Below are 144,179 nucleotides of genomic sequence, written 5' to 3'. Positions count from 1 at the left end.
GGAGGTCATTGGCACCAGCTGTATATAGTGACAACGGCAAGTTTGAAGATGGAGGGTCAGCCACAACTTTCCATGGAGCTGTTTGTACTCTTCGTCACCCAGGCCTTGTGGCCTGCATGGTATGGACGAACTGAGAGTCAGTAGACTACAAGAAGCCTTCTGGGTGGTCTGTTTGAGAGGGCAGGTCTAAATTTCAGTGAGACAATTTCTTGGGCTTTGTTATCTCTAAGCAAAAAATCACTGTAATTTTGCCTTAGAAACAAGAAGAGAACCCCTGAAAGCATAACTGACAGCCAGGACTAATTACCTGTGTATCACACAGAGCTGTTAAAGTAGTCAGGATTTGTCTGATACAGTTGTGCCTGGGAGAGAGATTATTTATGTACCTGTTGTAATGGCAACACAGAAAGACATCAAGAGTTTTCAGCTGTGCTCAGTTTGAGTCTGAATGAGTTTTCTGCAGGGAGGCTGATCTCTGAACTTTTTTTTTTTTTTTCTACTTTTAATATACTCATCACAAAACAATGAAGAAATATGGGACCATTGAAGAAGTGTAGCTGGGTTTGATCCGACATGGTCAGAATTTGTAGTCTTTCATCAGTGTATCAATGTTCTAATCTCTCTGGTAGTGAATTTTCTTCTGTGTTGTTTGGAAATGCTCAGATGATATTTTTCCAGGGATGAACTGTCTCAAGGCTTTCAAAGAAAAGGTCAGTCATCTAAACTGTCCTTTGCTAGTGACAGTTCTCCTGTTTCTGTGGTTTTAATCCTCAGCCAAAGATAAGGGTCAAACTTCTGATTGTGGCTAGATAGTCTTAGCATAACATATTAATTATATGATTAAAAGATTACTATATATATTTTTTGTTGGATATGAAAGCGTAGAGCTTCCTAGAACTGTAGAGCTCAGAAGGTGAATAAGGGCTCCTTCTGCCACCCACTGAAATAAAACCATCAGTAAAGACGAGCTGTGTCTGTCACGTACTAAAAAGAATGGATGGCAAACATCTCCACCTTAGAGACAGAAGGACATGAAGTCTGGCAGGCGAGGATGCTGACAGCTAGAACAAAGTATCAAGAGACATTGATGTTCCGCTGTCACTTGGTCTCTCCAAATCAAGACTGGATATCTTTCTGGAAAATAAATTATAGTTCAAGGGGCCAGAGTGAATCTTTATAGCACATGGCATATTGGTCAGACTAAATAACTAGAGCTATCTTTCAGCCTTAATATCCACCAGTCAGCTGACCAGACCAGCAAATGAAGGATCATGCATTCAGTAAGAACTGCAGGCAGAGACTGAGGTAGGCAGAGGATATAATCTCCTGACCTTCCAGTAGAGAAATCACTGTTCCTGAAATAAATAAAGCCACAATGTATTCCATAGGAAGGTGCACAGGGTCTTGATTTCACCCCTATGTGGTGGGGCTTTTTTCCTTAGGAAAGTTTCTGTTTCTCTCCATGCCTTTTTTGTTCTGTTGTTTTGTTATGAGACAAAGGATAGGAACAGTACAGGGATTACTTTTGTAGCTTATGATTTTATATTCTACGCCTGAAAATGAAATGTAGCATGAAATCTACTCTTTGTCCTAATGTGAAATTGGATCAAGTAAAAGCAATTTCTGTACTCTTAGCAAGAAGAGATCCTTAAAAATGGCTGAAAAGGCCTCCATTCTGTTTAAAAAAGACCCCATCAGATTTGTATCTCAGCTTACAGAGATTTTATTATCATCTGATATAAGACTGATGATATTGAATTACACATGAATCACCATATCAAGCAACAAAATGACAAGATTTTCCTTTTGCACTAATATACTGTTCAAATCCTGGTGCTCTCTGACTCAATAAAAAGCACCAGGCTCTATGCAGCTGCAGCTAAAAGAACTTCTGCTGTAAAACATTGGCTCTGTTTGTAGCAATGAGGACAATAGTTTTTATTTTAATAACAGTGTTCAGTGACTCATGTTAATAAAAAATCCTCAAGAAATACAGGCCTGGAATGCTTGGATTTTTTAAAATTAATTATTCTCCCATTTGAATGTGGCAGAAATCTCTGGAAAAAAAATAATATTATTACTATTATTGATCCTCAAGCGGGCAGGACAGATCAGCTGCCTGGGAGGTTGCAGCAAAGTAGGAAGGAATCACAAGGGCTAATAGCCTCTTCCCCGGTGGCTTCCCTATGTGCATGGTCCTGCTGCAGAAGCCAGGTGGCAGACACAGGAGCTGCCACAACAGAGCCACCCTGCAGCACCATGCAACAGCAGCTCTGCCACAGCCCCTGAGATACAACACAGACCTGGACTGGCAGAGTGAAACCATTTGTGCAACAAGAGATGCTCTAGTAAGAGCTTCTGAGAAGATGCTCTTTACAGAACCCATCAAACAAAACAGACCTCATCAAATGAAATACCTCTGAGACTAAACCGGTCCTTAGAAGTCCTCCAAAATACCCTCCTCACAGTGAACATTAAATAACTTTAACACATAAGTTGGCAGAATAGGCAAAATGTAGGTGCTTCCACGCATTCATAATACTGGCAGCCATGTGCATCAGGAAAACAAGCCCTCTCAGAGAGCAGCTCTCTTCTCTGCATTTCACATTGCCTTGCAAACTACCTAGAAATACTGCCAAACCGCCATGGTTTGAGTAAATAAACAAACAGTCCCAGTTTGTAATTAGTATAAAGCAGAATGATAAAATATAATGAAAAATGAGGCCTTCCCCAGGCCATAAATAATTGTTTCTGACATAGCGCTGAAGAGTGATTTGTCCATGCACAAGAACAATGCAGGATGAACAGTAAACTGCAAGAGCTTTTATACATCAATAAATTAAAATGATCTAGGTGGAAATTATACACAGACACACACACTCATATGCTTACACAGAGATTTCACTGAGAAAATTACTCTCAAGCTGTTCCTCTGAAGCCACAATGGTCGAATGACCAAACTCTCAGACAAGCACTCAGGTGCTTGGCTTCAGCTGCTCAGGCAGCCCCTGCGCAGGAAAGGGATTAGTCACAAGTAACAGCTTAAGCAGGTGCAGAATGAGCTCCCAGACAGCAAAGCTGCTATTATTTTGAGGAATACTGTTGCCATGGTTTCTGCAAAAATATTCCAGGTAACACCAAACCAATTGCTTACCCTATTTCAGCAATACTTCCCCTGCTGATGCCAATGGTGCAATAAAAATCCTTGCCCCAGAATCCATGCCTTTATACTGGAGAGTTTCCAGCACACAGCAGGCAGCCACAGATTGAGCTCCCCATGCTTTGGCATTTTGCAGAAGAGGTGAAGGTGTTCAGGTCATCATGGATGGGATGGTGCCCATGAACCAGTGGAATGTCTCAAGGTACAACACATCACTGGAGCCCCAAAACTACTGACTTGCCACTCCAGGATGCTGAGTGGCCAGTTTAAACCCTGTGACTCCCTCCTCATCTGCCACATCAGTTCATCAACTCCAAGTGTTCCTGCTGTCCCCTGAAAAGACCCTGTGGACCTCAGGGGCCTGCCCAGATCCCCATAGCAAGGGTTTCCACATGGAAACTTCACCAAGAAGGGCCTGAGCCCACAACACCTGACCAAGTGCCCGAACCATCAGCAATGGGCTCTCCTGGAGCAAAACTCTGTGAGCACCACTTTGCAAGGCACAAGGAAACACATGAGAATGGAGAGGGGGTGAATGTGACCACACATAGAAGCGTGATCAGAGTTTCCATCCACCAGGCTATGGGTTTACCTCATCTGGTGACTAAGATTAAACAACATTATTACAAAATACAGAAAACTAATTGCTACATAATCTGACTTTTAAATGCAACGGCATACGATGAAAGCCATTTGTCTGCAGTACAAATGAATGCAGACTAGAGCAGGCAAACATTGAGATGGGTAAGAGTGGCTGGCTAGTCCCTATGAGGGCATGAAAAATCCTGGAGCAGTTACCTGCGGAAACGATTGGCAAGGAGTGGTGGGATTTTTCTCTTGGGATACAGTGTGGAAAAACTAAACACCAGAAAGAAGAATTATTAAGGCCTGTGTTTGGCACTACAGCAAAAGGTACAAAGTGCCACTAATAGTATCAGGCTGGAAGCGAGAGGAAAGCTTGCAGCCAGTGGAGGCTCTGGAGCAGCCTCTCAGCCTGGACAATGGGCAAGACAACAAGATGAAGCAGGGCTTGAGAGACATATGAATGGGAAAACACAAAGTGATGCACAGGGATAGTGGGAGACTAGACTTGATGGCTCAGAAATTTTTGTATCTGTAGGCAGAAAAAGTTCAGTCTGAAATTTGCAATTTTTTCATGGTGCTGATGCCAGGTAGCATAGATGAACAGTGCTTTCATCATTGTCATCTCTGTAAGAGGTTCATTCCCATCTTCACACATGACCCAGCCTTGGTTTCACAGCTTTTTATTATTGCCACCAGAACTGTAGCCATCTCACATTAATAGGACCAGAAATTCAAAAGTATTCAAATCTAAACAAAAATATTTCTAAAGTAAAATGCCCTTCTGCAACTACATTTATACCTCTGAAGACGTTACAGAATGGCCCATGCCTGACTCAGGTACCACAGAAAATCTTCAGATACCACAGTGATGGGTATTCTGTAAAAATCTGTCTAAAATCTATACAATCCTGATCAGATATGTGTACACTGAAGGGACAAGTGAAGTTAACACTGTGCATTAGAGCCTCTGCAGAGACACACTGTGTATTGCTTTATGTGATGCCTTCTAAAGTTTATTCTCCGTTGTAAATCTAAATGTGATGAAGGAAATAACAATCTGTTCAGATCATCTGGGAAAAGATTGTTTAATGTAATTAATATTGTATAAGAATGAAATACAAGCCCACTGTTTCTTGTATAAACCAAACTTTGTAGACTCAAGAGCTTTTTGAAATATTTTTGCAGCTATATCATTTGGAGAGCCCACAGGCCTCTCATAGCACCATCCTTGCAGCCTGCTTTGGCCTGGCACTGGGTGCTATTTTTGCTAAGTGGATGTTCACAGAGAATCGGGGGGTTCAATGGGACCAACAAAACCCGGGTATTTATAGTGAATGAGAAAGCTGCTGTTCAGATACTGCTTCTAGGACTTACAAGCATAAGCAGCAGAGACCATGTGCCTTTGTGCATGACTTATGTATGAGACAGTAAACAGTCATGAACAGTAGGTGATTTTGAAGAACAAGCAAGTAACATTGGGCTGCATGCACTGCCTGGATAGTCTAGAGAAGACTCCATTTACACTAATGACTCCAAAGTCTTTGAGTGATGGCACTGATCTTGTTCTTCACAGTGTGACTGCTGCATGTTCTGAGCAGAAACTGGGAATTACATTTTAAGGGTTATAAGCATAGGTATCTTAGCTCCTGTCCAATGAAAGTTTACCCTCAAAGCACAAAACAACTGTTCTTCTTGCAGGGAGTGAATGTGCAGGATTCCTGTAAACCGGGAAGAGTGACAAAACTATTCCTAACAATTCAAACTGATTTGATTTTGTTTATGGACAATGACAAAGCTATCCAGAAAAACCTCACCTGGCACAGCAAGTTCTGCTGTTTTAAGACACAAGATCCCCTGCACAAGTGGAAGTGACTGCATGCCCCCACAGGGGATGCTGACATTGCAGTCCCCCATGCTTCTTATTTAGACAGGTGGCAGATTGTGAAATGGGTGGCTTTTAACAATCCTTGGTCACAATATCTATGCAAACTCTACTTGTAAAGAGTCCCTAAACAAAGTGCCAGGCCTCCATGGCTAGCATTAGAGACGGTCCTATGCACATCTATGGTTGTGGATAATTATCAGGTATGGTTATGAACAATTTATTGACCTATTTGATATCTTTATTAAGGTCTCCATGATTAATTCATTAGCTTGCCCATGGTAAAGTGCTTGGAATTAAAAATATAATGTGAAGTAAGGCTAGTTATTTACAAACTGAGTTTTCCAAACAAAATATTCTTCCCTATTGAAAGACAAAAATGTCGGTAAGAAATATTTTTCTTAAAAAAGGACGACTACTGCCATTGACACACCACATCTACCTACATGCACATACACAGACATGTCTATATGGCTCCAGGCTTTGGAAGAATGGAATTGCCCAAAGACCATCTTCCTTAGACTTGTCTCCTTGCTGGAACAGTCACTTTCACTTCCTCTCTGACCCTGCTGATATTTCCAAAAGAAATGTCCCTGACAGATGACCTAGTTTGGTCTTTCACCTTCTATTAACCAAAACTGATCACTAGAGTTTAATACTCCTGCTGTACCCTATTCCAACAGAGGATGAAAGAGCTAGGCAGTGAGGAGCCAAAGAGCTATTGACTGTCAGGGGGTGCAGACAATGAATCAGTGCTTTCACAATATTATTGCTCTCAGTTACTCTTTTTTTTCATCCTCCTGCCATGCACCAAAAAAAAAAAAAAAAAAAAGATTGATTTGGGGTGTTACGCATCTAAGCAGGATTGTATACTGGTGATGCCATGTGGGAAGCTTCACAGCTTTCCTATGTGCAGAGAAGGAGTCTTCTGCACAGAGTGGGCAAAGCATATGCAACAGCAGCACTTTTAGCAGAAAAATGAACACACTGCCTGGTTTACATTTCTTCATAGTCCTAGAAACTGAGGTGCTGCACCCTAGTCCAGATTTGGCTCAGCCTATGATGGTTTGTGTATGAAGTTTTCAGAAGTAAAATTCAAACAGTGAGGGCATGAGGATATAAAAAGAAAGAACCTGCTTTTTTAGGACAGGCCACACTCTCAGATAATGTCACATCAGATTCTTACAGAAAACAGTTCTCTGAAAACTCAATATTGTTTCAGTGTGCACACCATACTGTCAAAATTACCAGAATTTTTTTCTGCCAAAACTGTCAGATTTGTCCATCCAGTGACATTTGCCTACAATTTAAGAATACAGCAGAAGAAGATAGCCAAAACTTTTTTTTTTTCTGTCGCCAAGAATTGAGCTTCAACAGTTAGTGCTACAAGTGCTACACCCAGCAGGTCCTATGACTTCCCATGGGAGAAGGCTCAACTCCACAATTATGTGTCAGGCAAAGACAACACACTGCTAAGAATCAGAGAGAAGCTTTTTTGCAAACTACTTACACTCTGAATGTTATATTTTGGGCTATCGTAGGCCCAGCTGATATAAGTTAGAGTTTTTAAAGAGAAAGTTTGTTCTAAGCAAAAAAATCCTCATTTAAATAGAACTTCATGATTTCATGTATGAACTTTGGAAAAGAGTATACAGCAGTTAGATACAGGAGGGTTATTTTAGTCACCATAATACACCTTTTGTAAAAACTCATCTTGGACTAAGAACCTGAGGAGCAACATCTCTTGCTTTCCAGAGCTACTTGCAGGGCAATGGACAGTGGCATTCCGTACATACAGGAATGCGAAGCTAGAGGGTCTGTCATGATCACAGGGTTCCAGGCAGTGAGCATCAAGTGTAGAGGGACCCCAGGACATCCACTGGTCTACCAGGACATGCTGTGTGCCACAGAGCATCCCCCTGTGCAACAAAGTCAAAGCCTATGTAATAAACTGAGATCCACACACAGAAAGAGAAGAGGAGAGATCAGGGACATCACTCACATCACTGGCTCTCCAGTAACTGCAAAATGATGTGCTGTTGCAAAAACATCTAAAAAAATTAAATATCTTAGATGGACCAGCAAGGCAGACCAGGATGTTGCTGCCAGAGCAGACATGAGAAGCCTTCTGTTGTCCCTTCTGTCTAGACCGAGTTCTGGTGACAGGTCTAAGCAGAGCAGGAAAGAGGATGTGCGCCGAGACTCCTTTGAAGTGAACGCCTCAGCAGCAATAATGCATGTTGCCACCATCCTAGTTCACCAGCCACTCGTGCCAGGGGAGGCCAAGGAAACACGTCTTTCCCAACACCCCAGAGAGTTGAAACACAAGGTAATGACAGTACAAACACAGTGTTAGAGGAATACAGCATTTCTTTAAAAACTCATTGAATTTAATTTGAATAAAAGGATTCCTGCCTTCACCTATTCTGCCCCTCGCCATGAAGCTCCATCTTAAAATAAGCCCAAGCCCCCCACTTCCCTCACTGAAAGAGTTTTTCAGAACTTGCCTCTTCAGATACCCAGGAATTGTCTTCTAATTTACAGTATAAATTTATACCTAACCAATATATAGCTGTTTGATCCTGAGCTAATATTACTCTTCAACTTCAGCTCAAAGAGCTCTGTCCTCTCCTCAGCATTTACCACCCAACATATTTATTAAGAGACATTACATCCCCTCTAAAATTTGTTCACCTGGCTAAACAAGCTAAGCTCATCAAAGGAAATGTTATAATTATTTTTAAACACAATTACCAGTTCTGCTAACAAGAGAGAACAGAGACTACAAAGCCAGGAGGACTTCAGTAGTAACAATTAAAACATGAAGGTATCTGCCTTAGAGGTTTTAGCTGGAGAGAATCATTAATATCTTAAATATGTATTTCCCCATGAGACATAACAATGAACAAGTCTTCTACTAAAGATAAAGATAATTCATTTTACACTCTACAATACCACTCCCGCCCAGGATCCAGCCAGCGTCCAGCTGGAACAGCTCTTTGAGAATCCTCTGGTCTTTGCCAGAGTGGGCCTCAGGCAGGTCCCTCCAGCCACGGCCCCGGTGGTGCGTTCATTAACTGTGGTGGGAGGCAGAAGACCGTGTGTGCTGAGAAGCAATCATTTCACAGGTTGCTAATGAATCTGTTTTCCACTGACACAGACGGTCAAACCCATTTGGCTCCATTTCCAATCAAGTCTTTTTTTCACCTTTTTTTTAAGAACAAAAAGAATCCTGTCTTTTCTTCAACCAAGTTGTGGTTTTCAGATATTTATGTTTTCCCTTTGACATGTCAGGGAATGAATGACAGGTAAATGTGGCTCCACATTGGGGAAGAGCCCTCTCATTAAACCAAGAGCACTCAATATGCCAAACAATCAGTCTCCAGGATGGAATAGCAGAAAAAAAGTCTCCTGTTTTAACAACAATCTTCTCCAAGAAGTCAGTGGCTGAATGGACACGAACCTGGGATTGCGATGCAGCACCGCTCACCCATGCCTGGGAAGAGAAGCTCTGAGAAGGCACGCTCGAGGCGTTTGTCTCCTTGTCTGAATCAGAGCCTTGCAGGGGCAAGGGGCAATTCATTAATACAAACGTACTCCAAACCATCTGTTGAACCCTGTACCTGCTCTGGCTCACTGTCCTTTAATCCTGATGACTCTTACAGCATCTCTAAGTGTCCAGGAATTGTATTATATGTAAATAGATATATGCATATGTGTAAAAGGTGCTCCCATAGATGCTAGAAGAAACCGCTTCTATCTGCATAGAGGAAGAAAAATGCTCTTGCCCTGCAGTCTGATAAAACTTGAAAAGCTGTAAGAGATGATTTCTCTTCCTCATCTATGGTTCATTTTTCCAAATCATTACGTTTTCCTCCACGAGCAAAAACATTTTAATAGGGTACTACAGCTGTTTGGTAGCAAATCACATGGTTTACATCCTGCATGTGGTCTTACAGGTATTCGGTCCAGCCCTGATGCACCTCAGGAGGTTAGAAGAGAGGACACAACTTGTAGCACCTGGCAGAAGCTGGAGGTGAGCAAATGGCTCCAGATGATACCTGGGCTCTCTGCAGGAGGCGCTGAGACATTTGAACCACACAAGAGCCTGAGGCATCTCCACAGAGCTTACTCATTTATTACTTGTCCCACTGCCTGCCCAGGCTGCACACCAGAAAGGGAGATGGGGCCAAGAAAAATGCACCCATGGACAATGTCTGCACTTATCTGCAGGCAAGTGCTTTTCCCATTGCTCAGGATGATTTAGGCCTGGTATTTCCCAGCTTTCCAGAAAGCTGGCTTTGCAAAATATCATATAAACATAGTTCTTTTGTTTTAAGGTAGCTAATCTACAAAAGAGATGCAGAGGTGCTCAACAATAGTGCCTCTTCCAGTGCTGGGGCTGCTGGACACATACTTGGTGCCAGCCACAGCTGAGGACACAGGTGTGCTCTGAACACACAATGGAGAGCTTTACTGCATGGCACAGCATGGCATTGAGCAGTATTTGGGGGCAGGCTGCGGGGATGCAGCGCCTGTCCTCCTAGCATCAACTACCTCCTTTGTTACAACTTCAAAAGACTCAAAAATTAAAACAACCACATTGTTACTTTGCTACATGGCTGAGGCAGGTAGGGACAGCCTTAATTAGGGTAGATAATGTCACAAGAATAAAATCCTGACATAACATAATGTCTCGTGGTGGTACATAAATGTCAAGACATTCATGGAAGGCAAGCATTGCAGCAAAATAAATGTCTGTATTTTCATTATACCAAGTGATGGATGAAGACGCAAATGTCACCATATGGCTGAAGGGTGCTGTGCAGATGAGTGGAGGTGGCTCACCTGCAGTGTGCTGCCTAGGCTGCTGCACACCACTGCCTCCTGGAGGGGGTCCACCCTGGGCAATTTGTGCTAGAGCTGCCTGGGAGGGCATGCAGGACCCATCTCTAGTCAGATGCGTTGCAGGGTACATCCCTGCAGCTCTTTCCTCATTGGATTAATCCTGGCTCCGCCTGATGCACTATCTGCCTTGCCCACAAAGCATGCATAAGCAAGAAAAAAACACAACTTCTTGGAGGAAAAGATGGGGAGAGAGAGTCAGAGAGGACCCTTTTCCATAAGCCTTTCACACAGTGAGGATTTGGGCTCCAAGACACAGTGATGGTACAAAAAATAAATAGTAACAGCATATAACCTGGACACAGGACTTCAGTCTGACGATAATAAAACTTTAGATAAAATTAGGCTTTATATTTCGTTCAAATCATAATCTAATTTCACAGACATTTTCAGAAGTCTCCAACACTACACACAGCAGGAGTAATACATTAAAAATGCAAACGGCAGGTGAACGATGAGCTAACACATGAAGAACAGAAACTAATTTCTAAAAGACAGTAACTCCTTTCTTCCTTTTGCCTCATTTTTACCGTTGGCTTTGAATGTTATTTTGCATTTCAGGGTTTTTGAACATGGATTCAGGTTTCATCATCATGTTTAGATCCATCCACTGAACACTGCAAGGCCTCCAGGTCCTCAGCATGGCCCTGTGAACCCCGCAGCAGCCTGCCGCAATGGGAACAGCCCAGAGTCCCGGGCCTGGGTTTGCCAGACACAGTACACAAACACGAGCATGTGTGAAGAGGTTCATGTGCACCATTTAATGTTTGGCTGAGGCTCATTTTCTTTCCCTTCCCCTCATGCTAAACAAGAGCCCAATAGGAGCGTGAAGGGCTAACCGAGATCTGGTAGTTTTATACAGCTGCTGAATCCCAGAGGAAATATCCTAGAGTAGGAAAAAAGGCATCTGCTTTGTCTTCAGCCACAAAGGGATTCACCTGAGAGGTGCTACAAGAGGGGAACGCCCTCCTGATGATGCCTTGAAAAATGTTGAGATATAACTTAAAGAAAACAGACTACAACCCCACATTGTTCAAAGCCAATTCCTGTGAAAAGCAGAGTTTTCATAAGCAGTGATCCTAGGCAATAAACAGATGATTAAAAACATCAGTTGATGGTTTCCATTTAAGAAATGAAAAATTAGACCAGAAAAAACTGTAATTTAGATACGTTAAAACACACTGTAGAACAAATCAATCAAACCTTTTCTTACTACACATTAATGACATCCATTCCTTCAGCAAAGTATTTCCCCAGTAGTGCCCTACACTGTGGGGAATCTGCAATATGTGAATCTGTTTTCAAAGCAGGTGATTTAAAAGCAGTATTAAAGCAAGACAGAGCCAAATAGTTAAATTTCTTTCCTCTAAAGGACCAGAAGTCAATCTTCCTTACTGTCAATGTTTTACTCTTTAATGCATTTATTTTCTTAGGACATTTTTTTTCTCTTTAAATCAGATGAACCTTTAGACAGGAGAGTCTGATTTTTGCAGTTAACGCTGCTCCAGAAATCAAATCTTTTTTTACCCCTTTCCCCTGTCTCTGTAGGTCTCCTTCACCAAGCACCCTCCCACAGCACCTGCACATGAACATGCCTGTGAGCTGTGGGTGCGAGAGAGAGAAGTGATTAAAGAAATAGTTTCAATGTAGTCTGTGTGCAAACGCACACACAAAGCTGGACAGGAATACAGCTCCAGTTTTGCCCACTTCCAAGAACCAGAGTTTATCTGCAGACAGCCCTGTCCCATCCACAGCAACAATGGGTTTGTCAAGTTGATCATGTGCCATCAAAGAGAAGGGACGGCCACATTTTGGCGATATGGCCGTTGGTCACTCAGGAGCGCAGGAGGTTGTGGGACACCACTAGAGCCACTAGCGAGCAAAGCCGGTAACAAAGCACCAGCCTGCAGGGTGCAATAGGGAGCAAAGTGATTTTGGTGTTTCGTTTTGTTTTAAACTCTTGTTTCTGTTCTATCTCACCTTGAGGTTTTTCTTCAGCTTTCAGAGTTTGTTGCTTGAGCTCTGAGCGTCCTTGGCAGCCACGGCAAGGGAGAGATGCTGCAGCTGCCCTCAGAGCTGCTGCTGGCTGGAAGCCCACAGCGGCCGTTCACCAGAGGGAAATGGGGACCAACTCATAGACCATTTCATTTCAATTCAAAGGCAATATGAAGGAGCTTAAGAAACATAAAAAATGCCAAAGCTTCTAAAATCTCATTATCTGTAATATCACAGGCTGGGTGATGTGGGAAGGTACATCTGGGGGCCATCTTACCTAACCCCCTGCTCAAATAGGTCATCCAGAGCAGGTTGCTCAGAGCAGCAACCAGTCATGTTCTGAACCCCTCCAAGGATGGAGACTGCACACCTTCTCTGGGCTGCCCAAGGCATCAGGCATCACCTGATATGTATGATATCGCCATTGCAAGTATTTCAGTTTCAGCTTCTCTAATATGTGGCAATGTAAAAAACTATATTCTCTCCATGCTCGTGCTTGGCACCACCATAAAAGTCAGTTCCCATCAACTTTAGATCAAATATATTTCCCACTGAATTAAGTCAAGAATCATAGAATCAGTTAGATTGGAAAAGACTTTTAAGATCATCAAGTCCAACTGTAAGAGCCGTGGATGAAAGAATATAAAGAACTAGAAAGTGCCTGCTGCCATGTGCAATCTATAATTCCTCTTGCACTAAAATACTTTCAGCAGCAGTCAACCCCTCTGCCAGGTGCTGGGGCAAGCAGGGCAGGTTGCCCTTTGCATTCACAGGCTCTGCAGTGCTCCAGCACATCACCATGACCCATTGAGATCCTACATGTAGGTTTGCTAGCACAAGCAGACTACACAAACTGCATTATGTCTTTTGCTCAGGCTTGCCCTTTCCAAATATTAATCCCTTCATTATTCAGTGAATTCACTTACAATAAGACTCGAATGCCAGCAAACACCGTACATGGTACCAACCAGGGAGGACCAGCTATCCCCCTCTGCACAGTGCCTTTCCACCCCAGCGACAAGCAGGAACACTCAAGCACTGCCCCATCCCATTGCCCTCACTGGTAGAGTGCTTGGTGGCTGCAGCTTCGGTAGCATCCCCAGTAAATCTGTACCTGCAGTGGGCCAAAGCCTGTCAGCTACCCTGCAGCACCCAGCCATCCCTGGTGCCACACAGAGCAGCCTCAGTGGGAACTGCTGGCTGAGATGTCACAGTTTGTTGCAGCAGTGCTCTCACAAACACGAGGAAAGGCATTTAACACTGTTCCCAGCAGATGCCCACTGCTGTGCTGCATCCCCACCAGTTCAGCCCAGCCCTTGGGAGCAGCAGCTTGGCAGTCTGGGAAGTCTGCAGCCTGGTTGTCAGTGCAGAGCCTGAACATGATCCTCACAGTGGGCTAACACCTGGTAAAGGCAAGGCCCTTGGTCTGTCAGTTTAGGACAGTCTTTTGCTTCTCTCTTCCTCAGCTTTTCCACCTGCAGGGGAAGGGATGCTTGGAGGAAGCACACCCAGGGCCAAACCATGCAGGTGACTACCTTCACCAGGTCTCTGAGAGGCTGTACCCATGGGGCCAGGTTTAGTGCCTAGCTCATCACATGCCTCAGAGCACCCTTACAACATCTCAGAGTGAGGCCTGACCTCAGGTGAGATTTTTCAGAAGTGTAGAGCTTTCGCAGCTACTGCTTCTCTGGAGGCTGCACTGTGTTTCAAGGTCAGGTGCTCACCTACCCTCCTCAGTGCAATCCCCATTGCAGACACTCCTTTTCCCATTTAAGTATGATCAGCATTTGAAAATGCATGTGCTTTTGTTGTTTAGTTGCATAGAGTGAACAAATCCAACCCTATTAGAAGTGTGTGTAATGTTTTGAACTGTATTCGTTAGTAATTAAGTAATATTAAACAACAACATGTTTTATATATTAAAACAGTTCTATGCATTCATTACTGTTACGTTAACTTTTGTAGCCCAGCCAGTAACATACGTACCTTAAAGTTCCACTTATAATTGATTTTCAGTGAGTTTTTTAATACTTTTTTTCTTATTATGTTGTGGCCACAGCAACACTGTTCAGAAGAGACTTATATTCCATAAAGTGCATGAATTTGTCTTACAGGTTTGCATGGCTTCTAGGAAGATTCTTGACACAGTCTTTTTTTTAAAAAAAAAAATAAATAACAAAACATAACAAACAAACAAACAAACACAACCCAAATAAAAATAAAATAAAATAAAATAAAATTAAAAAACCAACAAGTGGCCAGCCAGCCAAAGTTCAGCAAATCTTAGTAACTGGGCAAAAGTTTTTTCATGTTATTTCTCACTGTTGTTTCCTGTTTTCTCTTAAAATATCTAAATTTGGACCATTGTGCCTTCGAAATTTAATAGGAAACGCCAATCCCACCAGCTTTGGATACACAGAAAAAACATCTTAAAATCTGACAAAGAACAACTCTCCCGATTACTCAGACTAAATAGATCTCCCTTTTAAAATGAGAAAGAACTGTTGTGGGACCAGAGGGAAGAGCAGGCAAAAACTGGAAGGGAGTGAAACCAACACAGCAAGATTAGCCCAGTATGTCAGGGGATCTCTTCATGGCAGGAAGGGAGCAGTTAAGAAAGCTATGAATATTGCATATTTAATTTGCTTCCATCAGTCATCATTACAGCAGATACCATCCTGCACATCACCGGCGTCTATGAGTTGAGATGGCAATTTTTGTGCTCTGGCCATAGCGCACATCACTGTAGGACAGGGCCTGCCACCACAAGGTGCTGATAAACCGTGCTGAACCCCATCTATCTTCACGTGAGAAACCAGGAGAGCAGGCATTTGCTTTGCTTTGCAGAGCTTTGCCCTAATCACCACAGCCCCCTCCATGATGCCCATCAGTGGGCACATTCCTCCCAAATATCAGGTTTCCCTGAGTCCTAAATTATGCTAACTTGATCTTCTGAAAGTTCACCAAGCTTCCTCAGGCAATCATGGTTCTGCTCAATTTATTTCACTGGCCCTGTGATAAAAAGATTTCCCTTTTCTCCAATCACCACCAACAAACAAGGCATTCACAGGCACCAGTGTCTGCTCAGCCACGGACACATCCACTCTGCATCCTGGTGGTGGTTTCCAACAAAACAAACCAGTCTGTTGCTGTAAGCAGAGAGGTTGGTTCATGCCAGCCTTACCACTGCTTAATATGTTAAGAGATGGACAAACATGAGATCAGTGAAGAAATGGCATATCTAGGGGACTGTGAGCAAATGACCTAGCAGTGTATTCCCGAGTCTTTTTCCATTAGTGTCAGGTGATGACACAGCTCCCAGGAAGTAAAAATTTAGAGGGGAAATTGAGTGTGGAAGAAGAAAGCAAAAAACTGTCTGTAGGGTGTTTCCCGATGACTAGAGAGCCAGTGCTCAGTGTGGTTAGGGAAAACCCTGAAAAAGGTGAATAGTGAAGTGATGACATTTGCAGTGATGGCAGTCAGTCACGGCCAAGGAGGTCATGGGGGCCAAGAGCACCAAAGGGCTGGCCAAACTCTGCTGGCCACAGGGACACCTGTGCCTGGGCTCACAGCTGCACGCGCAGCAGACGTGCAGGAGGGAGATATTCTGGACTGCCATGAGACACTCAGCAAAAACCTTTGTGGTGTGTGAGAGAGAATATGTCTCCTTAAATAACATATCTGTAGAAACCAACCTGCTTTCGGGGGTGTATCGGGAAGTGATTGAAGGAGTAAGTTTAAGGAGTTTCTGGGCAGGTTATCCTTTCCATGTTTGCAGCCATGGAAATTTTGTGTATATGGGAAATGGCACTATTTTAACAAAAAACAGTTTCAAAAAGCAACTTAATTTAGTGCAAAACCCCAACAAGGGTGCTCTGATAGCAAATTAATCCAGATATATCAGTTTAGCTGAAATGGACTCCTTACCAAACTAAGCAAGGTTTGATGCAGAAGTTTGATGGAAGAAACTGGAGTTCAGACAATGAGATGATGTCAACACTTTTGGGTCTCCAAAAACTACCCGTGGTGTTTAAATCTGATTTCAGAGTGCTCAGCCGGGACATCAAACCTCTGAACACATCACTTTCGAAAATGTTATATTGAATGGGGTGCACATCTGCAGAGAGGCCAGGCAAAGCATCAGCACCTCGGGAGGGCATGGGGGACAGTGGGGAGCCCGAGCAGCTTGTCTGTTCCACCACCTCACCCCACCACCTAGCATAGGCTGTCTGTCTGGAAAGCCTCTCTTGGTTTTCAGCTTCAAAACCTCAGCTATTGAGACATTACTTTAAAAAAGCCAAAAGGCTGGAGTTTGTCAATGTAGAAAGAAAATTTTGAAAAGCATTTGTTCCCCTGCCTTTTGGGAGTTGATCAAAACCTCTCCAGCACTACGGCGGGAGAACTTCAGCATTTTTTACTCAAGAGCCTGCAACTATTTGCCACCTGCCTTTGCCTTCTGGTTTGCCTGTGGAGGAAGCCTGCAACAAGGTGCCAGGTATTTGGCTGGGGACAAGGCAGCTTGAAAGCTGCTGCCTTGCCAGCCTGTGAAAACAAAACTTTCCAGAGAACACCTAGAAGCTGCTTATTTTATTTTGCAAATATTTGAAAACAAATGTTTCAGTTGCACTGAGAGGGAAAATCTTGATATTATTTATTCTTAAGTGTGTTTTCATTCTGCAATGTTTTATTTTGTATTGCACCTTATTGAAAATAAAAGATCTATTTCATTGAAACAAAATGTTCTAAATAGTTGATTTGAAATTAATTGCTTTTTATCTCGTTTTGTAAAGGAAACTTTGATACTTTGGACTTTCTTTTCATTTTGCTATGAAAACAAACAGCAACATTTTGGAGCTTTCCTGGGAAAAGGAATATTGACTTTCAACCAGATCTTGTTAAAAATCTCAATTTTTATATTCACAAGCATATGAATTGCAGAGTTTTGTCTGTATCTTTACAAAGACTTTTTATTCTATTTTTCCTGAAGTTAACAAAGTGCCCCCCGTGAGCTAGGGCAAGAGGCTGGGGAAGAGTCTAATTTGTTGCTTCTTAGTGGTACAGACGTAAAACATTATCTACATCCCTATTTATAGCTAATAGCAAGATAACATACCCAAGAGACAAATCATAGGCTCTTTAAAGTGCATGTTAGCTCAGAAACACAGCACCCCACAGCATTCAGCAAATAACAAAGGCTTGCAAAAGCATTGTTAAGTTTATTGTTAGAGAGTAAAGATGATATGAATGGACACAGGACTATAAATAATATCATTTCATGAAAGGCCACCAAGAGAAAAAATTGAAACTGGCACCTTTGCGGCAGACCACAGAAGCAAATAGGGGTGAAGCCCTGAGGAAGGAAATGGAGGAGGGTCCTGGACCAGCTGCTCTGAAAGCCAATGGGAGGTTGCTCAACTGCTCCAGTGACCCTCGCTGTGAAGGAAAAGAACAGTCTGAAATCCCATTCATTTGCCTTTAATTCTTGTTCTCAGGCTTTCACCAGGGTTGCAGTTTCCCTGAGGAGTATTTCTTTGTTGCTGAATCATGTGCTGTCAAGGCACTAGACTCCAGGGCCAGAGGGGCTCCAGGCATGGCTGAGGTGGGTTGATGCCCAAAGTCAGGCAGTGCATCTTTGGCAGGGATGAAGGCTTTTGGCTTTGATAAAGGAAAAAAATCAGGAATTTTTTACAATTCCTGTGAAAGCAGCCTTGGATTGCCAGGCTAGAGCACTTCCCTCTCGTGTTAGCTTGTGGTAGAGCAGGTACCTTCTCTGCAAGACCTGCCACCTTGCTGATAATTCAGGAACACACACCTCTCCCTATGTTTCATACAGTACTTCCCTCTGGCCCTGCAATACTCTACGCAGCTTGAAAAGTCCCAAGAAATAGTCACGTAATACCCTCTTTTTCCAGGGTCACTTGAGGACTTCCATCTTAAGCAGCCTGGGAAATTGTCTCAAACAATGCTATCCTGTAAGTCCCTTTTGCCATAAAAATCACAGAAATTAGGCCACTGTAAGGACATAGGTAAAGGCTGCACTGTCCTTTGTGGCTACTCTCTTGGGGCAGGTTTATTGTCATCAAAAGAATGGTTGCATTGGAATAAACTGTAATTGTGCCAGACTTACACCTCCTGGGAGAGTTACTATGTAACTTATTATGAAAAGAGCATTTAATAAGGGGAACATACAGATGGTCAAACCTACTTTAGATGAATTAAAAGCTGAAGAGAAGGTTAAGTGAGAGGATGAACTTTTAATGATGATGTCAGATGGGAGGTAAAGAAAAATAACTTCTCTGGTAACAGGAAAACTACTACCATTGGCAAAAAAATTTCCTTTAAAATAAAGTTCATAAAACTTCTTCCAGCCACAGCCACGGGCAATGAACAGACCATTCTCCTGTCCTTAAGAGTATGGGAACTGCTTCTCTCCAAAACTTCATCTGAATTTTGAAATGAGGTGGTTCTCCTGGATATTCTCATATTTTCCTTTGTTTTTTACTGGGGACTATTCCAGAGCTTGATTAGAATCATAGAATGGTTTGGGTTGGAAGGGATCTTTAAAGACCACTTAGTTCCAGCCCTGTGCCATGGGCAGGGACAACTTCCACCAGACCAGGTAGCTCAAAGTCCCATCCAACCTGGCCTTGGACACTGCTAGGGAGGGGGGCAGCCACAGCTTCTCTGGGCAACCTGTGCCAGTGCCTCACCAGCATCACAGGAAAGAACTTCTTCCTAATATCTAATCTAAATCTCCCCTCTTTCAGTTTGAAGCCATTACCCCTCCTCCTATCACTGCACTCTCTGGTCAAGAGTCCCTCCCCACCTTTCCTGTAGGCCCTCTTTAAGTAGAATCATAGAATCATAGAACAGTTTCGGTGGGAAGAGATCTTCAAGATCATCAAGTCCAACCTTTGTCCTAGCTCTATCTACACCACTAAACCATGTCCCTAAGTACAACATCTAGCCGTCTCTTAAACCTCCAGGGATGGTGACTCCATCACCTCCCTGGGCAGGCTGTTCCAATGCCTGACAGCCCTTTCAGTAAAGAAATTCCTCCTAATATCCAGCCTGAAGCACTGGAAGGCCGCTATAAGGTCTTCCCAGTGACTTCTCTTCTCCAGGCTGAACAACCCCAACTCTCGCAGCCTGTCCTTACAGGGGAGGTGCTCCAGCCCCCTGATCATCTTTGTGGCCTCCTCTGGATTTGCTCAAGCAGGTCCATGTCTTTCTTGTGCTGGGGGCCCCAGAGCTGGATGCAGCACTGCAGGTGGGGTCTCACCAGAGCAGAGCAAAGGGGCAGAATCACCACCCTCAACCACACTTCATGCAGCCCAGGATGCAATTGGCTTTCTGGACTGTGAGCACACACTGCTGGCTCATATTCAGTTTTTCATCTACCAACACCCCCAAGTCCTTCTCCCCAGGACTGCTCTTGATCCACTCATCACCCAGCCTGTGTCTGTGCTTGGGATTGCCCCGACCCAAGCACAGGACCTTGCACTTGGCCTTGTTGAACTTCATGAGGTTTGCACGAGCCCACCTCTCCAGCCTGTCCAGGTCCCTCTGGATGGCATCCCTGCCCTCGAGCGTGTCGGCTGCACCGCACAGCTTGGTGTCATCAGCAAACTTGCTGAGGGTGCACTCGATCCCACTGGCCATGTCGCCGATAAAGACGTTAAAGAATAAAAGCCAAAGCCAAGATTAAAAGCCAAAGCCCCGTCCAAGTGCACACAGAGCATCCTCGCCCCAAGCTCTGGTTCCAAGGGCAGCAGTGGCCTCAGGCTCACATCAGTACCCCCAGCCCTGGCATCGCACACATTCCCTACTTTGTAATCAGAAATAATTACTTCCACCTGTCTAATAATAGTCCCTGGGAAGTAATGCATATCTCCTCTACTGAAACCAGATCTTGCCCTGTCAGCACTTCACGTGCTCTGTCAGCTCTAGCATTGTCCAAAATAACGCTTGGCATCATTTATGCTCTTTGGTTAAAAGATCTAAAAAGCTCTGAGACTCTGGAAGTTGAAGGTTCACCTGCTGCCTCACCATTCTCTCATTTTAAGTGGCTTCAACAGCAAACCACAGGTTTTTCAGACACTATGGCTCATAATACAATGTACAGTCCCTTTTCCAGGCTGCTAAGAAGACAGTGACCTGGCCGAAGAGCTTTTAAATTATTCTTAAACTGCAGCATTCTTATCCCCATGCCACTTAGTATCACTGTAACACGTTTGACTGCTGTTTTCTTCCCCTTTATCTTAACACTCATAGAGATGCACATATACCAAGGATCCTGAGACTATCCTGTCAGCATCTGCAGAACAAAAGGTACAAAAAAAATACATATCTCTTGTTCCAAGAAAAAAATGGACTTTATTTTTTTTTCGATGCAGAGCATGCAAGGTAAAGGTGAAAAACAAATACTGTGTTTGTGCATGACTGAGAGGGAAGGAAAACCATGGGGGAAGGCTGTGGGAGAGCTAACTCTGCCTGTGCTTTCTGGAGATGGTTCTCAGCTGCAGGGATTTTTTTGTTTACTGGTATTAGCAAACATCTCTGCAATCTTACTTTGAAGCATTTGAATGAAAATAAGAGCCCTCTGCTTTGAATAATGTTTCTGCCACCGCTCCATTTCGTGGTTAAAGACCTCCCTTGTTTTGTGATGCCTTAAAAAATAATAATAGCAACAAAACTGGCAGAAAGGTGCTGGTGGAATTGGGTGGCTCCCTGCCACCAAGACCCTCACAGCCAGGGGCAGCAACCAAACCCCAGTGCCCACATGACCCCAGCAAACCATGCTTTGGAGAGGAATTAATGCTCATTTTAGACCGCAAATTTAATTCACCTAAGAGGACATAGCAGCTTTCCTTCTCTGCAGTCCTGGACTTTTGAGGCAGAAACTACCTGAGAACTGACCTTTTATTCCATCATTTCAGCCTATTTGGATATTACCCCTCTGTGGGCAAGGTGTGCTGAGTACACCTTTTGCAGCCATCTTTGCAGCCCCCGCATTGCTCACCCGGGTGATTGCACAGTGCCTGGGCACAGGGCGCCAACCTCATCCTCCTGCCATGATACATGTAACCACATTCCCCAGCAGAGATGAGTGCTGATTTATTCAACAAACCCAGCTACCTTTTTTTCATTTTCCATCTTTAAGGTTCAATATAACTAGCAAGACACAAGCTTTATTCATTTTTATTGTCGAATAAAACTGTCCACCTGCAAATAGGGGTGATGGAATTAGAGCTTGTTTCCTCTTATCTGGTCCTCAGTAATTATGCAGATGAATGGCTGCTGCTGGGTTTGATTTGCCCAAGTCCTCTTAAACTGTGAAGCACTGTGTCAATGTATGAAGTTTTGAATGCTAAGTGGCAAGAAAGTAACAGGAAAGTCCTTCTCCTCCTGCACTCTTTCTTTACTAGATTTTTACAGAACCTCTCAAATTAAATATAGTTGTTAGATTATATTATTAGACTATTTCTAGATTTTAGTGCAACCTGCCTGAGTACGTGAAAGCCACAGTCTTAAAACTTTTACTGTGACTCAATGACAAGAGCCTACACCTGGGAGCAGTAACCCTGGGATCCCTAGGCCACAATCTCAGTAAATTAATACATGTTTAGTAGTTACCACTTAACTAGCTAAAACTGTGTTGAGCAACCTCCACACCCCACTCCCCGCCCCGGCCCCAGCCGGAGCATCATGCTGTGCTTAAGATTGTCTTGTACTAAGAACTGGTCTCCCTTTGCAGTAAAACTGCCAGCTACTGCCAAAATTTGTCATGTTAGAAGAGCTATTCCATATATGATAGCCTTCAGATGCGCCTCATCCAAGCCAGGGTTCAGCACTCAGTATCTCTTGGAAAAGACGCAAATTCTCTGCAGAAAAGGCTGAAGTGCCTCCCCTTTTCACACAGCTCTGCACAGCATCGATCAGACTTCGAGATGGGGATTAACAGCAGGGGGCAACTGTCGCACCGGCAGTGGTATTGCATAGCACTTCCCAGCTCTCCCATCCCACCATCACTTGCTCTGCCCTGAGGATAACAGTATGTCCTGCACACACTGCAAACAAATGCCCCAGGCTCTGGCAGGTCCTGCCTGGCCATGCTCTGCTGGAGGTAAAAAGACGTTTCAGGTCCGGATGCCTGTCACCTGCCTTCCTCTGGCCTTTGCCTCTAAGCCCATACTCACGGAGGTACCCAAGCACACGCTCAAATCTGATTAGATATGAAGATATGCTTAAACTAAACATGCACTTGTACAGATCACCCAGAAGAGGATCCCATCCAAATCAACAGCCATGAGCAGTGACCTCCACTGGGAGGGTTCACTGCCCCAGGACCAGCAGTGCCATGACGTGATGTGTGGGGCTGTTTACCTGTGAGCCTCCCCATCTGCTGCACCTGGCTTACATTTGATGCTCCCTGGTCCCTCTACCCATTTCAGCTCCACTGTGAAAATAATCTGCCACACAATTAAAATCCCCGTAGAAACAAGCTCTCAGGTAGATACGTTCCCAGAGGGATTGTTTTGCAAACAGTCAGACAGCTTGTTAGGGAAAGACATACAACAATGGTGATTTGGATAATGAATTACCAGTCATGACCTCTCCCGCTTTTGAAGTGAAATAATCAGTGATTCTCACCATTTCTTGGTTTCTCTGTGACAATAGAGATTACTTCTAGGATTTTGTCCTCATTAACATATGGAGATTTTTTTCAGATTGGATGAATTTTGCAGCTCCACACCCAACTGGTCTGTGATGTTTTCTTTGTAACTATTGACCCTCCAATGTACCAAGAATGACTTTCCTGCATGACTACAGGAGAGTACGTTGAAATTTATAAATGGAATTCAGTGAGGCTGTGCTTTATTTTATATTGATCTGCAGCCTCTTCTCCTCACTGCAGCAGTTAACATGTCCTAAAAATTCTGAATTGCTCTTGATGAGAACATGGATATGCTGCTGCAGACTACTTTCACCATCCTTCAGTTTTATAGCTAGCAGATTTATGCAGTTGGCTTTTTTTCCACCCCCACCCCCACCCCCCCCCCCCCCCCGCCCCAGGCTGTAGGTTACCTAAAGAGAAGAATCTGAAAATGTCAGTATTAATCGATACAGCAGCAGAGAATCAGCAAATACCAGCCTGTAACCCCAAAGGAGAACGAATTATCAGCAACACTACAAGAAGCAGCTCTTCATGGAAGGGAAAGTTTCAGCACTAGTTCTGCCATGCAGGACAGAGAAGTGTTTTTGTGCCGTTTCAGTCCCAGACCTCAGCCCTGCCTTTTGCTCCAAATAAGTTCTGAGCCATTCTCACCCAAGGAAGGAAGACAGACATGGTGGTATGGCTGTGTTCCTCACCGCTGTAAGAACAGCCCGTACAAGCATCTAGGATCTAAGGAGAACTGTGTCCAAGCCTGATGTCTTCCTCCTTGCCCTGGTGGGCATTGCAGCCAGGAGTATGCCCAGGGCTTGGGCTAGCCAGCTGCTGGTTCTTCATAGAATTGTAGAATCATTTAGGTTGGAAAAGACCCTTAAGGTCATCACATCCAACCATTAACCTAGCACTGCCCAGTCTACCACTAAACCACATCCGTAAGCACCACATCCACATTCTTTTAAATATTTCCAGGGATGGTGATGCAATCACTTCCCTGGGCAGCCTGTTCCAATGCTTGATAAGAAACTTTTCCTAATATTCAATCCCCTGGTGCAAATTGAGGCCGTTTCCTCTCATCATATCACTCGCTTTATGGGAAAAGGGACTGATGACAACCTCCTTTGCTAAGATGTGTCCACTTCACAGGAGCATGTTATTTTCATTTTTCAAACACAAGCATCCATGCGATCTCCAAGTTGAAATGAAAAATAGAGAGAACATCCCATGCATCTTTTTTTTTTTCTTTCAGCATCAGGTGCTCGACTTGCAGTGCATTAGAAACAGGCCAGCAAACCAGACGTGCTGATGTCAGCAGTAGCTCTGTAATGCCATTCCCTAGCACCACCTCTGCCCACGCCATCCATCGCAGCCGTGTTTTTTTCTGAGAGCAGCCAGAGCAATGAGTGCCCCCTTGCAGCCACCCAGCCAAGCACAACACACATCAGCTCTGCTCTTCTGGTCTCAGTTCACCCAATGCCATGACTTGGCAGACACATGGACACACACTTCCTTTTAGCTTCTCACCTTCACCTGAGGCAAACAGGAACACTGAAAAAATTTGAGCAGTCTTCACTGTGATGATGACAGAGCCCTGGAACAGGCTGCCCAGGGAGGTTGTGGAGTCTCCTTCTCTGCAGACATTCAAAACCCGCCTGGACGCGTTCCTGTGTGATCTGCTCTAGGTGGTCCTGCTCTGGTAGGGGGGGTTAGACTAGATGATCTTTTGAGGTCCCTTCCAATCCCTAACGTTCTGTGTGATTCTGTGACAAAGGGAGCTACTCCTTTAGGATTAGAAGGCTGCCTGAAGGAGGAAATCACAGGTTATGGGTTTTATTGGAGGAAATGTAAGAGCACTAGACAGAAATGACTGGCAAGCCAGAGTGCCTGATTATAGCTTTAAAATTTGTATTTTTAGGGATATTTATTGGACAAGACAACTTTGTCTGCTATAGCCTCACACAGCTTGTTCAGATCTGAAAGTGTTAATTGCACACACAGACAGATTTTCCAAAGGGTGGGGGAAGCACTCTTTTGCAGGATATGGGCGTCAAATCCAATTTATAGTCTTTATTCACTCACTGCCTGAAGAGACAAGACTGAAGTTGTCCTACAATTAATGTATACTTTCTGCAGGTGGTACCAATGTGCTTGTGTCGTGACTTGCCTTTATTTTTTTGGGATAAGATATTAAGTTTGCTTTTCACATTGATTTTGCTCTGTTAATGCAAACTGATTCTCCTCCTGGCAGCAGTTTTTGTGCTTCTTGTAACATTTTCCCTACATTTACAAAAGTTTTCAATTCTCTTTTCTACCTATATATTACATACTTTCCAGCTGACAGAACCAAAGGAACTTCTCCAAAAAATAAAAGTAGTTGACATAAGCATCTATGAGAGAATTTGATTAATTTAGGCAACATAATCTTAAAAGGTAAAATCTCACCCTGTACCATGCCGAGGTGCCAAGGCAACTCCCTGCTTCACCTGCCAGCTCTGTAACTGCCTTCATGTTCTCTTCTGGGCTTGCCCAGAAACACCTGGCTTAACACAGGTAGGTGCCTACACACAGGGGAGCCATAAAGGAGAGGAAGTAAGTTGCTTACACAGTGTAAAGTCTGTGTTCATAAAACAAACCCCATTCTTCAAAGCATAATTCAGGCCTTCCCACTGCTGGGTGAATGACTTAACAGGCTAGATGACCGTCTCCCACTCCTTCTTGACTTCTCTACTCAGAGCCTTGTAGCCCTTGCAATCCTTTCTGCAAAGTAAGCCGGTTTCCCCTGAAGCAGCTCTTGCCCAGCTCACCCTGCAGTGTGGTGGGTTAGGTGCTTTCCTGTGACAAGAGAGATGTGCTTTGAATTTTCCTGAACGGAGTTAGGAACTGAAGCTTCACAAACACTCTCCTTGCTCAGCTAACACAGGGGAAGAAGCATCATCACCATCTCCTAAAGGAGCTGTGGCTGTGCCACTTCTATACTGAAAACCACATAAACCTACGTACCTGGTGAGACCCTTCAGCAGTCAGGTGGATGGACACCAGCTTATGAATCTCATACAGGCACAGGCTTATGACAAACATAATGATTTGCACTGCACCGAGGGCAGCACTGCTCATCCTGTGCAACAGCAACAGTGGCAATGCCTGGAAGCATTGCAGCAGCTGCAGTCTAAGCATCCATCACAGCTTTACACAAATTCAAGAGTTTTTCTCTGGACTGCATGCTCAGGGGACAGCTTTAAGAGCACAGAAACAGAAAATCTAGTAATAAGTTCTGCTGCTCCCACAAACAAGTAACGTTCTACTTGCTTTTGCAAGCCATTACAATAATAAAATACAATAAATAAAATGTAAGTACCGTGGGAGGCAGGCAGAGAACACATTGGCCTTGAAGGCAAGAATTTCTTCCATGCTCTCACTTCTAAATAGGTACATATATGTGAACCAGGCACAGCAAGTTTCTGCAACGCAAACACAATAGCTAGTTTTACCTTTGCTAGAGCCTCAAAATATGATGTTAGGTATGCATCAGGAACTGCATTCAGGAAAGGAATTTCTCTCCCCTCCCCAAGGTGTCCTCTGAAGTTGTTCCATTAAAAACTGTCACCCGTGCTGCAGTGCAAGTATATTCAGAGCTAAGAACCCCTGGTCTATAGCAGCAGATGGATCCGAGTGGAAGAGGGGCTCAGAATACTGCAGTGGATCAAAGAAAGGATGAGATACTGTAAAACAGGCAACAGAAGATATACAGGGTAGTGCTCAGATATGCCTGTAACCAACTGTTTTCTTCCTCCTCTTCTCAGAGGAAAACTTCACCTTCTACATTTGTACGAGTGGATTTTAAAGCTGCAAGACTGGTGTAATATCTCAGTGGTTTTGGCACTTACCTCGTATCCCCTTTCACAGGGGTGACAGACTGTTGGATTTCGACTACACACACAAATTACTGAATAGTTTTGTTTCAAAGCAAATCATCAAGGTTTCTCTTCGGAGCTTAACTGTTTTTATCCATATTTATCAACCTGCTTTCCTATGATACAGAAGATAAAATGATACTATGACATATTTACTCATGACTTTTATGACACGTATAGAAAGAAGGATGACCCCACTACCCAGACAAGCATTTTCATCACTTTGCAATCAACTGCTTTATCATTCTCCAGGTGGTTAATGGAATTTGTCTTCATGTGTCATCTAGTACTATTTTCAGAGTGCAGCCACACACTAACATCAATGATTAACATCTCAAATGCTATCACTTCCACAGCAGTTTTAAGGTAAAAAATCACTTCTCTGAGGACTACATATGTAGTCCATTATTTGACTTCATTGAAAAACAAGTCATTACAAAAATGAATGTGATAATTATGTTTGAGATTCACCCCGCACAGACGTCAGTGAGAAGAGAGAACATGGAGAAACCAGCTGTTAGCTGAGTTTCGAGCTTCATTATTTCTGTTTATCAAATCCCTCCACCTTCAGCCAAGACCTTGAGGTTTTTGTATGTGCTGAGGTGTGACACACTGGTGTGACACACTGGTGTGAACATGAGCTAGTCTTTTACTGCCCCTAATGGCAGAACAGAACACCATGAAAAATGGTAACAATAGAGGAAACCTAGGATTTTTAATCTTTATTTTATTGATTGTTTTGCAAATACATAGAAGGACTTCAACGTTCAGTTTGCAGAGCTTACAGTACAACTACGTTTTCTGTAATATTTCTCTTTTTTTGCTTTTTCAGGGAAAGAGGTCAATAAAATACAAAGTGAAGTAAGTTCAATGTGATTATATAGTAGAATCTCATCTTCTTCAGGATAAAGAGCATCAACTGTCCTTGTCTTGTGAAATGCTGTCAAGCAGGGCATGATCTCTGTGATGTCCCAATAAACCTTCATGCATACCATCAACCACCAACAAGGAATAAGAAGCTTTCATTCCTGTAATACTGATCATGGCAACTACTGCTCAGAGTATACCTTACCTATGAATCATACTTGCATCCATAGAGAGGGAAATACTTAGTAGTGCTTCAATTTCTAAACCTACTTTACCAATCAATTAAAAAATTGGAGTTACAGCTTGTTGCAACCAGCTTGTGTGGACACATGACGTTTTCATAACAATACCAATATTCTACTACAATATAATGACCTCAAGACAAAAAAAATCAAGTGTGACATACAGATATTTGCACCACTGTTGTATACGGAGAGAGCCTGTTCTCCTTTCATCCCCAGTTTTCAGCACCATATTGACTTTTGCTCTCTTGCATTAACACTGATACAAATATGAGAAGACACAGAATTCAAATATCCAGCATGCATGACAGTCTTCAAGTACTCTTCCACATTCTTGATCAAGTGTGACCTCCAATTTGAAGAAAAAAAATAACCTGTTGCACAGACCTTAGCTGGTTATTCCTCACAACATCCCTGTGAGGTAGGAAGAAAAACATCCCCTTTATTAGCAACAGGAGACAAGGCAGAGAGCACAGATGACATTTCTCAAGGCAGTAAGTGGAGAACTGCAAAAGCTGAAACTCAGGAGTTCTTGGCTCCTAATTCTTTGCTTCAGAAACCAAGGTGCTGAACTCCCAGACATTACCAGGTCATTAGCCTTTTTATAGCCATATATGAATGACAACTATGGCTTCTGTGCGTATGCCAGCAAAGCATAGTTCTACGGCAGCTCCAGCATACACTTGACGCTGCCCTCAGACACTTCTCCTGTGCTATATATATATCTCAATAAAAGTTCGCTGTGATTAACTAGTCAGTCCTACAACTAATGTAGCATCGGTAATAGCAAAGATGAACATTTCATTTACAGATTTATTTAAGACTTCCCCAGCTATTTAAATACATTTTTTTTCTCTGGATAAGTTAATAGTAATTCCCTATTTTATACTGCTCGCCTAAAATCAGCATCCGTTCCGGGAAGTCTCTGTGAGAGCTTTGAATGACGATGAACAAGACACCTTCAGGCATCACACCCATCCCCTCAGAGTAGCTCTTCACCCATCCTTGGCCCTGAAGGCAAAGATAGGCAACTTTTGCTGGGTACAGCACCACAAAGGTCAGAACTGTCACTGAAGTGTCTTTATGGATTGGGGAAGAGGCCTCTGGGCTGCTCTATCCAAAACCAAAACTGTTTCATACTCGGCTAACATAGAGCCACCTTTTGTTGTATAAAGACTTCTAGTCTGCAAAAACTCTGCGAGCAGAACTTCAGACCACCTCCACAGCAACAGAAACGGCCAAACTTTAAGAAAGTGAAATGGGTGAATAACATAGGGAATGAGTAAATAACATAGGGAATACACCTAAACAGAGAAAACAGGTGAAAACTAAAGCTAAGTAAAAACTAACTTGTGCTAATCCCGGGTTAAGATATTCTGGAGCACTTTGATAAATGTAGATTTAAGTCTTGCGTGCAAATTACCTATCAACCAAATCACCTGTACGTGTTTAATCATGAAATTAGCACTAGACTTTGTATTACATGTTTCTTTCCCATGGGCTCAGGATCAGGTCTTGCCTACACATTCAGGCTACACAACAGCCTACCACCCACTAGCACCCATGAGTTCAAGTCATATGATATAGGATTATGGGAGTACTTCTGTACTAGTATAAATGGGTTTACAAAGGCATTTTGTTTATTCCTTTGTGGGAAGAAGGATAACCTAATGTGGTATATTGACAAGAGGTTATCAAAGAATTGTTTAGAGCAACTAAACAAAATAATTTCTCTAATCAAAACAGTTTTATTGCTATAAAACCCATGTGTGGATCAAGACAAATCTTATAACTGTCCCATGAAAGAGAAGCATTTTTATTTTAGAATGGAAAAATGCAGCACAAAGACTAGTACAGGAGCTAAATATTGCAGGATTTTCCTATCTAGTTCCCTAGAAACATTCCTTCCACAACACACACTGACTACGGTGAATGCCTCATCCATCTAGTACTACAATGCCCTTCTATACCATATCCCCAACACTGTTTATCACATGTATGATAGGCATATATATATAAATATATATATATATATTTACTTGTGCATCTACATTTTACATGTTTTTCAGTCACTTATTCTGCTCCAGTCCCGATGTCAAACATTGTGTCAGGAATTATTCTAACTGAAGTGTTTCAAGTGTTCCTATTTATATGAAAGACAGAAACCATTATACTTGGAGAGAACACTGTATTTTAGTAGATGTGGATTTCCAGTCAATTCATGCTCTATATAATAAAGATTTATTGTGCTGATTTGGGATGTGAGATCCAATGCTGTCATATTACCTATTTGCAAAAATAACAGTCATTTTGTAATTAATAACAGGGAAAGGAAGATCTTTATCAAATAGCAGAACCAGTATGAGAGAACGTCTTTTCATTTTGATTGTCTCATGGCATTTATTCTGGTTATCATGAGTTTGGGATCCAAACTCTTTCATTTTTGCTGATGCCTTGATAGTCAAGTGGTACAAACTTATGGCTTTTACCCTTAACCAACTGTATTTCCTTCAGAAGAAATCTTTGAAGTGCCCACAACATTCTCCTCCCCTGTTTCTCTGTGTTAACACTGGAAGGACAGTCCAGAAACAATCTTCATTTGCCTTTGAATGGGGGCTGGGGATAAGAAGAGCTGTATCTGGAGAGTAAGAGTGCTTCCTGTGGGACAACTATGCAGCTACCAGCTGTCTGCATGGGGCTGGAGACCTTTTAAATCTTCCTCCTTCACACTAACCTCATTCTAGTTCATATGATTCAAATAGAAGGGGTCAGAGTTGGACTTTGGGAAGCGTAAGCTTCTTAATGCTAACAGAAACACACCATGGAAACAGTAAATACATTCAGGGCTAAGGACCCAGTTATTTCCACTGGTATAAACAGTTTTGTCATGGGCTCATTAAAAGGTTCGGGAAAAGAGAAGTCCATATTCCCGCTTTCTCTCTACAGCTGCGTACATTTGCTGTAGACCACTCCAGAAAAAAACGCCGCACCTTTACAGGAGAACGGACATTGCAAGTGCTGTAGTTCCACAGCAATGGAGTTATTAGTAAGTTTAATGACATCAGGAAAAGCAGAGGCAATTGTAAGTTTTGCATGGTCATTTTCTGAATCTGTGTTAAAAAAATAGTATTTGGCAGAGAGACTACAAGGCATGCTTTTGGACAATGTTCATTAACAAATTAATATAACATTATTTAAAATTTCGGGAATAAATTCACCCTTCCATTAAAAACGGTAATGTTATGAAAGTAAAACACAATTTAGGCTGATAGTCACAACTCGAGTTTAACTATCTGGAAACTACTTACAAAGCCCTTCAAAAAAAAAATAAAAAAATTGCAAATTGCAAAACAAAACAGCCATCGATTTCTCTTCACTGAGCTCCCATTTGGAAACAAGCCTTCTGGCAAGTTAAGCCCAGTCTGTATTTCACGTTCAAATCTGCCTCATTGGTATTAGTTTTGGAGAAACCTAGCAAAAAGGAGGGAAAAAACACAGCAGTTGGCATACAGATATAGCAGTACAACCCACCATTCACTTCCACCTCTATCAACTATGTGCCACTGAAGGCTAGAGACACTGTATTTATTTAAGCTGATGAATTTGCAGTATTTCAGAGATAAACACTCCAACAACTAAATGTATGGCACTAGCATCCAACCTCTAAACTTCATTTATTTTGAGCTGGTTTATTGATTTAAGAATTCAAGCAGATTAAACTTGGACAGCTGAACCTGTACTTGCCCCTGCCAAGTGCATGGTCTTCTGATGCCAGCAGAAGGGATAGCTGACCTCAAGCGAAGCAGCTCAGTTATACACCATACAAGATGGCACACAAACATAACTCAAAAACAGGCCATGGCTTAGTTAATACACTGGCCCATAAATGGTCATAGTTTGTGTACAGCTGAGCTTGCCACGACCAGCTATAGGAGAGATGGCTGCAGACGGGCAATGGCTTCAGCCATCACCTTCTAATCCACTTGCATTCACACATCAATACACTGAACGATGTAGAGGCCACATAATATTCCATACATGACTGAATTGCCACTGCAGTTATTCAAACAAGCATGCCAAGGAATCTTAAATTGATGATTTCCCTTCTTTGCACAATAGCCAAGTTCTTTTGCTTTTCCTGCCCACCCATCAGGAAACAAGATGCTGTCTGTCAATGCTGGGTCTGTGGAGAACTAGTCAACTGAGTTTTGGAACATGCCTATTAGCAGGGGATACACAACCAAATGTATATTTGTATTACATATATACTGTACTAACAGTATATATATACATTTGATTTGATGACTTGTTTGATGATGATACAATTCAATACTTGTACTTTAATCTATTTTTTGTAAATTTGCCTTCTTCCATTCACATTCATTTGATTTGTTTGACGATGACATAGTTCAATACTTCTAATTTTACCTTTTTTTTAATTTAAGCTTGCCTTTTTCCATTCACATTCATTTTTGTGCGAGGACACACTTATGTAGTCTAATGTTTTAATTCCCTATACTCATCAAAATCAATTAGTGATAAGCTATCCAGCAGGCCAAAAATAAAACACAGTAAGCCTAAATAGGAAACTAGATGAGGAAAGAAGGTGTAAATGAGAAAAATAAAGAGAAGACTTTGAAGAGTAGCAATGGTTAACACTTGGTTGAACCCTAACTGCAGTTCTACAGAAATACTCTGAGAAAAAGGTCTCCATAGAAGATCCAAGCCTCTTTAAATATCTCCTGCTCCCAGCCCTATTTAAATAGGTAGCCCAGGATGAAGATTGAAAATAACACAGGTTCTTACTTGCTCAGGATGAAAAACAGTTCCACAGACAATCTGTCTGCTAATTGATTAATGTGCTCCACTGAAACATCACATATTGCATTCTTTCTGCCTCCTTATCCCACTGAACAAGCTAACTCATGAAAGAATTATATATAAGGGCCTTTCCAAGCATTAAAGCCTCTTTCTTTTAGAGGTACAAGGCTGCATTTCCTGTACCAGTTACATTTCTACGTTATCTTTCCTCCAGCCACTGTATATAATCATTTAAAACCTTATGATAATAGCCACCAAGGAGAGCTCAGTTCATGAAGGGTTTACTGTACCAAACGCTAATTAAATCTTTACAATGGATGGAAACTGATCACTGATTTTTCAAAGTTGTGTATGAACTAGGATAACAAATAGATGTAACATGTAAGTGTAGAGGAGCTGGAGAAACTCCCTGAGCGCACCAGCATTCCTGGATTAGTTCCCAGAAATGTTTTAACATTTCTGACTCCAGGTGCCTATGTGCCTCTCCTAGTCTGGGCCTATTTCTGCCTCACCCAGGGATGGTTCCATTGAAGTAAAGGGAAAAACTAGATGAAGATTTTTAGTCTGCAAATAATGACAAAACAATTACTAAAGGAGACTATTGTTTTTCTGCTGTCGTAGATTTTGGTGCCATCAAAACCTCCAATGTTTTACATTTGAATGAGCATATTATGTTAAATGTAACGTCTGCACATCTGATGCTAACAGCTGTCATTTATGTGTACCACTATTTGCTTCAGAAAGGGCCCAATCCTCATGAGTGCTGAAGTGCCACAATGCCTGCTGAAGACAACTGAGGTGGCAAGAGCCCAGCACCACTCAGAACTGGACCTGAACACAACTGTTTGATCTAAACAAAATGCGATTAAATAAGAAAAAAAAAACAAAAAACAAAACAAAACAAAACAAAAAATATAACAAAAGGGATGGTTTGGTTGCCCGGAAAACAAGAAGTAATCAAGTCTGAAATGCAGAAAGGCCCCTGAGTCCACTGCCTTAAACCTCAGCAGAGTTGGTCAATTTGGTAACATCCTGTGATAAGGGCACAGCATTTGGTAAGGGCTGAACACGCTTAACGAAGACTACTTTATAGTGCACAGCCACAGAGTTGCTACTTTCTAACACTACCTCCTAAGCAACACGTTCTTAATATTATTTCACTTACAGGAAGAACAGCTTATCTTGGAAGCTTCAAAATATTTTGTTAACATTGAACATGTAGGCGTACCGGTAGCAGTTTGCCTAGGCAGTCCTGTACACAGTCTCTGAACTGATAAGAGGACATGTGGCCTCAGGGACTCCCTGCAACTCAAGCTTGTTGACTCTCCAATTTCCAACCCCAAGCTACCCTTTTCAGCTACACAAACAGCCCTATGCTTATTTCATTATGTTTCTTTATAGCAGTTCTTATAAAGTTCTCTCAAGGCCCAATTCTGAATGACAGTGAGACCTAATAACTTCTAATGGTCTTATCAGGTGTGCAAAAGCAAATCACTTTCAAACATGTAAAAACAGCCCCTCAGAAAAAAGATGACCAGTGTTAGCATGTTTGTTAAAATAACAAAAGTTGCTTATCCCTTATTAACTCCTAATTATTTGAAATTGCAAATAAAAGCAAACCACAATTCCAACACCAGCTTTTGTATGAAAATCTGTTCCTAATGTGACTTCTGCAGTGGGAGTAATTGATGAGGAAAAAACTCATTTAAAAATGGATGCAATCCTGCAACAGCCTGTTTCCTCAAAGGAAAATGTACTTACAGAAAATAAAACCATATCCTCTGTAATTTTGTACTCACTGGCTTGTACTTGGGCTGTCAATTTCTTTTTAAACATACACTAGCCAATTTTTATTCAACTACTTTTCCTAAACTCCATGTTATCTTTTAAGATCATCTTGTAATGCTGAGCTTTTACACTAAGAAAAAGCAGGGCCATGGGGAAATTTTACCCAAACAGACTTACCCTGATTATTGTTATAATGAAATATGTCTGCAAAAGTATGGTTCTCAGTCTGTTCTCTTATGGTCTCATCAACGGTGTAAACCAGTACAAGGCCAAACAGATTACCTGCCAAGGTGATCTATATACTAGGCTACAGCAAATCTGATATAAGCCAACACTTTATCTTCACAGCAGTAAAATCAAGGGCAAATTGTTTATTTTTTGATATGATGCCAGTCTGTAATGAAGATTGTTGACTCTAAATCACATTTTCTTTGACATTTTGTTATTGCAAATGTCCTTTAGGAGATGTTTTTCCAAATAAGTAAGCAAGTTGTGAAAATGGGATGGTATAGACAAATGAGTCTCAAAGAAACAAATATAGGCTATAAAGTCCTTTTCTCCAAAAAGGAGTAGTCTCCATGGGAAGAGTTATACATAAAGGTACAGCTATCCCTTAAAACCTCACTTGTAATGAACCTAGAGAGATGTTTTAGTTCAGATCAGTCATTGCATCCACTGAAAAAAAACTGCTAGAAAAGGGTCAACTCATTTTCCACCCCTTAGTTCTGTTTCAAACTAGCAAAACATAGTATGCAAAAAACCTGCTTTTACTGTACCAATTCAGTGTCACTAAAGTTCCTGTCACCAATATAAACAAGAACAAGATGTCTCATTCAATGAACATAATCACAAGCACAACTGTTACTCTTGCAAAGAAGCCTGAGGCAGTCTTGAAATGTGGAAAAAAGGACTGGATGGTGCTTTCTGAACAAATGCCTATCACAATGCTCAAATCTCTATTTTCTGAACACCAAAACTAAGAGAGGGAGCTGTAGGTGTTCACTGTATACGAAGATCAGGCCATCAAGGGTCCAATATTATGCAACAGTGATCCAGTCTTGCTGTCACAGACACCAACAGAAGTTTTGGTAAGGATTTCAGTGAAAGGAGGACCGGGTCACTGTGGTGTGGAAACATTCCTTAGAGGAGGAAAGGAAAAAAAAAAGAAAAAAAAAGAAAGAATGGAAGAGCTAGCGCTCTTCCATGCCACAGCTTTAATAAACAAAACATTGTGGTTCATGCTTTCCATCTGCAGCACTATAAAGATTTCAGATACTTTTGGAACTACCAATCAGTAGGTAACACTGACCCCTGCATATACCTTGGCAGAAGTACATGCTTTGCAAGCAAGCATTGCTTTGCAAGCATTTATGCAGGCCCCATGCTTTCAAGATTAAGTACATGAAAGTGCATAAACCAAGCAGCATCTACATTTTTCATGCCCACGCCTCCTTCAGTGCAGCTCATGGTTTCATGCATGACCACAGCAGCTGTACAAAGCAGACTACGCTAGAATTTGCTTTCAGGAGAACTAGCAAATGGTGCTTGTGAACCACCCCTTCCTGATCCCAGTGAGACAGATCCCAAGGACCTAGACATTGGATTGTTGCAACACCTCTTATCAACTGCTAACTTTAGGCTATCCTAAGGATTAAAAATTTATACCATTGCTTTGTAACATTTACAGGAAAGCAGTAAGGGACAGTGGGTAGTGCTAATCTTTTCTTCGGTGCTAACAGTCTTGCTCTATCGCATCACCCTGCTGCTGCAAAGCTTAATCTCATAGCCCATCATTTTAAGCTTATCACTTCTTTCTCTGAATTCTTTGGTTGCTTCTGCTTTCATTGCCTGGAGCACAGGTCTGCTGGACTTCACTTTGGGTAACACACACTCAGTGAAATACACATATATTGGTCACGTGAACCAAAAAGAAACCAACTCCTTCCAAACAAGCAGGTTTAGGTACACAAGGACTGGTGCCTTCTCACAACAAAAGTCCTTTCCTCTAGTTTCAGTCTATTTAAATGCCTACTAAACATGGAACCTTCAAATTCATCATCAAGTTAATCCCCAAATTAAATATGCAAGAACAAAACAAAGTGACTGACTGCAATAGATACAAACCTACAAGGTCATTTTTACATTTTAATTTTGGACGCTAGTTGTTTGACAGCCTGATTAGCCAAAGAAAAAGAAGTCTCGACATTACTGAAGTTTTAAAAAATTGATATTTTTTTCCTAAATCACAGTCAGAAGCTTAATGAAAAATTTATTTTGCACACAGAATTGCTGAATATGGAAGGTTGCTTCCACTGTAAATTAAAAAATAATAATGACTTCCATAAAATGTTACACGGAAAATTAATAATGGAGTAAAGTGATTCTGTAGCGGTTTCCTGCACTCTGCAGTTGCAGGTCACTCATCTTTAGCCAAACAATTTTTCTCAGATAAACAGATGCATTTTCAGAAGTGAGCAGCTCTTCATTCAAAATATTTAAAACCCCACAAGAAAAAATACACACTATAATATTAGTTATCAGAAATGCTCTCTTATGGACATAAGAAATAAATGAAATTCCACAGGCTCATTGCTCAGAAAGTTTTACTTACTGCCCATAGTATGCTCAAAGAGTTAATAACAAACTCTCACATACTGACTGCTCTGAAGCCTTTCAGTTATGTGCCCTAGCCCTGCCTTGAAATTCTGCAGAGAGGAAGAGCATTGCATTTCATTACCGAATCATCCCCAAGTACTTTCACAGCAGAAGTTGTACACTGTGATACTCACTGTCCTTGCCAAAGGAGGGCTGACATGCTGCAAAAGACTTCACAACACAGAAGAAAAAAATTCCTAATGTGCATGTAGGAGAAGGCCATGAAGAAATTATGTTATCAACCACACATATGCAATCAGTTACAATCTACTGTGCTACAGCTTTCCATTAATAAGCCAGTTTTGTGTTAGCAGTAAGTGAGACTTAAGAATGAATGTGAAGGTCAAAAGGCACTAGCTTTCTGGACTAATGCAGAGCATGAGTTTTACCCATACAAGGCAATGGGAGAGAAAAGGCAAAGGTATCAACAGCGGAGCATTTAATTGATCGGCACTAGCAACACAGACTGGACACATGTCATCACCCCTGTTGAAAAGACTCACAACCGCACAAAAAGATAGCATGGAAACTTAGCAACAGACAGTTAGGTAAACTAACTTATACAGTGGAAAAATAAATATTAATCCACCTCTCAGACATGAATCAGCTCCCCTCTTCAAAGCATCATAAAAGTTCTCTTTCCCCATTGTCCACTTACTCTTAGTTATTTCTCCATCCTTTCTGTTTTTCCTAGCTTCTAATGCTTCCAATACAATCATACCAGATTAGCCCTAAATTATCTCCTTATTTTCATTGTAAATCCCACAGGTAATCTACCCAGCCGTCACCTATAAGGCAGAAACTTACCGCATCTGCAAGTCTTCGTGTGATGAGTATTTGTGGAGAATATTTGTTCTGATACCAGACTAATGATATTTCTTTGTAAAATAACTTACTGTGAAGTCACAGCCAGTGCTTTTCTTGATATCATCCACTGTCAGTCCTTCCCAGATTTCCACAAGGGTCAATCCCTTCTTCTTGTCCACATCAAACACAGCCTGTCAGGTTCAAATAGCACACAAATATTTTTTTTATTATCAAAGCACAATATGAGGATGTAAGTAGCAATATTGTACAAAATGGTGTGCTGAAGTAGGTAGTGCTCCCTAAGTAACAAAAAATGCCATTATCAATTGGTTTCACTTTTCTAACTCACCAACAAAGATTTCTGCTACATTTATTTGTACCTGAAAGAATCTAAAATATGAGCTGTGTTAGTTTTGTGGGAAAAATGTGATGGCCTTAAGCCGCACCAGGGAAGGTTCAAGCTGGGTATTAGGAAGAATTTCTTTACTGAAAGTGTGGTCAGGCATTGGAACAGCCTGCCCAGGGAGGTGGTGGAGTCACCATCCCTGGAGGCGTTTAATAGACGGGTAGCTGTTGTACTTAGGGACATGGTTTAGTGGTGTTGGTAGAGCTAGGAGAAAGGTTGGACTCAATGATCTTGAAGGTCTCTTCCAACTGAAACTGTTCTATCATTCTATGATTCTGTAATTCTATGAAAAACGTGCAACTGTTCTTCATTGCATGTAATTAGGACTTTGCCTCCTGCTCCAATCTGGTGAGAACTGGGATGTCCAAAGGAGGAGGGCTGAGACGTTCTTTGCTGCAAAACAATGCTCACCAAGAGATCATGAAGGAAAACAGAAAAAGGCAATGTGTCGCCCATTCTTCTATTTCATTTTAAGGCCAGTAGAGAAGTACACAGTGGTTGATGACCTTTGTCAGATTATAAGCTTCTCCAACAGCTACTGCACACCCAGTATTTTAGTGTTTAGTATTTTCAGATGCTAGCAATGAAAGACAAGATTTCTTGTTGAATTTTTAATAGAAAGCCTGTGAGGAAGGGACTGAAGGAGCAAAGGCTGTTCTTTCTGATGCCTTTATAAGACATGCTTTCCACTTCCAAGGCTCACAAGTGCATCAACTAAAAACACCCATAAAATGATGTGCACTTTAATGGTGCCTACCAGAGGGAGATACGCAGGTTGCAAGCTAGTTGCCAGAGAAAACGTAAGATCTACAGTAATTTTCCTTATTAAAAAAAAAAAAAAAAAAAAAAAAAAGCCAGTAGCAAAAGACCAGTGAAGATTGAATTTGAAGTAAAAGTGAAGTCTTAAGCTTATCACAGTCGTGTACCAAAAGCTGTCCTCTGGACCCATGAGTCTGATTTATGGGACTAAAAAATCCCCTGATAGCTCCTCTAAGTCTTTAAAAGAGAAGCTGGGCATAAGTAACATACACACTAGGAAGCTAGTGTGGAAAGAGAATTTGCGACACTATCTATGTACTGTTCTACATTTGTGTCACCTCCTAATAAAACAACCAGATCTGACAAATGGTGACTCATAGAGAAATTTCTCCTTGTTGTTTGTCTTCTATCAGTCCTTGCTGACTCTCGGTTTTTTGTACCTCACATTTGTATGTGGCCAGTTAGTAGAAGACTGGAAAAACTCACATTTTCATTTATTTTCCCTTACTTTGTGGAGAAAAAAAAACCTTTAAATTACAGTAGCAATAATTCTACTTTCTCTCTTTTTGGGAGAAAGCAAATTCTACATCAGCACCTTTGATGCATTCTACTTAGTATGATAGATGGTTCACAGAGGGACTACTCTAAGCCCTTAAAAATGTGAACACTGATAATAAAAGGAGTATGATTGCAGCAAAAACCTTAAGTCACTTATCCTTTGCTGAAAAGATCCGCTAATGTACTTTGAGCAGCAGCAATATCAGATGCTTACATGTACTTGCACTGGAGAGTAAATTACTTCACAAATGGAATGAAGTAAGGACAAAAGAATTAAAGCGCTGCTACAGCTACAGGTTTTGTTTCTCTGAAAGAGTCTTTAGTATACACTAAGGAACATGCCAATTGTCTGATATATACGCACTACACAGTCGTTGCTCTGCTGGAAAAAAACAAGCTGTAATTACAGCTGTATTTGAGGATTTGCATCTCACATGGCAAATTTTCAGGAATACTTTGGGAAAAATATGGAGGTGCACACTTTGCATACTTCTCATGTGTGACATCTTTGTTCTGAAGGTGTCGAAGAGTCCAGCATGCTAGATGTCAATGGTGAAAGTTTTCTTAGGGATAGAGGAAGAAAGTATTGACAAGGATTCAAGAAAAGTACTTTACCTTCTCTGTAATGATGCGATTTACACATTGTTTCCCAGTAAGTGGTAAACTGCATTTTTCCAAGATTTTATGGACATTGCCCTGTGTTTAGCAATATACAGACAAACATTAATTTTCAAAAACAACACAACTTACTCAAAATTCATATATGTACATGAAAATCACAGCTGTAGCCATTCAGTGTTATTTAAAGATTCACTGTACTCAGAACACTCTTTCAATCCACTTGTATGGCAGATTACATCTCTGGCAATTTGGGACAATTATTACTTAAATCCCACATATAGGGAGATGACTAATAAGAATCTCAGTCTACCACTGAGTGGGCTCCTGAGTTTAGAAGTTCTGCACATATCTGCTTAGTAATTTGCCTTTCCTGCTGCAATCTGAGGATAAGAGATACATGGGACCTCACTAATGACACATAAAGGACAAAAATTAGAGAAAGACATTGCAGACACGACACTTCTCTGTCTTATACTTTATCACAAACAGCATGTTCAGGCTCAGTCATACACACAGACATTTCAAATCCCCAGGGCTCAAGCGCATAGTCGTGCTGTGAAAATAGTAAATCCAGTTTCTTTACCCACACTGAATTCCCATTCCCTCAACCTCTCCAGGAAAGCCCAAAAGCAGACCGATATGAATGCAATATGTGCATCTTCAAGTCCTACATATGAGTTACATTACCTCTGTTTCAGACAGAACGAATTACCATGCAAATGTAGTAGAAAAAGATGTATATATATAAAACAGGATTTACTTTAAGGCACTTCCTTTTCTGGAGCATCAAATGCCAGCTACTCTAAAACCTGGGAAAAATACTACCTAATGAGAAGACATGAAGCTGAGCAGATAAGGTTTGGGTGGTAAGTTTTGGAGTTTTTTCCTTCTCTCTTTTTTTTTTTTCTCCTTTTTTTCTTTTCTTTCCTTCATTTTTTTAACATGAGTTCACAAATAGCCTTAGATCCTGCTAAATGAATGTAGGTTGCAAGAGCTCTGAATGGATGTAAAAGAGATGGATCACTACATTTTTAGTCAGTATTTGTAGGTGTTTTACAGAGGTAGCATTAAGTGCACATTTCTCCCATCATCCATGCTTTTATTTTTTCTCTAATTATCAATTTTCAGTTATAAATTTCAAAACTCTCAAGAGTATTATATGTCTCATTTAACCACCTGAACATAATACTTGTTAAAGTATTTTTGATGATTTACAATCATCAGTTTGCCTTAAAGCTTAACATAAACTCAGGAACCATCTCGCAGCCAGTTTGACTCATGAGTGATAACAAAATGAGCAATCCATATGCTTTTGAATTTATCTTTTTCTGTGAAGAACTGTTTCTTCATTTTAATTCTAATTACACTGGCAAGATCCACATCTGGTATCAAGGCAAATACTCTGACAAAAAGCACTCAGTCTTAATGAAAGTAATGACTTGCAACAGTGTTACTTTCAATTGATCTACTTATATTTTGTACATCTCAGAAACCTTCCTGTACGTTTTGCCTAAGATTAAACTGTGCTATTTGTAACATCTTCAGTAACACACCAGGTATAGCCCCTAGCTGTATGAAATGAAGTGTCTCTTCTTTGTACCCAGTTGAGACTGAAATGCATGGACTTGCAAAAGTACAGCTTGAACAGCTCCTCTAATTCTGAGAACTGATACATACCACCTTCTTAACACTTGAGCTGAAGTTTATTCTACTCCCAGTCAGCATTAAAGGAAACTTTTGGAAGACATCCATCAGGGTATTATCGGAATAGGAATCCAAATGGAACTGCACAAATTTTTACTGTCTGAGTTTATACAGGATTTGTCCACACAAAGGAAAAGACTGCTATGTAAATACATAAAACCTTAAAGTGTTTCAGTCGTGCTTTAAGTAAAAAATTCTGTTGTTGAAGAACAAAAATGTCCTTAATCTTCCACACAAATTAAAATCAAAACTATTCACAATAATAGAAAGGACTTTTCAGTTCAATGCTCCATGTTTCAGTCATGTCCAAATCAAGTGCTTAAAACTAGTTTCGATTCTATTTTTCTGAATGGTGGGGACAACTCATCAGACAACATGGAACAATTAGCAGACATTACCATGTTTTGCAAAACATGTCGATGATGGTATGGGGCTAAGAACTTGACTTTTATTTCTTTTAGGCAGTATTTAGCGTATTAGACACAGACACACAGTGACTGTTTAGAGGTCAAATAACAACCTTATATTCTATTATTTTTCTTCATGGTTATAAACAAAACAGTAATTTAGCAAAAATTAAATTAAGAAATACAGTAACAAATTAGACTTAAGGTCCATTTGCCAAGTGTCTCACAGTGGCCTAAGCATATGGAGCAAAAATTGAACCACTTTTCCACAGATATGCCCTCCTGGTTGCCGACATGCTGGGATGTATAGATTTCCTGAGCTAGAGACTGCTTCTGGGCAATGCTATTTGATTGTCACTGATAAACTTAACCTCATAAAACAGTTTAGTCCCTTTCATATAGACTTAATTCTTTAAGCTCCTGCATTGTCCTGCTGATCATCCACAACTTTGTTAGCTGGCTGTGAAAAATGTTTCTTGTTGATTTAAACATGCCAGTTCCTAATTTCAGCTGGCTATCCCTACTTCTTTTATAAGACAGTGACTAACCATTCCACATTCATCTTCTCCATTTTGTGTATTTCTGTATTATCCTTCCTCAACAGCATTGATTAAGCTGAAGAGTCTTCTGCAAAACTCATTTCATGTTCTGTCATCTTTCTTCTGTAACTTTTGGTTTTCATTACATGTAAAAATTTAAATAATTAAAAATGTAAATAACTGGGGCAGACTATATTTAGTTTTATTTGCAATACACTGTATGTCAGAGTTTATAAAGAGGAAAATTCTTTATTTGAGTGTTAAGACAGATACTAGTTTCACCCTCATAGCAAGTGTAAATTACATTTTGCCTGCACTGCAACGACTCAGCGTATTGCTGTTTAAAAACTGGAATGTGTACCAAAAGCAGAATGCACTTTTAAACTCTTAGAATACTTATTTTAATGTTTAATAAGACATTACTATCATACAAAAAAAAACTTGAAAAGGCTTAAAAGATCCTTCACAAGACTACAAATCAGACAAAACTGACTGCAAGAACTACCTATTACAGCAACTTTTGAACATGTCCATGGAAGGTACTGCACAGATCCCATGCCTTCCACTGTATTTCCATCCATCAGATCTTGACTGCTATTGATTTACAGGAGACTTTGGCATCTAATGATAAATTTCTTATTCTTTATTTGGAGAACAAGATGACAAAAATGTCCCTATACTAAAAAGCCAGAAGACAAAACAGACTGTCACAGCGCATGCAGACATTTCTTTCACTCAGTAGCACACAGGGCTTTGAGCGGGATGAAAGATTGCTCCTCTGATGCATAGATGCATGCAGTAAATTTGTTAGAAAATCTTTGGTATAAAGAATTAAAAAGCCGTGAACATAAAATTAACTCTGTAAGAAGCAGTCACCCCAATAAAAGACTTCTGATTTTCAGAACAGGTGTCATGAGTCCTATACTTAAAAAAAAAAAAAAAAAAAAAAAAAAAAGGCAAGAAAGAAAAATGAAGAGAAGCATCTGAAACTGTAACAGCAGCTTTTGATTTCCAAACATTGGACTTCCATATTTCATCGTCTTCATTTCTGAGCAAATAAGGAGCAGTATGAAGACCCCAAAAGAGGCTAGGTAAGAGGAAAGAGTGCCAAGAATACCTTCAATCTTAAAATAAAATGAAAAATCATGCATATAGTTTAGTTTTGCAGTACCTTCTCACAAAAGCAGAACAAATAATTTATGAAAGCCTGTAACTGGCTCTCTAGAAGTGCACACCAGGCATCCTATGAATGTAAGAGCTCAAGTTATGCATCCATATGCCAAAACAAATAAGTCTATGACTGGACTGTTTATAACAGTTTTGATCTTTTTCATGTTTCAGTACTCCTACCGAAAAAAAATCAACATGCAAACAACTTCCAAACACTGTATTGAAAAAAGATTTTGGCAATAGTACTTTTAAAAAAAAAAATGGCATGACTAATTACACTGTGTGTAGACTCTTAACCTTAATCAAATTCCACAGAAATTTAGCATAAACATTTATTCAAATCACATTAATACCTGACGTATGTATCTGAGCAAACGGATAATCACATACCCAGTTTTTGGGAGGCTGTGATAAGGATGAGAGTCATACAGATGAATTTGGTTTGTACTTTCATTTACTTATTTACACATATGCATGTGAATACTACTGGGTCAGACTCAGCCCTGTTACTGAAAATGCACTCTTTGATATCACAGCTTAATATAAATTGTGAAACTACTATATTTTTCAAATAAAAAATAATTTTTAAAGTGAAAATTCATTCTTCAAATCACATTTAAAAACACACAGCTGATAATATATATAACTTCCATATTTACATTTTTACTATAGATTACCATACAAATTGCTTATGCTTGCTCTTATGCACCCTGACAGGAATATTATCTTGAACAACTCAAAACTAATTCTTATTGCAGACATACAACAGATTTGGAGTAACAGAAACACAGAAATTAAACAAAAAGTTCATTTTTAAACATTCCATAAAGTTCCTGGAAAAAAGATATTTTTGTCCCTCGGTGTATTTTTCTCATAGTTTGGACATCCCCATTTTAGAAGTTTCAAATTGCAAGTTTCCTATAACCTTCTGTGGGAGACTGTTTATATCTATAAAACTCCCCCCCCAAAGAAGTCTCTAGATTAACCTCTGTCACATAATGATTTAAGGCAGCCTGCATCCCGTCATGCCAAAAAGATCTGTTCTATTGAGCTGTCAAGTACCAATTTGTCTGGCAACTTCAAAGGTAAACATCTTTCCATCATAACAAGTATTTAACCATGAGGAACCTCATTTTTCAAATTATTCTGAGGCAAAGAGTAAAACCTCTGGGGTAGCATCTACTGTAGCTCTGGCAATTGCCACTCATTAAATTTCCATGAAGTAACTAAAAAATGTATGCAGCTTTTAAACATCAAGTTAATATTTCATTTTTTTCCATTTTGAATGATTCACTTACAAGAGGAAAGGAAACATACTAACCTAGCCCCCTGTTGCATCTCCATAATAACTAACAGCAAAACTGTCAAATCCTCACAAAGTAGCAGAATGAATGTAAGATGTCTTTTTTTCTTCTTCTTCTTTTTTTGGTACAGCACAAAACACTTACTTCGAAAGAAGCGGCAGAGCCTTACCTTGGCTGAGTGCTCCATGGTGACAACCACTTTGGTCTGCGCACTGGATACCAGGTCCATGGCACCCCCCATTCCTTTCACCATCTTACCCTAAAATTAAATTTTTAATGGAAATGTAACATTTTTACTATTTAAAAAAAAAGATTGAATATATTGGCTGCAATGACAGCACAAGATATTCACCTTCTCCCGCATAGATGGCTCACCTATTTCATCACCACTGTATTCAAACACTAATAGAACTTTACCAGAACAAAACCAGCTTCTCATTCTAAGCTCTATAGGAAGCAAATAGGAGAAGAATGATGAGTAGAGTAAGGATCCACCGCCGCGGCTGGTGCCCTGATATGTAACTTAAATCTGAGTAGTATCATTGGCTTAATGGAAGCCCTGACACTGAGGAGCAATTAATTTAGTTCCAGTGGTTCTGACATGAGAAAAGCAAAGTGTTCATTCTGCTGTTGATAGAAATGCCATTATTTCCTCAAAAGAAATCTTTGCTTATGAAACGTAGCTACAAGAACATCTGAGCACTCTCCACCTGCCAGTTTAGAAAGCCGTGGCTCATATCACTGTATCAGCACAAACCGATCTTTTTGTTCTATTCCAAATGTCTGTGGATGTCATTTCAGAACATGGGCAAATAAATGAACACAGATCAGTATTCACTTCTGTTTGTACCACAAACCAAGCAATGCTTTCTGTCTCTGTAACTTATTCTTCTCTTAAAGACTGTCAGACTTGCAGCAGCTGTATTATGGCTTGGTATTCAGCTACCTCTATTTTTACTTTCCATAATGCTACAGCATTCAACCCCTGCCTGCTTCCACCACCTTAAACTGAATGCATCTGATCTTGAAAGGTAAAAGGACCAGATTTGGCACTTCTGATAGGAAATGACCATAAGTATAAAGTTCTATCAGTATAAGTAGAACAGTCATTTTTGGATGACAAGCACTAGACCCCAAAAAAAATCAAACAAGGCAACAACCTCATATGCCACTCCAGAGTTGCTGAGGAGGGCAGAAAGCAGAGTGGGACATCAAGGCACCTGCATGATAGGGGAGGTTAGTAGGAAACACAAGGCAAGGAATTTTACATATTAAAATAAGTTAATTTCTGTCTCAAGTGTTTTGTTTTTGCTCTCTTTTGAACTTGTTATTATCTGTAATTAAAATAAATTATGCAATACAGCATCACTTTTTTACATATAAAACCTAAAAGAATATGGTTAAATGACTGGAAAACTAGTATAAAGCTTTTCATTCTTTTTCCAACTATGTGATTCAGTACCTTACTAGTACCAGTACCTACAGTCCATGATATAAAACATATGGAAGAGACTTGTCTCATTAAGCTGCCAGGCCAGCAACTTACTAGTCTCTTGATCACTATGGTCTCTTGATCGTAATGAAGGGAAAATACACAAACCCTCCTCTCAAAAAAATTATATCTTCTTACTATTTGAACAGTGAAGAATAAATCACATCTTTCTATATCTATAAACAACCCCTTTGGAATTTCTCAAGTCAGATTAATATTTAATATTGATCACATTAATTAACATTACTACTAAATAATACTTTGCAAATACAAACCTGAAAGGGATAAGAGGTTTTACCTCTGTCCTTAACTTCCTAGCACTGCTCAGATCATTGTCTATCCTACCTGGAAATACAGAGCTCTTATAGAGATTGCAGTGACCTCCCATCTGCCTGCCAGAGGCTCTGACAAGATAATGCAGAGAAGCTGGAAAACACAGATTATCTCCCCAGTAACTCAGCATATGTTTGCACCAAGGATTATGCTATCAATACACCTGCCCTGACAATGCCATTAGTTCATTTTCCAGGCCTTTTAGTTCTATTAACTAGTGAAGACCTACAGCAACCAGGAAATACCTGAAGAAAGAAGTGCCAATGAAGGACAATGACAAATCTACTGCTGGAGAAGCTGTCATACAGGATGTTGTGTATGCAGAAGCAGGAAAATGCAAGTTAAGTTGAAGACAATGTCTTAGGGACCTTTAAATTGCTACATCTGCTCCTCCTCTTTAGGCAAACATACTCATCACTAGTAGGGTGCCTGGTAAAGCAAATCAATTAAGCATGAACTCCAACTAGCCAAGTAATTACATGCTTTTATTTTGAAGTATTTCCAAAACATAAGAGCTTTACATCGCTCTCAGTGCATCTACCAAATTCCCACAACTCGCACTTTCCCCCATGCCATACTGGCATAGGGGAAAGCTGCATCCTAAATTTGAATTAAAATTCTCGAGACTAAAGAGTGATTCCCGAAAGACATTCTGTTCCTTTTTGCTTAGGATAAGCATGCAGACCAAAACAGTTCTGATATTTATAAACACTGCCTATTTACAAGCAACAAGCAATTTCTGTTTCTATTAAATTTTAATAGCATGTTTAATTGCATCTGATATGTCACACTGCTTTATTTGAATACTTTGCATGTAAAAGGCAGTCTGTCACAAAAATAAATATTTTCCCCTCCTGAAGACTGCTTGCAACAGCCAACTCTGCTGTGAAATATCTGAAAAAAAATGAATTTGGTTTAGACTGCTGGATACTAGCTGAAGCGGGAAGTGTACATTTCACTTCAATAAAATGTTAATTTTTATTTATTTTTGATTGAACAGGGCAAATCGCAGACTGTAAAACTCTTGGTTTACTTGACTGGTTCACTCCTGGTTACTTGATAAGACATTTAAGTGTAATGTAATAACCTGTACAAAGCTCAGCTGTCAACTGCTGTAAATGAGTCATAACATTAAAAAAAAAAAAAAGGATGTATTTCAAATACTGCTAAAGTACATTTGCAGTTTTCCCGCTCCTTCTTACCATGTTGGGAAGGTCCAGGTTTTGCTTACCCCACCCCCATTTCCCCATTCATTTAAGATTATTTTTGTTAGTCCCTAGTTACATTGGTGCTGCTAGCTTAAGAAACCAGAAGGAAAGACTTAGTTCAGTGGTAGAGCACGGGTAATTTGAAGGACTGTTATAAAGCCCACTTCACCAGCAAGAGCTTGAAGGACACTGAGGTGCTGGAGAGGGTACAGAGGCACGCTGCCAAGCTAGTAAAGGATTTGAAGCATGTCTCATATGAGAAACAGCTGAGGGATCTGAGGCTGTTTAGCCTGGGAAAGAGAAGGCTGAGGGGAGACCTTGTCACTCTCTACAACTACCTGAAAGGAGGCTGAAAGGAGGCTGTAGTGAGGCGGGGCTTGGTCTCTTCTCCCTAGTAACAGGGAATAGAACAAGGGGAAATGGCCTTAATTTGCACCAGGGGAGGTTCAAGCTGGGTATTAGGAAGAATTTCTTTACTGAAAGGGTTGTCAGGCATTGGAACAGCCTGCCCAGGGAGGTGGTGGAGTCACCATCCCTGGAGGCATTTAATAGACGGGTAGCTGTTGTACTTAGAGACATGGTTTAGTGGTGTTGGTAGAGCTAGGAGAAAGGTTGGACTTGATGATTTTGAAGGTCTCTTCCAACCAAAACTGTTCTATGCTTCTAAGTGAGAAGAAAAGCTTTTTGAATTAGCCATGTGCTTCCTGGGAGGTCCAGTGTTGGCAATATTTACAGAGGGTTAGGTAGAGGGCAGAAACAAGCTGACAGTTTCCTTGTAGCTTCTCAGTTACCATAAAAGGTCCATACCGCAAGGAGAAATTCTGCTTTTCCCATTGTGCTTCATCAGCAGTTCCTGATAAGTCTCAGTCCAAATAATCCTGGGATGTAAGAGGTGGAAATTCACAGACCTGATGGATTTTTTTTATTTTTTATTTTTTAAATAAGATATTCAGCTCTTCTGAATGTAGTGATAGGACAAGGGGTAATGGCTTTAAACTTTAGCCCAGACCAGGACAAGAGGAAATTTAGATTAGATATAAAGAAGGAATTCTTCACTCTGAGGGTGGTGAGGCACTGGCACAGGTTGCCCAGAGAAGCCGTGGCTGCCCCCTCCCTGGCAGTGTTCAAGGCCAGGTTGGATGGGGCTTGGAGCAACCTGGTCTGGTGGAAGGTGTCCCTGCCCATGGCAGGGGGGCCGGAACTGCATGATCTTCAAGGTTCCTTCCAACCCAAACCATTCTGTGATCCTGTAACTATGACACCTAGATTAGATTTTACTCTGAGAATATGACTGAATAAACATTACCAAGAAACACTAGGAAATCATTAACGGGATTTTTGAATCAGTAGAGTTGATAATGCAACAACACAACAAAGAGTTAATACTCGTTGAATGCCACAAAGCTGAAGACACTCTACATGCACAACAGGGTAAGAAATTTTTTAAAGGACGCACAAAATAAAGATTTAGTGGTATGGCTTAGCCATACAGAAAATGACCTGATTTTCAGGAATGCTAACCAGGTATCTCTTAATACACACACTTAATGAAAAGCAAAATTAAAAAGTAAACATAATTTTTGAAAGAATGGTGAGTGACTGATAACTTCTTGGCAAAATTTATTAATAACTTTTCCCTAAAATGTAGCATGTACAAATATGTGCACTAACAATATTTATATTTTTACTTTAAATAACCAGAAAATTAAAGCAGCATAAAACATGTGCAAAGGTTCTGCCATAAAACTAACTTGAAATAATCGAATGACTGAGTGAAATTGAAATGAATACACTGAGAAATTGCATCTCAGGAGCAACTCAAAACAGTCTTGTGACATGCTTCATTGAAATCGATTTGCTTTACAGTGATGAATGTTATTTCAGACTAGTGGGACAGTTAAGCCTTCCATTTACTTTTGCATACCATTTCCAAAACACAGAGCTCAGTATGCAATAATTAAATATCACTGCCAGCATAATACTGGTCTCACTTGAAAGTGATGGTTCCATATGGTAGTCAAAATTGTTACCACTAACCCACAGATCAGGAGTCTTTTGACATATGCTTGTATTTTTGAGACAGGCAGAATTTCTTCAGCTGCTCTCATTATATAGATGCCTCATGCATAGCCACCACTTCCCACATTGAAAATTTAAGACAGCATGAATAAAATACCAACAGTGAGCTCCTACACTACTTCCATGCAGTCTGAAGAGAAATAAACATAACAAAATTGATAGAAAAAGCCCTCAAAGAGGTGGAAGAAGTATAGTTAAAAACAATACACTCCCTTTCTCCTTTGAGGCTCTGGGATTCTTCCAATGGTAGTAATTATGTGCTGCAAGTGCTCTGCAGGGCTTCCAGGCACATGTTTGTTGGGGAAAGAAGCAGTAAGCTGATACACTACTGTAGGCTTCACTCCAAGACATGTGTCTGCAAAAACCTAGTATCTTTTCATATTAAAATGATATCCCATTGAAACATAGATTTTTAAGGAGACTCTAGGTAACTGCGGGTCCTGTCCTTCTCCTTTGTTGAACCACTGCTGTATAAGCCCTACTCAGTCATGTCCTAGACATCAGACAATTTCAGCTTACTAGTAAGAGAAATACAGTCATTGAACATAAATAACCTGCATATTTTCTGTTCATAAAGAATTTAGCTAATTTGCCGTGTTTAATTAATTTTACGGTTAATAGTTAAAATATATTTCTCAAAATTTCTTGCAATGCTGTACAACTTGAAACAAAACAATGACAGTTTGGTGCACTCAGTTCAACAGAAATACTAGAAGAGAGCTACTAGACAGTGCGTGTGGATTCAAAATGAAAATAAACCTTGAGCAAAGACACTCCTATTCAAGAAAAATGGCAAATAGCCTGCAACAGAGCTACCTGAAGGAGACCTACAGTGCTCTTAGGCATTCAGGGATATGTGTCCTTTCACCCATCATTAAAAAGGAAAATTTCAAGCCAGAAAAGCTCTTGCCATGGAGCCCTCTGCTCTCAAGTTTGGCACTACAAATAATAATTAAAACCAAAACCAAACCAAAACACCCTCCCACAGTCACATACTCAGCTGGCCTCTACCAGTTTACTTTAATTTTAAAAATGTCTCTACCAATGAACATGCAGTTCACGTCACGGCCAAAGTGTTCAGAACTGTGCAAAAGATGTACTTTGAAGCTCTGTAAAACTACCAGTAATGTATACAATTATACTCCTAACGCCTTAGGTTATACTGACCTCTACAGATGGTAAATTAAAAAACCCCTTACTAAATTCGAATGGTGTTTCCTCATGTCTTCTTTCAAGATAATCTTCTTTGATAAAGCTTAGAATTCTTCTGTCACTCTCCTTCATTTTATTTCATTAATAATGCTTTAATCCTTTATGTTTGGCTACTCCAAGTCATAACATTAAAAATTAAGGCTGCTGCTTCTAAAATTAAAGGATTATTTATTTTTTCCAAGAATGATCCAGATTTATACATCCAAACTGCATCACCCTGCACAAATTACACCAACCTCTTCCTCAGTCCCTAACTGCATTACCTTAGCTATCAAAACATGAATTTTATACTCCAGCAGAATATACAAAGCTATAGTTAATTTTCTTGCTCAAAATCGTGTTTGGCTATATTCTTTGTAGGGAAGAGAGACATTAAACAGTATCAGCCTCAGTACCATCCCTGAGGCTGCTGCTTGTTAACTGAACTCCTGGCCACTAGACTTTGAGCTTTGTTTGTGGTTTAGGAAACTGCCAGCTGCCTTGCACCTTTGGATGCATCCTGTCTGCCCTCCTGGATGTACTCACGTCCAGTTTATTCATTCCTCAGTCCTCTTCTATGGTGGGTAATAGCCACCCTGCCCCATTCTGCCACTAGCCATAGAGACACTAAATTATAAGGAAATGTGTTGAGTACCTCAGCCTTCATCCAGAGTAAGAGAATCATAGAATCATTTAGGATGGAAAGACCTTTAAGATCATCAAGTCTTACTGTAAATGTAACACTGCCAAGTCCACCACTAATCCGTGGCGTTAAGTGCCACATCTACTCATTGTTTAAATATCTCCAGGGGTGGTAACTCAATACCAACTTGAGGCCATTTCTTCTTGTCCTGTCACTTGTTACTTGGGAGAAGAGACCAACCCCCACCTCACTACAACCTCCTTTCAGGTAGCTGTAGAGAGCGACAAGGTCTCCCCTCAGCCTTCTCTTCTCCAAACAACCCCAGTTCCCTCAGCCGCTCCTCACAAGACCTGTTCTCCAGACCCTTCATCAGCTTCGTTGCCCTTCTCTGGACACGCTTCAGCACCTCAACGTCCTTCTTGCAGTGAGGGGCCCAAAACTGCACACAGCATTCGAGGTGCGGCCTCACCAGTGCCAAGTACAGGGGCACGATCACCTCCCTGCTCCTGCTGGCCACACTATTGCTGATACAGGCCAGGATGCTGTTGGCCTTCTTGGCCACCTGGGCACACTGCTGGCTCATGTTCAGACGGCTCAAGTCAACCAGCACCCCCAGGTCCTTTTCTGCCGGGCAGCTTTCCAGCCACTCCTCCCCAAGCCCGTAGCATTGCATGGGGTTGATGTGACTGTGGCAGGGGCACTTGCCCCAACCCAAAAACGACTGGGACTTGCTAAAAGACACGATAAAGACCAGGTCTTTCTAGAGACAGGACAAAGCACACAAAGATGGGGGCTTTTGAGATGTTGAAAACCTTATCATTTTGTTTACCTTGCGTTTTCCTTTGGCACCAACTAATTAGAACTGACCACAGGTCAGACTCAACTCCGGTATAAATGGGGCCCAGCTGGAGAGCCGATTTGAGTCACTCCTGCCCAGAGCAGTGGGGCTGTGGTCGGGGACTCTCCCCTTGCGTAGGGACACCACCTGAGGTAATCCACCAGGGTTCAGTGCCCTCACCCCTCCACCTTTGGTGGATACATCCTTGAGTGAGCCTTTGCCCCTTCTAGGTGAGTGACTCTAATTTCTGGGTCCTCTTAAAATAGAGATTTTCCCTCTTTTAGTGGATGTGTGCTCATTTTGGATTACTTTTCTGAGTCTTGTTTACAAAAAACTTAGGAATTCTTAAGTCAGCTGTGTAGTGGTATATTCCCAACTGACATTTGAATTTACTTCAGTCTGTTGGAGTGTTATCTAACTTCGGTTGGAATAAATCTCCATTTTGAGTAGCTGCTCTGTCTGTTTTGTGAGTGCCTCCGTGACAGTGACTCAAGTGCAGGACCTGGCACTTTGCCTTGTTGAACTTCATACAGGTGGCCTCGGACCATCGCTCCAGCCTGTCCAGATCCCTCTGAAAAGCCTTCCTACCACCGAGCAGAACAACACTCCCACCCAATGTGGTGTCATCTGCAAACTCACTGAGGGTGCACTTGATCCCTTCGTCCACACCGTTGATAAAGCTATTAAACAGAACTGGCTCCAATAACCCGGGCCCCAGAGCCCTGGGGAACACCACTTGGGACTGGTTGCCAATTGTATTGAACTCCATTCACCATCACTCTTTGGGCTGAGCCATTCAGCCAGTTTTTAACCCAGTGAAGGGTACACACATCCAAGCCATGAGCAGCCAGTTTCTCCAGGAGAATGCTGTGGGAAATAGTGTCAAAGGCTTTACTGAAGTCCAGGTAAACAACATCCACAGACTTTCCCTCATCCACTAAGCTGGTCACCTGGTCATAGAAGGAGATGAGGTTAGTCAAGCAGGACCTGCCTTTCATAAACCCATGCTGGCTGGGCCTGATCACCTGGTTTTCCTGTATATGCCATGTGATGGCACTCAAGAGGATTTGCTCCATAACCTTCCCTGGCACCGAGGTCAGGCTGACAGGCTCCCTGGACTCTCTGGATCCTCCTTCGGGCCCTTCTGGTAGACGTTTACTAACTCCCTGTCCACTGGGACCTCCCTGGTTAGCCAGGACTGCTGATAAATGACTGAAAGTGGTTTGGTGAGCACTTCCACCAGTTCCCTCAGTACCCTTGGGTGGGTCCTATCCAGCACCATAGACTTGTGTGTGTCTAAGTGGCGTAGCAGGTCAATAACCATTTCCTCTTGGATTACAGGGGCTTCATTCTGTCCACAGGATAGGCCCTGTCTTCCAGCTCAAGGGGCTGGGCGCCCTGAGTACAACTGGTCTTACTATTAAAGACTGAGGCAAAGAAGGCATTAGGTACCTCAGTCTTGTCCTCATCCTTTGTCACTATGTTATCCCCTGCATCCAATAAAGGACAGAGATTCTCCTTAGCCACCCTTTTGTTGTTAATGTACTTATAGAAACTTTTTTTTTTGTCTTTTACAGCAGTAGACAGACTAGTTCTAGTTGGGCGTTGGCCCTTTTCATTTTCTCCCTGCATAACCTCATGACATCCTTTGGGTCCTCCTGAGTATGTTATTTCTCATTACTGACATGCTTCATAGTTATACTTTTCACCTGTAATATGTTTCTGCCTACTGAAATGTGATGTCACAGACATTTCACCCATTTTGCTCTTTCAGATTCACCAACTTCCAGCAGCAGGGCTCCTCCATCATTGGTTCCATGGTTTTTCTGCTGGTACACCATGTCAGCATATCAGTAGTTATATTATTAACATCGTTTAATGGCTAAGGGATATTCAGAAATGCATATTACGAATACAGATGTCCTGGTGTCACAGGGAAACATTTCAGAAGTCCTGGTGTTTCGTTTTGACCTATGCCCAGCCTCTGATACATGTCACGACGGCAACCAGAGTCATGTATCTTAGATTAGGAAGGCTGTAGAACATAAAGCAGTACTTCATAGTAAGGTGTAGCCACCAGAAGGGCAACAGAAACTATTTCATAAAATGCTTCTATTCTGAGGGTCTCAAAAAGTCACTGGTAGAAAGGAACTACAAACAAAGCAAGAACAGGCAGGGAGATTTCAAAATCCCAAGTGAGACAATTTAAACTGCCACAGGAGCCAGGACTGCTGCGACAGTCCATGCTTGTGCTGCTGCTCTGTAGGTGCTGTGAAGCTGCCCTGCTAGCAGCAATTTCTGACAGTAGCTTGAGAGACACAGATAGGTCAGATACTGTGTTCTTCACTCACGAAGTAAAATGTGGCTCCATCCAGCAGCTCCCAGAAGCCATGGGCTCTGATCTGCTCTGGTCTGTCTGCCCTACTCCGTAGCCATGTCCTCAGCGTTTCTCTTCCACCTTGCTTGGCCACCTTCTCCCAGCTGCACTCTGCTCCCAGGTGCTCCTCAGAAATTTACCACCTCCTTCTCCTTTCCTTCCTCAGAAACCCTCTTGTTAGTTGGAGAAATACCGAAGAGAGGAAGACGAAAAGCCATTAAGTAGTAGTGCTTAATGGAATAAAACTACCAATAAATGCCGATGTTTAAGAAGTAACCTCTGCCTAAGCAAACATCATTGTTTACTGCATGTGCTTAAAATATTTTCACCCTCTTCTTCCTTTACTCGTGGGATATTTTTCCCTCCATTAGAAACTGGCACATAAGAGGAAAGAAAGGGCTGTAATTATTGCAATGAGACTTCCTTAGCTCAGTTCCTAATAATAAGTGCAAGTAAATACACACATGCATGTACTAGAGCTCCAGTGTTATCAAGCTCTTATGGGACAGAAAGGGTAGCTTCATAATGGTACTTATTCAAAACACAAAATTTAGAGTTATTACTTGCCTCTGAAATAGAAGTGAATACCATCAATTCAAGAACCCAAAAGCTACACTGCATAAGGAATACTTAAATCAAACTTAAAGGTAAAGCTAAGTGAAAAATATTAAAATAAAATACATCTTAAATTTTCCTTACACTATGTACTTTCAGCAAAGTCTATCTTTGTACAACCCCACACAAATCTTGTGACTAAAATCAGATGCATCTCGTTCATAATTCAACTTAACTGATGATTACATATCATCTTATTTACAGCAAAAGCAGGAAGATCTGAATGCCTACATGCTGGTTAATCCGATTTTAATAATCTGTACTGTAGAATAGTAATAACACATCCGTAAAGCAGATTAAGGCTCATCTGAGCAATGGATCTCAAAACAAAGTAACCAAAGGGAAATGATTGCTGATTGGAAGGGCCAATGGGACATCATCAGGCATACTCACAAGTAAATACAAACTCATTGCAAAAGAATTTGCCAAAGGTTAGCAGGAGTGGCAAATGGGGATAGCAAAAAGTCACACGGATCCATGTGGTGTATGGCAGTAAAAAGGTATACCTCAAAGTTAACAAAAAGACAAATAAAAGCTACCCAAAGCTGTATTTTGTACTTTTCTGGTTTGAAAATGTATCTGTTACTCATAAATTTGGGGCTGGCCAGAATGGAAAGGCATCTTCATAAGCAAAATAAGCAATTCCAGATAAGGAAAATAATCATAGAATCATAGATTCATTAGGTTGGAAGAGACCTGTGAGATCATCAAGTCCAATCTTTGACCTAATACCACCATGCCCACTAAACCATGTCCCGAAGTGCCACATCTACATGTTTTTTGAAGACCTCCAGGGATGGTGACTCCACCACTTCCCTGGGCAGCCTGTTCCAATGTTTGACCACTGTTTCAGTAAAGAAATTTTTTCTAATATTCAACCTAAACCTCCCCTGCTGCAACATGAGGCCTTTTGCTCTTGTCCTATCACTTGTTACTTGGGAGAAGAGACCGACCCCCACCTCACTACAACCTCCTTTCAGGTAGCTGTAGAGAGCGACAAGGTCTCCCCTCAGCCTTCTCTTCTCCAGGCTAGACAACCTCAGTTCCCTCAGCTGCTCCTCACAAGCCCTGTTCTCCAGACCCTTCATCAGCTTCATTGCCCTTCTCTGCGCTCTCTCCAGCACCTCAATGTCCTTCTTGCAGTGAGGGGCCCAAAACTGCACACAGCATTCGAGGTGCGGCCTCACCAGTGCCCAGTACAGGGGCACAATCACCTCCCTGCTCCTGCTGGCCACACCACTTCTGATACAGGCCAGGATGCTGTTGGCTTTCTTGGCCACCTGGGCACACTGCTGGCTCATGTTCAAAAGTAAAATCAGCATCTTCTAGAGAACATAAAGCACTAAAAGAAGGAATATGTAAGCCTGCACAGTTTTGAGAAAGACTTAGAATACAATCTAAGCTTCAATGCTTTGAGAAATATGTTTGTAAATTAATCTGCTTTATTAATTCAAAATGCTGGCTTCATCTTTTAGTAGTTCAGATCTTGAAAGACAAGTCACAAAAAATGTTGGTGAAAGAATTTCAACATCATAAACAGAAAAAGTAGTTATACCTCCTATAAGGCAAAAAGTATTCTGAAAGAATGCAAAAAGTGCACAGAGTGGAAAAGCGAGTACTACTTGGTCCCTGAAAACATTGTGTGGTACTGTAAGTATTATTTGTGCTGCAGCATCTGTGAATGCTGTGCTTTTGTTCAATCTAAGTCTAGGACAAAAGCTGAAGTTGAGTTTTTAGAAGCAGTTTAGACTGTTAAATGTTTTGCTTCAACACAATGTTACTAGCAAGTCAAAAATAGGACAAAAATAATTCTGATAGTCTCCAGTTGTGGCATATCTTTGGAAACTGATGCTAATAGGAACCAAACAAGCTCGAGACAGTCAACTAAATATATTGGGAAAATATCTTTATTTTGAAGTTTATCTAAATACAGCAAAAGTTGAATTTTCACCTATTCCTCTAAAGATAACTTATACATAACCTGAGCAAAAATTTATTTTTTGATACAATACTTGAACAACATCAAAACATATTTTGTTGTACGAAATACAAATACATGTCGTTGATCAAGTTTAGAAAATGCTTGTTAAGCATGACTAGTTTTGTCAAACATAGAAAAGACAGAACTATGACAAATAACAAAAGCTGGCGTGAGAAAATGGCAATACATGTTGATTTTAACTGCAAGTTTTAATTTGAAAAGAAAAAGTCCTGCAACTCTGTTTACAAATACTACAATGAATAACAGCCCCAAACTCTGCTTTCCAAAGCTTTGAAAAGTCTTGGGAAAAGCCAATGGGAATGGAGGTCAAAATAAAAATAAAGCTGGAAATACAGCACAATGGGCTTTTTTTTAAAAAAAAAAAAAAAAAAAAGGCAAAAACAAAAAAACCCCACCCCAAGCAAAATGAAACCAAGCAAGAAAACAAGTGGTGAATTGCTCCAGCTCTTGACAATACTTTTCAAGAACGAACACTCTAGTGAATAGCTTTCAGATTCAGCATAGATGCAACTGCATGAAATTTTACATCCTAAGATACCAATACGGTCAGTTGAAATTACTGGGACTTTTAGCATTAAAATCTATCCACTGATGATTCAGTAACGCTTTTTTTCAAACATTTCACCTTCGTGACCTATTACTAGAGGTGCATTTTTCCGGGTTTACTAGGAATACTTTAAAGCAGGAATCTTTATTTATTACTTGTTCATTTGGTTATTTCGAAGACTACTTCTCATGCTGCTTCAATTTACCAAAGCAACAAAGATCGAACCAAGCAATTCTTCCTACCTAAAATTCAACCCACCCCCCTCTGCTTTCTAATAGCCCTTGAGAAAACAAGTCCTATTACAGCTTGAGTAAACAGAAGGCTTGAGTAAACAGGTGCAGGAACACTCAGCACTGCTTTTGCAGGCTAAAGGACTGTCAAAGAAGAAAATCTCAGGAGTTAAGTATGAAGGATATGAATATGAAGGATAGTCTAGGGACACATTTATATAGTGACTTTCATTTTGCAAAAGCATAAGGAGAATGTCATCTAAGGCAACCCAGCTAAATAAAACCTAGAATTTATCTGACAATTGAAAGAAAAAGATGTATAGATTAAAATCATCTTGAACAGCACCTATAAAAAAATCTCTATACTATGTAGAAAAAAAAGTTTATACTATAACAACTTACCTTTAAATACTTTTTCTAGTTGGTCTTCAATAATTTTTAAAAGCCACTATGTAAGAAAGTAATTTCTACTTATATAAGACATCACAGCTACCACAAGTTAATGTGAAGGAAGTGCTTTCACAAACCTAGAGCTAGTTCATCTAGTAAAAGGAAAGAGTAGTTCTTAGACTGACATGAAGGAAAAAATATCCCACTCAGCTTCTCAGTGACAGATACCTGCAGTACTGGACTGACAGTGTAGATTACTTACATTTATTTATGTCAATCATCTAAAAAAAAGTACTAAATGTAAGTTTTTTACAGTTAGCCATTCAAAATATATAATTAGAGTTTGGGTGACCTATCACACCTTTGAGTTACAGAGCCATGGATAAATCACGTGACTCCAATTTTAGTTCCCTGAGATTTCAAGTCTTTAAAAACTCAGACGATCATACTTTTGCCTTGGCTCAAACAGCAAACCTCAGGTTAAAAATGTAATTTGATTTATCCCTTATATTTCAAAGTGTGTGTGGGTTCCTCCATAGAGGCTGGGTTTATTATTTTGGATTCTAGTAACAAGTTCTTGTAACTCAAGAAAAAAAAGAAATCCGAATTGGACAATGCAAAGCTAACCAGTATTACCTTAATGCACGTCATACTGGCACTCCTACAGTATATCTGACCATCAGATTATGTTTAAAACACTGAGTTCTATCAAAAGACATAAAACAGCAACAGAAGAGCACACACAGGATCCCAGAGTGATGCACTAACAGCAGCATTAAATTTCAGACCCCATTTTTCACAAGATTAACTGGGTGATACTGGAAGTAGAAAAGAGTCTTGAAAAAGCTAGCAGTGGGGTCTGGAAAGATCTAGCCAGCACTAGTCCATCTGTTCTCAGTTGTATGACCATAAAACCAGGTTGTGCTGTGAGAACATCTAAGGAAGACTGTTTTCTTATGGATTTATCTCCTACGTGCCCTATTCCAACCTAGCCATAACCCTTCACATCCCCTACAATCGCTCACACAGAAACCTGGAAAAGCCCCTCAGATAACCCTTTCTCTCATGTCTGCAGGCGCAGACCCTGTCTTTGTCCCCTCTTGCTAAACGCAGCTATGCTCCAGCCACCACTCCATAACTTGTGCGCTCACAGGCCTGCTGGAGAATTCACACAGACTGCTGGACTCAACTAACACTTCTCCAAGAGACAGGACATTCATCTGGGGTTTTTTTCCTCCTCTACCCAGCTTTCAGTTTTCAAAGACTTTCCTGAGGCCTTTGGCAGTGCTCAGACAGATAGAAATATGCCCCATTACCTTAAACCAGGCTAAAAAGAAAATTTGTTTCTAGACATCTTTGATACAAATTGTATCAGAAAGTACCATACTGAAAGCCATCGAAAATACCAAACTTGTAAACCATGTTAAAAATACGTATGTGTTCAAAGAATGGCTTAATGTCATTAGCTGCTTAAATAACACTTGGATTAGATTGTATTTCTACATTTGAAACCTGTAGGACAACTCAGGTAAATACAATAGTATTGCTTCATTCTAGATATATTCAAAATGGCAATGCTGTTATCCTTTGACAGGAATCCTAAGAACAATAATGCAGACTTTTTTTATAATTTTATGACGAGCTACATGCTATTTTACACCTTCCTTCCAGTTCTTGCTCCAGGTACAACTCAACAAGATTTGTCGCTCTCAGGAAAAAGCATCAGTCCTCAGCAAAGAACCATGACATTTGAAAAACATAGACCCAAGAGGAAGGAAAAAGGCTTACATAAATCATGTTTAGCTTTTCACAACACTTAGCACAGGCATAATTTTAGAGCACTGACTCCTGATAATTGATTGCCTGGTGCCAGCAGTATGCAAGAAAACCTGTTAACATTCAAGATGCACATATCCTCTAATTTAATGGTTTGAGCTTCACAACCCCTATTCTGCTTCAGCCCTTTTCTCCTTTGCCTGACCCTCAGCTACATTTTTATTATCCTAAATGTAGTGCACTGACAATAGTACAAACACCTACTTACAGGAATCATCCAGTTGGCCAGGTCACCGTACTTAGACACCTGCATAGCTCCAAGCATTGTCAAATCAACATGGCCTCTGGCAACAGAAAGTGTGTAATTAGCATACCATGTTCAAGTAACAGCCCGCAAATCTTAACAAGCTTTCGTTCGCCGCCTCATTACATCACTATAAAAATGGTGGCATACCACAGAGGTAGCAACCATTTTGTCACACATGTAGTTGGTTTTTTCCTCTCTAGATGTAGCACTGATGCAAATTTTTCTGTCTGCCTACTGAGCCTGTTATTACTTTTGTCTGGTTTTGGTTAATTGCATGCACAGTCAATCAGCTCTGAACTCATACTTTTAAGTGCACTCCTTCACATATTTACATGCACTCTTTATCTTTTCAGAGCCATTAGGATTTAGTGTTTGTTTGCATCCAACCTCCTTCCAAAAAAAAACCAAACAAAAAACAGGTGCAGACGGTGAATTTCCATTAGAGAGGTGGAATAAGGATCATAGTTGCAAGCTGAGCAAAGACACAGATTAGATACTTGGAAATGACCAAAAAGTAGCTGTTAAAACACAGTTATAAATGTGTTTACATAAGGCCAGGTGGTGGTAGACACGAACAGCACTATGGTATCTATTAGTTACAGTGTTTTTCTATTTCCGATAGCTAGTCCTAATCCTCTGTAAACCATCACTGATTAAGACCATGATCATTTTACAGGTTGTTCAATGCTAACCACATTTCAAAGAATTACTCATGAGTTCAGTCACTGACTCAGTTTATTCTTTTCATGTTTCAAAAGATCAGGGTTGTGTTGTTACGTACCCTCTTATCATTGCAAATGATTCATCGCTAGAGAAATAGGAAGAACCTGGAAGAACAGTGACTGTCTCCTTACCTGTAAAAGAAATAAGCTATAGTATGTATGTACTTTGTCCCTTTGACAAATGAAGTCACAGCTGTTAACCAAGAAAAAAGGTTTTCTTATGAAATTCCTTTGGATTCTGTACAACTATGGACCTTACTACACTTACTATATCACATATAAACCTAATCAATCATAATGAACTGTGAAGCAGTTTGTTACAGTTTTTAATGATAGGATTGCCTGCGGTTTGACCATCAGCAGCTCCAGGCAAGACATCACTGACACCAGAGGCTAAGATATCTCTGTGAGCTTCAGCTTTCTGCTCTATCCACAGAAAAAGTAACTTTCTTTTGAAACAGAGAAAGAGCATCTTCAGGAGGCAGGGAGGTTGCAAGGAAGACTGAGCAGACCAGATTGAACAGTCTAGAGTGATAACGATGTAGAATACAGAAAAATAAATGACAGATCTAGTCTACTCTTGCTTTGCTAAGGTGCACAAGAAAGTGTCTGTGCATTGTACTGTTCTTTGCACAGTGCTTGGGTCAAGCAACAGAGCACACATGGAAGTGTCTTATTTTGACTCCGTCCAGAGCCCTCTCTTTCTTTTCCTGCCAGCACTTTGAATCAGTCTAAGCAACAGCCATGTGTACAGAGTGCCTCTGGAAAGGCATGAGAAACGCAGCTGAAGTTAAAGTTATAAAACAAGCATGGGAAACTTGAGAGAAAATATAAACCAAAAGACTTTAGCATCAGATGGCATTGTGAAGAAAAAGTTAGTGCAACAACAAAGGGGAAGAGGAATGAGACATCATTAAACAATTTCCAGAAAACAGGGAAAAAGAGACAATGAGATTAACTGAGAGGATGGGAAAAGGGAAGGAAACACAGTAGGAAAGTTAAAATAGAGACCTGAGTTACCTGCTTTAATTTGTTCAGCTCACTTGATGTATAGTATATGCCAAGATACTGTATGGAAATTAAATTTTGACACACAAAATAGTATAGAATTAAGGTCATACAAGTGCTCTTGCAGACAGATTGCAAGAATTCACCTTGCTGACATCCAGACCTGCTGAAACTGCCTGAATTGTCTTTCCTTACCAGGCACCCACCTAGGGCAGCGGGAGAGACAACACAGTCTGCAAGCAGCAACATGCAGCAAGAACCCTGGGATAAAGTGACAAGCTAAGGCAGGCTGAGGACCACAGAATAATGTAACAGGAGCACCGTAATACCCACTTCTTGAAAATACTCTCAGGAAGTCAGTAAATATTTTAGCTGTAAGACAGAAGTCTACTGTTCAGTAACAGCGAGGATAAACTTCATGTGAGACATTCAGAAAATGGGACAAACAAAAAACCCATGCATATTTCAGAGAATTAAATTATATTTGCAGATAAAAATTTAGCAAAAGCCCAAACTGGGAGCATATTTTGAAAATTTATCAGTGTGGACTTTGGGGGCTGATACTGAACCATTCCAGTCAACGAATGCGATCAGAACCAAATTCTATTCCTTTGCTATTTAGTTTCTCTTTTCTTCACATGGTTTTATACATTTGGCTAGAAAGCACCTAGAATGGTCTTAATTCAACTAAATGTCAGCAGGATTTAGCAGCTTCTCAATGTTTCAGCAATGATAACAATAATAATTTTGGTGGTAGATCTGAGGTTCACCTATCCTGTGTACTGTCTACTGCAGCTTCAGAGAAAGATGTGAAGATGCTTAAGACTGAATTACCAACACTAGAATAACCTGATTTCCATGTTGCATTCTGACCTCTTATGTTAGCTTCATCCCTACAAGACTGGCTCTTTAAAAATATTTATCAACTATAAACAACTCAAGAGCATCATGACATCCATATAAAAACCACAATGATTTTTCAGAGTATTTATCAAGTTCTTGGATATTTTTTTCCAGTGTCACTCTGTTAATGGGTTCATTTCTAATGCACCCATATTAGAACTTAAGTTCTAATGTGCATGCATATAATTTCACCTTTTATAGTAAATGTTTTTTATTCTAAATAATTTTTCCTTCCAGTAACACCTTCAATATTTAAAAAAAAACCCAAACCAACCAACACCTCAATTTCAGTTCAAGCATTAAGACAGCTCTCATGTGTCTCTGACATTTTCCGTCATACAGTGTATCACAACAGTTACCTAGCTACTGGTGAAATGCTGGACTCAATTCCTTAATAATTGCTTATTTCAAATCAGAAGATGGCCTAAACTTAAATAACTTATGTAAAACATAACACTGAAACAGAGTCAGAAACATAGCAGTATGATAATGGTTAGTTAAGCCAGGTAGCAAATGTTTCAAGTCAGTAAACAATTGCTGGACTGCACCCTGATATTAAATTAAAAGCTTGTTTGATGTCAGTGCTTTATCTCCTTTGACTTTTCAGTGTTTAATTGTACTTGCTAACAGCCACTGAGAAAGGTACTGTCTATATTGATACATACGTACACACCCATAAATATGCGTGTATGTATGTATATGCATACATAAATAAAAAATATAAAATGCATAGGTTTTCCATACGAAAAAATAACTCTAAGGTGTCAGCTATGGCTCTATAACCTATATTATTAACATCAGTGAGAATTTATAAAGTGCCACGGTCTGCTTCTGTTTATCACAATGCAATATATAGGTGTTATTTTAGATGGAAACAGAGAACAGACACAGGCACAACTTTCCATGAAGAATACAGAAATCATACAGATGCACTAAACCTTATCAAGCTTAAGTTTTTACATTGCATAGCTGCTTCTGAGGTGAAATTCCCCAAAATGGCTGACCAAAATCAGTACGTGAGGACTGGCATTCCCCCACCAAGGTGGCAAAAGCAGCTGCCGGCAGCAGAGCCTTCCAGTGTGCCAGTTCCCGTTTGGGTTTCGGGAGCTTTTTCCCCTGCCCTGACTACCGCTCCCTCTCCAAATGCAAATCAGTTGCATTCCTGGCAACTCACTAGCCAGGAATAAACTAGGTCATTATACACAGATGTTTTAAAACATGTCCCAAACATATATAATGGAAAACATTTTTTAGAAGACACAAGGTAAAAAGCAGCAGGAAAACAAATCCAATATTCGCATATAGGCTTCATAAAACAACCTCACTTCTGAAAAGGCAGATTTGACCCTTTACTGCCTGTGTTTCCTTCAGTAGCTACTAAAATGCATTGAAGTATAAGCTCTCTAACTAGAATATTAAACATCTCCATTGATCAAAACCAACCTTCGCTTAAAATAAGACAAATACATTAATATTTATATGTAAATAAATCAGGAGTCTGGGTTCAAATACTGAATAAAAAGAGATTTTTTTTACATTTAGCAATGAGTAATCATTTTCCATAAATTAATTTTATTTAAAAGATTTTACCTGCATTAATCAGGTCTGGATCTACTTCATTTTCAAGAGGATAAGGACCCTGACAACAACACAGACATATGTCAGCTTTACATTAAAATATCTTTGAGACACAATTAATAACTGCTTTACTGTTTCTAATGCTTATTAGTGAAAATAAATGATCACAGACACGCATTTTTGTTATCTTTAACAGAACAACATCCTTGATGATCCAAGCCACTGTTTACATCAACTAATACAAAAAGACTGATGGACATATTGCTAGAGGCTGTTAGAATGACTAAATAACTACAAAGCGGGGATTTGGTTTGGTTTGGTTTTCTTAACCAAAGCAACAGACATTTTTAAGAAAAAGGTATGTAGGTTCAACTTCATAAAGGCATACAACAGTGAAAATAATATTCACTTTAAGGTTTATTCAAAATTATGTTTGATAAGGGTTAGAAGGCTTGGTCTTGAAAAGGCTCTGAATTCTTATTGAAGGTTCTGACTCCTTACAGCAAAACAGGTAATTAAGAACATACTTAGCAAAGTAGTTCTATAATTCTGAAATGAGCATTTCCTTAAAAACTTCTCTGCACTACAATGAGAATTTTATGATGATGCAACAATGGCGTATATTTTAGTATGTTTTTTAGTAAAAATACAATCAAATTGGGGGTGGGCAGGGAATAAAACCCAGCCACTGCAAGGTAAGTATACTGCAATAAGTGACCAAGGTATATCCTTACCAAACCCAGGACTCCATTTTCACTCTGTAAGTGAACAGTGATGTCTGGACTGATGAAGTTACTGGCCAACAGTGGGATTCCAATACCCAGATTAGCTGAAGAGAATTTGTTAAGGCACAAACAGGAACACACTTACTGCAAACTAGAAAATTTAAAAAAAAAGTTATCATTGTACTACAATTGGATTAGAACCGTTCTCTTCACAAACACTTTCAATTTTAGTTATATGCCTCATACTTGTGATGAATTATTTTGCCATTTGGACTCTCTAATTGCATTTTGTCAATTGCTTTACATGACAAAAACCTGGCTTAATTTCCAACATACGTAGCTTTTTCAAGAAATTCTTGCAAAACATTCAACTGCTAACAAACACTCCAGATATTCCTGGATAAAAACTGCAGGTCTTAACGTCCCATCTATTTCAATAGAGTGTTAATAAAATGAGAGAATCCTAGGCTCTGGGAAAGACAATGAGCATGGTAATTAACAGCTGTGGTTGTTATTCTAGTGAGTCATCACTTTAACCTATAGCACAGCTGAAGGATACCATACATGCCATCCTCAAACTCTAAAGCAGCCCGTCTGATGATCCTCTCCCTCACATTGTCTCCTTGTTTTTGTTTGGCTTTTGAGTCTTCAGGCTTTCGGATTGATAAACGCTGCAAAAGAAGTAATCATAAGATTAGAATCCAGATTCTTGCTTCTCAAGACACAAAAGGCTGATTTGTGATTGCACTGAGATACTTGGTCTAAGAATAACGTTATTTATCTGTCGTCTACAAAAAACAACTTTTTATTCTATCAGTTCAAGATTATCTAAGCCAATGGAGTCATCAAATATCCCTAATGATAGCCTTAGAGAAAAATGTTATTTCTTTGTCTGTACTACCAAGGCTGAGAGAGTACATGATACATAGACAACTGATTAAGAAGGCATGAAGCATTAGTGCAAATACTAAGAAGTCCAAGAATCATTCCCCAGAGATACTTAAATAAATTTGTAAAATGTCAGCCTAAAATACAAATACTGCTCTCTTTCTGCTTTCATTCAATTTAATGGTGTTATTCTAGATTTATGTATATCAGACAGACAAATGCCAGTCATCTAAAGATACTGTGAGCTAAGCAACTAAGTTTTCATCTGTATAATCTTGCATAAATCTGCCTGAAACTGTTTCTTGACAACACTTCCTGGCCTTAAGTTGATGCTTTCTCAATCACATGTAGGTGAAAATGCCACGACATTCAAGAAGTTTTAAGACCTTTTTTGTAGATTATTGTTCATATAGATTATGTTCTTTGCACATGTCTCTCATACATATAAAATTGCCCTAGGCAACATTGTGTCCTGCACCCCTGTATGTCTTCACATCCTTTCCTACTTCAGGTTATAATGAACACATCAGGCAAAATCATCCTCTGTTCCTTTTCATCACCACAAAAGACATTTTGCACTGCCTTTTTTCCCCGTGTTGGGAGTCACTTTCCTCTTAGGCAGTCAGGAACAGTCAGTATCAATCCTCTTGAATTTCCCAACAACGTTCTTTTTATGCTTTGGCTGTTTTCCCTAGATTTGCTTCACTTGCAAGTTATGGAAAAAGTAAGAACAATCACAGAGGGTTTCTCTGCAGCAAAGAGAAGGTTGGATAGAAAGCGACTTGCACTAGAGAGAACACATCTGAGTCAAATTAGACAGCAACTGCTATTTAGATCCAGTAAGAATTATGACAAGACTAGCTTCTCTTTATTCTCTTTATTCCTCATCTTTCCTTTTACCACTTATCATCCTCAGTGCTTTCGTATGAACAGCTACTTCCTTCATAGATAATCTTTTATGGAAGAGTAAATAAATCTGCCATTTCCTTCTTATACTTCTATTAATGAAAGGTGCCACTGCCAGGATTACAAAATTGATATCTGTTACAATTTTGCTGTCCAGTTTATTGTAGCTTTTTTGGTTTTTTCCTTCCTCTCACTTCCTTTTTTTCTATATAGGGAACAGGGCAGTTGACGAGGTAAGTGTATCCCCTTATGCAGCCAAGCCAAAAAAAATCCGGTGTTTGTAAAAAGGTCTTCCCTGGACAGAGAGTCACCTCTTCATCCACTGCCAAACTGCGATAAATTTCTCTCATGAAAGGTAAAAGCTTTTCTGTGAGATATTGCACTCATTTAGAAGAAGCAAACAGGCCATTAACATAACATGCCCAGAGAAAGAAAAAAAAAGGTTTGATACCTCTGTTTCCAGTCAAATACTCAACAAAATGCACTATGCTTTTGCAGAATGAACAGATGGAAGGAAAAAAGAAAACTTCTAACCTTAACATTCATAAAAGAGTTTACTCAGACAAAACGACTTGTATGACTTTCTAGGACTTTATAACTTGATTTTAATAATAACATTTTAATTATTACAATTTGTTTCTGCACTTTTTTTTCCCAAGATGTTTTTTTCCTTGTATCATACATCTCACCCTCCACCAGCTCTTCTGATTATATTTTGAATAATTCCCACCTCCAGAGTATGGAGACACAGGAGAAATACAGAATTTTCAATTGCACTTTAAGAGCATTGCCACATCACCAAAATTAATATAGGGATATAGCTTGAGTGAGGCAAAGCCAAAAACAAAGAACAACAATTACATAATCATTATTTTCTTGGATGTTTTCAGTGATGGAATACTATTGCTGCAATTTTTAATAATTATTGACATCTTTTACTCAGACCAGAAATGCCACTGGCTAAAAAAGTTCCTGATTAAAGAAAAGGAAAGAAAGTTCTAGGACCTTGGCAATGTAATGTAATTCAATACACCGCACAAAACAGGCTGAGAGTGGCCCTACGTGCCATGTCAAAAGCTCTCCAGTAGAAAAGAAAGTATCTAACCATCAAAGTCAGCTTTTAGTCTAGGTATTCCCCTTGTTGTGTCTACAGAATGTAATCTGAAAGAAGGAAGAATGAAGTAGCATTTTCCATCAAATTTTCAACTGCATTAAAGCCATCCAGAACCACAGGCAGTTGCTCCAAATTATTCAGGGACTGAACCAGAGACCCTGAGGTGTAAGAAAAAAGGCTCAATTCTCAGGTCTCCACCTAACTAACTACCTAAGTACCTACCTAAGATCCAGTACTTAGCAAAACTTGGCAAGTCTTTCTCACACTATTTTCTCAGAGCAAAGACTTAGTGGCTAGAGTAAAAACCCTCTAAATTCTAAAATACAACCCAAGCTGAAATATGTTGTGACCAAGAAGCTCAGCTACTTACTTCAATTCTCTTCTCAAACTTTTCTCCTTGTATCAGACGATCAACATAGATTTTGGGAACATGGATGTCTTCCGGGGCAAATGCTCCTATATCGACAATTTCTTCCACCTACAGAGAGAAAAGGGAAAGTGAAAATATTTAGAAAAAAAGTACTTAATGAGAGATTTTATTAGCAATGAAGTTTCAAGTACTAAATACACAGCAATGAAGTTTCAAGTACTAAATACACAGTTTCAAACACTAAATACACAGATCAAATGAAGAAAACTAAGGAATGAGACAAAATACATAGACCCTTTAAACAGGCTATTTTAGATGCTTATCTTTTATCTTCTTTCAAATTTATTTCTACATATAAATTGAAAGTAATTTATGTTTTAACAGCCTAATTTGTTTGACCACCTTGAAGAAATATGCCATGTACAGTTACATCAGAGTTGTTTGCACCTATAAATAATAATTACTTCCAAACAGAAGGAAACAACATGCTGGTAACAAAGTGTCAGAGTATAAAGCAGAAGTACAAATTTTAAGGATACAAACGCAAAAGCTGACTTCAAGTTTCTCCACAGTGTACTCAAAACTAAAATTGAAAACACTTGAACGGTAATCATTGATTGCAAGAAAGATGTGAAGATCTACAAGTCTCTACAGTTAGGAAACAGGTTCAGCATGAAAGGACACTGATCCACACATAGTACATTCGAAATGGCACCTATTTGGAGCACCACAGACAACAGGATTTTCCTTCCTTCTACATCTGAGTTCAGGGTGGTCTAGCTGGAGATTCTGCTACGGCCAGATGCCTGCAGCACAGACCCTTATTCATGCCTGGTGCTTTCCCTGACAAGCCTCACGTACAGAGAGCACACCTCGCTCTGCCACAAAACAGACACTACTGTTAGGGCTGTACTTGCATCCAACCACAAAGAAAATGTATAATGTTAAAGTAACAGGTCAAAGACAATATCTGAAACAATCTACTTAGAAATAAATGAAATAAATTTCCAAACTGCTTCATCATCAGGAATTAGTTAAACTTTAAGGAATGTCCAAAGTCTAAGAATCTCAAAACAAGACCCAGGGTATGACATATCAGTGGGGGTACATCACTTAGCAGCCATCACCAGTGAAGCAACAGTAAAGAGCTTAAAATTCAATTTGACATCCTACTGTTACTGCACAATGGGATCGATAACAAAATCTATAGTACATCTCATAGAGAATTACCTTCCTACGGTGCCTTGCAGAGTGACTATAAACAAACAAGCAAATCTACCCTAAATGCAGCAGAGGGAGAGGAAAAATTAACAAACTAAAAGACCACAGGATCAGCTTCAGATGAACTCCAAAAAAAGCCCTGGAGTAAACAGACAGGAAGTGACAAGTTGTGGAATCTGTAAGGCAAAGGTGGTAAGAAAGAGGCAGTAACAGACACAGCAACACCAACCTCATGGAGAGCAGAATCACACACCCAGAAAGTCCTTATCCACAACATAAGGAGAGACAATCAAACCAATTTTTTAAATATTTGGACTACTGAATGAAAAAATGGTGCAATCACATCCACGCCTTATCTCACTTGAAGTTTATTATTTTATACATGAACTTTAAAATTAATATGGAGACTTAAGTCAAACACAGGGTAAAATGAAAAAAAAAATGAAGCATATAGCTGAAGCACACTGCACTCTCTGTGCAATGTCTACTATCAGAACACGCTCAAAAGAGAGGAGAACCAGAAGGCAAGATTTTTCAATGAAGCCATACGCAAGCAGATGATCTTGTACCAGCAGAATTCCCAAACTCACCTTTTCTTTAAATTTTTCTTCACTTATCAGGTAGAAAATCAGGCCTGGGGAATACTAATTGCTACTGATTCGAACTTTGTCATAAAAGAACATTTACTTGCTGCAGATTATAAAACCAAAATTTTGCTGACACAGTTCAACCAACTTCAACAGAATTATGCTGCCAGAAAACTTGACATGCTGAATCTCTCCCCCCATAAAATACACAGAATAATTTATCAAACAATAAATTGTTGTATTTTGTTATTAGTCACCCCTTTTGTCTCTTTGGAAACAGCAGTAAGCATGATAGCTTTTCCTCACACAGACAGCCTGTATTTTGTCCTAGAGATTTCAAAAGAGCCTACGGATATCTGCAGACTGGAACACCTTTGTGTTCACAGGCAGCCTCCCACTATTCTTACTGGTGTTTTGCAATTTCCGTGTTCTACCATTATGTGAAATAAGCACCAAATGTAACTAAAATTAAAGATGTTAAAATACCCATATAGGAATAAAATGGAATTTTGAAAAGGAATTAAAAGTTTGCACATAACGGCTGCAAGAATACATATCATCCAGTTCAGCGAGTGAAATTAATCAGAATGTTTCTATGAAAAAGAAAGAATTTGCACCAGGGAAGTACAAATGTCATCTGATTGCTCCAACTCTCTCTCCCAATTCTGCTCACAGGTAACTAGATGATACTCTGGCTGAGCAGCCTCGATCAGTATTGCCAGTACTGCTACCACAGATGAAGCTGCGCCCATGAAAGGGAAACGAGGACATTTGACGGCTATGAGAAACAGCAACTTAACTTTCTGTGACTGCTGCAAGACATTACCCAAGCACCTTTCTAGATAAAAACAGTAATGCAAAAAACAAATAGTTTCATAGCTGGGCATATTCACTTCCCTTCCAGGTTCCATATTCCTTTATGAGTCTTTTCTGTAGCACATCCACAGCCTCAATGACACGTGCAGGAGAGCATTCATATTAATAACTAAAAGGATGTGTGTGAGTTTTCTTCCTGTTCTGTTCTCCATCTTATCTATCCTTCTTTCTTCTCTCTATTTACCTTGCCTCAGGCTTTATTTTGTCATGTACAGAAGAATCCCCGTAAACATTAAAAATCATTATATGGCATCCCACCCAAGAGAACCAAAGTCTGGCAAGGCATAAAGAGGGAACTAATCCTGCACTTTTTAAATTAGCAAATCAAAATACTCTGGTACCATTTAGACTGACCTGATGACATGGGTTCATTTTAAATCTTAACTTCATCAACATAATAGAAAATAGAAAACGTTCACATGTTCACTACACAGGTAAAGCTAAAGAGTAATTTCAAGAGACCATGTAGGCTAAAGTTCCCTCTTCTGGGAAGGCTCTGATGTATGATTCAAAAATCCTTTCATTGTTTCAAGAATTTCACAGTATTGGTTTTCTTCCTGGGTATAAATGTTCTTGCAAATCTTGTCTGATTGCTGACAAAAGGAGTAGAATGAATAAATTCAATCATTTCTGAATGCTGGTTTATCTGCAAGTACACCCAGAACATAAAAGCTGTTCTCCGCTATGATTCACACTAGCCTTCTGCCATTCCTTTTGGTATCAGCACTCATAGAATCAATGGTCATTTGTTTCACAATATCACTTCCCTCTGTAACTTACATCTACTTTTTCCTTTTTAAAGTAGTTAGATTTATTTTTGCTTATGGAAATTCAGCTACTCTTGTACAGATTTATCTCAGAATTTCTGAAGGCTTCCAGAGAGAGAAAGGGAACCTCAAAGGTTATGGACTTCCAGTAAGAAAGACAAAGAACTCTGGTTCTTGACCAAAAATTGTCAAGGAAATCTATTCATGCCAAAACACTTGAAAATAAAAAGGCCTTTCCTTTGAGTACGTGCCTTTTAACCTATTTCTGCAGCCTAATTAGGCCCTTTATGATAGACGAAATGTTTTCAGCTTAGTTTTAAATCTCAGTTTTCATAAAACTAAGCTATAACCAGAAATGACATAATAATTCCTTATTATGGGAAAAAAATCAAAAGTGTGCATGTGTGGGTGGGTGAGAGAGAGAAGGCAACTGGGGGAGAGAGAGCTTAACAAAACCTATGCATTTTTACGTAGCTTATTTTTACACTGGCTTTATTAAATCTCTCTATCACTATCTTAATTACCCTAGTACACTTCAGTTCTTCAAACTGAAATAGTAAAAACATCCAGCAGAATATAAATAAAATAAAACATTACGAGTGGTCAAATGTCCAAAACAACCAAAGAATTAAATAAAATTTAGCCCCTTAGATGCTCAAGACAAACTCATTAGAGTCATTCTTCAGGTCACTACTGGAAAAGTCAGGATGTCACCGCAAATTTTATTGTAACATGTATAAAATCATAACAAGTTACAAAAAAGATTTTAAAAAACACAATGAGGCCTATGAGGAAAAGCTCTATGTGTCTGGTTCACTCGAGATCACAGCAACCATGATCAATCATTCCCCACGGCTAATGATAAATAAGAAAAAAAAAAAGTCAGTCTTAATTTTAATTGTTTAGACTGAACTTCACAAAAAGCTGTGGTATTTTAAAATAGTGGAATACACTCTGAAAACTGGTCACTGGAAAATAAGAACACAGTGTACAAACTTACTGGGTTACAGGAAAGAGCAAAGGCAGTTAATTTTACTCAGTTCTGCCTGCATGCAGGGAGATGAAACAAAGGATATTCTGAGTTCAGTTCTGTCCTTTTCTGACTGTAAGATCAGCCAGACCATGAAATTTCTAGTCCTGCCAAACTCCTATGGTAACGAAATGACAGTCAGTCAACAGCTATCCTGAAGAAGAGACTTTTACAACAACTTTAAAAAGCAAGCAACTACCAAGTAGTCTAATAAAGGCACATCTTGGTCAAAAATCACCACATTACATTCACATCAGACTTGGAATAAATCTCTTCATAAGCATACTGAGGGGCAGGGGACCAGTAAAAATCGGTAAAGTTCATATTTATTACAGAACCTTTAGCCTAATAAGACTGATCAAGGTCACACTGAAGGTCCATTTAGTCCAGTAACATCCTCCTTGGCGAAGAACAGGAGCTTAAAAGACAGAGTGGTAGTTCTGATTATATTCTCCCAGCTTCTAGCAATGTGCAGTCTAAGGACATCTTCATCAGAGGTTGGACGTAGACCACTTTGCTTCATAGCTTCTGAGGACCATGAACCTGCCTAATAGTTTTCTTGGAACCCAGAAGATTCTGTCATTGCATTTCTACAGTTAACTAATACGAAAAACATTTCTCGTTATCTCTTATAATTTCACTGTATGCTTCCTTCTCTTTGCAATACAGGAATAGCACGCAGCTGTTCTTTATTTGCTTGCTCCGTACCAGTGAAAATCCTATGTACCTTTATATTTTTTCCTGGTTTCTAGCAGACTGTTAGCTTCTGTGAACACTATGGAGAAAAACAGTGAGGTGTGTTGCCAGTATGTCACGTCTGATCACTAGAGAAGCAAAGCTGACATAAAACTCCTATGCTTGTCTCCAGGATTTTCTTCATGTGGCCACAGACCCTCATAAATTAGGAGCCCCTGCTAGATTATACTCATTTCATCTTTGTTTTCTCTGTTCTAAATCTCCTCAATTACCTCCACTTCTAGTTGCCTCAGGCTTAATCTCTCTCACTTCTCTGCACCCGCTGCCTGTTGCATGTTTCCTCCAATGGCCCCTTTCCGTTCCATGTGTTTAATCTCTTCCTCCATGCTACACTGCTGACAGCAAAGAAAATAGACTGCGCTAAATTACTTGCTCTAGGTACTCACACATAGCAGTTCTGGGATAACAATCACAAAGAAAAGCAGAAGCATACTTGATCATCTGCAAAAGCTATCTATATGTAAAGCCACATGCATGCATGAAAGGATATGAAAAATTTAACCACCAGCCTCTGAAAAAGTTCTAGCACATGAAGAACTACACTCATTCAAACATTTTTAAGCTAGTCACATTTTAACATAGCCAGGATACAGGCTTAAGTTTTAAGAACATGTTCAAAGTCAGAAGATACTGAAATTTGTCCAACAAATAATCCTAAGAAAGTAACATTCTTAAAACGATGTATTTTCACTTTTTTTTTTTTTTATAACTGGGCAGTTTTACCCAAAATAAAAACTCACTTAGGCAGATTCACTATAATCTTTAACTTAATAAATTACAATAGAAGTAAGTTTATAAAAGAGTAGCTACTTGAACAATAAATGTCTGCTATCAACCGTGCTTACAAATATGTACTGTAAAAATGTATTCTGTAAGTATAAGCTGAAACTTGCAGGTTTTGCTCAAGATGTTCCCAAAGTAGATAATGAAGAAAAAAGCAAAGTCTGCTAACTATTACTGATAACTGAAGTTACTCCTTTAAATTGATGGAATTGCTTGTTTGACAATTTGCACAAGTAGATCTATATAATTCTGCATGCATCAAAAAGTGAAAGTGATAAATGATAGTTGTTTTCTTGCCTCCTGCAGTAGGCACATCTAAGGAGTGATTCCTTCCTAAACCCTTCTTAAAATCTGTTTGTTTTGATATAAGCCATCAATGAACTCATGCTGCTTGTGATCACATTTTGTGACTTGTGCTTTCTTGATGAAACGAGGTGATTTCATAGTGTTCAGTGCTTAATTTTACTATACTTAACTGGATGATAGTAGTGACAATAAAAACAGGAACATAATTATGTTATTACCTTTTAATTATAACGCATCTAACTGGTATTCAGTACCTAAGCTCTTAACACGAAATAAAACATAAACATCCACATGGAATACAAATAAAATTGCCTTCTCAGATTCGGAAATGAAATTTTGGAAAATACTTTTGTAGATTACATCATGTGATTATTTTTCAATCAAATAATTAAAATAATGAGAGAAGAACCAGAAGAAAACAAAAAACCCACCCCACAATCAGTGAACATAGTCTTCAATTGTTAAGGGCTAGCTAATGGCAAAAGAACCTGCTTAACCTGTACTAGGTACCTCTGCTGAATAAGGTAGCAGATCACATCCCAAATCCTTCCACTCCAGAACAGAATAGCTGCTAACAATATTAACTGTATTGGAATGATACAATTTAAAATTTTTGCAAACAAAATGTGTGTTGCTTTAAATACATTAATCTGTACTTCATTGCTTATTTTCAAAGTACATTAGAATGAAAGCCTTTGAACTAATTAGAAGGTAAAAATAAGTAACTGACTTTTTTTTATTAAAATTATTCACATATTATCAAGAATTAAAACCTAAAGAAAAAAAAATTAGCTTTAATCTCAACAAAAGATTTTATTTTCTTACTCATATCAGAGAAATGACAAATGAAAAGAGACTGAAAGAGATCTCATCGCCTACGCATTCAAAGAAATAAAACTTAAAGGTCAGGAGATAAATTTAAGCTTTAGTTTCAAAAATGCACTAAGAGGAATTTAGGTACTGAAGGGTGAGACAGAAAACTAAAAAAAAAAAAACCCAACAAACATATATTTAACTGCACCATCCAGGAATGAATTCTTCGTATCTTCCAGGCTATGCAAGCCCAACTAAAACTGCCCTCAAACTAAGGATCAGACCAGAGCGTGCTAAGTAGGAAACATACAGGAAGGTAATCAGAGTAAAACAATATATTAGCAGATATTTTGTAAAAAATCATGTTGCTGGTTCTCTCTGGTAAGAAAAAAAACACCCTGCAGGTATTTCAATAAAGGCGACAAAAAGACACATCATCTCAAAATGGCACTTTATGTGCACACATGTATTAGTTATCCTCCTTATTTCAGACGTTCATTATAGACAGTGGTAGCTTACAAAGATTTCTGAAAACTACTTCCCATGCTACCTTTCTTTCTCAATGAGGGATCAGTGTGGTCCATTTCACCTTCAGAATCATAGCAGATATCCCAAACCCCCAAAATATTCAAGATCAATAAAACTTTTCTGCAGTGCTAAGGAAGAAGATAGTATTTTTCAAGGAAAGGATTGGTAGACAGAAAAGAACTGACGGTAGTATGTCATGCAGTTTAGACACTTTTAACAGATTAATCAAAAACCACAGGAATATGAGCATCAAGAGATTGAAAGTAACAAGTTTTAATAAAAATTCTTTTACACTTAATCATTATCCTTCCTGAAAGCTGCCTGGAAAGGAGAACTCTAGACATGTATGGAAATAAAAACAAAGAATAAAGTGCTTCATGGAACCAAAAATACTATTTGATGCTGAAGCTGACAGAAACATGTTAAATCAGTCCTTCACACCATAAAAATAAGTTTTTGCTTCTCAGAACCTAATGAGAAAATTCTGATTTCTTTCCCTCTACAACGGTGAAAAATTGTCTTTAGCACATCTGATATTCAAAGTCATAACAAGTACGACCTCTAATTTCCTGATCATACCTAGTTTTCTATTTTCTCTCTCTGTTTATTACCAGGCAGAATAACCACTGAAGCACATCAAGCCAATATCAATTGGCTTAAAATTCCCAACAGAACTCTCACACAACTTACTTAAACCAGTATTTTTATATAAACTGCTTGCTTGGGTTTTTAACCCTCCCATCCCCAGCCCCCTCAAAATAGAAATACATTAATGACAGATTTCTTTGCTGTCTCTGATTCCTCTGAATTGTCGAAAGAAAAACTCAGTTCTCTTAGAAACCTTCATATTCATTTAGTAATTTTTGTTCTCCTTCTGTCTGAAAGTCTAGACGATGTCTTGAAGTGGGCGGTTGGGTGCCCAACTTCATATAACTAATCTGGTTCTCCCCTTTCGATAAGCCTCCTGGCAGATGTCTACATCGGATACATTTGGTTAGCATATGTTCAACCTTGATGGAATCTGACGGATTCCATCACAAATAGAAATTCATTTCTACTTGTATGATGGCTCAATTTAGTCTGTTGAATCTGGTATTTCTTAAAATCCCAAGTTATTTCTAATTTTGAATGAATGAAGCAGATCTACCATCGCATTTCTGTAAAATTTAAAACCAAACCCATGTAAAAATAGCTTTTCTCGATGCAGGAACACCAGGAGAAACTGACTGCACACATAGCTCAGGAAAATCAAGGGATAGTCTGCTTTGGTGTCCATGGGGGGACTGGAGTCTTTTCTATTTGTTGGTGGCAAAAGCAAACACAAAGTACATAACCCCTCCGTATAGGAGGTCATGAAATACCGCAACATCAAGAATGTGCTGCTGTCCAAGCTAGGAAGCCTGTTTCTCAGCTGGCCTCATCACAAGATGTTACAAAAGCTACACAACTTTTCAAAACACACAACTAAAAATAAAACAAATGGGAAAAACCCAACAGTGCAAAACATTGGAAACAAAGGTGCGTAAGAACTCACCCAATTCACTTAAAAGAGAGAACAATGAGATATCAGTTTCACTTCCATCAGCTTGGAATTCCAATAGCCAAAAATTTTGGCATAAAAATCAGTGTCCCTTTTGAAGGTACTGTAGAAAAAAAACGCTACCCTGAAACTGTTCTTATTGAGAAATTTAGTATACTTAAAAACCTATTTGCTAGATGTACTTGTACAGAATCACACAGAATCAGGAACTCACACAATGGTAAGGGTTGGAAGGGACCTCTGGAGATCATCTAGTCCAACCTCCCTGCTAAAGCAGGTTCACCTACAGCAGGTTGCACAGGATCACATCCAGGAGGGTTTTGAATATCTCTGGGCAGCCTGTTCCAGTGCTCTGTCACCCTCAAAATAAAGAAGTTTTTCCTCATATTCAGATGGAACTTCCTGTGCTCCAGTTTGTGCCCGTTGCCCCTTGTCCTGTCACCGGGCATCACTGAAAAGAGCCTGGCCTCATCCTCTTGACATAGAGCCTTTTAGATAGTTACAAGCATTGATAAGGTCCCCTCTCAGTCTTCTCTTCTCCAGGCTAAACAGACCCAGATCTCTCAGCCTTTCTTCATAACAGAGATGCTCCAGTCCCTAATCACCTTTGTAGCCCTCCACTGGACTCTCTCCAGTAGTTCCCTGTCCTTCTTGAACTGAGGGGCCCAGAACTGGACCCAGCACTCCAGGTGTGGCCTCACCAGGGCAGAGTAGAGGGGAGAAGAACCTCATTCAACCTGCTGGCCACACTCTCCTCAATGCACCCCAGGATACTATTGGCCTTCTTGGCCACAAGGGCACATTGCTGGCTCATGGCCAACTTGTCTACCACAATTCCCAAGTCCTTCTCCACAGAGCTGCTCTCCATCAGGTCAGCCCCCAACCTGTACTGGTGCATGGGATTATTGCTCCCCAGGTGCAGGACCCTACACTTGCCCTTGAACTTCATTAGGTTCCTCTTCGCCCAGCTCTCCAGCCTGTCCAGGTCTCGCTGAATGGCAGCACAGCCTTCTGGTGTGTCAGCCACTCCTCCCAGTTGTGTGTCATAAGTGAAATTGCTGCGGGTGCACTCTGTCCCTTCATCCTGGTCACTGATGAATGTGCTGAACAAGACCAGAGCCAGCACTGACCCCTGCAGGACATTGATAGCCACAGACCTTCAGCTTAGCTCAGCACCACTAATCACAACTCTCTGAGCTCTGTCCTTCACCCAGTTCTCAATCCACCTCACTGTCCACCCGTCTGTCCCACACTTCCTGTTCACCTTTTGACATGAGGAGACTTGCTGAAGTCAAGGTAGGCAACAGCCAGTGCTCTCCCCTCATCCACCCAGCCAGTACACCATCACAGAAGGCTACCTGGTTGGTCAGACATGATTTCCCCTTGGTGAATCCATGCTGACTACTCCTGATAACCTTCTTTTCCTCCACATGCTTAGAGATATGCTTCTTGCCCTTTTTGAAGATTGCAGTGATATTGGCTTTCCTTTGGTCCTCAGGCACCTCTCCTGTCCTCCATGACCTGTCAAAGATGGAGAGGGGACTAGCACAGCATCTGCCTGCTCCCTCAGTACTTCAGGGTGCATCCCATCAGGGCCCATCGACTTGTGGGTCTCCAGTTTGCCTATAAGATCCCTAACCCAATCCTCCTCGACCAAAGGACAGTCTTCCTTTCTCCAGACTTCCTCTCCTACCTCCAGGGTTTGGGTTTCCTGAGGACCAGCCTTATCAGTAAAGGCTGAAGCAAAGAAGGCATTCAGTAACTCTGCCTTCTCCGTATCCTCTGTCACCAGGGCACCCACCTCATTCAACAGTGGGCTACATTTTCCCTAGTCTTCCTTTTGCTACCAATGTATTTGAAGAAGCCCTTTTTGTTGTCTTTCACATCCCTAGCCAGCTTTAATTCCAAGTGGGCCTTAGCCTTCCTTGTTGCATCCCTGCATACTCTGACAACATTCTGATATTCTTCCCAAGTGGCCGGTCCTTTTTTCCACCTGCTGTAAACTTCCTTCTTCCCTTTGAGTGTTTCCAGGAGCTCCTTGCTTATCCAAGCAGGCCTTCTGCCTCCTTTGCTCGATTTATTCCTCATAGGGATGCATCAGTTTTGGGCTTGGAGGAAGTGGTGCTTGAATAGCAACCAGCTCCCTTGGGCCTCCCTACCGTCTAGAACCCTAGCCCATGGGATTCCTCCAAGTAGGTCTTTGAAGAGACCAAAGCTAGCAATCCTGAAGTCCAGGGCTGCAATTCTACTTATTGGTCTGCTTCTTCTGTGCAGGATCCTGCACTTCACCATGCAGCCAAGGCTGACCCCAGCCTTCACATCTCTGACCAGTACTTCCTTGTTAGTAAAAGGTCCAGCAGCATACCTCCTCTCATTGGTTCTTCCACCACCTGTGTCAAAAAGTCATCATCAATGCTGTGCAGGAACGTCCTTGGACTGTGGCTGCTTGGCTGTGTTGCTTTTCCAGCAAATATCAGGCTAGTTGAAGTTCCCCATGAGAACCAGGGCCTGTGATTGTGAGGCCTGTCTGCAGAAGGTCTCATCAACTTCCTCCTCCTGATCAGGTGGCCTGTAGTAAACACCTAAAACAGTATCACCCATATTAGCCTGCCCCTTGATTCTTACCCATAAGCTCTCAACTTGTTCTTCATCTCATCCACCCCTAGGCAGAGCTCGATACACTCCAGGTGCTCTCTCACATAAAGAGCAACTCCCCCATCTCGCCGAGTTAGCCCGTCTTTCCTAAACAGTATATAGCCATCCATGACAGCATTCCAGTTATGCAAGACATTCCACCATGTCTGTGTAACTGCAGTGAGATCACGGCCCCGCAACTGCACACAGATCTCTAGCACTCCCTGTTTGTTCCCCATGCTGCGTGCATTGGTGTACAGGCATTTCAGAGGAGTAATTGAGCACCTTTCTGGCACTCATCTGGGGAGGCAGCTAAGGAACAGTTTGGACCCCACCCCTTGAGTCCTTCAGTTTAAAGCCCGCCTCACCAAGTTGGCCAGCCTGTTGCCAAAGATACCCCTGCCTCTTCAAAGGCCTTCATTTGCAGCTCTTGATGCTCAGAGCATTTGAGAAATTCAGCACTTTGAGAGCCTAGGCACCACAAGCAGTGTGCTTACACACTGCTTACACAACCAGTTGGCTACGTGTCTCCTCCATTTTGATCAGGAATATATCCCAGCTCTCCTCTTTGCTTTTCCCTGCTTCTTTCAACATGAAGAAAAAAAATTATATAATACATTTGACTTATTCCAAAAAGAGAAATTTTACTGGTTTTCTATAATGGAAAATACAATACAAAAACCACCTGTTTAAACATTAAGTTGTTTAAAGATTTCTTTAGCTATCGCTTTCTCTAGCTTAATCACAAGTGGCAAACTAAGGAACTTATTCTCTAATTCATGGGACTATCAGTGAGAGTGCATTTCCATACACTGCACTTCATGAGTGCAGGTGTTCTATAAAGCACTTTAACACAGTTTTGGAAAAAAAAAAAAAGAAAGACTGGGCGACTTTCAAATAAACAGCAGGAAACTGAGAGACAGAAATAGAAGACCACTCTGTGGTCCTCACCCATTCTTTTACTATCTTCTGCAGCCTGAAAACTCAGCATGCTTTGAAGTCAAGACAGTCTTGGTATCTCAATCTTTTATTTCTCTAAATCCTCACCATCTTCACTGAATAATTCTATTCTATAGCATTTGCAGGGAAGGATGCTTCAAGAGAACACTAAAATCTAAGCTACCAATTCAAACAATAACTCCAAAATTCTCACTGCAGCAATAGTTACAAGGCTGCAGCTTTTCAAATCTCAATGTTTTGACCACCTGAAAAAATGTATTTGTTTCACGTCAGTAGGCAATTACTCACACTGTGAACTTTTTATAAGAACTTCAGTTTGAATGTCAAATCTTTCTCATTTTATACTAGAACGCTCCATCAGAGACATCAATAGCACAGAAACCAAATTACTGCTTTAAGACACATAAATAAAAGTATATATTCATGTAAATTCCTTGAATCATGCCTAAAACTCTCTCTGCACCATATTTTCAGTGATATAATCACGTGTGATTTAAATTGCAAAGTGATAAATCATTGATTAAATGATTAACGCATCTTACACACAAAGCAGGACATAAGAATTATCATTAATTTATTGCATATATTAGTACAGATAATGAAAAGTTAAATCTAGAGTATCTTAAATCCTATTAATTTTCAAATTCTCATGATACAGGACACAAGTACTATTAACAAAATACACTTCAAATGCACAGGCTTTCTAAAAATTGTTATGAAAAAACCCTAAATTTAGCTTTAAGAGCAAACAGAGGCTTTCCATCAGTTTCCCCAGCACACTGACTTCCTGGCAATCTGCAGTATCTACTGATCAACCATGGACTTGCTTTAGCTTGTTCTTTTTTGAATGTCATATTTATTCTTAACATATGTGACAAGGATAAAAGGATTTTTTTTCACTGAATATTATATTCACATCTGCAACGAACTTCTGAAGCTGCATGCTGAAAAAGCTCATGATACTCATTCAAGAAAGTACACATTTAGAAAAGCATAAAATATAAAAGACAGATGAAAGAAAAATAGATTCAAATCTTCCAGCACAACAGTGTGAAGCTATAACTATCTGAACAGCAGCCACCAACAATGTGATCTGCTATGAATTTTAACCACTTATTCGCCACTCCAGCAATGAAGTGCCAAATCTGAATCCACATAATTAGAGATTATATATAAAAGAAAAGCAACCATAAGAAAAAAAAAAAACACAACCAAAACCACATCACTAAGTTAACTATTAAAGAAGTTTATTCCCCTGAAAATCAGAAGCATGTTAACTAAATGCAAAAAGAACTACCTTGTGAACTCCGTTCTAGCCCAGTCTATTCCAGTGTTTCTCAAACCATCATGAAATGGTCTGCACAACAGCTGTAAAAATGTTTTTGTTTTCTGTTCTGTGTTTAATAAACACATGTACACACAGAACCATAGAACCACAGAATCATAGAATCATGGAATGGTTTGGGTTGGAAGGGACCTCAAAGATCATCTAGTTCCAACTCCTCTGCCATGGCAGGGGATTAAAGCATCAGAAGCAAGGAATCAAATACACTGAAAGGAAATAAAAACGACAAAAGAACATTCAAGTCTGGGGATGGGCTTCTTTTTGGTAAACTAAAATTACTGTGGCAATGGTATGCAAATATTTCTAGGAGCTGCTTTTCTAAATCAGAACTAGTAGTCCCTGGATTTCAATCCCAATCCTTCTCTGACTTTTTCTTTAACCTTCTACAACTGGCACCATAATAGCAACCAAACTGCTTTTTAACATTGTTGAATACTGAAGCAGAAAAGGCATTAAACACTTCAGCCTTCTTTGTACTCTGCATTGGTAATTTTAGTCTCTTAATTGAGCAGTGAAGTATCAATGTCCTCTTTCAAATCTTCTTTATTTTGTACTGGGCTGGAGATTTCTGAGTTTGCTCCTATGTGCTTAAGCTTTCTTGTTTGTTAGGTGTTTGTAATGCTTAGCGTCAGACATCGACCTTTCTGTCACTTTTCTGTATTTGAGATTGCAATGATTGTGATCAAGGTCAAAGTCCTACTGCTCTTCTAATGCATTCTCCATGTTGGAAAAGTGTATTCTGCAGCTCTTAACACAGTCTTTCCCTAACTTCATTTCTTCTTAGCTCTACCTCCCAGAGCCTTCACCTACCAATTCTTTGAGCTCATGAAATCAGTATTCTTAAGAGGGATTCCTGATGTTTTGCTGATTTCCCTTCTATGCTTTCTAAGGATGATGAGCTTGCATTTCATGGTTACTTTCCCATAAGTGTTCACTCAAATCTTTCATCTAAAGTTCCTTTGGGAAACGATATTGTAATATCTACACTCTATAGTTGGCTTATCTAAATGCAGATTCACAAGCATCTCTGATTCAGAACTTAGACAAAACCCAGGCATATAAATCCAACCATGCAGTCAAAAGGCCTGACAACCACCTGGATGTTTAAGATGCAAAGACTTCTGTACTTACACTAATAATATATAATTATATATATAAAATATATACTTTGCATACATTATATTAATATACTATGGCCACTAGAATTCTACTGTCACTTGTGCCAAAAGCTTCTGGTAAGGTGGCAGGACTAAGCAGCTCAGTGTCCATCCTGTGCCAAATGGGACTCTCAAACAAAACATTCTGCACTGCTGATCCCTGGGACACCCCCTCAGCAACCATCCCCTGAGCGCACATGGAGTCATCATTGATCAATTAAAAATATTTAAAAAGGTTGTAGCAACACAACAGCTTAGTGGTTAAAGAATTTGCACAGAAGGACCTCAATTCTATATCCTTCTTGGCCTCAAATACTGATCTGTTGTATCCCCAAAACCCATCCTAATTTGAAGTCTGTGCTCACACCAGAACTGCTTCCTGTACTAGGGTTCAGTTTCAAGTTCCATGGCTGGGCCATCAAGGTAAGGAAAAAGATTCTTTTAGATTATTTTTCCACTTTAAAATAGTACTTACAGGCTTTTTACAGTAAACTGTCACTGTCCAAAAAACCTTGAAGAATTCCTCAGAACAGAACTATACATCTGAGGAAAGTTTTGCCATTGTTAAAGCACTTGGAGGAACAGACACCAAAAAAAGGGCTCATTTTCCAGTTTCCTCAGTAAAACACAATGCCATGATTTAGCACAGATAACAGGATACAAACAGCTTATTTCAGTCTGCTTCTGTCCCTTAGTGCAACGCAGTTCATTGTACCTGAGATAATGGTGCTCACTGACGTGGCTGTGTTGTTACTAGGCAACCAGAGATAAAATGCAGGGTTTAATGACTTTTATTTAATGCATTTTTATGAGAAAGTACACTCTTTTTTTTTTTCCTCCCCTGATGTTATTTGAGGTGGAAATGCTGTTTACACAAGAAGATACATTTAGCCATTCTCTGCAATCTGAACAAGAAAATTACTCAAACTGGATATTCAAACAGCCAGTCAATAAATATTTCTAAACATATTGACTATTACCACTGTCAAACACTTATATCATGGCAGTGGCTGAGATTTCCAACCACTTTACCAGGGACAAGTATTCAGTAGGTCTCACAGCAGAGAATAACAATGGCAAGAAAACAGACAACATCTTAGGGATGTTAGGGGCTGTTATGGATGTTTATGTACTCCTCCATGGCAGAGAGCAAGAGCCCAAGCCTCTATCACCCTTCAGCTCTTCTGTGCTGTCATGACACCCACACCTGGCAAGGTCACACCATGTTTTTTTCTGTGGCTTTGAGTCACATCAGTTCTCTTCAAAAAAGAGGCGCCATCACCAAAAGCTGTTCTTCCCAGTGGGGCTCCACTCACAGGAAGATGAACATCTTAGGAAGCGTCCTAATGTCGCAGACCTTGCCCTAGCAGTCTAGGCATGCATCCAGGAGGCCGGCTCCCTGTAACTCTGAGCTGCTACACATTTCATTTCCGATCACACAATTCAGCAGGTCGTTTGAGAGGCCTGACAGCATTGCCATCTGCTGAATTCAGCAGACACGTCCTTTATTCGACTGAGTGTTGGAAATGTTACTGCATATATAAGACCACACAAGCCCTCAAGTTTCTTCACATGCCATGCCCTTCCTGTGCACCTTTTACGAGGGCTGGTGGCTCGTATATAACTTGTTACCAATGAGTTCCTTTTAGATTGGCTGATTTCCTGACTCTCCTGTTTTTGCGATGGGAGCAGGAAAATGTTCACAGATCTGAAAATCAATGGAAAGCCTCAGTCTGAGTGCATGTGTGAGGGCTCAGGTCGAGATAAAGCTGTAGCTCTGACTGCATACCTAGCTCCCGAAAGTTCTGCAAGATGAAGTGAGAAGCAGACAAACAAAGAATGTTTTTTTAAATGCAACACTATAGGAGAACTAAAAACCAAATAAACTTCTGCATCATTTTGCTTTCACAAATAGATAAAGCCAACTAACTAATGCTGCCAATACTGGATTATTTAACATCTTACTCTGCAACAGTTACCTTGCAAATAACAGGAATCATTCAATTCAGCTGAAAACTTATCTTTGACCCTTAATACTGGTCATGTTTAAATTAAAGCAGAAATGCCACTGGACTCAGTGCAGTTGGATCTTTACAGTTATGTGTGCCTCAACATACATCCTTATTATCATGAATGTTAGCAATTTCTATTTCCTATCACTTAGATAAGCAAAATAAATGCATGTAACGGTCCAAAATATTTGTGCAGGTCAGTAAACACCTCTTGCATCTCATCAGAAGTTTACAATCAAAGTATTTCTGATTCCAAAAAAGGGTACTGAACAGCTACTTCTGACCATCTGCCTAGTCAAAATAAACAAGGCAGAGGGTCAGACACTTTAATCTGAAATTTGTTCTAGAGGAATTTTAAAAATCAGTAACTCTCCAATGTGTTCCACAGACATAACTGGTACAGCCTGACTTTGTCCTCCTTCAGAAGCCTCTCCATGCACAGCCAGCCTCACTCCCCACAACATGGGAGGAAGCAATAGCTATCAGTTTGTGGCTTTGTGAAGTGGGGTTTTTTTTGTCTCTACTCTTATCCTCCATACCTGCAAATGCTGGCAAGTTCTCCCACTTCTGAATTTTTACAAAAATCAAATGTCTGCCGATACTTCATCTAAGAGAGTGTAAAATGCCACACTGACTTAAACTAGAGAATAGCAGCTCTAATACATCAAAGAAAAAAGTGTCTTTTACTGTATATGCTTGTCAGGACATTTCACTTCTCCTCAGGTTAACATAGAGGAACAGGTTAACAATGCAATTGATTCCCAGTGCATTTCCCACTTTCACCAAGTTCACAGATATCTTGAGATTGGATTTCCAGTAGTTGATATTTCCCTTCGTATGGATCTTAATATGCCAAGTGCCATTCCATAGTTTCACCAATGACCAGAAACTAAAATAAATCTAGGGAAAGTTTGGTGAAATAATAAATCATAACAAGGAAGTGTCAGTACCAAATGCAGCAGGTAAACTGGGTCTATTGAAACATAACATGTTTCATAACAAAATGCAAAGTTAGACATCAAGACATACCTGCCAGACTTACAGAATGCATGTTGGAAAACACTGATTACATTTTCCTGAAGTATGCCAGGAAGAGATCAACAAGGTGTAAGCAACTAATGCCGTAGGACCCCCTGTATAATGACTCGCAGAGTACAGGTGTGCAAACAAGGAAGCAGCAGGACCAAAGAGTAACTCTACTTTTCAGGTGACTTTAGTGGTGGCAGTACAATGCTGAGGACATTCCAGTTGGTCACATTTGTAGTTCCAGAAAAAAACAGAGGAAATGGACATAAAAATTATATGAGAGCTGAAGAAAATGTTTTACAGTTAGAATCATTAAGACCTCAATCTGTTCATCATATCAACCCCACCGAGAAGTGACTCAGTGGGAAGGAAATGCCAGCTTCAGAAAGGTTTTTAATCTAGCAGAAGAGTGTAAAAGCACTGGATGGAATCTAAAGCCAAACCAATTTCAGTAAAAAGACATATTTATACAAGTGAGTGTGATTAACCACTGCAACAAGCATAAACAGAAGGATGGGTTTTCCATCTCTAGTTCTGTTTGCATTAAGGCAGGACAACTTTCTGATTAAAACCATCTTCCAAAATTCAAGTTATACTCTGATTGAATGTACTTACTGATCCTAATAGTGACAAGTGAATGGCCTAGTATCGATCATTCTGACATAAAGTTTAACAAATGAAGTTCTGTTCCTGAGAAAGAGTTTACTTCTAAAGGACTGGATAAAACTAGATGTGTACAAATAAGCAGAAAAGGGAAATAAATAACCCATCAGAGTAGCTATGAGGATCAACAACTCTCTTTTTCTGCGTATTTGTAGCACACATTTTAAAAGAAAAAATTCAGCAACTCAAAAATCAGAAACACAGAGGGATATGCCTCTAATTTTTGCTAGTTACCTGCCTCAGCTTGGTGTTTCATGCTAGACAAGCAGATATAAGCGCTAAGTCTGCTTGCATAATAGGTACAAAGCTCCACCTTCAAAATCGGGATGGGAGTGCCAGACTGAGAAACTACAATCCTCCAAATCTCAGTTAATCACTGCATATCTCCATTAATTACTGCATGCCTCTGAAGACAAGTCTGATCTGTAGCTTTTGGATGTTTGATGGAAAGGAGCAGGGATGTCTCCAAATCTCTATGTCTGCTTAATTAAGTTAAATGGTCAGTGGGTGAAAACCAGAAACAGATCTGGGAACAGATACCAGAATTCAGAAACCCCTGCTACCAAGAGTGCATCCGAATTACTACCCTACACAAACTTTTTTCTTCTCCCTGTAAGTGGGATTGAGAATTTCACCTTTCAGCCTGCAACAACATTAACAAAGGAGTCAGGCAAAACTCTTCAGTTGCCTCAGTTCCCTAGTGATTAGCTCTAGACAGCGTTCAGTACTGTGGATGTCATATTGAAATACCTCCTTCTGATTCTCTGGGTTTGAACTCTTAAATCCAAACACAACATTCTGAATTCCACTTTGGAAGAATGGCACTTAGAAGTTAAGCCAACAAGGCAATGCATTTGGCTCAAAATATCTATTTGTCCTAAATCTCTGGTTACGCTTCTTCATCAGTAATTTGTCCATAAAAAACTAGAGTTGTAAAGTAATATTAATATGCCACCTTGCAAAAAGCTTGTCAGTTTTTAAATGGTATTGAAAATGCAGCAAGACTCATGGTGGATGGACACAGTTCACAACAGATCTACTAAACACTGTGAAGTGGAATTATAGCAAGAAGGATGTCACATAATTGCTGTTCACTGACAAGAAAATTCTACCCTATCACACAGGGATAGAAGAGCAGAAAGAGAGAATGAGATGGAATGTAGGTGGAAGGCTTTGATCTACTTAAATTCTCTAAACGCCAGACTGAACAAACTATCAAGAGAAGCGACTAGAAGAAAAGGGAGAGATGAAAAATTCTTCATTTTTAAACGGAAAAATATTTTAAGCCTTTCTTGAAAATCAGCTGTGAAAATTCATGTACTGTTGCTGAATTGTCAGTTAAGTCATGTGACAAGTTCTATGGCATTTTTTGCCATAGTTCTGTAAAACACAAAGAAATAACTCAAGTTCTCAAACGTATTATCCAGAGATGTTTATAACAAATATATTTTCCAGATAAGACTTTACGAAAAAACTAAAACCCAACCCCCAAACAAAAAAAAAAAACAAAACCGAAAAACCTGAAGATACACAAGCCTCTTCCATTTATAGTTTAGTAAAAGGATGAACTAGAAGAGCTTGTCTTGATCTTACTATGAAAATCATATTTAGCTTTTATTAGGCACATAAAAAAAACTTGCTAGAGTGTGATGAAAAAACTAATAGCGTGGTCTATCTTTTAGATACTGCTATGCCTTAGCAATTCGCCAGTCACCAATATATTCCCACTGTAGGTTGCTCCATATTTTTAAACTTTATCGGTTTAGACAACAATGAAAAAGGACAAAAAACATTGGAAGAAACTTCTATATCATCTAATCCATCCTCTTTCTCAAGCCATAACCAGACGTCTGTATCTCATTCTGCACTGATATTTATGTAATATATTTAATTTTAGAGACCACAGCTGTAATAGCTCCATGATTTGCCCAGTCTACATTGTTATGTATTTATCTTTATCATCATGAAGTTTTGCATGAGGTTTTATGTGAATCTTCTCGAACACAGCCTAATCCTACTGTGTCTTCTTTCATCCACATATGATTTTATTTAACAAATTTGAAGGCTGTTGTTGTGTTTCCCTTTCAAAGGCTGATCACAACGAACATAGAGTCCTGGCCAGGATCAGTTGAACAGTAACAAACTGAGGAACCATGGTGAACTAATCACTAAAACGGAGCACAGTGTTAGGAGTAGGCAACCCAAGGAGACACGTTAGACCACTGTCCCTGGTACAAAATCCCCCAATGAGTCAAGAAAAGGAGAACTCTGTCCCCAGAATACCATGCAAAACAAGGCATACAGGGTTTACTATGTTTCAGTTCCCTACCTCTACCACAGTTGTCTTGGCAGCTTTGCACATAGGTTGGTTGAAGTTTCTTGCAGTTTTCCTGAGAAAGAAAAGAAAATTAATACTAAAAGCTGTAATAGTACACATAAAGCCTTTTCAGAGATAAGCTACACAAGTATCTCTGTAATATAAACATCACAAATCTTTTCGCCAAATAGCTAGAGGACTAACAAAAAAACAGGAGGGAAGAAAAAGTATTATGGAATTGTGTGAGACGCATACAAAATTGAATCATATTTTGCTACATTAGAAAATATTTATTACAGCTCTTTTAACTTTTAATCAGCATGTTGTTTAACTGAAATTGGGTATGTTATTGATATCTTCATTTATTAGATCCAAGAGCAGCAGCAAGTTGGGCTTTGTACAATGCACCTTCCCATTATTTTGCTGCACAAAGAATTAAATTAATCTCCATAGGGGGGCCAGCACAGGGCCTAACAGCCTCTCAAGTCCCACATATGCCGTCATAATTCACACTAGGACTTGGGATAGCACTTTGAACAGTAGCAAATTTAATCCAATTATCTTGACTAAAAAAAGCTGTGCCACTTCTGGCACTCGCTGCAAGACTCTGGCCTTCATCCTAAGTATTCATACGCAGTATTTCTCTAACAAGGATCTCTAGGGAATAAAAGCAACACATGACATACATAACTATGCTGGGATCTGCACTGAGATCCCAGTAGGCACAAGAAAAAAACAAGTGACCTCCATCAGCCACGCTCTGTACTTTTCAGACAGCAAATAAAACTGTGTGGCATAATATTTAAGAAAAATTACGTATATTTTACTCGAGTTCCACTAACAACTTCTCAGCATTTTTCTCCTTTAAAAGCAGAATCCTCGAACATTTGTCATCAAAATGCATGGAACTACGGTTCAAGACAAGCCGAAACCTCCTTTACCCCGTCCCCTTTGCACAGAAGCAATTTTTTTCCTGACCGTCCCTATTTCCCAATGCCACCTTCTCCTTTTTTCATGCTTTTGTGCAACGACCGTGCCTAGTGTTATAGCCGTGCTGAACTTCGGGATGCTGCTGCCACCTCGTGGCTTTGCGGGAGATAGGGAATTGAAATCGCCAAATCCTGAGACTACCGTGCAGCTTTAACAGGATTTCTAGCGCAGAGACCTACAGAATGAAAGCTACACACAAATACACTTATCTTGGGGAAATCCTATTCTACTGACAATACACAGTAGCTGTGAAGCCTCCAACAGAGGCTACAGAAGGGACAATATCTTTTGTTTGTGGGTTTCCTCTGTGGCTAGGTAAACGTAAAAGATGTAAGAAGAGGAAACCATTAAAAAAAAATTTAAAAAAATACTTGGGTATATATTCTTCTCTTGTAACAGTGCACTGTCTAGTAGTGCATGAACACAATACTAGCTAGTAGTGATTTAGGCAAAACTACATTAAACTAGGTAGAGTAGAAATGAGAAGAAAAATAGAGTTACAAAAGCTGACTTAAAATAGCAGGTGAATGGATACAGATCAGGGAAGGCTGATATGATAAAAACAAATTCAGTATTTCAATCCAAGCAACTACTTTTCTGAGCCAAAGACTTTCTCAAGATTGTAGTGGCTGGTCTGCAAGTAAAAGAAACTGATGTAAAACTATTTTTACATAAGGGAAAAAGTTACAAGAAAACATTTCAATGTCAAACTAAGAAGAGTTAATGGGCTTGATTCTGACCCTATTTATAAAACCTCACGCAATTTAGAATGTTCTTGAGTTAGTAAAGTCGTTTCAGAAGCAGCAGTCTTTTACATGTTCAAAGGTCTTCTTTCTAAAGAACACATCATCCAGAAGAAAAAACAGAAACTCTATAGTTATTTTCCAACACAGAATAATGTTCAGGTTTTTGGAGTATGAAATCCAGAAACTAGCTAGCCAAGTTCGCTTTTTTATTTTAAGATAGCTTTCTGTACGTCTAGACTCAGCAATGTCTACAAAGTCCATTGTTCCAGCAATGGATTCCTAAGCTGACCCAAAGGCATGATAACAGCTTTTCTCTCAAAGGCAAAAGATGGCAAACTAGTTCATGGTAAACTAAACTAACAAACTGCATCCACTACGTACCTAACAGTGCAGAGATGAAGGGACACCTCGGGTATGAGCTGAATTTACATATTGTACAACCACTTAAAGAACAAAGAGATGACCTGACATGACTGTCTGTGAAAGCAGGGGCCTTACTCAAGTTATCCCTTCAATGACTCTGTTCCTTTCTCAAGAGTGAACTCTCATCAACACCGAACCACACCTCCACTTACAAAGAAGTATATCAGGCTAGAACAACTCCAAGGCAGAATGGTTCCAGATGAAAAGAGAGGGAAGCCAAAGGAGGTAAAATATCCACAAAAGCAGTGGCACTCTTTGCTATTGTCCCTAATGAGCAAAGCTCCAAGGGAGCTTAAGACCTGGAGACACTCTGGTCTGCCAAGTGGAACTAGTACCTGCATCAGACTAACAAAGTGAAATGCCCATATATGCATCAACAAGGTGGGATTATCTCATCATGTTTGAGTGAGTCTTGTATTATGTGCCTTGGTAATGGTGCACTATACCTAAGAATTATCATCTACTGGGCCAGAGATAGGTCTTGTTAGGCAAAAGCTCTGGTGCAGCATAGTCCACTCAGCATAAAGATGCCTGGAAGGAAAGCAGTCACAGTGTGCTGTATGGAACAAAAGAGCTAGGGGACATGAAGTAACATGTCAAAAACCCTGTTTAAAAAATTGCTTTCTAAAGGAGCTGGTGCCATGTCAGGTGCCCAAGAAAAAAGTATGGCTTCACATATAAGAACAAAGAAAATCATGCTAGTCTGTGGTCCAAATAAGTCTACCTAAAGTACATCCTTTAGATTTAAAAAAGCTCTTAGCTTGAGGGTGAATAACAATTTGGCAGATACTTAATTCAGTCCTATTGGCTCCACAGACACCAGAGGCATAGGAAACACACTATAAAATAGTACCACTCTGCTGTGAAAGTGGTGAGTAAACACAGAGTCTATGTCTATCTAGCCATACCTCAGCAAACGAAAACAGAAGTCACACAACAAAAAAAGTATGGAAGGGTCCCACTGGCAGTGAATACATACTCAGTATACAGCATGATGTCAAAAACACGTTTTCTTTTTCATCCTGTAGATCACAGAAATATTGCTGTTATATTCTAATCTATTACAACTTCCTCATCTGTTACCTTCCGCAAGCTATGAAATAAGCCCATGTTTCTCTGTTCTAGGCCATGAGGCAGTCTGTGTCTCATGCAAGCCAGAATGGGTCACTGTTTATTACAAGCAAATTCTTTTAAGCTGGCAACAAGGCACTGGATGATGATGTTTCCATCTTTGATTAGTCACACCTGAAAGAAGGAGCCAAGATTTTTAGGTCTCCACTCCCGATGGAAGTAGTATCTGGTATCAACTGTGTGAATGTGGGAGGGATATGAAGACTTCTGAAAGGAACAGGAGGGAGAGGGAAAGGCATAAAGAAAGACCAACAGGACATAAAGGAACTGAGGGAGAAAGGGAGAATGCAATCAGTCTGTTTCTGTGGAGAAGAAAAGAATTTTTCAGAGGTAAGGAAGAACCAGTAGATATATATGGGGTAAAAGCACAGACAGTAGAGGCACTCAAGATCAAACAAAGAGAAGCCCAAGGGGAAAGACTGTTTCCTATACTCCATGTCCCAGAGACCAAGGAAAGCAGTTTAGCAGCTGTCAAATTCGTGTGCACACAACAAGAAAGTTCAGCTTTCAATCAGAAATCATCTTGTCTTGCCAGTGGGCAAGGCACGATGTCAGGAGTCGGGTAAAATAAAAATTCTTTCTTAATTTTCAAGTATATTAATTTAACGTTGTTATTACTATAGCTACAAGATACATAAATTAAAATTTTATGTGAATGCATGTGTATATATACATGTATACACAGAGAAAAGCATTACTTTATTGGTATTGTTTTATCTACATATTTTTCAGCTGCTGTTTCAACTCCTTGTTTGTTTTAATACACAGAAAGACAGACTGCATCATTCAGCATCTTCTCGTAGTAAACTGCAACTGATTACCATAACACTTACCTTTTCATCTGATAGCCATAAAACAAACAAATAAAAACCAGACGTTAAACATAAGCAAACCTCTCCTGCTTCAGTTCAGGACAAACCAGAGCACAAACATAGCAATTCAAATAAATTATTTTATCATTAGCGCAATGCCCAAACTTTTTACTACAAAAGATGTTTAGGTTCATATGATGCCTCTCCCTACACCACTGAGATCAAATCAACTTTAAACATACTTTTTGGGGGACAGAATCAAGTTTTCCCACACTGGCTCACCAGGAGACTGACTCAGCTCCTTACTCTTCTGACATACATGAACTTGCATTTCTTGCGTCAGCCTTCAATTGTGCAAGGAAAAGGACACAAACTAACATGAAAATTGAAATGAACAGAATGTCACTACATTTCTCCACAGTCATCATAATGACTCTGGTCTGCTGTGTCTCATTTTTAACTACCAATGCTTTATTTCACAGCTATAGTTTTGAATTTTCAAAAGTCATTAGAAAAAGCAATTATATCTTGGTTTTTATAGCAGTATAATTTGACAGTAGGGAAAGGCAATATGAAAGGAAATAAAACCAGTAAAACATTATTTTGTCATCACACAGGAGACAGGATTCTCCTTCTCTTTCATTACCTAAACCATTAAAGAATCTTTTCCCACTGGTAAACAAGTCACACCTGAAAATGATGTTTCCTGCACGATCAGCCTTCCATGCCTTCACAAGAGCAAAATCTCCTGTAATCGACTTCTCCAGAATAAAGTGACGGCCATCAAACTCTCGCACCTACAGAGAAAAGTACACTATTGAGATGCAGGTTTCTTCAAGCAGATCTCCTATGTAATACTCATTTTATGGGGTTAATTTTACATACTATCATATTTAGACTTCTTTCTGTACTATATATATATTTTTTATATGAAAAACTGTAGCTACTGTATAACAGCAGAGAAGCACAGAAAGGCTGTAAACCCCAGTTTTATCATAGCGTCGCTGTTTAGTGAAACAGAATGAGAATCAGATCCATACCCCTACTGCTCCATCTACTGGAATTAGACATGCTTTTTCCTGCACATCTACCAGCTAACCAAAAGCTGAAGCGCTAAAGCAGAACTGTTGAAAAAGTTCGTAATCACTGCCCATCACCAGAAATCCCAAATCTAAAATGAAGTGGGTTTGAGACAGAATACTCAAATCACTTCATCTGACAGGCTGAATTTCACTTGGTTTTCTCTGTATTTTGATCAATAGTTGTAATGATATTGTGCCTGAAGCCAGAATATGTAAGTGACAAACAGCTAGTATTTTAATCCTATATAGAAACATGAAACAGAATTTCTCTTAACAATGTAGAAGGTTAAAGTATACATAAATACTACTTGAGAGCTATTTAAAATTTCTGACAGGGGGACAAAGTATGACAAAAGTGTACCAGAAGTCAGTTTTTCAGTCCTGTAAAAGGAGACCTGAGCTTTTATAAAATGACACTTACATTTAAAATGGATTTGGAGAATGGATTTGATCAAATCATGCTAGTGATGTTATTAGCCCCCCAAAAGACCGAGAAGAGTCAGACAGAGTTTTCCACAAATGTTAAAAGTAGAAGAAAAATGTTACCAAAATTATAAGCTATTTAATAAATAAAACATTCCTTCAAATAATAAAACATCATAATGGCATACTCAGTAAGAAAATTATGGGGAAAAAAAAAGACTAAGTTAATGATTAAATACTGAAAATAGCCATGTATAAAATACATTAAAACCGCGGGGGGGGGGGGGGTGTGGGGGGGGGTGGAAATTACCTTACCCCAGATATGTTTTTGAGGTAGAATTGATTGCCATTTGCAGCCTAATTGGAACACACAGCATTATCCCATCCATTTCTTCCAGTACAGTTACAGAACCGAGAAATCTCTTCCTTTCTCCAAAGTCTACATCCAATTTCAATATAAAGCTCTAGATTCTCACTTGGAAGCCACACTCTTTTTATTTCCTTGCAATTTCAAATACTCTGACTAAATTGGATTTCAACTGTTGACAAATGTGTTTCCTGAAAGTTTGTGTCAACCGAGCTCTTCCCTGTTTAACAGGAAAACGTCCCACCTCTTCAAGTGCTAAAGCTTCATGTACAGCCACATGGCTGCTTACTCCATACCACAGTACTTAAGGAGCACCTCCCTCACTAATAGGAGGATATTCTCAATCTGTACTGTGCACTGCAGTGGCCTGGTACAAGATTTTGTTTGAGTGCAGAGCAAACCTCGTCAGAGAACTGTCAGGTGAACAGTAACTCAGCAAGGTAGGTTTTCATTTAGACCAGTTCTTGATGCTAAGTCACCCTAAAGCTGTAAAAACTTTTCTAACACATCACAGAGGACAGAAGTGAGCAGTGGGAGAAAAACTAATGTGTCTGGTACCACAGCCAACCTGTTAATCCAATATACCAAGGTTAAGCTTGGCCAGAAGGTGCTTAAGCTACTATTTATCTCGGAAATAGGAAGAAATTCCGTTTTCAAAGCAGAAGGCTTCCTAATAACAAATTGATATCTTACCTCTCTTGGCTGGCTAGCAATGGCAATGGTACCATCTGTGTTGTATTTGATAGGTGCACCCCCTTCCTGCACCAGTGTCCCATAGCCAGTACTGGTGTAAAATGCTGGGATTCCTGCTCCTCCTGCTCTAATACGTTCAGCGAGCGTACCCTATGGGAAAACACATTTAAGAACTAGTCATTTGGGAACAAGAAATCCAACTTTGATGAATGGCTTGCATTAACTTTTTTTTATATCATGTCATTTGGAGATTTTCCTCTGAACTCAGCAGACCATCTATTTCTTCCTTCCATTTTAGCTCTCCTTTGAGGAACTGGCAACAAATGCTTCAAATATGGCCACAAATTGCTCAAGAGCACATCGTCACACAACTCAGTCAACTCACAAGCCCCAAGCACTTTGCTGTGCCTCGTTTCCTTCAGCTTGTTTCCCAACACATTACACTGAGCAGAGTATAGAGTTCTTTTCCTCTTTCCCACCTGGCTACATATACTAGAAGGTTTTTGTTTATAAGTCCTACATATTTATGTTTCATTCTCCATCTTAAGAAAAACTTCATACCTCACTCCAAGTTGAAAGAGTCACACATAGCAGATCAAAAAAGGGAGTCCAGTGATCTGTGTTGCCCATGTGAAGAATACCAAAAAGCTGACAGAACAGCATTTCTACTCTATTTGACCACCCTATCTGCACTTTGCTCTTTGTCCAAGTGTACCATGGATATTAACAGCCCAAATTCCTCATCAGCCTTAATTATGGAATTATGGCCAAAGACATGTCTGCCTGCTTTTCATTAGTGTTCTTTCCCAAATTTTTTATATTTTTCTGGATTCAAAGCAAGACAAGACTGTCATGATCAATTATCTAGCTTGACAACCTCCAAAATATAGGTTGCATTTTCCCCAGTTAAACTGCAAGAAACACAATGACTTCTGGTAGGTTTACAAAATGACGGCAAGAGGCAGATGCAAACCATGCCAAAGTACTGTGTTCCAAACAGGCTTAGCATTTCAAGATCTCACCATGACCTCTTCGTTACTGTGTAACAAGCACACAGCAGTCCCCCATTTTGCCTAAAGTCACATTAAATTTGAAGAGCATTTTCCAAAAGGCTATTTTATCTTGACATAAAAATTTCAAATCCTTACATCCCCTAGCAAGTCACTAATGCACATTACTGTTTATCACTGCATGCTGTAGACCCAGTATTTTCACGCTGGATCTACACAGATTGCCTGTGCAGTCCACAAAGCCAATTGCGTGTCTAAAGAGCTCAAGATCTTCAAGATGAAAGCACTGAACATTACATAAGAAGGAGGAAAAAACAAACTTTGATGAGATAGAAAGATGAGATTTGTGCCTTTTGAAACATGACAAGTGACAAATGCCTGGGTTTTTGCCTGTCAGCTGACTGGGTATAAAATGAGCTGTCTCACAATGAACTGAAATCATCTAATTTGATTCCTACCACTAGATGGCAGACACTGCACACGCAACATCCCCAAAACCACGTACGAGCGGTGCGAATTCAACAACTCCCTGACTTTTTTCCCTTTACATAGGCCACAGTAGTGAGCATACTTCGCCTGTTTTTCTACAATTTGGGAGGAATTACCAAAAATCAAGCATTGTAAAATAAAATATACATACATACATATATATATACACATATATATATATACACATATGTACATACATACATATATATACACATATATATATATACATATATATATATATATAAAAATATACTTCAAATTAATATAATGTAACAAGCCATAGAAGGAATCCACACAATATGACCAGTCAGTTCTTAACACAGCAGTTGTAGCATACAGCCCATGATCCTAAGATGGCAAGTGCCATCTGTCTTTATTGCACATCTGCACAAAGGCAAAATACCTGGATTGCAAAATGATTTTATAAAAGCACCTAAGCTTTATCCTACTCAGCATTTTAGATGAAAAGAAATCACCAGTCTCCTAGAGACACTCCTTACCTGAGGTGTAAGCTCAACTTCAAGCTCACCAGATAAATACTGGCGTTCAAATTCAGCATTCTCTCCAACATATGATGACACCATGCGTTTTATCTGCTTAGTCTGAAGCAGAAGACCAAGTCCAAAATTGTCAACACTGTGTGGAAAAAGCCAGACAATACTCAGCATTTGTAACAGAGTTTTGCTGCACTCAAAGCATTTCATAAACTTTAACGACTTAACAAGATAGGACGAAGTTATCTCCACCCACTTTAGACATAAGGAATTGGAGACAAAAATTAAATTCCAGCTTTTAGGATGGAGAACATCAAAGTTTAGGAGTCCAGTGCTCAGACTTCACTTCTTCCAAGGCACCGAACACATCCAGAAATTAATTTTAAAGACATTTCACATGTAATAGCTACAAATACCAGCTTAACAAGTGGTGTTATTTTAAATATCTGCTCCTTTAAAAAGCCTTACTAATTAATAAAAAGCCACACATAGCACAACCTGCCTTTGAGTGAACAAGGACTTCTTGGTTTAAATTCTTGCTCCCCAGCAAAAAAGGCAAGTGATTGCTTAGCAGCTCAAGGAGAAAGGTACATTTACATTGATAGTGCTGGTTTCTATACAAGGTAAGAGAATATTGGTATTTAATTTTTCTTATTACAATAGATAATTCATTTTCTTACTAAGAAATTGCCTAATCCAGCAAAAGACACTAACACTGCAGTCAAGATTTTCTTGTCTGTGTCATATCAGCTTAAACTGAATGGTGTCGCCAGCTTAAATTGAATGCCAAAGCTAACATTCAACATTTTTCTTGTGCCAGTGCTTCTAAATTCTGATATCCTAAAGACATTGCTCTCTATTAGTCTTTAGCATTTTTGTGATGTTTGTCACCCTATATTGTGTATTGATGGGAAAAGAACATATTTCAAGAGTTACTGTAAGAAAAAGGCTCTGTAAAAAAAGCCTTTTTAAATTGAAAAAACAAGGTTAAAATATAAAAATGGAAATAAACAGAGATGGTACTACAAAGGCATGTTTCTTTCACATTTCCAACATACTATGCAGGATATTAGCAGACTGGTACATGTGTGCGAAACTCCTCTACGTTTATGTTGGTTTCCACAACATGTGAGTGGCGAATTCAGACCTTCCACTCCTACTATGGGAAAGATACATGATGCAGAAGTACCTCACAAAAAGTGATGGTATCTGGCACTAGTTGCCTCAATTCAGTATGACTTAATTATCCACACGAAGGCTGGAGATTTCAGGGTAAGAAATACTGGAAAATATTAAAAGAATCCTTTAAGAAATCAAACCCAGTATCCAGCACACTGCAATTAACGTGCACATGTGCTTACAATACATGCATGCTCTCAAAAACACTATTCCTGAAGAACGGCTCCAAAAAGGTTGTCTGTCTGTCAATTGCATTAATGAAATATATCCCTTTCCCATACAAATCTCATCCTTTTGCTGTTCTTACACCACCATGTCTACAATACTGCGTCCTTCTCCAGGTACTGTCAGAAATTAACTGTCTTTCCAGTAATGATCAGATGGAAAAAATAACACATCAGACTGCTTTCCATCTATTCTCGCTCCTTATACCTTACCCAAGTTATCAGTAAGTATATCCCCTAACATATAAGAACTGTAATACAAATCTATACTTCACAAAAGAAAGGGATGGCAACAGAGGGGCAACAGCAGATTTGTAATGGTTAAAGAAATTTCTGCCTCATCTCACTAAGATCTACAATCCTTTCTCCTAGTCTCAGAAGCAGCTACTGGAGCACATTGTCCTTAATAGCATTTTGCATATCGTCCTCCACAACCCCATACAGATACACTTGATCCCCTCATCTACTACAGGCAGGTATCTTCTCTCAAACAAAACTTAGTTACAAAGTTACTTATACAAATTAAATATAAAATTGCATAAAAGTTATTCTCTGTCACACGCATCCCAAGTTGTTCTTCACTTCTGGAGTCACTCTTTCTCCTCTCCTCAAAGGCAGTCAATTTGTTCAAAACTAAAATTGCAGTGAGGATCAGTCACCGAGCACATACAACCTTATTTCCCTAGCACAATGAGAAGAGGAATTTTACCTTCAGCTATTCATACACCAAGAGGGTCTACCTGCCTGATAACACAAAATTATTTCAATTCCTGTGTGCATTTCATCTTCAGAACAGCACCACAAAATCCAACTGCTATTACTCATCTTATATGTTTATTTTAGATGCAAATTTCTTAAAAGAAATACAGTGCTATCCATCCTTTTTAAGGATGCAATCTGCATTCAGGTTTCCAGTTAAAATAACCCCTTTGCTTTCCATGCACATCAGTTTTCCTTCCAGCTCCTTCCAAAAACTCATTTTGAGCACTTCAGCCTATTTTACATTTCCTATTTTTTTCTAATATTTGAGTTTCCTAAGAAATCAACATTTCAGACAGCAGTGAAAACGCTGTTCTTTCTCCTATACTCCCTACCGTTTGCTCTTTACTTGATATCTCTATCCCAGAATAAAAATGAAAAACAATTTCTGGTTTAGGGAAATTTCTTTCAATGTAATATTTTTTGATGGCGATTCTTAGTTGTTCTCCCTCTCCATATTTTGCTGCTTTCTTGGCTGTGGTGTTTTAGCACAAAAGTTTCTTCAAACTTTTCAACTTAAATTATGTTTATGCTGAAAATGTTACCCCTAAAATACCTGTCTTGCAGGCAATGCCCTTTCTATCAAACTAACCATAAAAAGAAAAAAAGATCTTTTACTGAGTGCATGGAAAGAATACATCCTGTATATCTATTTTAAAAGCTGGACTCAGTCCTTTAAAGATTTAAACAAAGGTGAGTACACTAAAAATGGATTGCCCTAGATAGGAAGGAAAAAGGCATGGTGGAAGTTGATATAGTTGTTATGTGTGCTGTGAGAAAAGCAAATGTACCCATTAGTGCTAGACAGAGAATGCGTTCTTTTGCCCTCAAAATTGCTAGGATATCTAGAAGTTTCCCCATTCTGTATCAAGATGAAATCTGATTCAACAGATTACAACAGAAATCTGATACAACAGATTTACCTACAACAGATAGGTAAAGACATCTAACCTTGCACTCATCAAGAACGTAGGTGACCTAAGTTCCCCATTCTACTGAAGTGGACAAGAAATATTAAGGTCTGGTTGTTTAGCAACACATTCCTTCCTATTGTTTTGTTCCTCTCAGACCTACAAAACCTTCCTGTCAAAAACTATTGTCTGTCTTCTCTAATTAAAAAAATAGGTAAAGACAGCTCCCAGCAAGATCTAGCTCGCATGTGTCAAGTATACTGGAAGTAGTCAAAGGCAACATGTCAATGTTGAGCTCCAGGTAAATGCTAATTTGCAGCTCTCAGACCTTTCTCTTCAGTGACTCAAGCAAAACACATTCTACAGCATCACAAGGAAAAAGAGATTACCTAAGTTTCCAAGCCGATAAACGCTTCACACATCAACAAGCCCTACACAGCCTGATAAAGTAAGGAATAGAAATTTGCATTCTTAAGCAGAAAGAGGAGACTTGGAATGCCTACTGCTCTGGCAAGAGACCTAAGATGGCTTTGGGGATTTTTTTTTTTTTTTTTTTTTTTTTTTTTGAGTAAAAGGAGATAATTATACTCTCCTCTCTCTGCCTTTGTAAAGACATTTATAGGTGCCTAAGAAAAGTGGGGGTGCTCTGGACAGATTGGCTGCCCTTACTGGGAATACTGGAAACTGAGGGTGAGCAGCATCAAACAGCAAGAGGGCTTCATCCTACGTCTCTCAGAGAAGCCTTCCTCTATACTTGATGTTCAAACATTCTCCAGGACCTGCACTGCATATTCCTGGAAGATCCAACCAAGAATAGAAGTCACTGGTTCTGAAAGATTGACATGAATATGCGAGTTTTGGAGAATTAAAACATGTTGACCAAAGAGGAGCTAACACGAATCCCAACCTGACCTTTCTATCATAATTTGGGGACTGGAAGGATGGGAGGGTAACTGAAGATGGACTGAGAAACGTGTAGTAAGAATTCTGGGGCAAGCCCTCACCTCAGGCAGAAACTAGAGTTTCCTGCAACTTGCTATTGCTGCAAAAAAAAAAGAGTATATTTATGGTTGGTCCTGCTCCTGAAGAATGCCCTACATAAAGACACTAGTCAGCTTCTGTAGACATGAGCAGTCACCCTAGGCATTCGGCATGTCCGAGTGTTGCACAACTATGCACGAAACTTGATAATATATGGACCTGTTCCAGAGCTAGAAATTTTCCTGGCAAGAGGCTAGCAGTGGGAAAGGGAAACAATTTCCTCTGTCGTTCTCCACTTAAAAGAGGCTTCATCTTGTCTGTTTTACTTTGTAACATCAGCTTTTCAGTCTTCAAAAGGATCTGCTCCAAGTTACATGTAATTACATCTCCTGGTAGGTCCACACTTCCTAGGTAAGTCCAGATATGCTCGCCAACTAAAAGGAATGCATCAATCACTACCTGTTTGACATCTCTTGGTAACACAGCCTTAAGCTTTTAGGCTCACAGAGGTGCCTGACTACAGCATGAAACTACCAACATGAAATAAGGTATGTGGCTGAGGGCACCAACCCTGTTCTTAGTGGTGCATATTCATAGGTCCACACAAATAATCATGAAGTATAATCCTGGCTGCACCAAAAAGTGATCCTTTATAGCCTTTGTCCATAAAATGAGTAGATGCCTACTAGATTTGCCAGAAAACACCAACAAAATTGCGGGGACACCAAGGGCAAAATAAATGTGGACAATCAACCACATAACGCTTCTTGATGACTCATCTTCCCCAGTCTTCTAGCTGGCACTTAACAGTGAGACTATGTCCCATGACAATCCCCAGTGCATTACACTGGAAGATTACTACAGTGCTGATGATATTCTGTTTCTCCTTTTCTGTCCTAGGGTACACAAAAATAGGGCAATACAAGGAATGGGAGTCAACTAGCAGGAAGAGGAAAACAGACTCAGCTCATAGGAAGGCAAATTAGACAGAGGCACGTTTATTTGCCCTATTGATTCCTGAGACATTGTCTTCAGCCACCTTTTTTCTTTCTTTTTTTTTTTCCCTAGGACATTTTCCCATTTGTCCTAAGGGGAACCACTTAATGGAAAGCAGAAAAGAGAGGTAGAAGCTCTCTGAGGGAAGGTGACTGAGAAAAGAGAGAGAAGTATGGGTTCTGCTATATGCTAAGGCAGTCCTCGTCAGGAGAAGGAAGAGGTAGGACAGAAATCAGGGCAGTGGGTCACAGCTCCCAGAAACCACAGAAACCGTCTCACCACCTTTTCAGCCCATGACAAAGGTCAAAAGAAACACTGCACTGCATCTCTGCCAGCCCAGCAGCCTGGGACTTCTTCCACTTTGAGGGGAGAAAGAAGAAAGAAGTAAGGGAGCCCACAGTTGCTGGGAATCACAAAGCCCTGCATCCAAGTTGGCGTGACTGAACCTTCTGTCCTTCTGCTCCTTCTCTGCAGTGTTTGCACTGCACTCTTCTCCCTCCACTACTAAAGCCTTCTTAGGGAAATTCTGTCCTCTCTGCTCTGATAACTTCAGCTCCGCCCCAGCCTGACAGCAAAACAGCAGTACTCTTCCTCCACCATCCTCCTCCAAAAACAATGCTCCAGTTCTGTAAGAATGATGGGTGCAGGCACATAGGCCAAGTCCACCAAAAGGCTGCAAAGGCAGGTAATTTTTTGAGAGAACAAGTACTGTATACCACATGGTTATGCCAGCAGCAAGGTCTCCTCTTTCCACATGCCTTTCTTCCGTGAAATGCAAATGTGTTTTTATTACAACAAATGAAACAACTCTATTCAGAACTTTTAAAATTTACAATATTTTTCTTTCACAGTGAAGTTGTATGGTACAGAAGTCTGATAAATAATTGAACGTCATCATGAATGCGTCATACTTCAAAAGTCTTCTGGCTGAAAGCTAAGTTTAACTTTTATTGTTACTTTTCTAAGACATTGACCCAGTTTTATATCTATTTTGTCGTCGTTTGTTATCACAACCAGAAAGTCATCTGCACAGCTGATTTCTCAATAGTTCCATGTAGTGCAAAGTTTAGTACAATTCACCCTGCCAAAATCCTCAATAACTCCACACTAAAATTAGCAAGATGACCTGGTCAGATTTTCAGGGATTTGTAGTTCACACAGTGTCAACAATTTAACGACTGTAATAAGGCATCTGATTAGATTCTTTACAAAAAATGGAAATGATTAAAAAAAAGTAAAATGCTTCAAATACTCAACTTAAAACTGAAAATATATTATATACCTTCCCTCATCATTTTGACAACTTGCCATGCGCAGGATTTTACCTAACTTCACTCTTATCTCTCCACCAAGACAGATAAAAGTCATTGGTGACCTTGTATTTCACTTCTGAAAGTATATTTAATTTGGGATGTTTAAAGAACTTGTTATGCATATATAAAAAATGACACACACAATGTAAGATTCTCTGACTATTCCCTTGATCATATCTTTTTGTGTACATATAAGCTTCATATCAGTCCCTCACAGACTTTTTCAGTTACATTTCGGCTCTCTGAATCAAGGGATTGTCAAATTCATGCCATTAAAATCACCTGACACCTTACACTACATGAAAAGACTTCTCAACTTTCTGTGAATTTGGAGTGCAACTTCCACCTGACAGTATTCTTTATATTTTTAATGTATTTTAATATCTATAAGCAATATATATAAAAGTAGAAATATATATAAGTACATATTTATATATATATATATGTAATAATAAAGATGGAATTAAGCCACAGGACTTACATATGCAAGAACAAAACAGGAGTCTATGACAAAGATGGCAGACACTTTGTTTTTAACAGAAACATACAATTGAAAGCGATGACTGAAAGATGAAATAACCTTAAGCTTTAACAAACATAACATTCACCAATCCTGCCTAAAATTCAAAATATTTAATTGCTAAGAACATAAAAATACATTTTGAGCTTTAGAATGAGGTGCAGTAAGATTACCATTGCATCTGATGCCATGGAGTAGTGCCTTATCTGGAGATTTGGCAACTGCAAATAGCCCTTTAGGAAAAGGGTATTATGTTCAACAGAACTAAGTAACAGGGCACCCAGGCATCATGACCAACATTGAAATGTTTATCTCAAAGCTATTTTCTCCTTAGTAATACATAACATTGCAACACAAAAAGGACTTCTTCAAAAAAAGCACAGAGATCAAAGGTTCAAAAAGCTAGTAATGCCTTTTAAGCAAGCAGACAGTCTGAATCTGTGATAATCTGACAGCATGCTGTCAATCTCCTTTTAGATGATCACCCAGGTGATTAGTAATTAAGACATTAACTATGACTTCTCTATTTTTACTGTAAGTGAAATGCTACTGTTCGACACTATAGCATTCAAAAAGACTGCATGTTTAAGTCTCAAAAGCAGACAAAGCCCAGAGGGAAGTGGCTCATTTGATACAACAGTCAGACCACAGGTGCAGCTGCTACACGTAACAGACTTCATTTTTACCAAGTACAAATTCAGCCTGTTGAGGTGGTAGAGACAGAAGTGTTGATCTCAGAATATCATTATAGCAAAAATTATTTATCCATTTCATTAAGCAAAATTCATTAAAATAATAATTTGGTGCCAATTTCTTAAACTTTCATTTTAAATATTTGGCTACGTTGACAAGAACACAGCTTTTCTTGCAATACAGATCCTGAAACAAGAAGTGTGACAGCCTGCATTAGGAAAGTCTTAGCATAAGCTGACCTGAAACATCCAAGTTCACTGTAACTTGAAATCATTATGCAACAATGCAAAGTCACAAGCAGATGAAAAAACAGCCATATGCAAGATATACTAACCACAACTATGTCAGGAATTTACAGAATCAAGTTTTAAAATAAGGACCTACTGGCCTATGTGGAGTGAACCAAATTTAAACAATAATGCAGCAAAAAAATAACAACAAGGATTTTAGTAGCTTAATGAGACAGAATCCTCTAAATTTAAAGGGCTTATCATAACATAGTGTAAAGGAAGTATTTAATACATGAATAACACTGGCAAAACAAGTTATAAGGGAACTCATGAGGGGTTGTATTTTAGAAGCACACCGACCCACCATGGCATCTTTCACTATCTCCCTGGTTCACAAGCTCCAGTTTCCCCTGAAGCAACTTGTGTAAATACCAGAGATACAGGATATTTGTACTGCTTCCCTTTCAAACACCTTGCCTTGTTTGGCTTGGCAAAAGAGTAACCACTCTTAAAGGTGCTATTTCACTAGCTAGCACACAGTGTTTGCACTAGCATAATGCACAGCAACAGACAGTAAGTTTCACAGTATCATGTTTCTAAACTGAGGTGCCTAAGACCACCCTATACACTGCTTTACAATCTGTCCTTGGCAAGCCTTTCAAAGCCCAAAACAAGGCATTTACCTGCCAGCAACTACGTGATTTGAACAAGAATTTGCAGGAGGAATCTCCTCCCTTTTTCACTGCAGCACAGAACAGTAGGTGTGAACTTGGGAACATCCTACTCCTTTGAAGTAGAACACTGCCAAGCACTTCTAGGCTTTGCTGAGCCTTCTTTCCAGCTAAAACTGTTGGTAAGAGTGCTTCGGAACTTCCTAATTACTGCTTTCCCCTAGATGTAACTGAAGCACTGTCTCCACTGCTTCTATTTCACTTATAAACAGATAGCTCTGTGAGACATTTTGTTGTTCATGCATACTGAAAGACCCGTGACTTAATCCTTGTAGCTGCACTGTTCTCCAGAATAGGCTGTCTACGTACTTGGCTCCTTCCCTGCTCCAATTGCCTGCTAACCCCACCACAGGGTGAGAAACCCTAACCACAACCAATTACCTCCTGTTTGCTGAAGAGCTGGAGAAAACATCTGCAGTCAGGAAGATGAAATACAGCAGGGCGTCAACTGCAGCACAACAGTGCCAACGCAAAACACACTGAATTCTGAGGCACCTTAGAAAAGCGGCAAATTACTCATCCCACAAAGTACCTGACATCTCAAAATTACAGGAACAACTCACCCTTTGAATACTATTGCTGCAGGGTATATGGTTGCTGTGCTATTTCAGTTTTAAAACCCATTTATTAGTATTGAAATACTTGATAATAGCACTATACTTTTTGACAGAGTATTAGAAGATGCTTAATGGTATCAATCACTGTGACGACGACTCTGGCTTTATTAATGACATCTGTGCTTTAACCTGGTTCCCAAACCATACCAAAGTATAGTAGGCTAAGTTCCATTTAACAGTAATACAATAAATAAAAGCAATAAATGTGACTGTGTTTTATTATTAATTTAATTTCAAAATAAATGATACTGTTCAACATGAGAGGAAAACCAGGATTTTTACAAACTAGACTTTATGAAAAGCCTAGATGTCCTCAGGCATTTTCAAATCATTACAGTGTTCTGTGAGGAGCTTACCAGACTTCCCTGAATGTTCATGGAAAACCAGTTTCAAGAAAAGTAGAATTAAACTTTTCTTTCCCACCAGCAATCAAACATTTTACAGTAATCAGCCCCAAAGCCCAAAGAATTTTCAGGAAACGTAGCATTATTTCAAGCAAAATTAATTCTAAACTATAACACCAAGAACAATGTGTGGAAGACAATACAAAATGTCGTCTTCTCCGTTCTATTCCACAATGCTTCTCTTTTCACTTTTCCTCACATTCAAACCCCCACCTTCCTCCCAGGAGCATCTGAGCAATCACTCTACCTAGAAACGTGTGTGTCATTCAAAAATAAGAGTATAAGGAAAGTGAATGATCTCTAAGTGATAGATCTTTTCACTCAAAATGTTTTTGTCTCTTTCTCTCTCCTTTGCACTATCCAGCAGAAATTGTTTCCCACAAGAGTCTAAGGAGCTTGAGTTTGACTGCGGATGTGCCAAATACCAATACAAATCATATCTGTTATCCAATGAATGTGCAATGGCAAGCATGAAGCACTGAAAAAAATTAAGATCAACATACTGTGAACTTCAGCCTCAGAAGCCTGGAATAGATAGATAGATAGATAGATAGATAGATAGATATAACTAAATCTGGGCTTTTTTAATGGTATTCTGGTTTTACCATACATTAAATACAGTCAAGTCAAAAACAAAACAGACTGGGCTGCAAATCTATGGACAAAGTATCTGGGAGATGCAATGATACAGCTGAAAATAGCACAAAGCATTATTAGATAAATTCCACTTAATTCATTTATTTGGCAAGGCTGAAGGAATTGAAGGAGGAAGGTTTGTTCTTCATACAGAATGAAAATAGATGTCAAAGTTCTTTATGCTCACACAACATTTCTCACATAAACTTGGCTCTCTTATTCTAATGTAGGTACAAAAGAAAACAGTTTCCCAGTGTTTCTCCCTACAGGTCTTGTTCTGCAGCTGGATAAAGGCTGAGCTTCTACAGAATAGATAGATGGGAGACTTCCAGCCCAAGCAAAGGGCTCATAATTGCAAGCATTAATGAAGTTCCATGAAAACAACACAAAATTCTCATTATTATTTACCACAAATAGAGCATTCAAAATAAAAACATAATTCACAGAAAATGTAGTAACACAAATATTACCATTTGCTGAAAGTAAGCAATGTTATAAAAAAAACCCGAACCAAACCAAAAAAAACCCAACCCAAAACCAGAAAGAACGCTCACAAATTGTCTTCCTTACCAGTTCACCTAGCTGTGAAAATATTCTCATTTCACAGGAGAATAGAGTTTAGGATGAGCTCCATAATAAAAAAAAATTTGCTGAAGAAAGTCAATGCCACTATTAGTCTTCCAATACTCTTTAAACCTTCAATGAACTACATTACACTGGAATTATTATCTTGCTGAAGGTGGCATTTAATGGCATAAGCCATTGAACCAAGGTTAGGGCCACCTGTACATGCTAGTCATTCATTGCAAGGAACAGAATATCAGTCTTTTTGGCCAGGCTGATTTCAAATACAAGTCATTACATTCTGCATATCAGTATTTTTATTTAATTTCATTTCTATTCCATCAATGTACTTCAACAGAAGTGGCTGTAGTTATTTCTCTACATGAAGATCATTAGATATTGTGGAGTCTACTACAATAACCAGCTTGTGTAAAAATCAGCCCTAATGAGAAGCCGTGAAATTACATGTAAAATAATTATTCTCACTGTCAACACCACATGAGTTTCTTAATGAGCAAACATTTAAAAAATAAATCAAAAATTCCAAGACCCATTAAAGAGGCTTTCTATTCTTTCATCACAAATATTCTGCACTGTTGTTGTGTTGTTTGGGTTTTTTTTAAGTGACAGAATGACAGTAAGAAGGTCAGAAAGCACCAAACTTAGTTTAAAAAAAACAATAAAAATCCCTATTTAGAACTTCAGACACACAAAAAAAAAAAAAAATCACTGATACTACATTTAAAGCATTTAAGTCAGAATTTTCAGTTACAGTCAACCAGTTAAATACGTACTTAAACTTAGATAATTGCAACTGTCTACAACAGCGACAGTTGCTCCCTGACAAAGCTGAGTATACGTACAGTACTGTACTTTCAGGACTCATTCTGAAAATAACACTTCCAAACAAAGCTGTGTGGTTAATATGAAAATTCTTATGACAAAAAGTGAGACTTTTTCATACATATCAGCCTTTTCACATGAACAGAATATTTAGTCTGTACTTATTAAACCACAGACATATGAATACCTACCCTGCATTGTTACTGACTGCTGTTATTCCCTTTACACCAGTCTTCAGCAAACCCCCAATGAGGTTTTCAGGAATCCCACACAATCCAAAACCTACATAAAATAAAAGAAAATTGAGTATGTAAGAGGCGTTGGCAAGAACACAGACTAATCAGAAGTCTAAGAACATGCACTGTTTAATTAAAAATCTTTTCTGAGTAGAATAAGCTCCTAAGTTGAATAACCAACATTTCTGGAAAGAATTACCCGAGTACTGGAATCTCCCAGTCAATAGATGCTTCCCAGTTTGGATTAAAGCCATTTAACCATCAGAGGTCTGCTCACACACAAACAGCCTTTGGAGAAGGGCTCCAGGACCTCCGCTCTCCTGATGTGTGTCCTAACCACTGTACTCGTTATTCCTCCTTCTCTTTCTACCCAACTAACCTTCAGTTCTTTGTTGCACATAATGTCAAACAGGAGGATCACAGAGTTCTCTCATATAGCTTGGTCTATAATTAGGTGATAAAAATCTGGGAACCTCAATGCTCTTGGGAAGATATGTAACTGGAAGCACAGTAACCCAGATCTCCACCCAGGCTGAGGTGCCTCACAGTCCTACCTATTATGACAAAACCCAGTATGCCTAAAATGAAAGACCACGCCACATCTGAGGTGCCTAAGTCTTAGGCCAGGCTCTATCGCTACAAGTGCTACTATTTCCTTCCCAACCACTTAGCAGCCTCAGATCTTGTTTTGTTCCGATAAAACAATAGTACAATAATTCTTCCTAGATGACATTTTGCCTCATTACACATCTCCACTGAGGTTTCCCATGTTTTACAACATTACATTCATTACTTCTTCAATACTAGAAACTGCTTATAACCTACTAAATAGAGATTGCTTTTCTTTCAGTAGATTGAATAGCATGAAATTGTGGAAATCATCTAGAATATTCAAAAGCTCAAGTCACAATGAAAGTCAGCATGACAAAACTTCTTGACTGTTCTGGAAATGCTAGACATAATCATTTAGTGTAACGTAGATAAGTATTATCTTCACTTCCTACAGCCAGAAACAGGTTAGCCGATTTGTTCAAGGTCACAGAGACCCGGCGACTAGGCAGATACAGAATATAGAGAATGTTACCACAAAGATAATCGATTCATATTTTATTTCTTCACAATCTGAAATAACAATGCTAACTTGAAAAAGCCCAAGTTGATTTTATGCATTTGAACTGCCACAAGCGAAATCTAACGCTTCTCTAGTGGGGAAAAAAAACTCATGATTTTTCTGAGGCTTTTTCCCTCCCCTTAGGAACAAACTGGGATTTTCTCAGTGAAAGAGCCTGCCCCTCATTAGCAGAGTAGGAAATCACTTGCTTAAAATGCCCATACAAGCATATGGCTTCTCAAATTAGTTAAAATTAAAACAAACATTGTAAAACGGTAAAAAGTATCTCATTAATAGAACATGTGATTGCATCCATAAACAATTTAAATATTTACCACCAACAAGTATAGTTGCCCCATTGGGTATATCTTTTACAGCTTCAACAGGATCAGTATAAAATTTGGTGCTGCGATGACAGCTGGTAGAAAAATAGCATCCACAAATCTGGAAAAACATTAAAAGAAACAAGTGAATGAATAAAAAGCATTATACAGTAGCTTTACAACGATGACCATCCCCCTGGCTAGATAAGGAGGAAAATATATAAAAAAAGATATTGCTACTGTAAACACTAAACATTGCAGCGGGGGAGAGAAGGGTTCAGGTCTCCAAAACAAGGACTTTGTAGTCTCTCTATCCTCCACATCACCCATATTTTATGACATTCATATGTATTATGAAGGCTTTAGGCTTAACACGATCTGCATCAATTCAACAGCTTCCAAACAGATTTCAAATTTCTGAATTTCATCCTAAACTGCTAACAAATTGTGACTTATCGTGAAAAGATTCACAAATGCAATTCCTCAGCACAAGTTAGAGCAACACAAAGACTGCTCTAACCTATATATTGCTTCAAAGACATCCAGATACTAAACATAACCAGAAATGGCTGAAGCAGAGAGCCAATACCACCATAAAATTTGAGTGGAGGCCAAGGAACAATATGAAGAACAGCACTGTGCCGTATAGTAAGCAGGGACACCCTTCAAAGGGGTAAGCCTTTGCCCAGCTTCCTTATGCTGTCTTAGAGCTCCTTGTGTTGAAGAGCAGCCCAGAAGCAGGGAAATTCCAGCTGATGAAACAGGGAGTGCAACAGGGAAATCAATACAAGTCCCATTCCCAAAACTAGACTTCACAGTGCAAAGCCATCACACGGTAACCACCATAAGTCATCTACCATATTCTCAGGTCATGGTTACCCCTTTTTTTTTTCTCCTTCTCTAAGTATTTCCCACTAACACCGGCAAGGTGTCAGGAGCAATTGACATTTAAGTCACTACATTGACAGTCTCCATAAACTGACAGTATCTGGAAGATAAAATACAACCTACTGGTGGTTCCACTTCCAATTTGATCGTGAAGTCAGAAATTTTAAACTGGGAAGAGGGAAAACAATTACTAAATAAATAATAAACAAGCTAATCTACACACGTTTCAAAGACAATGGCCTAATTCTTCCCTAAAGAGTTGCCTTAAGATCCAGCTACAACCAGGGCAATAATTTTTGCTCAGTTTCAAGATTACACAAACTGCCTTCTTTATTAAATCAAGACTGTAAGACTTTATATCGAATATTAGGCTGCCATTCAGACAGGTTTTCTTATCTCCCTCCTAATGGAAACGCTGATAATCCTCTGGTTTCATGGGCTCAAAAAGAAAAAAATCTGTACACAGGTCACAAGGAACAGTGCCAGGTGAGAACGACTAGAAGACCCTTCCCCGCACTCAATTATACCATGACTATTTCTTGCAGAAATATTTTTTCATAATGACAGTGGGACTGCAGAGTGTCTTTTCTGGTTGCATTCGGCAGGCAAGTGACAAAATGAGTGTTAAGTGCTGGCAGCCTCAGGAGGCCCAGCACAACAGGGCTGCAAGAGCAGGCACGAGGGCCAGGGCTGGAGGGCGGCCAGGCCACTACCGTGTCCCTGTACACACACATAGGGAATAAACAGACCACCTAGTACCTTTTCTTTAAACTTCACAACTGCCTGTAACAGTGGGGAACAAATGAGCAGCATGTGCTACATACGCGTGCATTCCCACATTGGGTGTCTCTAATGAGGGTATCTGCCCCTCTACACTAAATAGGTTCTTCTCAGTCCCTTTCCCACCCACTCGGCCATTTGAGAGCAATGGGCTTTCAGGCAGCTGGGTGTCAGGGGTCACTCATGCTCCCCCGCACACTGGGGCAGCAAGCTAAGACCTCAGAAGCTGGCTGCAATTCTAGCAGCCCAGGTTTAAGAGAGAAGTAACACGGGGACAGACAAGCTCCTAGAACGATCAACAAAATCAAAATAAATTTTATAGAAGAGCAAAACACAACTTAGCAAAACAAAGACTGAAAGAGCTACGATTATTTGTCCATAAAGGCATCAAGAAGAGTAAACACGGGCATGAGAAGGAGAGTAGATGAGATGTTTAAACTAAAATAAAATAAGAAAAGCCACAGAAAGAATTCTGGCTGAAGAGACAAAAAAAATAACTTGGCTATGGTTACACGTGGGCTGGGAACCATTGGAGGAGCGAGGTTTGGCAGAAGCTTCCCCCAGGAAGAGCAGAGTGAGCGAGCAAGCGAGCCGCCCGGCTGAACTCCACACGTTTGAATGGCAACAGACGGGGCTGCCAGGGAGCTGCGCCCGCGGACCGGGGCTCTCCCCGCCCGCACCTGCACCTACCGCCAGGGCAGACCGATGTGGTGAGAGCAACACTGAAATATACAGTAACACACTGTAATTGTGCTGCGATTTAAAAGGCAGCGGAAATTTTAAAAATTAAATAAATAAAAATTAAACCTCGAAGCCAAACCTCCGGGCCGGTGCTCCAAGGTCACCGCATCCCAGCCCGCCGCCGCCGGGGCCAGGCCTGCCCCGGGGCCGCGCTCTGCCCTCCTCCCCGCCGCCCGCCTTCCGCAGCGCCCGCGGGCCTCCTCCGGGCGCAAACCGTCACGTCAATCGAAAAAACAAAACAAAGCCCATCACCTCTCCGCGGGGGCGGACAACGCCACCCTCGGGGCCGCACGGCGCCCGCCTACCCCCCGGGGGTCCGGCCGCCCGGTCCCGCCCGGCTCGCCCGCCTGCGGCAGACGTCGATCCCCGGCGGTGGCGGGTACCCTGCCAAGGTCACCGCTGCCCGGAGGGGCGCGGCCCCGGGGCAGGCCCGGCGGGCAGGGGGAGGCAGAGGGGCCGCGGGCCGCCGGCGGGGGCGGCCGCTGTAGGGGAGCGCGACCGAGCGGCCGTCCGGGGCTGCGGCGGCCCCCGCCGCATCGTCTTACCTCGGCCCCGGCGCCCCGCGGCCGCGCGGCGGGAAGCAAGATGCGGCGGCTGAGCGACGGCAGGAGGAATTTGTACGCCGCCATCTTCGCGCTGCGCGACTCTCGGAGAAGGGGAGCGGAGGGGCGGCGGGCTGGGCCGAGGCGGCGGCTGCTGCTGTCCAACGCCGAGCGAGGGAGCTGGGGCGGGCGGGACGGCGGATCCCGCGGGCGGAGGGAGGGTGGGGGGCTCGGCCCTGACGCCCACTGACGTCGGCTGCGCCCGAGGCGGGGCCGCCGCCTGCGAGGAGCCGGCAGCAGCGGCTGCCATCTCCCCTTCGGCGGCCGTGCCCCCTCGGGCGCGGCCCAGCCCGGGGCGCGGGAGAGCTGTCCAGCCGCCCCGCGGCTGCCGAGCCCAGCCACCCGGCTCGGGCGCTGTCCCACGGGGGGCCGGCGGTAGGGCCAGGCAGGGGGAGCAGCCCCCACTCCTAGAGCCTCGGGCAGACCAAGCAGCCGCCACCCAGCAGTCAGCGGTTTTGTTCGTAAAAACCCTCCGACCCACGGAAAACACAGGTGGACAAAACCATCAATGTTACAACTGCTTCAGCTGTAAAGGGTGGGGGTGTCCTGTTTTCCTTCTGATGCTCCACTGCTTCGACAGGTGGACAACTCAAATGCACCATCGCAGATGTCGCCCTTAGGAGTTAAGGTGGCTTAAATTTCTGCCCTATCACTTGGTCATCGAGGACTAACATCACAGAGTTAAAGTAAGGACAGAGGCTTTGAATGGTTAAGTTTCCAATGCATAGCCCTCAGGGTGAGCTAGGCTCCAGTAAGCACGTGGTCTCCACAGGGCATTCAGATGCTATGTTTGGGTGGGAAAATGTTACTAGAATAGATGTATACTTGTTTAAGCAGCCACATGATGTGAACTGCTGGCATTTCTGCTGCTGCTAGAAGGAGAATTCAAAGCATGTCTCTGCCATTATTTATGCTTTCTAAAAATACCCCAAATGATCAGTGCATGCCCTAACGATACACTGTGAAACAGAAGGATTCACAGAGAAATGTGAGAAGCTGCTTAGATGCAGGGAAAGATAAATGCCACTCACACACACGACAGGAGGTCAAAATTCTGGGAGGTCACGCTGCTCCTCGTCTTGTTTCCAGGCTATCTCCAACGCAGCTGCCGGCCTTACTGTAGTTAAGCCGTCGTGGTATGAACACACAGCAGGGTAATTTACAATGAGGAAGCCAAGGTTTTAAGAGCATGCTGACAGTCTCCAAAGTGTTTATGCACACCCAGGCCCTTTTATTCAGCACGCTGGTCCAGCCTTGCAGGCACTGGTCTGTGGCCCCTGCCATGCAGCTCTGTTACACTTTCAGAACATCGTGGTACCTGTAGTTACAGATCACATAACAGACAGAACTTGCAGATGCCAGTGAAGTCTAGTGGAGACACCTTTGCTGCTGGGAAGGTTTTGGTGTTTGGTTGGTTGTGTTTTTTTTCTAGATATTCACAGTATTTAGCAAGTCAGTTACCTCTGGGCCAGTTCCAGGTGTAAAAAGCTACAAATCACAAGGGCTACTTAGTGAACTGAAAAACAAAATAACAGCATAGCTTGTATTCTTCCAGGGCTAAGCATCAGCAGAAAAGTTTTACAGGACTGTATTTCTGAACCTCAGTTCTACCTAAATTTCTTATAGACATGTAAATTCCTTAAGTCATGTTTCCTTTTGTTAAAAAAAAATCCCTAAGCATTGAAAAACTTATCTAAAAGAAGTTTATTCTCTTTGACAAATATCTTCCCTTAAACCAACAGTGTGCATTCTCAAACTTATCAAAGTGTTCAGTCTTGAGTACTTGTTACATACCCAGCTAACATTTATTTTTCATGGGGTTTGGACTATTTGGGACTCCAATAGCATTCCTCCTTGCAGGCTGTAGAAAGGGGGCTAACTGCATACAGTAGGCATAGTGCATGATTATTAACACCTCCTTGGAACATATAGTATCCAAAGCAGGTAATTCTACTTATATAAATTACTGTTGCTGAACTAGGAAATTACGGGGATATAACTTTTCCTTATCCAGTGCTATGGATTAGCTAAAATCAAAATTATTTTTTAAAAAATGAGCAAAATCCACATGCTTCAGACTGCAAGCCTCTTATTTTGCCTTAGAAAAGCTCCAAAAATAACTAAATGCATAGATAAAATAATTTGTTCTGGAGTAGTTTATAAAGGATAGTAGAGCATCTACTTTGTCTTAATTTTTAAGATGTCTTAAAGCTCTTCTCACAACAAGGACTACAACTGAGCAGCCAACATTAAAAAATGATCAAGAATATTTTTAATATGATATTATTTTGTTCATAGAAGTAAATCAGGGAACAGTGGTAGCATGCAAGTCAAATACTTTTCAAGTTCAACAGCACTTATGAATGAGTAGTGGGAGAGTTTCGCCCTTGGTGCAACAAACAAGTCATCAGGTAGGCATTTTGGAGCTACCACAGGTTAATCATTACAGACACCATATAACACCAGCTTACTTATACTACTGCCAAGCATAACAAGATGTTAAATTCAGCACTCCAGAACAGTGAAATAATATTTCCCAAAGAAGAGACCAAAGAGTTAGCAGATAAGGAGTCTGTTTTTATATATTTGATGTACCTGTACAGGGGGAAGAAAAAGAACTCTGAGATGAACAACTTTTTTTCAAGACAAGTTTCTTAAAATTTGCTTATACTTGACCTAGAATTTAGATAATTAAAATTGGGCAATTCACCTTCCTTTCAGGTCGATTGGAACTTTGCAAGAAAATTCAGTTACTGAGGCGTGAAAATCACATATGGAACAACACAGAAAGGAAAGCTTATTAAACTATGCAGCAACTGGAACACAAAGAGAACATCTAAACTTACCTCAAGCAGGTTAATAGGTCCCATTTCTGAAACAAATGTTGGTGTTTAAGTTCATTTAAGCATTGATCAAAATACTAATGTGTTTTTCATATTAATCATTTAAGAGCACTTGAAACTCATCTTTGGATAAAGTGGAATGAACATGATTCCCTTGATATGGGATGGAAAGCCAAAGAAAATGGCGTGATTATTCCGTTGTATCTACATCTTCCTGCAAGAATGGAGTACTGCAGGGAAAAGAAATAAAGGAATAATATAAAACTTATTATACAGGCCTAAAGAGATTAGATGATGATAAAAATATTCCAGGTGAGAACATAAAAATAATTACAAGCTTCTGTGCAATACATTCAACAATTTTAAGATTGACTCATAGCATTTACAAAACATACATTTAACTGAGGGCCAGCTGCATCACCAAAGATTACACTAGTAAGCCATGTGAACTTAAATATTCAACTTATTAACAAGGTCCTGGTGAAAGGAAGGTCATTACAAAGAAGAATGAATATTTATATGTCTGGTGAAAACTATACATGTTAAAAATCAGCAGGGATTTGGCAAATGAAAGTTCATACATAATTAAACATAAATACCAGAGGCAAAATTAAATTGGAAAATAAACAAACAAAAAAATCCAAAAAGCCCTCTTCTAGATGGTTGTGGAAATGTAATGCAAAGGACAGAACCAGAGAGCCAAGATTTTTAAGGTAAGGAATGCTTTGCCCATTAACTCTGGCAACATTGTCTCTTCGCAGCCCTAAGCATAAGGTCAAACAAAATATCAAACTACAAAAGAATCCTGAAGCTACATAAGGAGGAAGAATCAACAACCTTTTGGCAAGGGCAATTCTTTATCCCTCAAGGATCTCTTGAGCAGACAATAGAAAGTCAACAAGTATTTTTGTTACAATGATTATCATGGTAGAATATGGGAGCTCACCTAATTAAGAAAATTTTTTAAAATGCTAATTGGATGAGGAGGTCCATACTGTGAAGGTTCATATAGTGAAAAACCATCTGGGGAGATTTTTTAAAAATTTGTTTCATACTAGTCCAGTTTCCATTATAGCAGTCTCATATTTTCGGCAAGATGCCCAACTTTCATACAAACGATACAGAAGTTTCTATATCATGTCAGATTATCATGTCATTATTACAAGCTGAGATAAGCAACTATGCAGAACTTCTTAGAAGCCATCGAACATTTCATACTTGGTCAAAACTGGGGAATTAAAGTTACCGCAGCAAGTTACTCACTTATTAACCTTGACAGCACTGTGAAACAGCCACAGAAATATCAGCAGCAGCTAAATCAACCGTTAAATAGTTATTTCAATTTGGTAGTCTTAAAAATACAAAACTTCAAACTTTCTGCCCACTATAAATGCTGCACCTCAATTCAAAACCACAGTACTTACAAGGTGTAATTATACATTACTTAAAATTAAGGTGTCATTTTTGTTTAAGTAGAACCACAAAACCTGTTACTCAGCATGATCCTTGGCACTTCTATTCGTGTTCATATACTGCATATTTAGTAACTGTCATCAACACTGTCTAAATCAGTCGAGTGTAATAACCTTCAACAGTGACAGTCAGTATGTCCACTAGTTCTGGAGAATGTGACTTACCATTCCTTTACAGCAGGAGTGAGGAAAACCCAAAATGCCTATTCATCAGATATTTGCAGACATCAGCTGTGCAAGTTCCGTGTGTTTGTGTATTTATATTTATGGAGGCTGTTTTAAATTCTTACTCAGAAAACGCTACTAATCTCTTACTCCTCATTTTTGCCAGGAATTTTTAGCTGCAAGGCTGCAAAAGTCTTTTTCTTCCCCGCTTTGGCCAAGCTGAAAGAATGGGATTATTTTACACTTCATACCAATAGTGTTGTAAAAGAGTAAAGCTAAACATAACAAAAGGGGCTAGAGAAACAATAAACTGTAAGGAGGAATTCTGAGCAGCTGCCACACTGCAAGTCAGTTCATGTTTGGCAGCACCACCGTAACAGGCTTTTCCAGATTCTGCAAGGCAACATTACATTAATAAGCTGCACAGGGTAGTTTTAAACAAACCTCATCAGCAACAGAATGTACTTTAAACTCAGAACATAGGAGGACTTTGTGAAACTACTAGTGAAATCTTTTACTTGTATTTTATACACAACTTACAAAAACAAATATAGAGCCTTAAGATGATAATGCAGAACTTTGTTTGTAGATGTTGTACACAGCAACCAGATCACACACGCGCGCACACACACACACACACTCCCCCTGTACCTCTCTGTGGCTACTGCTGTGCAGTAAGACTGCAGAATAGCCACCAGAGTTGGAAATGTAGAAAAGCAACACCTGCCTGGTCTGCAAGTTTCACCCGTAACTCTGGTTTCCTCTTTGAAACTTGGACTTTGACACCCATTTCATGGGTGTGGAGTGTAATTGGCAAGCACCATTTCTTGGCTATGAGAGTCTAGCATGCAAACTCACACATGCAATCTATGCCTTTGTAATTATTTTATCACCCACTCACTAGGGAGCCAGTTCCCTGTGTGCACTGACAAAACCAAGTGCCAATCCATTCTCCTCTGAACTGTTTTGCCTAATTCTTCTAGTCCAGCCAGCTGCTGGAGGAACAGTTGTCTGGAGTTCAGAACAGATTCCCCCCACAGTGAGTGGGTCATTAATGGCTTGGTTAATATTCTCAATGGTCCGAAACTTACACATCTGTAACAGGTCTGTGTGGTAAGGTTTTGGTAGTGGGGGGGTTACAGGGGTGGCTTCTGTACGAAGCTGCTAGAAGTTTCCCCTATGTCAGATATAGCCAATGCCAGCCGGCTCCAAGATGGACCCGCCACTGGCCAAGGCCGAGCCCATCAGCGACAGCGTTTTTCACCTCTGTGATAACGTATTTAAGAGAGTGAAAAAGTTGTTGCGCAGCTGGAATTGCTGCGAGTGAGAGGAGTGAGAATATGTGAGAGAAACATCCTGCAGACACCAAGGTCAGTGAAGAAGGAGGGGGAGGAGACACTCCAGGCGCCGGAGCAGCGATTCCCCTGCGGCCTGTGGTGAAGACCATGGTGAGGCAGGCTGTCCCCCTGCAGCCCATGGGCGGTGGAGCAGATGACTGCCTACACCCCGTGGAGGGCCCCCACGCCGGAGTAGGTGGATACCTGAAGGAAGCTGTGACCCTGTGGGAAGGCTGCACCAGAGCAGGCTCCTGGCAGGACCTGTGGCCTGTGGAGAGAGAGAAGCCCACGCTGGAGCAGGTTTGCTGCTGGTGACCCCGTGGGGGGACCTACACTGGAGCAGTCGGTTCCTGAAGGACTGCACCCCATGGAGGAGACCCAAGTTGGAGCAGTTCACGAAGGACCGAACCCGTGGGAAGACTCACGTTGGAGAAGTCATGGAGGACTTTCTCCTGTGAGGGGGACCCCACATTGGAGCAGGGGAAACGTGTGAGAAATCCTCCCCCTGAGGAGGAAGAAGCGGCAGAAAACAACAGTGTGATGAACTGACCCCAACCCCCATTCCCTGTTTTCCCCCTGTGCCGCTGGGGGGGAGGAGGGAGGAAAATCGGGATCAAAGTTACGCCCGGGAAAGGAGGGAGGGGTGGGGGGAAAGTGTTTTAAGATTTGGTTTTATTTCTCATTACTCCTCTCTGAGTTAATTGGTAATAAATCACATTTCCTTTCAGTTGAGTCTGTTTTGCCCGTGACGGTAAATGCTGAGTGATTTCCCTGTCCTTATCTCAACCCCACAAACCTGTTGTTATTTTTTTTCTCTCCTTTCTCCTGTCCAGTTAAGGAGGGGGAGTGATAGAGTGGCTTTGGTGGGCACCCGGCATTTTGGCCAGGGTCAACCCACCACAACATCTAACAGGAAAAGTCCTGTGACTTCGTTTCTCAGTCACAATTAAGTGAACAGAAGAATTAATAAGGAAGGAAACTTAACTTTCACATGGGATATTTGACAAAATCTGAAATTTTTGTTGTTAAATTTTTTATAAGATGGTTTCAAATTAAACCCTACCACTCACTGACCCACCTTTTTTAAAGGCCCTTTAAAATCAGTTAGTCTTATTGGATTTTCCTTCAGCTTTCCCCCAGTTTTGGTAAAGAATATATCTCTCTGATTTCACACCCAGTTCTACAAATACACACTCAAAAGTAGTTGGAAGCCTGCTGAGCCTAAACTGCTTGTTGCAAAACTCTCGGGCCTCTTGCTCTCAATTTCATCAGCTCCAAACATCTCATCAAAGATCCGGATGGTTTGTTTCAGGGGCCAGTTTGAAGCCATACCCTAGCAGTTCACTGAAGACTTCCACACTCTGCTTTCGGGGTTTTGCAGAGTATCAGGAACCACAATAATTTCAGGCTGACATCACTACCACGACACATCCCCGTTAAAAGCTGGACTATATTGAGCGCACTGGTGACACCCTGTGGCATCCTGCTGAACTCTCACACAGAAAGGGCTTCGAGGTGTTCGACATTTGTCTTCCTCCAGCACCAATGCCTGTCCTCACATAAGAGTAGCAGGCCCCAATGAGGCGCTACTTCCGTAGCAAGTTTAGCATAGAGATCTTTAAGTACCAACGGTAAACAGAAAGACTGTGTTGAAACTAATTACTATGAGAATGGCAAAAAGGGCCTCAGATTCCCACATAATTTCAAAGCGCCTTCACAATGTACAATTCACATGACTCTAGATTATTTATCCAAGTGATGTACATGGTGCTTTTTGGTTGTAGTGCATTTAAATTGTTAATTAATTCAGTTAAGCGCTTCCAGAATTTCACTCAGCTTGCAAGTTATCCACAACAGGAATCAGAATATTTGTCAACAATCTTGGATTTCCCATTTACCTCACAGGGTAAAGTCTTGATTACCATTATCACGGTTTGCCACTCCAGCAGTTGTACACCTTAACAGCGGAACTACCTGTGACAAGAATACATCTTCAAAATCAGTATGCTTATATTAATGTTCTTATGCCTTTGAGAGGCAAGGTATTTGATCGAGCGTAGGTTCAAGAGGGTCCTCTCAGCAGTCACACTCCCAGGTAGCAGATTTCCGGCAAGCCAACCAGAACACCACAGACACTTCACACCCTACTCCACACTTAACATACAAGAAACATGGACTTTTTGCCCTAGCAAGTTCACTACATACATTTGCATGGTTGAACTTGCAACTGTAGTACAGGAAAAGGGGTGGGGAGGCTTTTAACAGCTTCCCAGTCATGTTCATCTGAAAGATACAATTACATGAGCACAACTTAAAGTGCAGCATCATAAAGAGTGGGAAGAAGGGTCAAGAGAGCAGAGCAGCTGTTTAAACTAGCACTTATCTGACAGAAATGCTTGCCAAACTAAGCCATCTAAGACACCTCTGTCTTGCATTGTCGAGTACACAATGCTTCTTATCCACCCTATGATCCTTTCAGGACTTTTTTGTTTTTCTCAAGAGAAACCCCAGAAGAACCGGAAAAGCTTTAATGGTAAGTGCTACATAGATTAATACAATACTCCAAGTAATAGATTTAATTTTGCTATGATCCCAGGGAATTAACTGTATAAAACCTCTCATGGAGACACATAAATTTATTAAAAGCCAGACAAATGTACCTGAGGGTACCTTACATATTAGTTTCAGAAGGAAGTTACAGTCTCAGCTTATAGTCATCCAGATCAGGTTGGTGATCCTACTGCAGACTAGGTCTGTAGTAAAAATGGGCAGCAGTCAGTCAGATAACTGAGCTGACCTTACACACCAAACCACTACATGACTCTAGGATCCATACAATTAAAGACGGAACATGCAGTTAGGGACATGAGTGTGGTCACTTGTTTGACCTAATGACACTACTTCTGCGTTAGCTAGAAGTTGACTGCGAAGTAATACCCTAAATTACATACACAGTAGTCTGGAACATGTGGAGACTGGGTGAAGATTGCTCTAAGCCAGTTCTCCCAGACTGAGAAGCCCATAAATGAGATGTGGCAGGCATAAGCATTCATTCTTCTGGATGAAGGCATCCACAGCACACACCGTTCTTTGATCATTAACCATATCATGGAAAAACACAGGTTTCCTTGCCTGTTGCATGTAAACTCTTTCATTCCATTATAGAGGATTGTACACTTTGTACTTGCTTTTTAAAAAGTAACTGTGCCAGGTCTCCCTCAACCAGCAAGAATCAGTTCCTATTTGTCAGTTTCTAATGCTTTCTTCTTCTAGAGAGGTCACTTTAGAAGAGAGCAGTTCCAACATCAATGTTTAGTGTGTTCCACTTCCAACAACCAAATATAAAACTGCTAAATAATCTTGTATGTTCAGAATCTATTTAAATGCAAGAAAGCAGCTGGTTTATATTTTGTCAGGGCACCACCTGAACAATACACAGAGTAGAATGCAGGTAGAACAAAGAACTCTTCATGCAAGGTTAGGCAAACAAAAATATGACACACCAACAATGTCTACTAATAGTTGGCACCTGCATGCCTCTCCAGAACAAATATATTTCACATCTATTGACACAAAGTACAATTCCATTACAGATCACCCTTATGACCTGATTTCACATTTGGCATCAACAATATGAATATCAAATGCTCTGACCTGGATATATTTCAAACTGAATACACAGCCTTATTTTAAGAGGATTGATTGAATTTGCCACTTCCTTATTCAATACCATGACATTATCCACTATGACACTGAATTCTGGAAATCATTTCATAGTGCTTAATCCCACAAACATGGAGGAAATCTTTGGTAACGATCTTCCACTTTCTTAGCATTATTCTGAATAAACTCCAGGTTTACATCCCTTCCCTGGTAATTGCAAAGCCACACAGTGACAGAGAGAGTGAACATGCATTTGCTTTTGTGAATCCAAGGAATATTTGAAAGGTGACACCATAATATTGACCATCTTTCTTACAGATATTATTAGATGTAACAAACTCACGAAGCTCACGCATAATAAATAAAGACCCTTATTTAATAGTTTCTGTGCATAAATACAAATACTTTTTTGCTTATTTTCAAGAGCAGAAATATTTTCTTCAAAGAATACAGTGATGAAAGACATGCAAAGGACCAAATGTTCTATAACACATTTTAATAAATTCAGTTTCTCTCAAGTATTTATATAAAGAATATTTCATGTAATCCTCAACTAGCACAGCTTATGGTGCAAGTCCGACATCTAAGTGCAACAGTCCAGTTGTTACTGAGGCAGCTCTGACCAGATGAGTGTGGTGGCTTAGTGTATGGTGGGGTTTTGGTGTGGTTTTGGCAGTGGGGGAGGGGCTACAGAGGTGGCTCCGGTAAGAGACTTCTAGAAGCTCTCCCGGCTCCAGTGTTGGACCCACCTCTGGCCAAGGCCAGGCCATCGGCACCTCTGAGGATAATTCTATTTAAGAGGGGAAAACCAGTTGGGAAAGTTCTATGTTTGTGGTTCTTTGTTGGTGAGCAGAAGAGAGCAGGGTGATGCGAGACCAACACCCTGCGGACCCCCGGGTCAGTGAGGCAGGAGAGGGGCAGCTGTGCCGGAGCAGGGGTTCCCCTGCGGCCCGCGGGGGGGTGGCGGCTGAGCCCCTGCAGCCCCTGGAGCCCCGCGGTGGCCCAGAGGTCGCCCTGCAGCCCGCGGAGGGCCCCGGGCCGGAGGGGCAGGGCCCGGGCCCGGAGCAGCCGCGGCTCCGAGGCAGCCCGCGCTGGAGCCGCCCGTCGGTGGGAGGGCGGCAGCCCCGGGAGGGACCCGCCCCGGGGGGTTCTGGGGAGCTGCGGCCCCGCGGGAAGGACGCCCGTTGGGGCGGTGGGTGGAGGGCTGTCTGCCGGGAGAGGGACCCCGCGGTGGGGCCGGGGAGGGCTGCGAGGGCCCCTCTGCCTGAGGACAGAGGAGCAATGGAGACACCTTGTGTCGGACTGACAGTAACCCCCATTCCCTGCCCCCTGCTGGGGGGAAGAGGCAGCAGAGCTGAGCCCGGGAAGATGGCGGGTTGCGCGGGGGAAGGTGTGTTGTATTTAAGACCTGGTTGTATCTCTCACTATCTTTGACAGTGGTGGTTGTTTGTATTAAATGTATGTTGTTGTCCCCAAGTTGATCCTGTCTTCTGCCTGTGACCATAACTGATCAGTGAGCCCTCCCTGTCCTTGTCTCAATCCTCAGGCCCTTTTGGTTGCATTTTTCTCCTCCCATCCCTCATCCCAGGGCAGGGGTGAGTGAGTGGCTGTGGGGTGCTTTTGGAGCCAGTTGGGTAGGCTCAAACCACGACAGTGAGCCACAAAACAGACTGTAAAGCACATCCTTCATTTCCCGTGAGTAAAGCTCATCAGCTGATGCAAAATGAAACAAGATGGACATGAAGCAAACTTCAAATTTACTTTGAGCAAACTTCTGTTACTCAAATCCACAGAAGGCAAGTGTGACTAGATGTCATTAATACATATAAATAAGTAAAAAGAACAGGTACGTTGGATTAATTTTTATAAAGTGCTCCTACTTGAGGTACACAATAATAGCAAAGCCTTATTTCTGAGACAGCTAAATCAGCGTAATGCCCATCACAGAAAGACAAATTCTGATCAAATCCTGAATTTGCACTAACACCCAACAAAACGAAATTTGTCCCTGATTTAGGAAGTTATGCTTTTGTACACTATCAAAGTTTGTAATTTTCTTAAACAACAAAAAATATCAAAGACGATAATTCACTTCTCATTTCTTTGCTAACAAAAATATACCATTACTACTTAACATTTTACAAATATAGCCCTAATTTAAGTAATTTACCAGAGATCAAATACATTTGTGAAATCTATTGTGCAGCTGAATAACTATCTCATCTTTCTTAAGTCAACTCACACCTGTCTCAGTTATAGTTACCATATTAAATTCAGAGACAGCTGTCTAACACTTAAATTATCTATAAAGGTTTAGAAGGATCACACATTATTCATGCTTGCAAAATAAGGACATAAAATTATTCTTGAAATCATAGTAATCTAGTGTCATTCCAAGATGCTGTGCCAAACACAATATTATAATTTCTCCCAGGTTCTACAGGACTTGAAGTATGCTGCTATAAACTCAAATTAGCCATGTACATGTTTATTAATATCCATGATGTCCTCCCTGTTCTTTTCAAAGACAAATTCTGACCACAGACTCTACAACTATTAGGAACCTACTAGACAAGGGATAATGTCTGACATCTTTTGAGTCTTGTTTGATCAGATCTAATCTAGTTTTTCCACCTCTGTCTTTCCATTCAATTTTTCAATTACTAATTCCACCTCCACACATACACTTTTTTTCCTTTTTTTCCTCCCTTTTTTTAGACTTTTTTTAAACATTAAGAGTTAGTTCATAACCAAAGAAAGCAATAAGTAATCCAGTAATTATCACCAGGCTTAGTAACCTCTGCTCAGAAGACTAATTTGCTGAAAACAAAGCCTCTTTCAGCTTTCTTTCTAGAGATCAAAACAGCACACCATCAGAAGGCTGAGGGGTGCCCTCACGGCAGTCTACACCTTCCTCACAGGGGGCAGCGGATAGGGCTGTGCTGATCTCCCCTCTCTGGTGACCATAGAATCATGGAATACCAGCTTGGAAGGGATCTCAAGGATCTTTTGGTCCAACCTGTCTTGGCAAAAGCACAGTCTAGACAAGATGGCCCAGCACCCTGTCCAGCTGAACCTTAAAATCATCCAATATTGAGGAATCCACCACTTCCCTGGGGAGACTATTCCAATGGCTGAGTGTTCTCATTGTGAAAAACTTTCCTTTTGTGTCCAATCAGAATCTCCCCAGGGGTAACTTGTACCCGTTACTCCTCATCTTTTCCATGTGACTCCCTGCAAAAAGGGAGTCTTCGTCTTCTTTGTAGCCACCCTTCAAATACTGGAACATGGTGACAAGGTCTCCCATAAGCCTTCTTTTCTCAAGCTGAACAAACCTAGTTCTCTCAGCCTTTCCTCATATGGCAGGCTTCCCAGCCTTTTGATCATCTTTGTGGCCCTTCTCTGGATGACTTCCAGCCTGTCCTCACCTTTTTTTCTGATGTTTTTTCCCTTGTATAGAGCTTGCTCACACTGTTATGAGCCGAGATTGCCATTTGTTTGAAGGAGCTCTTTCCCAGTCCTGCCTTCTTCCCTCTGCTCACCCTCCCCTGTGCTTGACTTTTGTAGGGCAGTCTTTCTCACTTTTCTCCTAGTGACAGTAGCTGTACTGCCTTCACTTCTGCTGCTTTGAAGCTTCCTGTAACACAGAAGACCAGAATGCTGGAGTATGTAGAACTAGGTGGAGGACATTACCTAGCCCAGTGAATAAGAGGGTACCAATGCAAGAGAGAGGACCTGAGAAAATGGGTGCCCATTTATTGTCCTCCCAGCCCTCCTGTCAAAAGCTGCACACAGATCAAGAAGGTGAATAAGGAAGAAAATGCAGAAAAGAGAGAAAAACAATCCAAGGAAACAATCATTGTCGCTTTGGCCAAGAAGGCAACTCTGACTGAAATATTTCAAAAGTGTCTAAAATGAAAAAGATGGTGTTATTTCAGTTTTAGTCAAAGCTAACAATGATATTTTGTGGTCTTTTGCATTAAATTTTGTAATGAATTCATGTTGCTGAGAAGTGATGACAAACCCTAGATGCAATGCCACTCTGCCATAGGGAATTCATGCTGAAGAGCAGGAGTCCTTGCTACCTTTCTTGAAAAAACAAGAAAGATGATAATAAGGCTTATTTTGGAGGTCTGGATGAGAATCACATGTATTTTACACAGGCCACTGGGAAGTTCATGACTAATCTGGACCATATTTAAACCATGACCTCATTCATCTTCTATCTCAGTAAGATGCAGTGGAGTGAGGAAAATGTTCCATGTACTTTTTCTTCACGTCACTTATTTATATCTGCCATCTTTTTCCATGAAAAGTATTAGCCTACAAACAAAAATTACTAGACCTAGAAAGAAACTCCAACTGTAAATCTGAGTCTTGTGGGCCCACAGCACAATACTTCCTTTGGAAGCATTTATTTCCCTTTTAGGTGTAATCATGCAGGAAGTTTAGCATTAAAAATAACAAAGAAAATTCTTATTGATTTCTACAACATTGTAAAGGCATAACAAAAAAAGCAAGAAATTAACCCTGAAGTGCATTTTAAAAGACATGCACAGCATAACAAGTGATTTTAAAGTAAAAGAAAAATGAATTAATTCAACGTTTGCTCATTATACCTGAAACAGAAATGCATACACGAAAAAAGATGGGAAGGAAAAGGGTATGCAGGCATTTCAATGTAAAAGCTTACTGCTGTGGAGAAAAGGAAACAATCAGAAATTATTATATCCACAACAATAGAATTTTGTTATGGATTCATGAGTTTACAGAAGTTTATATGCTTAAATCTCATTGCCAGCTGTAAAAATTAGTGGCTTTCTTAAAAGTCCACATTCATACTGATAGATTTCAGATACTTAACTGAAACCGAGGAACTGGAATGAAGCCGCATCCGGGGAGGTTCAAGTTGGACAGTAGGAAAAGGTTCTTCACTGAGAAGGTGGTTGTCACGTAAAAGGGTAACGAGGTTGATATACAGTTGAGGGAGGCCCTCCTGCTGAACCGGACAATGGTTTATGTCTAAGGAGAAGGAAGCAGAGTAGGGAAGGCCCTCCTGTTGAACTGGTCCACAGTTTATGTCTAAGGAAATAGAGAAGTGAAAGGGGTGTTGTGATAAGGATAGGAACTGGTTACGTGATCAGTGAGACCCTCCTGTTCCGGTCACAAGGCTCAGAGTGGATCCCCTTGCCCTCTAAACTGCTCTCAGAGAGGATCCACCCCTAGTCCCAGACCTGGTCGATGATTTATGTCTAAAGGTATATGTAGTTTTGGTGTATAACTTCAAGACTCCTTTCTGTTCTTATTAATCTCACCCCACAACCCTCAAAGGATTTTCACTGGGACAGTTTCACAAGCCCCTTATTAGAGATGTTTGCCTGTCAGAGCTCTCACAGGGACTTCCGCTGAAACAGTTTCTCAAAGTTTCAAAATTAGGTAGTTCATTAAGGCGACAGATGTAACAAGTTTGGAATTGCTGATGAGAAACGCACGGTCTCACACAAATATAATTGTCATCCCAACATATCAATGTATATCTCTATTGACTACCATTAACCATACATACACTGTAACAAGTAAGCACTACAATAAGCAAGCATAGATTAAGTAAGCACTACAAGCAAGATAATTAAGTATCGCAATTCTCACCAAGAAGGTGTGCCTGCTTGGGGAAAAGAGAGGTCCAGGCCCATTGACTCGTGGTTGGAGTTCTCGCCCTCAAAACAGAGGATTCTAAAGATTAATTTTATACCAACTGACAAGGTGGGACTGAGTCATATCTTGTGTGTTGACTGTCTCCTAGCAGGCTGTTAGTGCTATCAATTGAGTCGAGGTGGGGGGGGGTTGGGGCAGGGAAGCCAGTGCTTGCTACAGATGCGGACTACTTCTCCAGTATTGTTGGAGACAACCTCTGACAATCAAGCCCTGTCTCCAGCCTTGTTGATACAATCTCTGTCTATAAGACCTTCACCTCATCCCAGCAGTCACAGTAATTAGGCCAGGTCGTAAAACATTCAAATTTCCAGGTCATAAAACTTGCAAAATCTGTGCAATGTCTTGGCCAGAGAAGCAAGATGCTCATCCTTCTTCCCCTGCTCAAACGACAAGCTCGTTAGTTAGCCTGCATTCTGTCCCAGGCTGGTACAAGTTAAACATATTAATTGGCCTGCAGCTTTGTTAGATGGTAAGTTGATCAGTTTTCCCACAGTGGTCAGTCCCTGGACCGGGCTCCCCAGGGAAGAGGTCACGGCACCAAGCCTGTCAGAGTTCGAGGAATGTCTGGACAATACTCTTAGTCATGTGGTTTAGTTTCAGGTAGTTCTGCGAGGAGCAGGGAGTTGGACTCAATGATCCTAATGGGTCCCTGCCAACATGAGATATACTGTGATTCTATGAACATACATGGTTCACTTGAACCCAACAAAATTTCTCTCTTGGCTACCTTATTGAAGCATTATCACCCCACTTGCATGCCATAGTTGAAGAAAATTTGCACAACTTAAAAGTTCTTGAAGATGCTAAAAGTGTATCAGTCATTACTTTGCAAAGTTGCTTTCTCCAGGTAGTTCTATACTTTTAATTAAAGCTAAAAACATTTTCCTAGTTTGGATAATACCAAACATACAGAGGAACAACACACTTGTGTTTAAGTATTCTTTCTTTAACTTTAAGAAATAATAGATGTCACAGAACTTCCAAAGCAAGGTATATTATGTATATCCAAGACATTAGTTGTTCTAACATGTTCAAAGTTTTTGTGTATTCAGAGAGGTCAGGCCAGCTGTTTCACAGTAACATGTATCAGGACAGTTAGTAAGTGTTGACAGAATACCACAGAACAAAAATAATTCCAAAGTGTATAGTTACAACCAGTCTGTTCTCTAGTAGCATACACATTTACACACACAGATCTCAGGACAGAGAAAGTATGTGGTTTGAAAGGAAATCAGCAGCAGAATCTACTGTAGCAATCTACAGAATTTACTTTACATTCACACTGTATATACATACATGCACGTACCATACAGATATATTTATATATAAACCCAAAATAACAGAACAGTTGTGGCAATGCCATATTCTTGGCTCTGAAGGCCAAAATCATCACAGCTTTCCCTCTTCCATCAACTACAACTGTTTACACACCACAACACTTTTCCTGTGGTGCTTCCACCGACCTAGGAACAAAGCCGGTCTCTAAACAGCCAACACCTTACACCTTCCTTATTAGTAATAGTAGCCTTAAAAACAGGCAGTGGTAGGCACTGAAAGGTTACTGTCCCACACAAATCCCTTCACCCGAGATCATTTTACCATACTGTAACTATTCAGTAAAGTAACTCCATGAGTGAGACAGTTTTTTGCTTCAAAAGAATTTATGGTAAGTGTCGCCCAGAAACAGTGTTTCCCCTTAAACATGGAAAAATTTCAGAAAAATATTGGACACAACTTTTTTGTGTGAAACTCTAGAGAACTTGAATTTTAAGATTTCCCAGCCCTGAAAAGAACAGTGAGAGGTAGCAAACATCACTGATGAGAAAGGTCAAAAGCAGATTTCACTGTATATTTAAAGAATGAGTGGATAACAATTTCTGGAAAAAAAGTCATTGCATACACATCTAGCTTTCAAAACAAGATACACCTAAAGTAAGCTGCAGCAGTGCCTGAAGCACAGGAAGAAAAAAAGATACCACTTCCTTTATCAAATGATTCAGCACACAACCGTTGGGTTTTTGTTTGTGGGTTTTTTTGTTTGGGTTTTTTTTTACATTTTTTCACAAGAGACATCTTGAAAGCTGGATGACATCTCCTTCACTATTAAGGGCTGACCCACTTGATTAGTTATGAAGAAAGCAACTAGGAAAGCAACAAAATCATAGGTAGGTATTGAAACAGAGAAGTAAAGGCAGGAATGAGCAAGCAAAGGATGTGAAGAGAGTAACTTATCAATGCACAGCTGTTCTTCAGTCCCGAAACTGAGGACAACATGGGCAGTGTTGCATTCCACTTAAAACATGAGGCACCAGCTCCTCTACTCTCAGGTATGGCATGGTTAACTACCACAATACTTTTGCTACTGTTAACACAGCTGTTCCTTAGATGAAAAATTGTATCTGGCTATGGACTATGAAGGAACACATGACAATATATATCCAACCAAAACATTAAGACATTCCTTCTGGAAACGAAACCATTTCTGGAAGAAAACACAGTTTTGCCTTTTTTTACTTTTTTTGTTGTATTTGATCTGTTTGGCAACTTTAAGACATAACACAGGCAACAGCAAAAACATCTGTATCTGTAAGTAGACAGCTTTTCACTACCTGTAAACAGCAGTTTTTCTGTTTTGGTTTGGTTTTTGAGGGTTTTTTTTAAATACTTTGATGGGACACAGGCAGTAACAGAATGAACAGTATATGACTTGAAAAGAGGAAAATGTCTTTAGTCAATTATTCTTCTAAAATATTCAGGATAACAAAATCCAGGATATTGTGTGAGCTTATGATACATTACTCCAGTGTACACTGAGTATTAGCTTTTTCCAGTCAGGTAAAGAGATGGAGAAATCTAAAGAGGTAACATAGTGAAATACAGCATTTTTATAACTACACAACATAAAGTATTTGATGATTACTGTGGGGTAGTAGCAAGGTTTTGTTAAAAATGAAAGGAAAATACACTGTTCCCCACTCATAATATGGAAGCTATTTAGTTCTTCTGAATTTCATGAAGCATGTTAAAGTTGGACAAAAATATTGGAGCAGAAGTCTCATTCCTATAACCAAAGGTATGCAGTTTCAAGACAATTTAACTGCACTTCACAGTTGTACTGCTACATGATAAGCAATCCAATACTAAAATGTAGGTAAAAATACACCAATAAAGATATATTTATTGATTGAAAAATACTGTTTGGGTCTTAAAAATACTCACTGCCTTTCAGCATTCCTTTCAGTTTGCTTATGGGCAAGGCGTATTTTGCAGTGAGGCTGGAGAGCATCGTTTGATGGGGGCAACATGGGGACTGTGGGAAAATAACAGAAGATTGACAAGGAGGATTGTAAACATGCTCAGGTGACTTGCAGCTGGGGTGTCAAAAACCACATATATCATCATAGAATCACAGAATGGTTTGGGTTGGAAGGCATCTTAAAGACCACCTACTTCCACCCCCCCTGCCATGGGCAGGGACACCTCCCACTACACCAGGTTGCTTCAAGCCCCATCCAACCTGGCCTTGAACACTGCCAGGGAGGGAGCAGCCACAGCTTCTCTGGGCAACCTCTTCCAGTGCCTCACCACTCTCACAGTGAAGAACCTCTTCCTAATATCTAATCTAAATCCACTGTCTTTCAGTTTGAAACCATTACTCCTTGTCCTATCCCTACACTCCCTGATCACAAGTCCCTCCCCACCTTTCCTGTAGCCCCCTTTAAGTACTGGAAGGCCGCTAGAAGGTCTCCCCGGAGCCTTCTCTTCTCCAGGCGGAACAACCCCAACTCTCTCTGCCTGTCCTCATAGGGGAGGTGCTCCAGCCCCCTGATCATCTTCATGTCCCTCCTCTGGACCCACTCGAGCAGGTCCATGTCTTTCTTGTGCTGGGGCCCCGGAGCTGGATGCAGCACTGCAGGTGGGGTCTCACCAAAGCAGAGTAGAGGGGGAGAATCACCTCCTGACACTAACTGTTGTTTAGTTCTGTGGGTTTGACAAGTAGAACATCTGTGTTCAGATAACACAGGCCTGCGATGGACTCGGAGGCACCTTACTGAACATGCTTGAGATTCCTGCCCTGCTGTGGGAACGATCAAAGCACAGGGGAAAAACACGCCTGCTGAATCCCCGAGGTAACAGGCAGAAAGCAGCAGGGTTCTCGGCTTTTTGCTCGCCAGCAGGACCGAGCTCCGTGGTGCCTGCGGCACTGCTTACATGCCCGGCCCGGGTGCTGCTGCAGAGATCCCCCAGTTCGCAAGGGGGGATAAATTTACTCTCTGCGTTTCATCTGTAGTTTTGTGGTTGTTCCTGCGGCCCGCCTGTGCCGGCTCGCACAGGGACACGCCACGGTCTCTCCCCGCAGACCCTGACACCGATCTGCAAAAGCCGTAAATGTCTGTTATAAAAGAGCACACATAAAAATAAAACTGAATTCCCAGCCTCCAGGGCGCACAAGGCTTGCCCCGCAGGCCCGGCTGCCCTTTCACTGACGTCCGCGCAGCCCGAGGTGCCCTGGTCCTCCTGCTGCCTCGGCCTCGGGGGTCAGACGAGGCCCATTAAACCCCACCCCCGCTGTGGCGGTGCCAGGCCCAGCCGGCGGGGCAGCCGCCGCGCACCAGCGGGGAACCCCGGCCCCCACCACCCGCCGCCCCGGCGCTGCTGCGCCTGCGCGCCTCTCCCCAACCCAAGAGCGGCGGGCGCCGCGGGCCGGCCCGCCCAGCCGCCGCCGCGTCGGTGACAGCGGGGCGCCGTGACGGCCGGCGACGGCGATGGCGGCGGCGGGGGGTACCGAGGCGGGGGGTGCAGTGGTCGCGCTGCGGCCGCGGCTGGCGGCTCTGGGCCGGCGGCTGGCGGCGCCCAGGGGAGCGGGCGGCGACGGTGAGAAGCCGCAGGAGGGAGGGGATGGGGACGGGCCCTGCCCGGCGTTCCCGCGGGCCCGCTCTGCCCTCTGCTGCCGTCGTGCTGTGCGGCGTCCCTCAGCGCCGCGGGAGCGGGCCTGCCGGCGCGGAGCCCCGGCTGCGGGGCGGCTTTTGAGGGCTCCTCTTCTCCCTGCTCCACAGAGAGACCCGCCCCGGGAGCAGTGCGGCTGGTGCCGGCCCGGGCCTCCGTGAGCAGGCTGGGTCCGGAGGTTGTTCTGCGGAGCGGGGCCGCTGAGGCCGAAAATGTGTGCCTTGGGCGTTAGCAAGTTGTGCTCATGGTGTATTGCTTGTTGGCAAATGGAGTGTGTAGGATTGGTTTTGAAACACCAGACCGTAACCAGGAATGCCCTTCATTTAGTCGCGAGAGGTGTAATCTGATAGGACAACGGGCCTGTTCAGATGCTGTGGTGTTCAGCTGCTCTTGTAGGTGCTGCAAGGGTGGATAAAACCATATGAAGTGAAAAGGGAGAGTGAGTAACGCTCTTGCTGAGTGCTTTCCAGTGCTAAGGAAGCGTTGCATTTTTCCTTCAGATGCCTTCTTAGCAAAGGGCTCTGCTACTCTGGACAAACTGAAAGACCTCTGTAACGACGGGAAAGAGCATCCTTCCAGGCTTTTGCAGCTCTATATGCAGGTAGTGTATTTAAAGCATTAAGAATGCCCTTTCAGGAAAATCTGCTGTGTAGGGTACGGGAGAGGGTTGGATGTAGGAAAGCAGGTATAGCAGAAAGGGTTCTATGGTACTTAGTGTGTGCAGTGAACATCCATGAAGTGCTGGGTGGCTCTTGTCTGGATTAAAAGGTAACTTAAGAGTCAGTAATAATTGTGCTGGTACTGTAAGCACAGAAAGGAGTTTGGATTTTCATTCACTGTTAACAATCTTACAATACTTCTAACTTGCAGCTTTTGTAAACTTAATGTTAAAAATTACCTTCAAATTGTGATGTGACAAGTTTGTGTGTTACTGCACACTACCATGTGATTATTTTGCTCGTAGCAAAATTTTTACACTGTGTATCTTCCTGTTTTCACAGGCTGTCTTAGACATTACATACTTTGAGGAAAACCAGCTTGTGGATGAAGATTTTCCAGAAGAATCTTCCTTGCAAAAAGTTAAAGAACTTATTTGTATTCTTTCAGAACCAGAAGACCTAGTGAGGGAATGCAACATAAAGGAAGAAGTGAGTACTAATATTATTCCACCACAGAAATAATTATTTCATTATTTAAAAATGAAGATTCTGAAACAGGGTAGTAGTATTTGTGGTTTTGATGGGCAGAATTTAATATATTTAAAAAATATTTTCAGGAATCACTATTTAAATACAAGACTTGAACATTTTTCAAAAGTTGTGGCATGCCTAGAATTTTTCTTGCCAATATTTCAGGATTCCATGTGCTTTTGGCAGTTTAAATCCAAAGTATTAGGCTTGTGTCTGTGCCTGTTACAATTGCTGTTAAGTACTATTAAGTTAGAGACTTAATATAACACTGTTTGCATGTGAGAGTATGTATATGAGTAGTTCAGATGGTTTACTTTTGGATTAGCCCAGTTTGTTGGATTTTATTTCAGCCCATCAGCATCCTTGGTGCAGAGCTGTTAGAATGCCTTTACTGGAGAAAAGGAGCCCTGCTTTACATGTACTGTCATACAGCAAAAGAAAGGAGTGAATGGCTACGACAAAACATTGATGTATTTAAAAAGGTAAAGGAGATTAAAAAGTTTTATGAGAATGTGAATACAGTTTTAAAGTTTGACTCTTCGCTTTTAAAATATAGCTTCTTTTTTTTCCCCCCTTTAAATAGAGTTTTGGGAAATTCGTAGCGAGAAGTATTTCTGGCTATCATTAAATTAATCAGAACTTATCTAAAAGCTTTTTTTTTTCCTCGTTTTTTAACTGTACTCAGTGTCTTAGTGATGGAGTTCATTACTTGATGAAGATGCTTAGCTTTAGATGCCCTCTTCAGCTAAATGAAGATGTCTCAATTCAAGATAAAGACACAGCTAGATTACTCAGTGAAGGTAAAAGAAAAGCAACTCCAAACCCCCCTCAACCCTCTCTTCTTAATAACTGTTCCACTTTATGAAATGCTTTATTGCGTGTTTTTGTTGTTTGACTTCATTTATATTCAAAAACTGTCACTTTTAGAACAACAGAACGTAATAGATGAGACGGATAAGCAGGCAGCAGTGCTCACCCCTCCCATTCTTCTTGACTTACGGGTTTTAGGAGGTGGCAGTACTCATTTTGTTTATGTTTTTGAGTGCACTGGAGGAAAGTGAACTCAGGCAATGGGTGATTTGTGCACAGCGTGTGTGTCTTGCAACTATATACTGACAATATCCCAGTATTGTCAGCTGGCCAATGTGGAAAGCACAAACACGACTGCAGAGGGTGTTAGGTGTTCCCATGTTGCTCTTCTCTTTGTATCTAGGACAACACAGATATGAACGCAGTGTTGCTGACTTCACACAGGTAGAAAGTACATGCAGAATTGGTCACATTTGGCAAGGTTTTATTCTCTGTCTCCACGTTACGTAGCTTTCTGTAAGTTGCATTACTGTAGTACATTTATGTGAGGATCTGAGACTGCATCAGTGATGCAGGAGGGGATTTGTAAGGTAAAACAGCTGGTGCTGCGGACGTGATGTCCACGTTGCACACACTCAAAACTAGCCCTACTCTGGCTATGGGGGAATGGAGCACCTTCTTTCTTAACTTCATCTGAAAGTGACATTGCTCCAGTTCAGATCCACAATGCAAAGCCAAGTTCTGAACTGTAGATTTGTTGTTTAGCAGGATTTTATTTTTTTTTCGGTGACCACGGACACATACGTAGCTTTCTATTAAGATGCTAAAGCTGCTGCTGACTAACCTGAGTTAAGATGATGCTCAAACAGCATCATCTTTTAGGCTTAAAGTGTGGGAGGCACAGAAGTGTTCTAAAATAAATATGCATAATCATGCCTGCCCGTAATGCATTGTAAAGAAATGCTGAAATTCACTAAGATAAATAGGCAAACACCATTATCAGAATAATATTTACATGGCAATCTTAAAGATCTTAGCATTATGGACAGAAAAAATGGACAGAGTAATGAGCAAGGCCTTGATCCAGGTTCTGTTCTGAGCAGTTGCAGTTCTTTCATGGTTAGAATTTGGGTTTTTTTGATATACCTCTTTAAGAGGCTTATACTGCCTTTTTGGAATTTTTTTCCAGTGTTACTGAACAAAACAAATTTCAAGTTAATAAGCTGTGTATTTTCTTGTAATGGAACAATAAAGGTCTTGATCTAAATTATTTTTGCAGCTATATTTAGTGACACTCACTTACTGGCGATGATGTACAGTGGAGAAATGTGCTACTGGGGACTGCGACATTGTGGAGAAGGGAAGCAGGAAAGCCTTGAAATGATAGATTCCATCTCCAACAGTGACCAGGGCTGCAGATCACAGAGCATGTCGCTGGATTTCCGAGAAACGGGCAAAAACATGTTAACAAAATACGTGGCTGTATGTGAGGGACCTTTAAAAGGACGAGGGTGGAATACAACAACTGCAAAACAAATGCTGTGTTACTTCGTGAACTCCCACAACTAAAAGACAGTGTTTTGGCTGTTGCTGGAAGAAACCTTGCGACCAAAGAGCGCGCTGTGGTCTCTGCTTCAGTCTTCTTATCAAAATGTATACTTTTCTTGCATTAAAAACATGCATTCCAAGAATTCCTGGAATCAGGTCCAAAGTCTAATCCAGTATTTCTAGGGAGGGAAAAAAAAAAAAAAAAAAAAGACTAACGAACACGCATGCATCCTCCACGTCGGCGGAGCTGCCCGGTCTCCCCGCCCCTCCGGCGCCGGCGCGGAAGGTCCGAGGGGCGGTGGCGGGGTTTAGGGCGATGGCGGACGGCGGAATGGAGGGGCGGGGAGGTTTGGAGGCTGCTGTCCTGGGTCGCCTCCGCGTCCTCCGGGAACGCTGGATGCGGGGCACCCGCGAACGCGGCGGTACCGCCGCGTTCGCGGGTGCCCCGCATCCAGCGTTCCCGGAGGACGCGGAGGAGGTGTGCGCTCTGCAAACGCTGCCGGTGAGTGGGGCCTGGTGTCGGGAAGAGGTGGTGGTGGGGGGTTGTGGGGTTAAATTCGTCATCCCGCCGTCTTGCATCATCACTGCTGAATTCCTGGGTCGTTAAAGCGGTGCTCTGGACGGTTTTCAGATCGACGTGCAGCTGAACATCATGTCCTTCCTCTCACCCCAAGATTTGTGTCATTTGGGAGGCACGAGTTGTTACTGGAGGGCGGCTGTGCAAGACCCGTTGTTGTGGAGGTATTTTCTCCTGAGGGATCTCCCCTTTTGGAAATCCGTTGATTGGAAATCACTCCCAGATGTGGAGATTTTTAATAAAGCCTTTTCAGAGGTCAGCAGTAGTACACTGTATGATTACATGGCCATGTGAGTATCTTCATATTCTCTTACACAACAGTCTCTCTACAACAGTAATGTTCAGCCCACAGGCATGTTTCATATTTACAGCAGTAACACTGTGCTGTAAGCTGCGGCTTTTATTTTGATGTCTCATGTTTATTTTGGAAATACTGTTTCCTATTGTTTGATGGTTTCATTAAACTCCTGGTCTACATTCCTGTTGAATTCCGAATGTTGTAAAAAAGGCAAAGCTAATGTTATGAAAAAATGAAAGGTTTTTGTAAACTGCATGTCTCCTATGCCACAGAAATAGTGATCTTGAAAGCTGTGCATACTGTTGATCTTGATAAAAATGTGTTCTTTGCTCTCAGTACAATGACAAAATGATTTCTTATTTTAATAAAAAAGTACTAAGAAGTCTTCAAACTACAGCAAATAGAACGAATCTTTGGTTTTTTTCATCTTACCTGGAAGACCTAGGAAAAAAAAAAATCTTTTCTGAGTGTGCACAGAATAACAACTAGTATTGCTTTAGCTCTGATGGTCAAAGGCTGCAAGACAAAGACTCTGGTTTTCAACTGTAGTACAGTTGAAAAGCATAGCGACACTCATAATGTGTTTGGATGACTGAGAATTCTTCAGACAAGCAGATAATTTGTGTTTTTTGTTGTTTTTTTTTTTTTTTTAAACTTCATTCAATTCCCTTAATTAATTTGCAGTAGTTTTTTTCATTTGCAGTTAAATTTTTCAAAGACAATTTCATGAAACTGTTGCTTCATGATAAGTACACTTAACACCTGCAATCCTCATGCCCTTCATCCTCACTTTACAGACAGGAAAGACACAACCAGAATTTGAAGTGAAAAATACCTACTAATTTTGAACATTTGATTTAAATTTCTTTAGGTCTGAATACTTCTGAGCATCACCTATTTGAAACCACCTGTCACTGATTTCCATTGTCCATCTGTGAGCGCTTGATGTTTTTGCTGATCTCAGCTGAAGCATCTCAGTTTGGGTGTGGAGGAGCACACATCAAATATTTCCTTGAAGTGATTAGTCCAGCAGCAGCCCACCACAGAAACAAAGATCAAAGCTGATTATTTTGTCTGTCACTTCTATGACTGTTACTTCTTTCCCTTGATTACCAGTCTTTTCATGCCTTCTGGCTTCTGCATCAAATGAGCACATAAGCTTGCAGACACCACCTGTCTCCTTTCACAGCATGTATTCTCTGTGCTTACAGGGAAAATGGTCTTTTTCAGGAGGAGTTACCTGTTCCATAGTTAATAAGCACAAAAGCGGTCTGTTTAAGGTTTGAAATGCACTCCAAAGTCTCATATTTTTTATACTGTATGTGACTCTTCAGCTTTAATGTTATTTTACCAATATTGTGTATTCAGTGAGGGTGGGGGAATTTGTAATTTTATTTCATTTTATTTTTTAAAGTAAACAAGAAGATACATAGATAGAAGTATACTAAGGTCCAAAAAGTTAGTATTTGGACTTTGAAAGGACTGATGCCCTTACCTGCTTTGTACCGGTGCTTGAAACCATCAGTTTGTAATGTTATCAGCCAGTAACAAAGCATGAAAAATGTGGGACCTAAATCAATTTAAGTTGGTTGATTAATAGCTCTGTTGTATTTTGTGTTTAATTTCTAGTTGCGTCTATTTTACACAGATACAAAAAAACCTGCCCTCAGAGTAGAAGAAGTTTGAAATCAAGCCGTCCCCGGTATGGGGCTGTGACTTCCTTTCTGCAGTCACTGGTCACTCAGGCAGAACCTCGCTTTGCTATGTTTGGGCCAGGTTTGGAAGAGCTGGATGACTCTTTAGTGCAAAAGATGATGACATGCCCAGAAATTCTGCTGCTAGCTGGCCTACCTCAAAGACAAATTCATGGTAATGCTGGTTTTTGGGTTTTGGCTATTTTATTTTGTAAATGGATACAACACAAAAAAGGGCTGCTTTTTTCTCCTCTTGAAACTCAATAGCATAATGGTAAAAAAGAAAAAAGTTCTCTCTTTGTATTTATTCAGAAGGATAAATGCAATGAACTTTCAGGATAAAATTATGGCTGCAGTGAATTTATGACTAAATTTATACAATGTCAGAGGGATCATTTTTCTTCCTAAATTTTGATCCTAAATTCTGTGTCACACCTGCTGTTGTAATGGGTATATGCAGACAGAACTTTCTTTAGATGCTGCTTGCAGTAAGTGGCTGAAAAACACGAATGTTTTTATACAGGAAGTCAAGACTGATCCTTTTAGTGATTCAGTCTTGTGTCGAATGGTGTAAATTTCATTTAGAAGAGTTACAGGAGCAAGTGAAGGATTTTTTTCAATGTTTAAAACCAGTTGTGAACATCTGTAATTTCACATCAGTCCAAACCAGAGACAAAAATGTATTACTCTTTAATTAATGTTTATTTCAGCGTAGCAAAATTGGAATAACTGAATTGCATTTATAGAAGGTATGAATAAACAATTTCTTAGTGTTGTTATCCTTTTTCTCTCTTACGTCCGTTTCAGTGCAGCTTGTCATAAACAGACTGGGCTATGCCCATTTTGGCTAATAAATGCAAGTCTGGCTCCTTTCTGACTTCGGTGTCTAGGTTCCAGTCTAAGTATCAGAGAGACGGAAATGCCTCCTTGTTTTCTTTTAATACTATTGAATTTATTTCTACTAAATTAATAGTCTGATTAATTAGAGCATGTATAAAATTTCATTGTAAAATAGTAAATATGTTACCCCAAACAGGAACACCTAGGTGTGGGTATATCCATTTCATAGCACCACTGGAATTTTCAGCCTATTGAATAGGCAACTAGTTGTAATCTCGTATCTTCATTTTTTCCCTGTAGGAATTGGATCAGGAGTCAGTTTTCAGTTCAATAACAATCAAAAATTCAATATTCTGACATTGTATTCAACCACCAGGTAAGATTTGTTTTCCACCAAAAAAAAGTAGAGTTTCTGCATTATTTCATCGTTTTCCTCATGTTTTTGTCATGTGATTTTTATGCATGCATTCACATGTGTGGATGTCCCTTACAAACTGAAGCTTCAATGCATGTCTTCAGTTTTTCTTTCTTTCTCCAACTGCTAAATTTTCACATGGAAGCAATAAACCTTTTCCAAACCTTATACATAGCAAATGTGTGTGACAAATACATAACAGGTGCTTTTGTCCCTCTTGAAACCTTGATTGATTCTCTTTTGAAACACTGTATAAACTCCTCTCGCAGTGTATTCTCATATGCATCTTGCAGGTTGCTAACCATCTGTATATGTACACTAGAAAAGAAGTGGGGGCAGGGAGAAATTAAACTGTTTTGCTAGCTCAGGCCACTTTCCTGTCCCTTTCCTTTGCTGCCTAGA

At 40.5% G+C, this 144,179-nt stretch overlaps 3 protein-coding genes across 3 annotated transcripts in view; 2 read left to right on the top strand and 1 right to left on the bottom strand.

Annotated features, from left to right (window-relative positions):
* Positions 1-31,654: 31,654 nt before the first annotated feature.
* OXCT1 (3-oxoacid CoA-transferase 1) lies at positions 31,655-116,290 on the bottom strand. Its single transcript, XM_086479437.1, has 17 exons — positions 116,207-116,290; positions 113,265-113,373; positions 111,774-111,864; positions 99,988-100,123; positions 97,989-98,138; positions 96,114-96,220; positions 91,334-91,394; positions 70,001-70,108; positions 67,282-67,393; positions 66,732-66,826; positions 66,010-66,058; positions 62,568-62,640; positions 61,748-61,823; positions 45,928-46,017; positions 40,629-40,709; positions 38,380-38,481; positions 31,655-31,690 (listed from the first exon to the last, which is right to left on the bottom strand). Exons 1-17 carry the CDS (start codon positions 116,288-116,290, stop codon positions 31,655-31,657), a joined length of 1,560 nt encoding a protein of 519 aa, XP_086335563.1.
* Positions 116,291-136,224: 19,934 nt separating this feature from the next.
* On the top strand, positions 136,225-140,096 carry RIMOC1 (RAB7A interacting MON1-CCZ1 complex subunit 1). The gene is made up of 6 exons (XM_086479988.1): positions 136,225-136,333; positions 136,906-137,006; positions 137,407-137,553; positions 137,946-138,077; positions 138,281-138,395; positions 139,685-140,096. The coding sequence occupies exons 1-6, from the start codon at positions 136,225-136,227 to the stop codon at positions 139,972-139,974; spliced, it is 894 nt and encodes a 297-aa protein (XP_086336114.1). The 3' UTR covers positions 139,975-140,096.
* Positions 140,097-140,269: 173 nt separating this feature from the next.
* Positions 140,270-144,179, top strand: part of FBXO4 (F-box protein 4) — a 6,372-nt gene continuing 2,462 nt past the window's right edge. Inside the window, exons 1-4 of the mRNA XM_009957854.2 lie at positions 140,270-140,455; positions 140,585-140,820; positions 142,477-142,697; positions 143,663-143,738. Of these exons, the coding sequence (XP_009956156.2) occupies positions 140,270-140,455; positions 140,585-140,820; positions 142,477-142,697; positions 143,663-143,738 (719 nt within the window). The remainder of the gene's footprint in view (positions 140,456-140,584; positions 140,821-142,476; positions 142,698-143,662; positions 143,739-144,179) is intronic.

This window comes from Leptosomus discolor, chromosome Z (assembly GCF_034619465.1).
Source record: "Leptosomus discolor isolate bLepDis1 chromosome Z, bLepDis1.hap2, whole genome shotgun sequence".
Taxonomy (NCBI): Eukaryota; Metazoa; Chordata; class Aves; order Leptosomiformes; family Leptosomidae; genus Leptosomus; species Leptosomus discolor.
Note: the sequence above shows the minus strand (reverse complement) of the source record. Positions and strands in the feature narration are given on the sequence as shown.

Excerpts from the sequence above, each read along its gene's own strand:
- RIMOC1 (XM_086479988.1), top strand. The coding sequence starts at position 136,225 with ATGGCGGCGGCGGGGGGTACCGAGGCGGGGGGTGCAGTGGTCGCGCTG. Across the intron at positions 137,007-137,406 it reads TTTTGCAGCTCTATATGCAG|GCTGTCTTAGACATTACATA; the intron begins GTAGTGTATTTA and ends CTGTTTTCACAG. Across the intron at positions 137,554-137,945 it reads AATGCAACATAAAGGAAGAA|CCCATCAGCATCCTTGGTGC; the intron begins GTGAGTACTAAT and ends ATTTTATTTCAG.
- OXCT1 (XM_086479437.1), bottom strand. The coding sequence starts at position 116,290 with ATGGCGGCGTACAAATTCCTCCTGCCGTCGCTCAGCCGCCGCATCTTG. Across the intron at positions 100,124-111,773 it reads GCAGTCAGTAACAATGCAGG|TGTTGACAATTTTGGACTTG; the intron begins GTAGGTATTCAT and ends TTTTCCACACAG. Across the intron at positions 40,710-45,927 it reads CCATGGAGCACTCAGCCAAG|GGCAATGTCCATAAAATCTT; the intron begins GTAAGGCTCTGC and ends TGCTAAACACAG.